Source organism: Argentina anserina, chromosome 5, assembly GCF_933775445.1.
Source record: "Argentina anserina chromosome 5, drPotAnse1.1, whole genome shotgun sequence".
NCBI lineage: Eukaryota > Viridiplantae > Streptophyta > Magnoliopsida > Rosales > Rosaceae > Argentina > Argentina anserina.
This window is the reverse complement of record NC_065876.1, coordinates 5,890,482-6,012,558: the sequence shown is the minus strand read 5'-3', so window position 1 is coordinate 6,012,558 and position 122,077 is coordinate 5,890,482. Positions and strand designations below refer to the sequence as shown.

Sequence of the window (122,077 nt, the reverse complement as noted above, 5' to 3'; positions counted from 1 at the left end):
ATCCAAAAGGTGGTTACAACACTTTGAACAAGGATAACGTATACTTGATTTGTCGATAGCGTTTGCCAAAGCAAACTTTAGAAAAGCCTCAAACCCAGTCTGAAATCTTAAAGATCTCCTATAAGCAAGCATCCATCCCTTATCCATCTTATTTACACATGAAAACTTGTATGAGAACAAAAATTACAACTTAAACTATCACATAACATAATCCAATAATATGATTATCACATAACAAAATATCCAGTACCAATTATGAGCAAACCAAAACAATCAATCAAAGACTGACTCAATATGTTCATTCACAACCAAATAAAGAAATTCAACTCAATTCACAAGTAACGTCTCATTCACAACCAAATAAAGATATTCAACTCATAACCATTTCGAATTCAAATACAGTCTGCTTACCTCAACTTGCACGAGTCCAGCAAAGCTAAGAACCACTTCACTACTTGCGCCAATTCAATTAGCTTCCCTCACTCTATACTCTTAATACAGAACAACAAACCAAATCAATGCAATATTAGAGGATTGAGCAATGGAAGAACACAGCTTTGAATTCCCAATTTATAACCCCTAAGGCCCCAGTTAATAACTCAATAAAAACCCCATATTGATATGGGTAAAACCCTAAAGCCTAAAATAAATCAAAATCCAAACCAAAAGAGGAAGAGTAATTAACCTAATCAAGAGAAAGGGAAATTGGATGACCTGTACCTTTCTGTTCGTTCGACCTTTCTGAAATTGGCCTTACTCGAGAAAAGATGGATATAAGAGAGAGGTTTTAGTTTCTGGTGTAAGTGAAAGAGGAAATAAGAGGGTATACTATAGTGTTTTTTTCTTTTTTTTCTGGTGTGTGTGAAACAAGTACATATATATATGTTGTCTAATAAGATAGTTTAACTTTCACAATAGAAAAAAATAGTTGATTAGACTACACGTACATGTCATCTAAGTTAACTGAAAATGATCGATTTATTGTTAACTACTTCGTTCGAGACTCATATTATCCTGAAAGTAGTTTTTATTTTATTTTTATAATGCACATGTTTCACTCTTGTAATCATATCCAAGAGTTGAAGTTTCATTATGTGATTTTTAGACATTTGAAACACGATTTCCGTACTAATGTAGTACGACATGTATACATAGTTATATGTTCACGTATATCTTTCTAAACCAACAATATTGAGGAAGTCAAAATTGTAAGATTTGACCGTATGATGTGATCACAATAGCTAATAGAAGGTTCACTTAGTTTTAAAATCTTGATCGAGTGAGTCATCGAGTCTCAATTGAGTGAGTCGTCAATTAAACCTTATAACTTAATTACTTTTGCGTATACGTTACTCTATTAGGAGCGACGTCGTAGATGATTGGAAGATAAACATACACATTTTTGTATTAGTTCATTGTGTTAATCTCTATTCATGAGAGTAAGTTTCTTAATTACAAATCTAGAAATAAGTTCAGACGGAGTAGTTAAAAGCATTTCCATTTTATAATCGACATATTATCGATTTCAACAAATTTTTTACCTCATAAGACACGACATATTTATGTTGTTTGAATTTATACACAACAAGTGCTCCAATTGAGGTCTTCAAATTTTTGACCAAGTGTGGGAACTTTTTACCAAATGAAAGGGTGGGAAAAATCTTAGAACAAAGACTTCTTAGACGACATAAATCTGTTGTTCTACTAAATGTAGTAAAAGTGTGGGAAAACTTCCCACCTTTTTTTTTAAACTAAATGTGGGAAAGCTTGAAACCCTCGGGTAAGATTGAAAAGCCAAATCTCACGTTTCTTTTTCAGACAATAGAATTACGTCATTTACATCTTCAATTAAAATTGAATTTTTTTAAATTTCATCATATTACACTTAATTTTCATTGTTACTTTGTCCAAAATTTCAACTCAAACTATTTTTTTATTAGATCACACTACACATGTTTGTGGTCTAACCAATATATCATATTTTTTACACAACAAATATCCATTATATGCCGTCTCGATCAATGACCTAAAAAACCAACTTATGTTGTTTGAATTTTGTATGCCGTCTTTCTCGTATTGTGTGAAGACAATATTGGCATAGTGCGTAGTAATGAGGTTCTGTTACTGGTAAGTTTCGGCGGTGATGCTAGCTAAATTGTGAGACCATCTCCCATCATAAGGTAAAACCATAAATATACCTTACCACCACCTCCCACCATAAGGTATCCCCTATTTCTCCAAAATTTTTTTTGCCTTATGTGAATAGTGGAATGCTATCTATGGCATTCCATTTTGTAAGGTAAATGAGATATATTTTTTATTATTTTTTCATTTTCTTCCCAATCTATCCTCATACTTTTTCTAATATTCCAATTATATTCATTTTAATTTTAGTTACATATTAATTTTCTCCATAAATACCATACTTATTTTTATTTTTTACAAATAACTATTGTACCATCACGAACCTAGCAGTGAGCTCTTTCATATGATCCCAATATTGAATATGATTGAGTTAAATTATTTTAATGTATAAAAATAACTTATGATTTATAAACGATAATTAACGGCATCTTCAAAACTTTCTCGGAGATGACCTCCGAGCTCGGAAAAAGTACCATACACACTGATGCATAAAAGTAAAATAACTAAATAATACATAAATATTAAAAGAATATATAAAATTTTCAAAAATGTCTGTTAACTAGCCGTTATACATGTTGACAAAAAAAATAGTAGCCGTTTTTTCAATCATGATTCAAATAATAGCCGTTGTCATCCAAAAACCCTATGTATACCTTACCATTTATACCTTATGGTGGGAGCTTAAAAATAAAAGGCAAAAAAGATGGTAGGAATATACTAAAGTGGTAAGCCATATATCACTTATAGCTTACCAATTTTACCTTATGGTGGGAGATGCTCTCAATGATCAAATAGTTCTATACATGCCATACAAGTACTTGGGTAGAACCAAAAGGGAGTAGAGATCTCCTCCGGCATTAGGTAAATTTCGGTCAAGTTTAAGAATTCATTTACAAATCAAGTTAACAAGGGACCAGAATCAGAGTAGATCTAATAAATATAATCAGTGGCTGGAGGCTGATCAATCTGGCCAGTTAGTCTCTCGAAACAGGATGCGAACCATAGAGACTTTCCATAACAGCCAACTGCATGTTTTCTGATGGTTTCCAGTGGCGCTTCCTTTGATTTATGAACCAGTTGTTAATTTGTTTTTGATCCAAACCCGTTACTTGAGCTAGTTGCATCTTGTCTACTTCCTGTAAGTTTGTCAAAGCTATTATGCCATGCTTGAGAACGTAACAAACATAGTTAATTAGAAACACGTACCGTTGGATATGGCCATTTGTAGTGAAGGTTCCACCAATCCGTAAGGATTTGCTTAGCATCTCTCGGCAGCTTTCCCTTCTTCTTTTTCTTAGAAAACTCATGCTTCAGAGTGCTTATATAACCACTATACTTACGCATCAACTTGTCCTTCAATTCATGATTTTCATTTGTTTGCTGATGATCGTATTCCTGTACATCAATCTCTCCTCCACACAGGTCTTCATAATCAGAAGAATCACCTGCAGTAGCATCATCGGCAAACACATAACCACTTACAGTTAAAATCAAAACGGAACATGTATGCTTGCCAAATGCATACAAAAGACTTCATCACGTCTTACCCAAGTAGTAGAATTCCAAAACAATTACAACTTAATTTCAAAATATCCAGAATAAAACGCGACCATTCAAACCATCCAACCCAGAGTTACCACTTACCAGAGTACATATAAACCCTCGTCCAAAATTAGGGTTTGAAGCAAAAACAAAGGCCGGGTCCCCCAGAAAACCATTTTTGGTTAACAGCTAGACAAATAACGGAGCCCCATTCTACAACCCGAAAAGAGCACGGATGAGGCCAACATATGATGGTAGGACCGTCTTGATGATATGTAAGCATGCATGCATAACAATACACACATGGAGAGCAGGATTTCATGTTTCCAGGGATGTGATGTATCATAAAGCCATCCAATGATTCCAATCCCAACTACATGGATGTATAGGGTCCACAAAAGCACTCAGCACTCAACCCTAGCAAACAGAAACCCTGACAGTAATAAGATATTAAAATATCGATCTTAATAATTAGTTTCGTTCTATCTTATCGATCAGACCTCCAGAAGCAGTGAAATATGAAACGAAGGGCACTTTCACAGTTTCAGACACTCCGAGTAGTCTGTGAGGTAAACCCGCAAAGCACGCATGCAGCCCATTATCCCTTACCCAATCGAGGTGTGAAACCAAGCTTCTTATGTTGAAGTTCCCAGAAAGGTTGCAGAAAAAGCTGCATAAATGGTATGGTGCTTTCAAGTTACTACGTGACTGGGATCCACCTGACTGAGGCTAAGCTTTACAAAACCATACTTACCTCTCTGCCCAGATAAGTGCATATAATCATGAACATATATCCTCGCTCACACATATACACTCACCGAACCTGGGGAAGCAAAAGCACAGCCAGCGCAAATTGAACCAGTAGAGTAGTGGACCTGGTTTCAATAGCTGAAACTGCGGGAGTCCATTAGGTCAATGACACTTGCCATATATACATTCAAATTCCCCATGCTACCCTACCCATGTGCTCAACATGCCCATTGTGTCCAGGCTAAGCACGCATCAAATAACAATCTTCCATAGTTCCATGCACAGTATTGAAACACAGCCTAGCTCTCTCTCTCTCTCTCTCCTTCATCAAAACACCAGTGATTAAGCTTCAATTCATCAATCCACTAATTCTAGAGTCCCCTGTTTGCAATTTAACACACTTTCAGCTGAAAATAAAGAATCAATCAATCTTATACTGCAAGATGCAATAACCAATAAAGCAAGATTCAACTACTGTACGCAGATGGCGGAGATGAACATTTTGCAGCACAGTTAAGCTAAAGTTACAGCATAATTTCTTACGCATGTACATCCGAATCATTTATACACACACACACCGTCACCGTACTTAAATCCAGAATTCACGCACACAGGCCTGTGAATCTCATGTTGCCATGAGCTTGGTACTATTCTGCATATGCATTTTAAAAACAAAACAGTATGACATACCAACAAGACAGACTCTAAATGACCACAACTATATATTTATAGAGCAACTATAAGTGCAAACCTACATCTATAAATAATGATCATATATAGATCAAGTGAAAATATTTGATTCAACACAGCTTTGTTCCATTTGAACCAAACCTGTTTACAAGAAATTGCCGAGTAGTGTAGCCAGAGACCTAAAAATATTAGATTATGGTTTAGTTTAAACCTATTGAGACATTATTTTTTTTAATATGCCAGAGAAGATTGAGCACTAGTACAATTGACGCTACTGGCAACTCACAAAAAAAAAAAGAAGCTTTTATCTCCCGAAAAGAAAATCTCATGAGTTTATCCACACAGGCACACAAAAAATCCTGATCCTTACCACTTCATTACATCCAGTTATCGTGATATTCAAACCTAAGACCAGCTGCTTTACCATGAACAACATTGAAACACGCATAGTAAACATATTAGTGTAGTGCAAAGTAGCCTCAGTCACTTAATCTGGTGCTTTAATACAAGCCTCAATTCCTCAGTTATCCATTGATAAGCAGAATACAATAACTAATTATTTCATTACTTCATAAAGACCACACAAACATCTAATGCATCAATCTGTCAAAATGAATTAAAAATTGAAAGAACCTGCTCGAGCATGCGCAAATGACACACGCAATCGAAGCACATTAAGTTTCAAGCTCAATCACATAGTCAGGTGCCAAATAAATAAAGGTAATTCCTACAAAAGTTCAAACTAAACCAGTTAATTAAAGTAAAAAACAGCTTTCCACACCTTAAGGTCCAACTAAATCCATAACGTCCAAGCCCCACAACAAGCACACACCATGAGAGCAGCTTTTTGTTTCAAAGCTTTGCAAAAAAACAAGCATGTTACCAAACTACATCTGTAATCTTTGTGGCTTTGATTACATGAAGTAATGCTAAAATAAAAAATTAGCGACAAAACCCATATGCACCAAGTACCACAACTCCGTGGATTCTACAAATATACAATTAGGCCCGATGCATGCATACCTCAAAAGTTGAAGATCAACAGTCATTAGATATCTATTCAAAAGGTATATCTCTTACCAAGTGTACTTAACCTGCCTTTATCTATATATGTTACTCAGTTACCGGCTTCTTCACAGGATTCAATAGAAGGAATATTTTTCGTTGCCAACGAACTAGGATGATTAGAAGAACAGTAGCTTTCTTTCGTCAATCTCAGACTGAATTTTACACGGCTGAACCTATTTCATAACATTTTTTCTTGGTACTCTTAACTTCTGGATTAGTATACAATACTAGCATTCATAACAGATATGCACCTAAAATGAGAACTGGCTAGACCAGTAGGCCAAACGCTTGTAGAAACTTGTGGAACAATCCAAGATACATTTAATTTCCCCATAAGCATGGAGCTTTGGGACAATAAGAGCTACTACAACTGACGATTTCGGCTAACTTAATTTCACACAAAACTTTTTTAAAAAGTAACTAGGTGAAATAGCTTATATAATTCCACACATCCTCAACAGTGCATACGGTTGAAAATGAAACAGTGTCTACATAAACACACACACTCATGTACGTGTGTACGATAAACAAACAGACAACTTACCTACATTAAGGTAAAAAATCAAGCATGTAATTTTGTGCTACCCCCAAATCCTTTCTGCCAGACATGATCGATATTGTGTAGTAGTGCCATCATGATATGCAAAGGTGTAGCAAAGACAAAGGAAAACAACACCTATTAACCTCAAGATCAATACCTAAACATATTTCTTGACCCGTTATATAGTTACCTGGTGTCTATATTTCTAAGGGAGAAATCAACAAACGGTACCAAAACTATTGATCATTCTAAAAACTTTTAATACTTCATATTTAAAAACTATCACATTAGTACCTCAAGTTTCTATTTCAACCTAATTTTAGTTCTTTCCATCAATTAATACCGTTTATGGCTTCATTTTCCCACCAATTTTTAAGTGCATTTTCGTGACTTCATTATTTTTCGATTTCATCTTTCATTTTCCTCCAATTTCAACTTCTATTTTTTTTTAAACTAAGTTAATTAATTCATATCATTTCATTATAAAATTAATAAGCATTTTTCATTTGCCAACAAGATATTACAAACAAGCTAAAGTTCGCAATTACAAAATAAATCCGCATATATTTCATTTTGTATATCTCCATCAACCAACAACCATATTGTTATAATAATATGCTCAAAAACTATATCATAGGATTCATGGGCATTTAAATGTTTTGAAAAGCAAAAGAAAATGCGTATATAACAATTGGTTAATTTAAAGGGTATAAAATATTGGTTATAAAAAATTAAGTGAAATCAGTGGAAAATAAAGTGATAAATGTTTTAAAAATTGGTATGAAATAAAGCTACTAACGTTGTTAATTGACGGAATGAACTAAAATTAACCTGAAATAGAAACTTGAGTTACTAATGCGATAGTTTTTAAATGTGAGGTACTAAAAATTGAAATGATCAATAATTTGGGTACTGTTTTTTGAATTTAACCTATTCCAAAATGTGAAATATCACAGCGGCTTAGCATTAAATAAACTGGAACTTAGGGTTTGCTGTTCTCAGTCAAATTTTTGTTCTATTTCAGTAAGAACAAGCGCTTTTTTGTTTTATCGTCCAGGTGCCATCATTATCAGAACCAGTAAAAAAGGGAACTCATCATAGGAATCTAAACCACACTTCTTCCTATGAGGTATTTCCTGTTAAAAATCATTGAAATAACCGAAAATATCAAAATCAAACACAGAAGAAATAAGAGAGTTGAAAGACTACTGGTTTTGGAGAGATTGTTGAGCTGCGTCTCCATGCTGTTCAAGAAGGTGATTGCTTCGTCCAAGGGCTTTGTCAGATCCGATTTGTACTTCAACAATATATCACAGTATGTTTCCTACAGATCAGAACAGACCAAGAAATCAAATCTATCAACACACAGAGGAGGAAAACACAGGCAGATAATACGACACAGCGTCTATAGAGGGAAATAGAGATTACCATGAACTCATCGAGGTCAGGATCAACACCCATGCAAGTCGAACCGACGGTTCTCCTACTGAGCTGATCACTTTCTGGCCGGATGTCCTCCAAAATATTGGCTATTTCTGGCGGCGCTCCCACCTGTACACAGATTCAAACGGCTGATATAACTGTCCCTTGTTCTTAAGTTCTTATGCATTGATAAGCCAAATATAAATAGTTAAATACACACTTAAGGGTAAACGTACTACAAGTATTCAAGTACTGTACTCGACCTTTTGGCAATCGATGTAAGCCTGAACTAGGTTAGGGTAGAGAGGATGAGAAGCGATCTTCGCATTGACGGCAGTGCACAGAACCTCTTCTCCACCTCTTTGATTTCCTGCCGCCGCTACCGAAACACAATCAGACACGGAGGATGAATTAGAACCCGAGTAATGATATACCGGGTCGGAGCTACTCCCGTGTACTACCGCCGATAGAGGCTCGAAGCTACTGTAGTACGCCGCGAGGGGTATGTGTTCCGGGGGCGTAGGTATTGATGAAGAAGAGTAATACTGATCAGAACCAGTACTGAAACCGTAGAATTGTTCCATTGTTGTTACTGTTTCCGAGGAGAGGTGAGAGAGTGTCGGAGACTCGGAGGGGGTTAAATTATAGGATGGAGAGTGGGGAAGTGTGAGGCTAGAGTTAGAGCACAGATTGATTATACTTAGTTGAAACTAATTAAGTATAGCACGATAAAAAGACAAGTCAAAAGTCAACTTGGAGTCGCATAGAGCCAGAGGTAGGGTTCTTATGAACTCTCTGGAATTTTGGTTGGTCGGAATGTCGGATTAGTATATTAACCAGGTTTATAGCTGTAATACTGCATAATTTGGTGCCGAGTTGTTCTTTATATGGAAGGGTTATACTTCGCGTACGAAGCTTTGCCATAAATTGGAAACAAACAGACGGATATATTTGAATTCCCTTTCCCCCAGTCGCCAGTGACATACGCAACGCAGCTGCTACGACTATGATTCTGTAAGACTGAAACCGTGCTAGATCTGTAGATTGACGCTAAGTATGCCTGAGCATGACTGTGAAGAGAAAGAGAGAGAGAGAGAGAGAGAGAGAGAGAGAGAGTTGCAGTCAGTCAGTCAGTCAGTCAGTGAGCTGTGAGTGACTAATGCTTAGTTGAATAATAAATTGGTCAGTATTATTACCATGCGGACCATGCTTACCATATTGTAACCTGTTCACTTTCTTTCTGCTGGTGATGATGAACAAAAGTTCATTGAAATTTCTCGATTGAGTCGATTCTCTTTAACAGAAAACAAACAAAAGGCTGGATTCTAACTATTGGCGTTGCTTGCATCATCAGATGTTATATATTATTGATCTTTCCTACATTTACCTATTTAATCAGATTGATCTCCTAGTACAACTCCTGTACATATTTCCTCATATTAAACCTAATTGAGTAGAATAAATGATGGAGGTAGTAATTAATTAAATTAAACCAATATCATCATAGGAGAACGAATATAATGAGACGTTCAACGAGCCAAAGTGTACGTGGAGATTGTCTATCCTGCAATACTGCATATATACTCAATGGTGGAAAAAGTAGTTGTTTGAAACTTTGAATGACGAATTAGGGTTGAGAAACGTGATTAAAATCCTAGAATATAGTTTTTCTATATTCCCCACAAGCTTATGTCTCCAAAAGCCCCTGAGAATTGATGTAGACACGCTCCCTCCCACCATATCATGTATAGAGTGAATCATAAAGTGGACCGACCTAATATGGGTTTCAAATAAAAATTGTTAATGATAATGAGGTTGGGAATGTTGTACTAGAGTCTAGAAATGACATAGACGATAATGTAGTTTGTAAATATACACCCATTTTGGTTTCTATTGGAAATGAACAAAAGAAACGGAACGATCCAATCAAGAAGCATCCAATAGTAGCATTACTATCTACAAACCCGAAACTAACAAAACAAACAATGAGTTGACAACTTGCATAGAGAATCTATAAACACGAAAAAAGAATCTCACCCTGCGCCGGATGAATCTCACTGGTGGTTCACGGTTCCTCCTCTTGGTCCGAGACCTCACCCTCACAACATGAGAGTGAATAGCACACGCTACACAGTACTGCATCATAGCATCCAGCTTCGGCAGTGTAACTCTACACATAACAAAACAAAACAAAACAAAAAACCAATCATCAACAATATACACCCATTTTCTTAACACTAATCCTATCAACAATTTTTGGATATTTTCCCCTCAATATGTCTTTTTAACAATTTTCCTCTTCGAGTTCTCTTCACCAACATATAACTTTTTTGCTCATTTCCAGCTATGGCTCGTCAACGGGCCGGGCCGGATATTTTTAAAAATATGAAGATTTAAATCCGCTTACCTAAAGCGTCTTGAAGACTTATATTAAAAAAACATAACACTCTTATTTAAGGGTTTGGAACAACAAAATAATTATTAGAAAACATTTTTTAAAAAAGTCACAAACAAATTTTAGTTTCAAAATATTGTTGATCGACACCAATAGATGTGATTGATATAAATATATATATATATATATAGGGACCACGTAAAACTTTTGTAAGTTTTGGACATGTTTTGACCATCCGTACCTACGGTCAAATAAAAAAAATACGTTTTGACATATTAAAACCTCATTGACCGAGGCTTTGTCAAATGGGTTTCCTTAATGCGACCGTGCACGATCGATGACAAAAATTAGGTGATTTCATAAATGCAAATATATACCGATCACATCGTATATTGTCGATTGATCCTGAGAAGTTTCCTTCATATAGTTATTTCATAATGCGATAGTTTTATTATAAATCTAATATAAAGGTTATGATACATTAGTGCACACTTCGGCGATCGACAACTCCAGTTCGAAATATGGTCGATCGATAACAGCATATGTGATCAGTATATATATTTAAGGAACCCGTAAAAATTTCGTCCGTTTTGGACATGGTTTGACCGTCCGTACTTACGGTTAACTAAAAAAAATGCGTTTTGAAATATTAAAACCCCCATTGACTGAGGTTTCACCAAATGGGTTTCCTCGGTGCGACCACGCACGATCGGTGACAAAAATTAGGTGATTTTATATTTGCAAAGGCTTTCGGCGTTCGCATCTTAGTAATGGGTCATCCTTTAGAGCATATTAGTGGTGTTTTTTGTTTACCAGAAATTCTGACGGTCAAACGAGGTCCGAATTGGATGAATTTTATAGGATCACTAAATATATATACCGATCACATTGGATTGTGTTAATCGATCCCGATAAATTTTATTCATATAGTCACTTCATAATACGATATTTTTATTATAAACCTAATATAAAGGTTATGATACATTAGTAGACACTTCGGGGATCGACAACTTCAGTTCAAAATATGGTCGATCGACACCAGCAGATGTGATCGGTATATATATTTCGAGAACCCGTAAAAAATTCATCAGTTTTGGACATGGTTTGACCGTCCGTACCTACTGTTAACTAAAAAAATGTGTTTTGACATATTAAAAGCCTAATTGATTGGGGCTTGCCAAATAGGTTTCCTTAGTGCGACCGCGCACGATCGGTGACAAAAATTAGGTAATGCAAACTACTTTCGGTGTTCCCATCTTGGTAATGGGTTATCTCTTATGACATATTAGTGGTGTTTTTGGTTTACTGGAAATTCTGACGATCAAATGAGGTCCGTATTGGATGAAATTTTTATAGGATCACTAAATATATATACCAATCACATTAGATGATGTCGATTGATATCGAGAAGTTTCTTTCATAGAGTTGCTTCATAATGCGATAGTTTTATTATAAACCTAATATAAAATGTTATGATACATTAATAGACACTTCGCCAATCGACAACTCCAATTCGAAATATGGTAGATCTACACCAGCATATGTGATCGATTTATAGGGAACCCGTAAAAATTTCAGCCGTTTTGGACATGGTTTGACCGTCCGTACTTATAGTTAACTAAAAAAAGGCGTTTTGACATATTAAAACCCACATTGACCGGGGCTTCACCAAATAGGTTTTCTCGGTGCGACCACACACGATTGATAATAAAAATTAGGTGATTTTAGATATGCAAACGACATTTGGCGTTCGCATCTTGGTAATTGGTCATCCCTTAGAGCATATCAGTGTTGTTTTCGGTTTACCAGAAATTTCGACGGTCAGACGAGGTCCGAATTTGATACAATTTTTACAGAGTCACTAAATATATATACTGATCATATTGGCCGGTGTCGATCGATCTCGAGAAGTTTCCTTCATATAGTTGCTTCATAAATGCCATAGTTTTATTCTAAAACTAATAGAATATGTATGGATAATATTGTTTTATTTGGCGGGCTTTTACCAGGCCTTACAGGTTTTGGCGGTTCGGGCCCACTGGCCGGGCCGAGTTTCACACCTCTAAACTAAGCCCGGCCCTCTACTCACATAAGCAGGCTTTGGCGGGATTTCTCGCGGGCCGAGTGGGGTAAAAGCCTATCGGACTTGCGGGTCTCCGCGGGCTTTTCGGATCCACTAGCTAAATGATGAGGCATATTTCCAGCAATCTTTGCATGTCAGGTGTCCTATATATTTGCTGCCTCCCCTACTGTGGGAAACCCTAGTTTCTTCCTATTGGAGTGTTTATTAATGCTTCTTCTATCTCTCCACCTATATAATCAATACTATGAATCAAACCATTTGCAATCCCCATCTCTCCTCCTTTCCAGCCAATTCTTCATCTCTTCCTTTGACCCAAACTCTTTTCTTTCTCAAGTTTACCCAAAGAAGATTCACGATGCTATATTGAAGGACGATCCTGGGTTCCTTAGTGGTGGTGGTGGTGAGATCAGATTGAAGAATACCACCACACTTCTTGACAACAATCTACCTATGAGGCAGCATTCAAATCTGCTTAGGTATGATGGAAACCGATTCAAACGAATCAGAAGAGCCATAACCAATGCCAGTTTGCCTCCTTGGCTGGCCATGGGTGATGGTTGGGTGCGGCTAGGGTTGAAGACGGCCAAGCTACAATCCTTACCTAGGGTTACATAAAATGGGTTTTAGGCATGAGTTTTACGTCTGGGTCTAAACCTAATGTTTTAGTTTAGTTACTTTGTTGCCTATTATTATGCTTGTAAAAGTCGTAGACTAGGCAAATCTTAGGAATAATTGAGCTTAATGTTAAAAAAATACTTCTATGACGCATGCTACATTTGAGTTTTTGCTCATAACATCTTGTATGTGCTTTGTCATAACGGAAGAGTATGTAATGACTATTCAGACCACAGAGAAATTTATAAAACACAGTATGTTTGTCTTAAAAAAAAAAAAAACTCTTTGCTTTACTATGATATCGCCGAAAGAAGATATGAACTCGGCAATTTTCTTTAGAGTACGATTTGAGGGATTGAGCCAAATCTGTGAGTTGAAAAGATTGGGCTGATTGGACTTCCTTTCATAGACTATTAACAATGGGCTCAATTAATAGCCGCCTCTGGTCTATTTAGCCCACAGACTCAATACCCGCCTTTTTTTTCCAGTTAACAACCGCCAAGTCGCCAGCGAACAACGGTAAAATATCATCTTCCTCTTTCTTGGCCAAATCTGTGATTCCTTTCCTCTGTTAATAATACATCAAGCTTAAGCTTATATTCATCTATCTTACAATACCCATTTGAATTTGAGACTTGTGTTGAGTCAAATCCATACTTTTATTTTTGACTGTGCCCATAAGGTGTTTGACATAATGTCTAAGTGAAATTGCATTCTAATCAGTTTGAAGCTTAAACCAGGAATGGATGTGGCGCATTGTCATTTAGAGGGCAATGCCGATGCGGTAGAGTTTTGTCCCCACGAATCGTATCGCCATGTTTTGGCAGCTTCAACTTACACATTGCAAGAGGGTGATCAGCCTAGCCGAGCAGGAAGCATATCGCTTTTCAGTGTTGATGCTGACACGGTTCGCCTGGATTTGTGTCACCGCATTGAGACGGCAGGAATCTTTGATGTAAAGTGGAACCCAGTTGGAGATTGTAGTGATCCTCTTCTGGCTGTAGCTGATGCTGATGGTTGCTTGAGAGTTCACAGTCTCAGGTGCTCTTCAGATGAAGAAAATGGTAAGACATAATGTTCAAAGCCAATATCGTGTGTAGGTGATCATATTTAGCTTGGTAGAAGTTTGAACTGATATATTAGCAAAGCTCTAAACTTTCTTTGCAATCGCTGCTCTTTTTAATCAGGTTTTATTAAAATTTTGGTGCAGGGTTGTCTTTGAGAGAGATAGCTGATGAAAAGATCACTTCTTCCATGTGCCTTTTCCTGGACTGGAACCCTTCAGCCACAGCTGCCTCTGTGGGGCTTTCGGATGGTTCTTTATCAATAGTTTCTATTGCGGAATCCCAACTTGAGACACAAGAAATATGGAAAGCTCATGATTTTGAGGTTTGGACGACTTGTTTTGACATCCACCAGCCCCAGTTAGTATACACCGGCTCAGATGACTGCAAATTCAAATGCTGGGATTTGCGAGATGGTCCTTCTAAGTTGGCATTTCAGAACTCCAAGGTCCATACAATGGGAGTTACTTGCATAGCCAAAGACCCTAATGACCCCAATATCATGCTTACTGGTAGCTACGATGAGTATCTAAGGGTGTGGGATGTGAGATCAATTTCTAAACCAGTCAATGAAACGTCTACTTGTTTGGGAGGAGGAGTCTGGAGAATCAAATACCATCCATTCGTAAGCGGTCTAGTCTTGGCTGCTTGTATGCACAATGGCTTTTCTATTGTCAATATTACTGGTGGTAAAACTGAAGTCATTGAAACATACACCAAGCACAAGTCACTGGCATATGGTGCTGATTGGCATAGAGAGGAATCGTTCCATGAAGGCAAAGGAAATATCACTTTAGTAGCTACCTGCTCATTTTATGACCGGCTTCTTCGGATATGGATGCCCGAAAGTGATTTGAAGTTGCACCAAGACATTGTGCTTTGATCACATCTCTAGTTCAATTGGGAATCATGGATTCTATTTTGAGGATTCCGCATTTGCACTTGGTTAGGTATGCGTTACTCCTCGAAACTTCAAGTTATGGTTACGTAAAAGGTTAAACAATTTATCATGCTTACTATTTTCTAAGCTTGAAGAGCAACACAACCCATCGGAACACGGGTTTATGCAGTAATCACGGTACCAATGCTCATCGTTTTTCTATTAATTGCTTCAAGTAATTCTTGTTCTGGAATTTGGCTATGTATTAAACAATTAACCCATGAAACAGGGGTCCTGGTTTTACTACTACCTTAACTTCTGTAAACAAATACAAATTTGGTCTTGGGTCACCTGGATTTGGAGTTGACCTTCTAATGATCCTAAAGCTGTTGAGCATTTGGGCAACTTTCAATGAAACTAGAGCTCCTCGTTAAACTGGTACCTAAATCTTTCATAATTTCATTTGGATTAACCCAATTTTAATCATACATACAACGAGCTAATTAAACTACTAAAGAAAGACTAGGAGAGGGAATAGGTCGAAGGATTATTCATTTGTTTTGTCACATTTTCTTGGCACGTCCTATTTTGATCGATTCGTTGTTCTATTTGAGAGGGGATAGATAATGTTTATGAGGTTGAGCTTCCGTAATCCTCATATCTCATTCCATACCAGCAGTGCAGTTGCTATCGCTGTGGTTCGTATATGTTGTCTTCACCATATATTCCATGCTTGTGGGGACTAAAGTAAACCACAAGAAGACGGCATCAATTTCTGTCTTCATTGAATTTCTTTGAGGTTAATGAAGCCTATGGTCCCATAAGCAAATTTTCTACCCCCTCTTTTTGAAAATTGCAGTAGAAAACATACATAGGAACAAATAATGTTGTTAAATCAATGAGCCTTTGCTTGGTCCAAAAAATATCAGAATTTGGATCTTAATGATGGTTATATTGGGAGGGAATGGAGTTGCCCAATCTGTTTTTTTGTGTGCATTGAAGATGAGTTGTTGTAGACCGTATCCTTACTCCCCTTGCCGCACAAGGTTTCACAAGGCTTACGACAATTACTTATTAGTTATCACCACAAAGATATTACTCAGATGAACTTTTTTTATTTATCTTATGAGAATCATATCTATCTATTTCTTCCTATCCTTCAAAAACAATGTGGAAACCTGATCTATATGAAGAATTTGATCAAAATGTATGTGATGATCAATCATGAAGAGAACAAAATGGTGTTGGACTTGCTAAAACATACTTATCAAATTGGCGAGTCAAGTGGGATGGCTGGACAAGATCTGCTTCATAATTGGAGCTACATTAAATATTATGGAGCAGTAAAATTATAAAGTTCTGAAAAGTATAACACGGGTCTTTGTCCTTGAAGCTCTTGCTGTACATGCACGTGAATTTTTTATCTATTTTTTCATCCAAAATAGAGAAATTATACAGTGCAGCATATCATACATACATTTAATCCACCATTTATATATCCTACGGACTCTACATGCATTTTAAGACACACTCTATTTACCGTCCGATTCGGTATGTATGGTATGCAGCGCTGCACCATAGACGAATTCCTATAGTGAGAGGATTAAGCTCACTAATGTAAAACTCAAGTCTTTCACCCCAATTAATTTCTCTTTCAGGTTTTTTTTTCTGGCTCCCTAATGAATAAGAAGATTGTCTGGGTGCAAACATAATGTTCTGCACAATTAGTTTCTTGGCTCTTTTAAGTGTCAAGGATTTAGGACATACTTAAAGGAGGTCTGTTCATCCATTTTGAAATCTCCATATCACATCTATAACCTCAAAGATTTCCAGCACTGTAATCTTCCTTAAGCTTAGACAGTTCAACATCACAATTGGTATAACAATATTGATTCTTGGTTTAGGAGGAGCCCACTTGAAAATTTAATGTCCTAGATTTTGATTAATGAACCCACCTTGAACTATTTATAGCCTAGAATAGCTGATGATTCTTCTCTCTCATGTCTCTATCAGCTCTACCTCTCTCTTATCTACACTTGTAATGAGAGATATACCAACTATTCTAGTTCACTGTGTTTTGTGATTTTATCTGAAGGTTCATCTACCACTAAACAGCCTAACCTATCCTGCTAAGTCCTTCCACCTCCATTATTTTTCTAACGTCTCTCTCCCTCCTCTCTCTAACATACACTTGCACCACTTTTGTATGATACCCTGTTTTTCTTTGGACAATCCCCCAAAATGAGCATTTTCGTGTAGATGTCAGACTTTAGAGTCTACACTTCTGATATTTGAGACTTCATCTGAGATGGGTTTGCTTAGCGTTCCCTGGGCTGCTTTGCTTCTTTGGGTTTACTCAGTTTTGTGCCTAGAAGCACAGTGTGATAGTTTAGAAGTCTCTCTTAAGTTCTTGAAAGCTCCTCATGCATTTTCTCATCTGAACTCAGCCACATTTGCATTTGAAGCTTTGCTTGGTGGGAATGCTACCACATGCAGCAATTGCAGTTTCAGTTGCAAGGTGTGTCAAACTCTGCAATTTCTTGAAGCTAAATTGACTTCATCTTTGAATTTGGTGTGTGTTTTACAGTGCCTGGCATAGTGGCATATCTACTAATGCATTTCTCAAGGAAATTAATGATTTTTACCCAGCAACAAATTACCATCAGCTACCTAACCATTTTACCAGATGAAGATCTTCTTTCTTTCTATTAAAGATTTCCTCTTTTGAGTAGCCCAGCTTATCTACCTATGAATTCTCCTGATAGCAAGGAACCCTTTGTTTTTAGGCATTGCATGTTAAAATTGAAGAGCTCGTGGTTCTTCTATGTTGCAGCTAGATGATGGCATTGGTTCGAACTGTGGAACTGGAAAAGCTTTATACTCAGGATTGCAGGATGGAAAGCATACATTTGAGGTCTGGACCAATGGGACTCAAGGAGTTGGTTGTGCCTCCTATAATTGGACTGTTGGTTAGGAACCCTTCTTCTATCTTTAATTCTCTTTTTCTATTTTTTGGTGTATATATCTCAATTCTCAATTAGTGTACTTTTCAAACCTGTATAATGCATGTTTCTGTAAAAAGAAGTTTATTACAGTGATTGTTAATTCGTTATGTAAATGTAATGTGGGGAAAATGGCAAACCTTAAAATTGGAGTTTTCCTTTGGATCTTTCTGCAGATACTGTACCCCCAACAGCATCTGTTACTGCCTCTAGATCTTTCACAACTGCCACAAATGTATCGGTAAATATTACTTTCAGTGAATCCTGCATCAGCGGAGGAGGATTTGAATGCTCGTCTGTGAATACCTGCAACGTGAGTAGGTGCTAGTTAGATTATTTTATTTTTATGCTACTCTAGACTTTTCAGCATGTTCTGTTCTGTGCCGATATGATTATGATGAGCTTTGGTGATGATTTCCTGCAACCTCTACTGGACATTCATTTCTCAGAATATTTGATTTGATAATTATAAAGATATTGCACAACAGTACAAGTACTATGTCACGGTTGTTAATGTAAATGGGGTTGTATTGTTAAGATCACTATGACCTTTAATTACCCCCTCTTTCAGCTCAAGTGGAAATTTGTTTGGGACCTCTAATAAAAGAAATTTAATAGATCTATATCTATTGAATGTCTGCAGCTGCTAGTCTATGGTTCTGGTCAAGTCATACCATCTTCACTCAATATTCTGGAGCCAAACCTCAAATATTCTCTTGTTGTGGGTTTATCATCTTCTGTTCAATATGAACGAGTAACACTGGTAATGGATAGGAATTTCTGCTCCGATATTGCTGGAAACAGATTTGTAAGAACCGAAAATTCGCGTTTGTTTGTACGTATTGGTGAGTCCTTTTGTTCATTCCTATATTATTAGAGGATTATCAAAAGAGTGATAAATTCAGTTAATTTTTATTTATTCCTTAGCAAGTTTTTTCCCTCGTCACAATTGGATACATGACTGATTGATGTCAGTGTTTTCTCTTTTATGGATTAATTTTACAGATAGAAGACCTGTCTTTTCCAACCTGAGGATTCATATTCCTGAAACACTACTTCAGCTGAATGGTGAAACTCGAACAGTGCAGGCGACTAATAATCATAATAACCTAAAGATTTATCTATATTTCTCAGAACCTGTCCTGAATACATCTGCACAAATTTTGAAGTCTATCAACATTAGTCAGGGCTTACTTTCACCGGATAGCACAAAAAACTTGGGGAATCGCAGATTTGGCTTTGTGGTTAGTTTGTCTTGATATGTCTAAGTCTCGATAAATAATAGACCGACCTCCTCTAATCCTTATGTGCCCATTGCCTGAAATTGTTTCAGGTCTCAAACATACCTAGCATTGCTATAATAACGGTGAGCGTCAATTCAAATTTGATAATAACCAGACAAGGGACTCCAGTTTCTCCAATTTCACCTGCAACTTTCCTTTTTGGTATGAATATTTTTCCTCTTATTGAAATGTTAAAAATGTTGAAATGAAACATGAAATTATTGTTTTTTTTTGGCATACAGTAAAGTTTTGAATGCGAGTAGACAAAATTAATACTTGATTTTTTTCTACTGTATTAGATTCTCAAAGGCCTGCGGTCAAGTTGAGTACAACTTCAAGCATGAGAACAAGAGAACACCGTATTTCCATATTAATAAAATTCATGAAGCCTGTATTTGGTTTCAACTCTTCTTCTTTAGCACTCTCAGGAGGGCATTTACAGAGGCAAGTAATTTCTCTTTGCAAGTTCCTCCTACATATAGAGGCCTAACAATATATTATGACGTTTATTTTGTTCATCCTAAGAGAATCTTTACTATTCTACAGTTTTCATGAAATAAGTAGGAGTATGTACGCTGTCAACATAGAAGCGATTAATGATAGTGTTTCAGTTAACGTTCCTGAAAACGTATCTGGGGATGTTGCTGGAAACAAAAATCTAGCATCCAATGTTCTTCGAGTATCACACTGTAAGAAATTTTTTTTGTTCCTCATCTATTTTCTATTTTTAGTTGTTATTAGCATAGCAACTGTATGGTGTGTGAATCTAAAGGATCTTCATCTAGAGATGTGGATGCCCAGTTATTTAATGACTTAATATATGGCTAATTGCAGATTCAGTGCCCATGATATCTTCTGTGCTATCTGCATTTGTGACTGCTCTTTTTGCATTGACATCCATAACTGCGGGGCTGCTTTCTATTTCAACTGCAAGCCTTCAATCCCTTTGGACATTTAAGAGAGCATCTTCATTGGCATCTCATCCAGCAAGAAATCTTTTTGTATGGCACCAAAACTTTTCTTTTTTATGCCTTAAGATAGTCTGGATGGGATTTCTAGAAATCATATTTGGTATATTGAAACGTTTTAAGACCTTGTACACAGTGACCGTCCTGTGGCATCATTTAGTCCTTATCTGGGTAGGACTAATATAAACAACAGACAGTTCCCTTATTGACCGCCTGTCTATAATTGCTAAATTAACTAAGTCCTGTGTTTTACTCTTGTCCAGAGAATTGCTTGTCATATTCAAATCTTTGGATTCTCTAGATGGTTGGCAGTTACATTGCCAGTTGACTACTACGAATTTGCAAGGCGTTTACAATGGAGTATTCCTTACTTTAATCTCCCATGGGAAGCTGGGGAAAACTTCCAAGCCTTAAGTCCTTACAGCAGCTCGTCGTCATACATTACTGAAACCACGCAACTAGAAGAAGAAAGTTCTCATAAGGTTGCTTCATTATATGGCTTGCCACTTACTCCAATGGAATACAGAACGTTTTTTGAGGTGATAATTATGATTTTTTTTCCTGTAAATAGGTGCTTTTATTAGTATAAAATGTATATACTTATGGTAGTTGCATTCTGCAGTTGGAGGGTGAAAATTTTAAACCTGAAGCGGAATATCTCTCCAGTTCTTATAACTCAAACAGGCAAGTAAACTGGATGCATATTTTATAACCATATATGACACTACAAAAAGGCCTAATAATTGATAACATACAATCTTTCAACCCTTTTGAATAATTAATATTTTTATCCTATAGGTGGAGGAATTTCGATAGAACCATGTTCTGGTTAGTGGTGATTATTGGTAGTTTGATCCTTGTTCATGTTTTACTCCTTTTCATTCTGAAACTGAGGAAGAAAAATTCTGAGAGACAGAGCGGTTATGGAGCACTCACATTCCCAAGATTTGAGATATTTCTTGTAATTCTTGCACTGCCTTGTATTTTTGAGGCCTCCGCTGCACTAGTCAGAGGTACTTTTCAAACATCTTCCACCTTATACAGTTCTTACTTCTTATGCTTTGGTAAAGATCCAATAAAGACATGACATGCACTATTGGTACTAATGTCCAGAGACTCTAAAGCATACAGCAGGTTGTGTATGTACATTCTTGCTTGCTCTCTTTTCATGACTTCTGGAAAGTAATAATGCTTACTTGCATTGTCTTAGGAGGAGCGCCATCTGGAGTTATAGTTGGCAGTCTGTTGTTAGCTGTCACGTCCTTTCTGCTGTTAGTCTTGTTTCTATTCCTCTCTATTGGAATTTCGTTTGGAAAGTTACTCCAATACAAGGAAGTACATCAAGAAGGCCAGAAATATCTCTGGTTTCAAGAGATTGTCCGGGTGACACTGGGTCCAGGGAAAAGAGGTCAGTGGACGTGGAAAGAAAAACCAAGATCTGTATATCTGATAATATTTGGCCCTCTCTTTGAAGACCTGAGAGGTCCTCCAAAATACATGCTCTCTCAGATTTCTGAGGGCAATGCTCGCAAGCGGGGTGAGCGTATTATTGACTCTGATGATGAAACAGAAGACGCAGAAGCACCTTTTATCCAGAAGCTGTTTGGAATACTCAGAATATACTACACGCTATTAGAATGTTTGAAAAGGGTTTCTGTTGGGATCATGGCTGGTCTCTATATGGACAGATGGAATTCTAAAACTCCTTCAGTTGCCTTATTGTGCATAACCTCTTTTCAACTTTTCTTCCTCGTTCTTAAGAAGCCATTTATCAAGAAAAAGGTTCAATTGGTTGAGATCATCTCAGTTTCCAGTGAAGTAGGTTTGTTTGCAACTTGCTTGGTTCTCTTGGAGAAGGAATTTTCAGCCAGTGACAGGACTAAACTTGGTATATTCATGATAATACTTTTCTTAGTTGGATACATTCCACAGATGATTAATGAATGGTATGCATTGTATAGACAAACATTGCTTCTGGACCCAGCTGAGAGCTCCTTCTTAACTGGTTTGAAATTAGCGGCAACTGGCTGTCTCTTGTTATTCATCCCGCGGAATTTGATCAATAACTTGGAAAGCAAGTTCCAAGCGAGGCAACAGGCAGAGGGAGCAGCAAGGGATACTAGCTTTTCTGAGTACCGGAGATCTGGGAGTAAGGGTTCCACTTCAACTGATAAACCATGGCTAAAACAGCTGAGAGAGCTGGCAAAGTCTAGCTTCAGTAAAGAAGGAAGTAGTGGAGTTGCAGATGATCCTTCGAGCAGTAATACTAGAGCTAGATGGAGTGGATTGTGGAACAGCAAAAGGAGTGGGAGCTCATCTCAAAAGTCTTCTGGCAGTGATTCCAAATCAAAATCAAGAGGGTTGTACAAAGACTTGGAGGCTATTTTTGCATCCAAGTGAAACCATTTTTACCCCATAGTTAGGTTTACAATTGCTCTTACCAGAGAATACTACTTGTTGCTAGGAGGCCTAGGATTGAGACCATAGAATTTTACTTTCAGGCACAAATGATTGGTTAGTTGTCCCTCTCATCTTTATGTGTGTTTCTGTCATTTCAGATAGAGAACATTTCCAATCTTGGCTGAGGCTTACCTTTACTAATGTGCAGGCATTTTGGCTGAAATTATTGGACAAACATTAGATTTCATATATAAAAGATCAAGTTTTTTGTATCCTTCTAATCTGGGTATGTGTTAATTGTATTGTTATTTGAAAGACTGATGAACAGCTTGAAGAAACTGCCCAACTTTTTGTCAAGTACTAAAGCAAGTTAAAGGGATTTGCCATTTGCCCATAAGTTGATCACCTTGAAGTGCATGAATCAGTTTTCTTAGTTACACCATGTAAAATTCAGCTAGCAATTCATCAACCTATTTTAAACCAGTTACAAATTCCGACAAGATCCCCTAACACGGATTAGTGCATGGATCTACAAAGGTTTTAGATACTGTCTTTTTTTTAGGGGAATGAAATAACTTCATTAGGCAAAGCCTTTCCACTACCACAATGATCAAATATAAGAGGTGACATGACACCTCTCATACACAGTACACTAAGAAAGTGGGGAAACACGCTTATTAAACAAACTAAAAGTTTGAAAGCTCCGAAACGAAAACGAAAAAACCAAAGCAAAGCTAAAGCATAGTAACTCCTTTATGTCTAACCTGACGACTAGAAACACTAACACATCAAGCCCAGTGCATCAATTTGCGCACTCTCAATGTTAATGAAGTAGAGAGAAAAAACACAAAAGAGGATCTTTCCTAACTAGGCTAGGAAATCATTCCTCAAGGACCTCATCTTCCTCCGGGGCTTGGACCTTCACCTCCTGCCCCGAATCCACACCAAAGCCATGTTCACTGACTCAGCCCATGTCCACATGTGCGCTCAGCAGCTCCGCCAGGGTCATCCCCAGCTCAGCATCCAGCTCCGGGCTGAGACGTCGGGCGGCCACCTTCTTGTTCTTATTCTGCTGACCCCGCGGGCGGCCCGGCTTCGCCGGCAAGCGAAGCACAATCTTCCCCGAGGAAGTCGTTGCTAACCCTAGCTTCGTAAGGGGTTAGGTGCACCACTTCCAGAGCACGATCACACCTACTACGCTTCCCTCCAGAGGATGCTTCCTCCCCACGATGCCGCCGAGATCCAGAAACCCTCTCCATCTTTGAAGCAGCAGTTGGGACCCGAATCTGTACCCTCATACTCCCAGAGATTGGAGGAGACACAATAGTTGCCCTAATCGGGCTTAGAGCTCCCTGACCAACCTCAGCCGGCACCCTAGGGATTGGGGACCCTGGTTGGGGATCCAGAGATGCAGCGCCTTCCTCTGCCCCAGCCACAATCACAAGAGGACAACTCTGCTCCCCATGGTTGATCATGGCGCAAGTTCTGCAGCGTCCCAGCAAATGTAAATACTTATACGCCATGCAAACTACCTTCACTGGAGATATATGAAGTCGACGTTCAAGGCGGACAAGAGCATGCAATGGAAGAGTAACCCTAACCCTAGGAACACCACTAACCAACGAAGCCTCCTCCACCTACAACACAGTGTGTCCAATGGTTTCACCAATCAATTGCGACGTCGGCACTGTCGTAAGAGCCGGTGGGAGTCCCCGAATCTCAACCCAAATCCAAACGAAATCAAGCGGGACAACCATCAGGTCCAAGAAACCATCATAGTCATTGATGAGGATCATGGCATGCTGGAACACCCATGGACCTACCTTCTTCACGCGATCTCTATCTTTCGCAGTCCTGAAGATGAACAAATATTGATCCTCCCTTGCTTGCACTTCCACCGGTGTGCTCACCCTCCACATCGATCTTACCGCGCCACAGAATTGATCGAAAGATGTAGCCCTAGTCGTATTTAACTTGCCAACTAGGTAAAACCTAGGATCCACAAAGTCTCCCTTCTTCTGTTTGAGATTGCCAACATCAACAATCTCCTCATCGTTGTTGGAGAACGAGAGCCTGGAAGTCAAACGCGCAGTCATGGAAGCTACTGACACAACCATAGTAAGATCGGTGCCGCACAGATGTGTTTTCTCTCAAAAAACCCAACCCTAATACGCAAGAGTGCCTTGGAGAGGAGGAGAGAAAAATCCGTAGTATTCTATATCATGTTTTAGTTCTAATAGATATACCGTCGTTGATCATATTAAGGCACAAAAAATCAGATTCAAATGTTAAGATCCTAAAACTACTTTAAGTCATAGAAATTGTTGTAAACACACAATAGCAAGAGTGCTTATGCTGGTTTTATGGTCCAAGAGTCAAGAGTATGCTTAACTGAGTTCAAGTTCTGTAATAACCCGAATTTTCGGGAACGATGTATTGAATTGTTTCTAAGTTTATAAAGTTTGTGAAATTCATTAAACAACATTTGGTTGCCTTGTGATGTTGTGAAATAAAAACGAAAACGTTATCGGAATTTTTATTTAGAAAAACGTTACGTTTCCGCGACGCGAGAATCGACTTTTGCTCCGTCGCTCGTTTGTGAAAACTTCATTCACGAAAATTGTAGAGCTCATCGATACAAGTTCGAGGACATGTCACGCGTTCGAATCAGACGTCGGACATGAAAGTTATTAACATCGGAAGTTAGTTTCCGATATAGAAAGGGGTATAAAATGGAATTTTATGGAGTTAGGGTTTCCATTTCCGGAAACCCTCACCCTCCTCCTTTTTCCTCTCTCTCTCTCTCTTCTCTCTCGTTCTCTCCCCGATTCTCCCTCCCTCCCTCAAACTTCACCGGCGATCTAGCCCAGAAGCACCGCACGACTCTCCGCTCCAAACCCCGAACTCGACGCGGTTCCCCTCGCCACCGTGAAACCGCACGACGACGCCAAAGGTTATGCGTTCCTCCACCGTGCTCCTCCGACGACGCCGTGCTCAAGGCAAGCTTGCCTCCACCTCTCCTCACCTATGGAGCCATCCACGACAAGGATTGAACTTCAATTCGCTGCGCGCCCTCACCTCTGCTCAATCGACGTCGGCAGCACCTCAAGCACCTCCGACGACGATCCAAAGGCTCCACCGTGCGATCTAGGTATGAATTGATGTGATTGATGTTTGTGTGTGATAATTTTGGATCGATTTGGGGGAAGATTAGGAGGAGGAGGAGGAGATGGAGAGGATACCGCCGCCTTAGGCGGCGCGTGGGGTGGCGTGGAGGAGGCTAGGGGCGGCGTGAGGCCGTGGGAAGGAAGAGGGGAGGATTTGGGGCAGCGGTGGCGTGCTACGCGCTGGTTTTAGACTCGGCGCGTGGGCCCCACGCACTGCCACGTGCGGCGGCGCGTGAATAGTGTTTTCGAAACAGTAAATTTGCAAAATTTATTTTTACGTGTGGTAAATGTAAAAGTGATTTACATACGGTAAATGTAAATTTATTTTACGTACGGTAAATGTAAATGTAAATTACATTCAGTAAATATAAAAGTAATTTCGAAAGGATAAATCAGTAATTATTATTTACTGACACAGTATTTATATTTGAATAATATGCATGCGTATAGAAATACGTAAATAGTATGTACTCATACAGAAATACGTAATATGTATTTGTACAGTAATAAATAAATAGTAAATACGTGAATAGTACTTGTGAACAGTAATTTCGTAAAAACCAGAAATTTGCTGGACAGTAAAATATTATTACTGTTTCGGTATTTATGGTTTTACGTAACAATTCTAAATCCACTTCTTGTCTTTTCAAGGTGATCGATATTTCAAGTAAAATATTTACTTTTAGAATCGTGGAAATTACGCTCGAGATTATAAGGTGAGTAAAATCTCACTTTTACGAATCTACCCTTGCGGAGATTCAAGATTTTGTTGAATTATAAAGAACGAAATATGATAGTATATGATATAGTGAAATGTGTATGTGTATAAATGGTAAATAGGTACATATATATAGTTTGATACATTATATACTATCGTGATTTTCGTTGTGAATGAATTCATTTTGGTGTTGAGATATATATATTGAGCTTGTTGATTTGATTGTACAATATAACGTCATGATTATTGTACGTGGTTTTAACATTGAGTTTTGTTAAAACATGTTTTGTCTTCGGACGTGTTTGTCTTCGGACATGTTTATGTCTTCGGACGTGTTTTCTGTATTCGGACCAGTCTTTGGACGTGTTGGCATGTCGGAACCTAGCGTTTGGCCAGGCGAAAGTTACGATACAATTAGAGCTCTAGTCTGTCTGCCGGGGTACTGCATAAGAGGTAACATATGGGTTATCGGCTTATGAGTACCCATATTTTTGATATTGGATAACAGGTGGTTGTCCAATGTCGGCGGTGAACTACATGTGTAACGACCCCAAAATTTCGAGCTTAAAAACTCAAAATTCTAAAGTTGTTAAACACAAAATAATCTCAATAAAATCGAAATCATTAAAGTGTAACAGCAGATCAATTCTGAGTTCTCAATATAACTCAGACAACCAATTATTACAACCCAAATTTATAATCCATACATAAAATGGAAATGTAATAATCCTCACAAACCACTCACAAATCTCACAAATAAAATTACACAAATTCTCGCACACAAATCCACGCTAAAACCTCACCACAGTAGGATACGAACGACTTCGAGCCTCTGTAGTCGTCACTCAACCTCCACTAATCAGCACATGCAGAGTTATCCCCTACACCATCGGATTGGTGCACCGGGATTGTAAACACAAACCCGGTAAGCTTTACAGCTCGTATGAGTAAAATGAAATATAATTCGCATATCAAAATATACGAAAAATCACAAATCAACAATATAAATGCCCTCATGAGTCAATGGACAGCCCATCTGGTTACCCAATGCATTTATAATACGGGTACCAAGAACACTGGTACACATCTGTTACCCCTCTCGTAATACACCGCTGATATTGGATAGCCACCCGCTACCCAACATCCAAAATAACTGAGTACCCATGTGCAGATAACCACCCGTTACCTCACATGCAGTACTAAGGCAGACAGACTAGAGCTCTAACTGTATCGTAACTTTCGCCCGGCCAAAGGCTAGGTTCCGACTTGCCAAACACGTACAATAATCTCACATCATATTGTACCAAATCACGTCCAAAGACAAATCAATATTTTAACAATCTCAATGTTAAAATCATGTACAATAATCTCACATCATATTGTACAATTCAAATCACATGCTCAATACATTCACAATAAAATAATAACAGTATATTATATAGCAAACTATATATATTCGTACTTATTTACCATTTATACAATATATATATATAGTCCACTATATCTTATACATGTCATATTTCACAACACATGCTCAATACACAATCTTCCGCCATCAAAATGATCATTTCTAATGAATTAATAACAGTATATAATATAATGAACTATATATATATATATATGCAATTATTACCATTATACAGTATATATATATATAATCCACTAAATTGTATACATGTTGTAATTCATTATTAAATACTCTTGCAAAATCCTGAATCACCGCGAGGGTAGATTCGTAAATATGTGAGATTTTACTCACCTTATTGACTTGAGCGTAATTCCACAATTTCCGAAGATAATTCATTTCCTCGATTTAACGATCACCTTGAAAACATAAGAAAAGAATTTAGAATCGTTTCGTAAACCTTTAAATGCCGAAACAGTAATAATCGGATACTGTTCAGCAATTTCGGTTTTACGAAGTTACTGTTCAGGGTTACTGTTTACTGTTACTATTCACGGTTACTGTGCAAATACGCAATTAATACGTATTTCTGTACGTATAAATACTATATACGTATTTCTGTACGTATAAAATATTATATACGTATTTATGTTATATACGTATTTCTGTACGTATACGTACCGTTTAAATGTAAATACAAACTCAGTAAATAAAATTTACTAAATTACCCTTTTACAAATTACTTTTTACATTTACCGAAGGTAAAATTTAATTACATTTACCGTAGTAAATAAAATTTACATTTACGTTTAAGTAAATTACTAAAATACCCCTATCGGAAACACTGTCACACCGCCGCACGTGGCGGCGCGTGGGGTACACGCGCCACCTCCGGCAGGCAGCGCGTGGGGCCCACGCGCCGAGCCCAAAACCGGCGCGTGTGATGTCACCACCACCCCAAAACCCTCCTCCTTTCTCCCCTCTTCCTCTCTCCGGTCCTAGGCCGCCTCCTACTCCTCCCACGCTCCTCCACGCGCCGCCTCTAGGCGGCGGTAACCCTCCCCTCTATCAAACTTCGATCTCACTCCAAACACATAAAAAATCACCACAACAAACACACAATATATCCTAGCACGTATCTCACCTCGATTCGATGGTGGAAAGCTCGTTTCGAGCTCGGTGGTGGCGATGAAGATCGGTGCCGAAACTTGCAGAAGCTTGGCAACGTCGGGCGTCCTCACGACGGCGAGTCTCGAGCTGGCGAGCTGAAGGGTGGCTGCCGTGGTCCTCGCGATGTCGTTGGGCCGAGCGGTGCACGTCACGGCGGCCCTGCGTGGTAGATCACCGGGGCGATTCTCCGAGGTGAGGGTGAGAGTGTTTCGGGGAGAGAGAAAATGAAAGAGAGAGAGAGAGAGTTCGGGTCGTGAGGGAGAGGGAGATGGGAGATGGGAGATGGGAGAGAGCTCGGGGTCGAGAGGGAGAGGAGGTTTCGGGGAGAGAGAGAGGACCGAGGGAGAGAGGGTGTGAGCGGCGGAAGTGAAGAGAGAGAGAGAGAAGGGTTTCCTGAAATGGAAACCCTAAACTCTAAAACATCCTATTTATACTAGTTTCCAAATCGGAAACTAACTTCCGACGTTAATAACTTTTACCTCCAACGTCCGATTCTAACGTGTCACATACTCGCGAACTCGTATCGACGAGCTCTACAACTTTTGTGAAGGAAGTTTTCGCGACCGAGCGACGAAATAAAAGTCGATAAATTCGTTCGGAAACGTAACGTTTTCTTATTAAACGTTCTCGGAACGTTTCCGTTTCCGTTTCGTAACATTTGCAAACAATCAATTTCCTTTTAATTGAATTTCATAACTTTATAGAATTCAATTCAATTCAAATATCGTTTCAAAAATCTAGGGTTATTACAACATGAGGGGTAACAGAGGTGTACCATCGCTCATGAGTACTCGTATTATAAATGCATTTGGGTAAATAGAAGGGTTGCCCAACGTCTCATGAACATATATATTTTCACATGATTAGACAACCAGATGGGCCGTCTAATGAGTCATGAGTGCATTTATAATTGATGTTTTGTAGATTTTTGTATATATTTTTATACGAGTTGTATTTTCTGTTTTACTCATACGAGCTGCAAAGCTTACCGAGTTTGTGTTTACAATCCCGGTGCACCTATTCGATGGTGTAGGGGATAATTCCGCAGGTGTGGATTAGCGGAAATCGACGGACTACTCCGAGGACTCGAAGTTGTTTCATCCATCTTGTGGTGATGATTTGTGTGGATTTATGTGAGGATTGGTGTGGATTTATGTGAGGATTTTGTGAGGATTGTTACATTTTCATTTGATATAATGTTGAATTATAAATTTGGTTTGTAATAATCGATTTGACTGAGTTGTAACTCAGAAATGATCCGCTGTGACATTAAAATGATTTCGATTTATTGAGATTGTTTTAGAATTTTTCATGACTTCGAAATTAAAATTTCATACTCAAAATTTTGGGGTCGTGACAAGTTCAGAAGTTCCCATTGCAACAACATTCCTTTTACATGTTTTTTACTTTTACGGATACTGAAATTTGATGCTGTTTTTACTTTGTTCTTCAGAATAATTGGACCATCTATTACCCGTAAATAGTGAAGTAACCTTCGCAATTTCAGCATCAGAATACTATGGTCAACAACTTGAACACAATAATGTTTAGAGAGCTGAAACTTGCACTCTAAAAATTGTAATCTACATTTTTATTTTCCTTATTTGGTAAAAAAAAATATTATAAAAAACAACAATTAAATAAGGACAAAATTCAAATCACTTAAAAAAGAAACATGAAATATGAATTACAAATTTGGAAATGTAAATTTTACCTCCCTAATGTTTATAATGTATGTTGTATGTTTATTTTTTTGGTCTCATTTAAGCTATTTTTCAGTCCTTCCGGAGAACTACGTGACAATATCCAGTGGTATTCCATTCCAATCATCATTTGACACTTATGATTTAATTTTAAAAAAAAATCATATTTAAACTATTTTATCAAATACTATTTTGAGTTTATTTCTAAAACCCTACATCCTACACTTTAATAACCTACACTCTAAAACCCTAAACTCTAAATCCTAAACCTTAAACCCTATACCATAAACCCTAAACTTTAAACTCTAAATCCTAAACCTTAAACCCTATACCATAAACCCTAAACTTTAAACTCTAAAACCGAAATTCTAGTTTAAAATTATCAATATTTATGAAAGTCATTTCACAAATAATATAAATATGTAAAATTATAATTTTCGTGTGATAAATTCATGTGTCAAGATATAATAAGTAGGGATGACAAGAGCACTGTATTTGTTTTTTTCATTTTTAGCATCAAAATTAAGAACAAAGAACTTATTCATGAGCATTTTAAGAGAAATATATTCCAGAAATACAGTGTCATACGACGTCGTCTGGATGTCCCTCCCCCCCCCCCCCCCCCCCCCCCACCCCACCCCACCCCAGACCCTCCCGGCGGATTTCTTATTGTGGAAGCTGACGTTCTAACTCATGCAGAATCTGATTCCAACACCCGCATATGGGTTCTTTTTTCAGCCACGGTTACATTTCAGAACAGCTTTCAATGGCTCTGGAAAAGGTCAAGACCACCGTCAACTCCAACCCTGCTGTCGTCTTCAGGTGATCAAACCCAATTCATAAACTGGGTTCTGCTTCCGATTTAACTTTGATGAACTGATAAATGGGTAATGTCTGATGTTTGGAGTAGGAGGTTATTGGGGAAAATTGATGTGTTTACTTTTCATGTTATTAGCAGTAAAACTTACTCTGTGGTTATTGCAAGAGGGTAAAGCAACTGTTGACACAGGTTGTAGCAAGCCTTAAGGTTATTGAACTAGATGAGTAAGGTAAGTTCCCTTTCTTTCTCTCACACCATTCTCAATCTCAACATTTTCAATGTAATGATGTAGTTGAAGTTGATGGAGGTGAAATGCAAGAAGCTCTAGCTCAGCGGACTGGACAGAGGACTGTACCTAATGTGTTCATTGATGGGAAACACATCGGCGGCTGTGACTGTAAGTTCATGTGTTTCATTTCTGGGAAACACATCGGCGGCTGTGACTGTAAGTTCATGTGTTTCATTGCTTTATTTCATTTTTACTGTAATTTTTCATGGTTATTTATCTGCTTCATTTACTTGTCGTGTCATCGCAGCTGTCTTACAAGCGCACCAAGGTTGGTTATTTATCAGCTTCTGCCGCTTCTCCGGGAGGCTGGTGCAGTTGCTAATCTATCCGTATCTGCATAAGTGATCGAAGCAAAGATGAAACTTTCCCCGCATCAAGGTTGGACTTGTTAAATAAAGAGACTATAGCTACTGAATGTTACGTTTGATAAAGCATACAGCCAAAGAACCAGCTCTTCTATGTTGTAGAAACTGTGTCCCCATTAATGTATGTAATGAATTGCTGCCATGTTTAGGTTGCAGATTTGATATGCCTTGTGTTGAGAATGACTGTAATAGGGTTGTGTCTGGTATCCCAAAATTAATTTGACATGTATGTGTATAACTGAGTTACCTGAATTTCTCTAGGGTATTTAGTTATCTGATACACCATACCAGTAAGTAATAGTTCACAACCTCACATTTACTGAGAAGTTGCAGCTTTATATTAACAATTTCAGCTCCAAACTCCAGTTTATGTAGTCTTTGGGACCTAAATTACAACATACAGAGCTATTATAGGGTTAGTTTACATTCCAGTAGTTGTACGGTTCTTAATTCCTCAAACTAGAAGGCAACCAACTTCTGCTAGATAGATACATCTTCCACGAGATCATTTGTAGTCCTGAATTCGGGCCCTTTGTTTTCTAATTTCTTTTGTTCCTAATCTAATCAGAAGATTAGATGTTGGTCCTTTGAGCTTTTATATGCATATTGAGGGTTAAACCAGCTATGTAGGGTGACGTTTGTTGTGTGATTCTCTAGTCTGTATCTCTAGGCTGATGTGTTTCAGCATCTGCAAGGTCATTACAACTTTATTGTTTGAAAAAAAAGAACAAAAAAAAAAAGAGGTCGTCACAACATCAGTTATTTTTCTCTTCATCTAGATTGACCTTGAGTGGATTTATCTTCACCTGCATATGGTTTGACGGGTTATCTTCCCATCGGGATGTTCCTTGAGGAAATTACTTCTCACTGGTCACTTAGTCTCGAGGAGAAATTCCTCGTCTGGATATGCGTTGAACTCCTCATTCTGCAGCCGGATACCCCTCGAGGGGATACCCTTCGAGGTGATTACGTACTCCTCAATCATCCTTATTCTTTCTTCGTTCCTCTGGAAGTCATTTTATCCGAAGAAATGGGATGGATCGACCAATCCAGTCACATATCCAATGAGAGCTTCTCCCATCCGGGAGCAAAAAGAGCTGTATAAAGATTAAAGACCTTTCTGATTGTGTAATACCAGATGAAAATTTTACATGCAATGAGCGAATCAGATATGCATCAATATTTAGAACAAAACATCTGTGTCTTCACAATGGAAATTCGCAGCTATACATTAAAGGATACAAACATCTTCTGCCTGCTTCCAAAAACAGAAATAACGTCTTCTGCCTCATACAATACAATACAAGATAGCTATACACTCTCCAATCTATCCTCGACGTACACTTTCAACAATGAAACTAGAATAATATAACATGCCCAGAAAGAGAAGACTCATTTGAAAAGACAGATTGTGCAACAACTTGATGAAAATGAAAGCAAAAAATCTGGTGATTCTCGATCATGACTGAAAGAAGGGGGTGATCTTACTTCTTACCCTCGACTTCTTTATTCAGTTCGAGGTGCTATAGAACGATGCACTTTTCTGTTTCTTCATTTCTGCAGTTTCCGAAGGCACCAGCGCCACGGAATTCACTTTGCAGTACTCACCAACCCTCTTCTTCTCATTCTTAAAGCCCCATTTCTTTTCTTCTTTTCCACCAGAGCCATCTGAGGTTGAAATAGAAACTTTTCTCCACTTGCACCATATCCTCAGCATGATGTAAATCAGCACCAGGCATATTGCGGTGGATGTCAGAGCAATGGCCACTGTAATCCCAGTGGCTGCAGTACGCGAAAGGCGCTTCACCCTCTGCGCCTCAGAGTCCCCACATGATGCTAATGGTGGGCCGCAAAGATTGTGATCATTACCTAGGAAGGAGCTAAGTGGGAATCCTGAAAAGGTTGAAGGTATTTGGCCCTCAAGATGATTATTTGACAGGTTCAACATGTGCAGACTGGTCAGCTTGCCAAGTGAAGCGGGAACTTTTCCTTGGAGCTGATTAAAAGAGAGGTTCAGTCTCTCCAACTTCATTAGATTTCCTAGAGAAGGTGGGATTTCACCGGAAAACGAGTTTTTGCTTAGATCCAGGATTACTTGCAGCTCACTCAACTCTCCTAGCTCATATGGGATCAAACCTGTCAACAAGTTTTCTGAGAGCCTCAGTTCGTAGAGCTTCTTGCAGTTCTGGATCGTCGATGGAATGGACCCCGATAAATTGTTTCTCTGAAGATTTAGGACATTGAGAGAAGTGAGATTTCCTATCTCTGCCGGAATAATACTTGAGAGACTGTTGTCATGCAGAGAAAGCTTGAGTAGTTTTGAACAGTTACCAAGATCTGCAGGAACTGTTCCATGGAAGTTGTTACTTGAGAAGTCTAGTTCTCCTAGTTCTTGTAGGCTACCTAACCATGGAGGTATTGCTCCTGTGAATTGGTTATTGTTAACTAATAAATGCTCAAGTTTCTTAAAAGAAGATAATTGAGGTGGGATTTCATCTGTGAAGTTGTTGAATGACAAGTCAAGAAAGTTGAGCTGTGTGAGTTGGCCAAATTCATCAGGCATGGTGCCTGTGAGGTGATTATGTGCCAGGCGGAGACGGGTTAAGTTTCTGCACATGGAGAATCTAGAAGGGATGGGACCAGAAAAGCTGTTGTTGGTCAAGTCCATTGCAGTCAGATAACTAGAGCCAGAGAGTGGGAAGATGGTACCATTAAATCGATTGTGAGAGAAATTTATGATCTTGATGTTTTTGAGAAGGAAAAGAGATTGAGGAAGAGGGCCTTGGAAGGAGTTGTTGTAGAGTGTGATGGTGCTCAGTTGTGAAATGAATCTGAATGTGGGTGGTAACGTTCCAGAGAGCTTGTTATCAGCTAAGGCCAATAACTGAAGGCTTCTGCAGTAGCCTAAGCTTGGTGGTATAGGACCTGACAACTCATTCTGCCTCAGCTGGAGCACAACAAGGTTCTTGAGTTTTCCGATTGTGGCAGGGATGGAGCCTGAGAAATGGTTACCAAAGAAATCAATTGCTGTCAAGCTTGAGCAGTTGGTTAACTCACTTGGTATCGGTCCTGACATGTGGTTCTCATAGAGGTAGATGGCTTCCAGCCTTTGCAGCTTTCCTATCTCCACTGGAATTCCACCTGTGATCATGTTGTCAAACAGAAACAAATTTTCCAAGGAACTCAAGTTTCCGATTTCAGGAAGTAGAGTTCCTGTGAAGTTGTTGCTATTGAGCACAAGATCTGTGAGATTCCCTAGTCTATTCAGGGAAGCAGGTAGTTGCCCTCCAAAATGATTGTCTGAAAGGTCTAGCTGTTGGAGTGAGGAACAGCTCAGCACTGCCAAAGGAAACTCTCCAGAGAGCTTGTTTCGGGCGAGAAGAAGTTGTTGAAGATTTGAAGAACTGCTGAGGCAGAAGTTTCTTGGAATGTTACCAGTCAAAGCATTATCAGACAGAACCAAAGCTGCAAGATTCTTCAATTGTGTGCTGAAAAGTTGCATGCTTCCTGAGAAATTGTTTCTTGATAAGTCGAGCATCTCAAGTTGAACCAAATGATTAAGCTCCAAAGGAATGGCCCCACTCAATCTATTTCCAAGCAGATTCAAGTACTTCAAATTGCGTAGCTGACTCAATGCGGTAGGAATCGATCCAGAAAGGCTGTTGTTGGCCAGGTTCAGAATTTGCATTGATTCAAGTGATCCCATCAAAGGGATGTCTCCTTCAAGCTTGTTGTTTGATGCTGCAAAGTTCTCAAGCTCTTTGCAGCCATGGATCTCTTCTGGTATGAGGCCACTGAGACTATTATTCTGCAAGTCAAGAAATTTTAGATGCTTCAAATTACCAATTTCAACTGGAATGCTTCCATTTAATTGGCAATAGGCAAGCCCCAACACTCTCAACTCAGTCAAGTTGCCAATGCTTGGTGGAATCACACCTGATATCAAATTATCTCCTATTCTTAGAATTTGCAAGTTCTTCAAAGCACCTATTTCCTCAGGAATCTCACCATTGAGAAAATTGGAATATAGAAGAAGTGCTTTCATATTTTGAAGCTGGCCGAGCTCAGAAGGAAGTGAGCCAGTGAACGAATTTAAAGACAAATCAAGTGTTTGGATTGAATTGAGGTTCCAAAGCTCATGTGGAATGGGACCTGATAGTCCTGATCCAGATAGGTTCAGGCTAATAATATGCATGTGATCATCTGAACATTCAAGGCCATTCCAAGTGCATATATGAGCTCTTGGAGACCAGCTGTTCAGAACTCCTGATGGATCAACGAGTTCCGATTTGATTCGCAGAAGACGGTTGGAATCTCTTGAATTATCGCCAGGCGCAACAGCAAGAATGGAATGGAGTATTGCAAGAAGCAGCATGAAATGAGACATTGTATTACCACCCATTACAAAATGCATGCACAAGACTAAACTCAAATCAAGGTATCAGATACTGATTCTGAAATTTTAGGGTTCCATGTAAGAAGAAGTGGAGAGTGGGATAGTTGAATAGGAATTCAAGGAGAGGTAAGTCAAGGTTAAACCTTTGGTGGGATAAAGGGTGCTTGGAGTTTAAATAGTCTACTGAAGTAGGTCTGCCTAATCAGTTTGCTGAGAAAGTTGATAATCACAATGCATCAAAAGTAATTAGGCTTCAAGTTAACCACAAGGCTTTTTGAGGTATCAGACTCTTTTTTACCTTTTCAGCAGTTGCTCTTCTGCTAAAAGATATGATGTTTCTCTTCTTCTTCTTCTTCTTCTTCTTCTTCTTTTTCTTCTCTAGGTAGATATGGAATGTCGAAACATGTTTAAAAATCTTATGGGAGGAGAAAGTGCGTGGAGATAAGGATAGTGTAAGCATGCTGAAAAGAAGAACAAAAGGTTGGGAGGAGTGGACCTCACTCTCCAGGCTATGTGAAATTAATAATAAGCCAACTGCCCATGTCACATTCACAAATCTAAAATCATTCTAAAATATTGAGTCACATTAAACTTTCACATTATTTTGGTCAATTTCTTTTTAATTTTTTTAGGATGATCAATTAATTCCAACATAATAGGGTATAATCCCATTATAGAGTTTCAACTGCAAAATGCAAAGAAGATAGGTTCATGCATCTCTGCAGTTTTTTTCCTTTTAAAATCATAATGTGGATATTGAGAGGGTGATTGATGTAAAAGGATTTCCTCTTGTGATGGACCAAAATTTTAATTGGCATCTTTAGTTTTCTATTCACAATTTTCTTGCTACCCTGCACAGTTATCTTCTGTTTGAAGTTTCATTGTACAGTAAATAGGTCTATTTAAACATTTAGACCAGTGAAACCTAAACCACCAAATACCAAATTAAAAACAAGAAGAAAACATAGAACTCAAACTACCACATTTGATTTGAACAACCAAGTTTCACAGCACTGACCACTTGATCAAATTATGTTGAAACACACAATAGAGCCAAAGACCATGTGAGGTTTGGTGTAATAAGTTCAACATTAGGACTAATCAAATGAAAGAGACTATAATTTGCCCCAGAATATATATACAAGGGATTCTTGCCAATAGAATCCAAAAGGAAAAAGACAAAGAAGTTTGCTTAAGAAGTTTGAGAGAGAATTCTAATTGCTCAGCCATCAGTAATAGCTTATATCTTTCATGCACCTTTGCAAGAAAGGATATAAAGTACTTACAATTAGCTGGACCATTTATAATTGTTACCCAAATGCTTGAGCGAAAAAAAAGAAAAGATATTTGTCTCCCAAATGATATTTGTGGAGGAAAGTAGCACTACCCTTTTTTTTTCAGAGAAGATGTATATGATTACCAAATGGACTATACATGAGCCCTATCCTTTATATAAAGTTAAAATGCAACACATTGTAGTCATTGTACTAGGTCAGAAACATTTTCATGAGTGCAAACTATATGCTCAAGATATGTCATATTTCATTCTCATAGTGCAGCAGCTGCAGCTGAATCTGAATTGGTCAAAAAAAAAAAACAATTGATCTTGTTTTCGGTACAACATATGCTATCTGCTTAAAGACTTTGATGTCAATTTCCAGAATATTATCTGGGTGTTATTGTAACACCACAAGAGAAAGAATGTCCACCATATGAGAAGACAATTGAGTTTAATTATCAGGTTACTCAAAGACAAAGGGAAAATATCAAATCACACACAGACAAAGAAGAAGGTACATCATTGGATTGAAGTCATCAAAGTAAGTATTATCACTAAGCAACTTCTTCAATTATTTCCATGAAAGATTCACCAAAAGGTGCACTTTTTAGTGAAGTAGTACAAGTATATTAATAACAAAATTCTAACATATCAATATAGTTTCATAAACAATAGGTTTGCAAACCAATACTATCTTACAGAACATGGGTTCTCCTGTTATTATCTGATACTTGAGTTTAGTTCACAATAAATTATGAATAAATGTTCATTTCCAGAGAAGAAATAATCTGTTCATGTTTCTTGGAATCAAGTCAAGAAATGTCTGTCCACATAGAATACTTGGTAGGTTGTATCATAGTCTTGACTTATTATCTTAAATTCTTGATCTAATTCTTAATCTGATTCTCATTATCAGAAAATGTTGACTTAGCGCTTCTTCCTATCTATAATCATGTAGTTTTGGTGGCCAACTCTATTTGCACAGTACCTAATTCAAAGCTGGACCACTGCATGAGAATCAGAAAACAAATTAATTGATTAACAAAGGATCCGTGTAGAATATATCAGAGAAGAGAATATAGGCTTTCAGTGCAGGATTGTAAAACTGCAACTGTGCTTTCATCAGTTACTGTGACATGTTTATAGGACTGCATTATTATGAAAGACAGCTTCTTTTGCATTTCTGCAGAGTTTATAGAAATTTTTTGCAAGTAAGCCCTTTGTCAAATTCTAAACCAAAATGATTTTTACTTGAAAGATCAACAGTCGTATGTACAATAAAAATAGATTGGAACAAATTACATGGAAATAGAAGCAACAAAATTTCACTAGCTTGCTCTCTTGCATTGGAAGTCCTCGTCTAGAAAATCTAACCTACATCTTGTTTGTGACTGGTCTCAAGAATGCTTCTTACCAACAGTGCAGTACTACACCACAAGAACAGGAGTTGGAGCCATCAATTTTTCAGAATGAGACCAATAGCAATATTTCTGGTTCACATGATCCTCACAAGATATTGATGTTCTCATTATGCAGTAGTAGTGGTAGAAGAGAAATACTTCATTAGGAAACTAGAGAGAGACCAAATGCAGATAACTCCGAGACATTGAAGGACATTTAACAGCGTACCCAACGAGCTATTTATTGCCAAGTTCTGTGAGGTCATCTCAGCTCCTTTGACTGTAAACGACAGAGCAGTCACAAGTTGTGCTGCTCTATTCAGTTGATGCAATCTATAAACCTGTTGAGCGTAATAGAAAAAGAAGTCTTAATTCAATAATTCAGTCCAGCACTTGACCAAAAAGTCAAAATCACACAACGGGAGGATTCATAACATATAGATTGATGCCCAAACAGTACCACAATGCAAAAATTCACATGCATAACTTACTTAAGTTAACATAAATTAATGATAACATAAGGTCATAGATTGATGCCCAAACAGTACCACAAGGCGAAAATTCACATGCATAACTTACTTAAGTTAACATAAATTAATGATAACAACTATCACCCAACAAATGAAAATGGAATATAAGGTTGGCCTTACTTGAAAGATGACTGGGATAGCAGCCCATGAAGGTGACTTCTTATATCTTGCATACTGTTCAAATGCAAATTGCACAACTATACCAACCAGATATGGAGCAAGAGTAGCAGAAGCTGCAGGGCCAGTCCAGGGCCAGACATAGCCCATAGTGACCATAGGTAATATAAGACTAAGTGCCAAGGCAGCAACAGATAAGATTCGTTGTCCTAACTGAGGGGCCAAGATTCTGTTACTGTATGCAGCCGATTCCAGTTCAGTCGGCCTCCTTAACTTGTCAATCAGAAGAAGAAACACCGCAACACCACAGTAGAAGAGAGCTTCCGTGAAGAACAAGATGAGGAAGTCTGATAAAGAACAGAGGTAGTTAGGAGAACCAAAAGTGTTTAGTTCCTAATACAAGAATCAAATGCTCGTATAAAAGTAATAGGATACAAGATAAGTAGCTTATGAACCAAACTCTTTATTTAGTACAGACTTTAAGGACATACAAAATCTTTACAAATCATAACAGTCATCTAGTTTCAAAGAGTGCATAAATTGATTCTCCAATCAACAGAACCATGTCTCAGATTACTTCTTACACACATTTTTTCTTATTTCTCCTCAATTACTACCCCTCCCTGACATCAACCATTAGTTATGTTTTCGGTATATCGATAGTTGTCCTTCTCTACCATATAATTGTCAATTTACGGAGACAAGTCACAGAAAAGCAACAACTTCCAGTCATTAGAAGCCAAAGCTATCATATATTGCCTAGATTTAGTCCTCTTCTGAAAATAAATACACTTTCCCTTTGTCACTGGGTCACTAGAGTCAACAGTTTAAATTCTCATTTTGGTGGAATTACAATTTACCATAGTATAGAGAGCCCTTCCATCTACCTTAAATCAATGATAATAGATCATGGTTATTTTGAAAAGTAAAGATGATGAGATCATCTTCCTGTTCGTCCTATACAGAAAGGTTCAGGTCTTAATTAAAGAACACAACTAAATAATATATGGATTTCAAAAAAAAAAAAAGTATATATAGATTTAAAAAAAAACAGAAATGGAGACACTCACCTGTCAACAAAGAGTCCTCAAATATGGTCAAAATTAATTTCCGCAGATAAAGTGAGGGGAAGATAAAAGAAGCTACAAGAACAGCAGGACCAACGAGCCATAGAAGGTTGTTATTCTTCCTCGCTGAAGTATCTACAGAAACTTTGTCTCCTCTTTTATAGGGACGGTTATAAAATGAAATTAGACCTGGTTTTCCACCAGTACCCTCAAAAAGGACATTTGAATTGCTAGCAGGAGATATATCGCCATTATGATTGTCATTTTCTTGTTCCGAATCATCTGGTATTGTCTCATTGTTCTGTAACTGATATTCAGAAACAGCAAACAGTACACTTTGACTCTTTCGGATCTTTGTGCTCGACTTCTGTACTCGATTTAGGAATGTGCATGACCTGTCTACTTGTAAGTAATAGTCATACAACACAGCAATTAGAAATGAAATTGGCACTTATATAGTAAGTAATTGACTTAAAATTCATAACTGAAGTTCTTTACCAAAGGTTAACTCAATAGCTACAGTTGAATAAAGTCCATCTGTCTACTTGTGGAGTTATACTATGATTCGAACATGCTATGCACCTTAGAGACATAATCAGATGTTGTGCTGACTGTTGCACACTAAAGAAGAATCTGAAGGCTATTAAAGTATTTAACAAATAAGAAAGCAACCTTTACCATATCTTAGTTTCTGAGCACTATTTTGTTGGCTGCCATACCGTGCTTGAAATAAGCTCAACTGGACATCAGATGAAACAATATTATATAAGTTGAAGACAATGAGCTCGTCTAGAATACACTGTACTTTATATCACATTTACATGAGACAACTTAAAGTGAATTCAAAAAATAGTCAAGTGTGAAAAATTGAAGCACTAGGTTGTACATGGAAATGCATATATAAGAACAAGAGAATTTTGATGTGTATTGTTAAAAGACATAAAAATACATCCTCCTTAGAGCATAAATTTAAAATGACATATTTTTCTTTCAAAACTCCAAACTATATCAATAGTCATTTATACAAATATTCATTCACATCAGAGTTAATACTTCCAAACTTATAACAACTCCTAAAATACCAAATTGCTCAATGAATCCAATCTTGACTTACAACCACAGTTCATCAAAGCAACTCCAAGTAGTCAGAAACCATAATTTGCAGAGTTCTAATAATTCTACTTTGCATAACTCCTCAGTAGTAGTAACAGCAGTAACAAATATGCTTCATTCATGTTAAAGATATTCTAAAAGAGCTGTGAACAAATCTTCAATCATCCAAGGCCAAAACCAGAGACACAATCCTCTAGTTCACAAAGACATATACCCCCAAAAACTTAGCCCAAACTAAAATCGTGAGCATCAAATCCCCTGTTTCTTTCATTCAATAGCTAGTTTCACACTGCAAGGGAATCTAAGTAACAATGTCTAATGTTTTCTGACCTACCAATTCAAAAGTCCAAACCTTCAAGCTGATCAGACTTTTCAACGAAGTAAAACAATTAGTGGGTAGGCAAACACGCACCTGTGAACCTCTATTCAATTGGGAATGGGGAGAAAGAGAAGGAGCCAAGCAAGAAAACGAAGAACAAAACTTGAGTGCCATAACTGTAGAAAACAATGAGCCACAAAAAGGCGCAGTCTTTTCAGAGACTGCGAGATTCTAACGCAAACTCAATTGCCTAGAGAGGTATTTAAGGGCACCCATTAACGAAAAAGGAAGGAAACTGCTGGAAAATAGAGGACTTCGGACTTCGGACTTCGGAGATACTGAGGAAGTGGGCTTATGGAGAGAGCGGCTTGTTTTGTAGCTCTTCTTTCTCTGTGTGTGTGTGTGTGTTTTGGACAAAATCCTATTCCTACGACTGTTGGCCCTCTCTTTGCTTACACATGTTTATGCCGATATTTTGTTGTCATTTTCGTTTTCTTCCTCAACCCCCTTCGTATTTTGTTTACAAAATTAATGTACCAAGAGCCAAGTTTGACATTCTGTTTACAAGTTGTCCAGAACCAGCTTCTTCATATCTTGGATGATACGGATTCACTGAAATGGAATACCTGATCAAAGAAAATAATGAAATGGAATATAGCTGTGGCCATTTTTTTTTAAAAGAGGAGAAGACTTGTTACAATTATGAACTAGTCTGCAGAAACCTACAGACGGAAAAATGAGGGGTAAAGCTTTTAAGTTGAAAAGGAATACAACCAACAAGAAGCCTGTGCAGCTTCATCCGGTTTTTGCCTCAAGCTGTGCAGACATCCACTGGACGAGCCAAGAAATTGATCGATGCAAAAGACATGTATGATGGCACAAATGGGCACAATAAAGAGGTTCGAGTACGACATCAAGAGGAAATTACTTTCTCAATATGGAACCTCAGAGAACATTCGCAGCAGCTGAATACAGTACATGAACAAAATAATACGGATCTCATCCAAAAATAAGAATGCTAATGCTGCCTTACAAAAAATTACACAAACCCGGACAAATCCGCTAGTCGTGATCGTGGACCAGCTACAGATCAAGATGGAACCCAATCTAAAATGGGACTGGCAAGCTCCTCAAAAGAAACTCGGAAGTGTCGGAACCTTTTGCGACCATCATCAGGAGCAACTCCAACTTCAGCCGATTAATCTAAGAACTTCTCATCTTCTAAATGAGATTAGCCCTTTTCAAGAATCTGATTGCTCTGCAATAATATGGCCATATTGATTCCACAAAATCGAGGTACTTCTCAACTAATAACTCTTGTAATACTTTCATCTTTCTTCTGGATAGTTTCCTGTAATCTAAATTCTTGATGTCAACTACAGGTTGCCAGAAACGAGCATACATATCCTCCTTAAGCTTCCCATGAAAAATGTATCTATATGCCGTCAGGTAATAAGTGGGCAAGTTTGTAATTACTCTAACAGTCTGTTTGAAGCTAAAAACATATAGTGCACACAGCCACTGAAACAGTTTGACGTAGAGAGCTGCAATGAAAGGTCCCAAAATCCATAAAGGAGTTAACTCCCTTGAAACTTCAGCACCATAAAGTACATTCACAGCCAGGTACGAGGGGATGCTGCAGAGAAAGCAGAGAATTATAATCAACAAAGATATGCAAAATTATTAAGTTTAGATTTATGACTATTCGTGATAGTAGCAAACTGAGATGTTGACTTCAACTACATAGAAGCAAACAAAAGCTGGCGCATAACAAACACAACAAACTTTTGCAGAAACAAACCCCCGAGTCTGACTACCAATTTTGAACAATTTCATGTACAGTGTACCAATATGCAACAAAATGAGCACATGAAAAAAATGCAAGAAGCTTTTTTTTTTCATAAAACCAAGAGAGCACTATACTTACAAGATAAGCAAGGGTATCTTTATTGCAGCATTTAGACTAAGAAAATTGCACCAAATTGTCCTTAGAAAACCATCTCTTTCCTCGTCTTGAGTTTGGTGCTCAGTTTCTGATGTCTCCTTTGGAGGAGGTTCTTCTCCCAGAATCCCATCTACTACTTCACCTGATGATTGAGTTCGGAGCATTCTCAACCATTTCTTAAACAGAGTATGAATGGCAGGTGAAGATGTTATATTCTCGTTTGCTTCAGAGGCATAGGAAAGAGGGATATCATTTGCCTGGGGAGAACCTGCTGTGGTATCCTCATTCTCTTTTAGCTTGACTGAATTCTTGGGAAGCTTTGACCCACTTTTTCTACCCCCAGATTTATCATTCCGGGCACTGCCCTTGAAGGCTAAAACTCTCAACGGATTAAGTTTTGGTCCACGTATGGGAGACGCCCCTACACTGTGAAACAAATTCTCTGTTTAATTGATCAAGATAAAGAAATGTGGATTTGGTCTGGTGTGCATTCACTCCTGTGGGCATGTGACCCACAATTTTTGGAGTAAAACAGTTTGAAGAATTTAAAAGTAGCAGTCATAAATTAAGCTGGTAAGAGTGAAATAATAAAATTAAGTAGAACTAGTAACGACCAAATTGAAAGAAGTTCCCACCTCAAACAAATATTGTGCTTTATGATAGAGCAACTCTCTGTCCTCCCAACCATGTGAAGTGTTGTTACATAACGCTTCAACTTCATCCCCTTGCTCCATGACAATGTCCTGGAGGGGTATGTCACAAACGAACCCTGCAATTCAATAAACATAAGCAAATACAAAGTTCAAGTTTCTATTAAAACTAGAGATTAGCTTTGTGAGCTAAAACACAGCTATATAAAGGCGCATATGAAGAGGAAAACTTGCACTTAGACATTGCTTCAAATTACCTGCATTTGATGGGTAACCAATGCCATTGTCTCCACCTTAAACACCAAATCATTTACTCAGCAGGGCCTAATTTGACACACAACCCCAAATAACCACTTACTTCTGCAGCAAAATAGATACAAGTTATAAGGAGATACACATAGATAAGGTCGAGAATTCCAACCAACTTCAACTCAGATAACAAGAACCCATCAAAATGTTCAATTGTAAATACAAATGTAGAACAACTTGAAAACCAAATTCCCTTTTTCCTTATCCTCGAAATATCTCATAACGAAGTATAAGAACACATAAATCTGAACTAAGCACCAAAGAAGCTAAAAATTCACAAAAACAAAAATGTAAAGCTTCAAACTTTGCTCCTCCATTTCATGAAAACCCAAAAAAGCTCAACAATTGGTGCTCAGAAAACAAAACCCTAAACAGATTCGTGGACAGAATTGAAAGAACCCAGCTAACCTGTCATCAGCTTCAATTAACAAAACATGAGGGTTGTGAATTGGGGATGAAGTAGAATGAATGAGGCCTCTGTGTTTATGGAATTGAACTATTGAAGTTATATATAGGGAATGGATAGAAGAGATAGAGAGGGAGAGAAAGACAGAGAATGAAAGCAATTGGACCGAGTCTGGTGAATTTAGGGTTTTATAGGGGAACTAATTTTTTTCAATTTTTTAAACGGTGAAATGTGGATGGTAATGAAGCACCAAAAACCAGAAGCTAAGGTAAAGCAGGAGAGAGGGAAACCGACTCCACGCCTTTTTCGGGCAGCCCAATATATTTTGGGCCGGGTTGAGGAAAAAATATATTTTACCGATAATATCTTCTATTAATAAAGCCATAATGTAAGTTTTATGGTTAAATTTTTAAACTTCCCAAAATACTCATGGTTTATTAATCTCTAAATTTTATCTGGATATGGTACTAAGAGTAGGATTGTAATATACAAATTATAAATGTGAAAAGAAATAAAGAGAATTTATACATAAGAGAAAAATAAGGAGAAAGTCATCATTCTGTAATTCAGTCCAAATGAATAATAATGATCAACTATTGTGAAGATAATGTCGTAAACTACCCACTATTAGTTTATTTTTTTCTTTAATTTTAATTTTTATTTATTTTTTAGAAAAAAAAAACAAATTATAACATACATGAAGTGTGTGTCATGAGACCAAGGTTCTAAAAAGCGCTAGGCGGTATGCAGGCGGACAGCCACCTCCTAGCGCCTAGACGGTTAGGCGGCCTCCTAGGCGGCGCCTAGGCGGTTTTGAATTATTAAATATTTATTTATTTTTATACATATATTTAAAATTATTTTAATGATTAAAAATATATAATGATATTTAATATTAATTTTAAAAATACTTAAAATAGTCTAAATTCACATAACTTAAGTAGAAAGTCCATAAAAATATTTGAAGAAAAGATAAATAATGAAACAAATGCAATAATACTAAATCTCAATTTATTTCTCTCCAAATTATTTCCTAACTCATTCAGTATCGGACTCAAACTTAATATTCATATGTATTTCCTCATCTTTTGTTGATGAGATTCAGTTTTCAGAAAATAGACAAAGAGTGAGAGCTGCGGCCTTCTTTAATTTTTTTTAATGTTAAATGATGGATAACCGACTAGGACTGAATAGAGTCAATTAGACCGTCTAGGACTGAATAGAGCCGCCTAGGACTGAATAGGGCCGCCTAGGACCACCTAGGACTAAATATGACCGCCTAGGATTGAATAGGCCGCCTAAGACCGCTTAGAACCGCCAAGGACCGCCTAGGTGGCCGCCTAAGACCGCCTAAAACCGCCAAGGACCGCCTAGACGGCCGCTTAATTCACAAAACGCCACAAATGGCCGCCGAGGCAAAAAGCGTGGCGGTGGGTGACCTCCTAGCGCCTAGGCGCCGCCTAGGCGGCCGCCTAGACCGTTTTTTAGAACATTGATGAGACTAGTATCTAATAAAGCCAGAAGAGAAGTTACATGGTTAAATTGTTAAATTACCCAAAATACCCACAATTTATTAATCTCTAAATTCTCTGGATTTGGTGCTAAGGGTATGATTATAATTTACAGATTATAATTTCACCTGAATAGAATAATGATTTCTACATAAGAGAAAAATAAAGAGAACATCATTATTGTAAAGATAATTACGTAAAACTACCCACTGTCAATTTATTTCTTTTCATTAATTTTAAAATTTTGTTTTTTTTTCTATAATTTATAATAGAAGAAGAAAAATCAAATGATAACATACACGTGCGTCATGAGACTAATAATTTCTTATGTGTAAGAAAATAACATAGATTACAAGCCGTCTAATATCCGATAGGCGTTTTGTCTTGAGACGTTTGTCTTGTAACCATTTTCCCGCTTGGGTGAGTTTTATAACATTAAACAAATTATGCAAATCCTAAATGATGGATATTTTTTTCTCAAAAAATAAGTTTATTTTTATTTATTAATGCCGAATCTAATCATTAGATCATACTCATGCATACACGCTTGCGAAATTACCTTACTTGATTGTAGATACGCATGTGCGAAATAGTGTTGCTCGAGTGTATGCAATTTTATCTCATTTCTTTTATATTTTGTTTTGTGTTTTACCAAATTTTCCATGCAATGGTGCGCATAAATGGCGGTTAATTGATTACATAAGGAAATTGGCTTAATTAATACATATTTGCACAGCGAGCGCCTGTGCGATGCAATCTTAATTATTAAAATCATCAATTAAATAATTACTATGCATATATTTTAAGCACTATGCATCTATAAAGACATCGATTTCAAACATTCACATTGAACCTTGTAGTTAGACACCGTGGAGTCATGGACACTGATTACTCATATGAGACCATCATACATCTATATTCAAGTTATCCATTTTCAACCGTTCACATCCTGACATCCATCTAGTCGTGTAATTAGACATCAGGCACTGAATAGTGAATACTCATATGGGTGAGACAAAGACTCCAAACAGTAAAGAAGAATCAGCGTTCCTAAAGATTGGTGCCAATATGACAATAGAGTTTGAATATTTTATCACGTACGAAGAATACAGGCAAGAAGAATGCACAGTACACACTGATAAAAGTTAAATTGAAGTTGTACATCTTTTACGTTTAAATATTGACTTGTGGGTTAACACTGCTGAATGGAAATCTCAATATTGCACTTGGGCTTCTCAGCTATTCCAGTTACAAGTTTGAAAGCACTTTCAGCAAAAGCATATTGTCAGAAACCACAATCCACCCTACACCTACATGTGTTCATTTTTATGCATTTTTTCTTTTGCTGTCATTACTGACAAATTCTCCAGAGAACTCAAGATTGAACTTCACATTCTACTGCATTCTCAAAAAAAAAAAAAAAAAAAAAGAACTTCACATTCTACTGACCAACAAATGTCCGGCACCCAAAGCAAGCAGTATAAAAATATAGAAACAAAACGAACCAGGAAAGAACCATAACTTCTTCTAATTTCATTTCGTCGCCGCATCATATTAGAAGCAAAGGAATTATGAGTCACTACAAGTAAATACAAGGCTAATAGAAACAAATAAAATGATAAAGAGTTCCACAGGTTACAGAGGATGACCACATCACAATGTTTTCACATCAGATTCATTTCAATCCAAAAGGAAATGCACCAATCTGACTACCTCCAAGACGCTACCTAATTTAACACCATCAACTTCGCCATAAACCCTGCTGAGTGCAAACAAGTCTTTAGTTGTCTGCCCAGCAATGTAAACATAGTAAATGACATCTGTATTACTAGAATACCTGTAAACAGGCTGAGATCAAGCCACTTCCACTGCTACTGCCACTGGCTCATGATGCAAATGTGGGAAAGAGCGGTTTCATCAATAATAAACTCATCTTTAGTCATTTAATTTTTTTTGCTACTACTTCATATCCTGCACTACATGAACAGTCTCACTTTGCCGTCCATGAAAGTTCCCCCCACCACGTCTCGAATGACTCTGGCCTCTTTCCTTGACCCTTCCACCGCCCCAGGTCTGAGAACCTTCTCTAGGTCCCTCGGTACTGTTAAATTTGTCACTGCTGTTGTATGACCCAACTGGCTGGTACTCCAAATGAGAACTCTGCCTGTCCCGATTTGCAGGGCGGTTTTGCTGCCTACCATCATGCCCCGAGTAGTTCCAATCCCCACGAGACTCTTGACTTCTGCTGAAACGATTGTTTTGATTTCCATTCCTGCGAAACCCTGTTTGAAACTGATGCTCTTGTCTAGCATCCATAACAGGAGGAGTCAGTTCCACTGGGCTCACAGGACCATGGTGTGGGGAGTTAGGGCATCCTCTGTGTGTTGTTTTCCTCTCTCTCCTGTTCTGTCCTTCCCCTGCATTGTTTCTTTCGGACTTGTATTGATCATGTCGATGCTGAGCCACATTTTCAGTGGTATCTTTGTCAGGACCATTAACTCTGTTTCCCTGATGATTATCGGCTGCAAATGCCTGAGATTTGGGCTGCCAATGAGGCATTGAATGTTCCCCAACAGCTTGATTCTCTTTCAAAGCAGATGGTAAGTCTGTTTGACTCATTTCAGATGCGTGAGATTTGTTGTAGACTCTGTCACCATCCCCCCTATAGCCTTTCTTTTGCTCATGATCATGAATATTTGCCACAGTTTTGTGTCCCTTGAATGAATGCTGCCTTCGCCTACCAGGTATCATTCCATGTTCTTTTACAACAATAGATGCAGAGACTGGTACAGCAGTGCTGGGTTCCTCGGGCATGTTCCATCCATCATTCCAATCATCAGTATTCTTTGGTTGATCAGTCACTGAGCCAAGATCACTCTGACCAACATTTGAAGTATATGATGGTCCATCTTCGAAACCTTGCATGTTTGTTGGTTCTTTTGACCCCCGTTGTCGCCATGGCCCATGTGCTTTTCCCTGCTTATTATGCCTGTTACTCCCATTCCTGGAATCTACAGCAAAACCAGCTTTCCCCATAGCTACACCAGGTTGAGAATTTTCAGCACCTTGAGGACCAGAATCTGATCCACTAATGTTCTCATTTATTGCAGTCTGCTGCACTTCAGAAACAATTGTTTGTTGTGTGCTTCCTTGATGTGCCATCTCTTTAGCTACAGGTTTTGGAACATATCTCTCCATTTCCGCCCTCCTATTTCTTGAATTAATTTGTGCTTGATGGTCGCTCTTTGCAGCAGTGACAGCCCCAGCTTCAGTTTTGGAGTTGGTATCATCAGCTACATCAGTATTGTTCCGTGGCCGAACTGGTGCCCAGATAACAGCATCATTGCTCTGAAATTTTACTGAGTGCCTGACTGCTTGTGAAGTTCTAGGCATCCGGTGAGAATGCTGAGATTTCAACTGGCCACTTAATCTACCTTGAGATTCTTCACTTGGTAAAGATGAGTTCTGCTCCATCGACTGATATGCATCCCTAGAAAGGGACTGTGACTGACCTGAGCTAGGATCTAAATCCACCTTAGATGCATTTGGTTTTCCACTTTCTATAGTAGTCTTTGCATGATTTGGATCATTTGATATAGATGATGGTATGGCAGCCACAAATGATGAATGCTCCGCTCTCTGCTTGCTCTTGCCACTTTTATTACTTTTCTTTCTTGGATGAGAAGATGACTCGAGTATCGCACTAGAATTTGCAGTCAAGCTTGACTCAGTACTCAAAGCGATTGAAGTAGCTCCAATTCCACCAGATGAGGATGCCTTAACAACCGCACCTTTCTGACTATTTGGTGCGTCAGTCATGCTAGTGGAAGTATTCTTCCCAGTAGAGTTCTTTTCCAACTGAGTGTTCTGCTTTTGTTTAGGTGTCTGGTTCTGCCTTGAGATACTGCTATCATGAGCTTGAGGAGCAGTGTTGTGATGATCAGTATTAGCAATAGTAACCTGCTGCTGCGAAGGGACAGGTTGATCATGCATGAAAATGGGCTCCTTGTAGGCACTCTTTGGTCTCTCTGGAGGCAGCTCAATTGATGGAACAGTTGATTTTTCAACTTTTAAACTGGTGCTCTCATCACTCTGTGCAATAGTGTTGAGGTTAGAACCCAAAGCTGGGACTAGCGAGTCATATTTCCTAACAGCCACTCGTGGTTCACCAGAAGGTTGAGATTCTTCTTGTTTAATCTGGATGTCACCACTGGAGAAATTTTCAAACTTTTGATTTGAACCATCCACCAATTGAGTACGTCTATTCAGCTCTTCCAATTTTGCTCGAGCTTTGGCCATCTGCCTTCGTGTCCGCTCTTCCTCTTCCTCCTGAAGCTGTCTGGTACGCTGCTTAGCTAGTTCCCTCATCTGAGCGCGCTGATGAGATGTGGCAAAGAATGTAAGTTTTAAGCTTCTGATGCATTACAAGCAACGTAGAAACGAAATGTATATTACCTGTGCCTCAGAATCATTCAGATCAAACACTGGAGTCAATGAGTCGTCTTCACGTCTGCCTTGTGGATGAGATCCAGGCTTTTCAATAGCTTCCATGGATGCAATGTTGTCATGCAAAAGATCATTAGAATGGACTTTTATATTTGCTGTTGGTGCCACAGATGTTGGTTCAGAGACCAAGGATTTCTTCCCCCAGCTGTGACCTTCTTGGTTATTAGACCTTCCTCTACCACGATTATCTGATCTACTGTGCATGCCATGGGTAGGTCGCCTGTAGATCAGTAAATCAATAGATTCCGTCATTTGATAAAGCAGATACATTGTTAAAATCTACAAGTTACCAACCCACCTGAAAATTCCACTGCTGACTTCATGAGAAGAATGTATGATTTCAGTGCCCGAGCCACTACCAGGTTCATTTACTGAATTGTTAGATTTAGGGTTGTCTTGGTTAGTCTTACTTTGGTCCTCCCTACTGAAAACAAATGCAGTATCACCTCGTCCATCAGAAACTCGTGCTTTGGCATTTAATCCCTCAATTTTTTGAATCAGACTAGTATCTTTTGCTGAGAGTGTTTGTGCAATATCTTGTGTGCCACAGGCTTCAGTATCTAATTTCTTCACTGGAATGGTATCAACTGCCCTCATATTACTCAAACTTTCAGGGGACTTGACTTTGATACGAGCAGAAGAAGCTCCTCGGTCAGAATTCTGAGACGTAGGTCTTTCACCTCTTCGGTCCCTCTCTCCTTCCTTTCTGCAATCTGATCTCCAATCATTCTTTGATGACAATGCTCTTGATTGGTCCTCGTTCTCAAGACATGATGCATTGGTTGTTACAGCACCTTCACCTTTTTGTTCTTCATTTCTTCTATCCCAACCATCGTGCGGCTTCAGAAGAACTTTGTATGGTCCACGTGTATCATGTGGATGACCAGATTCTATTTTCTCTGGTGCCACTGTTTGGTTGGTGGGACCATATCCACAAGGTCTGCCAGGCTCAGGAGCACTTTGGCTAGGGTACCTGTTATAGACAGGAGGACCAGCTGGAATTCCCACAAATGGGACATCACGTTCATTTGAATTGCAATATCCCATGGGTGAACCATAATATCCCTCGAAGGGCACAGGACCAGGATAAAATCCAGGTCTAATTGGCATACCGGGGCGGATATATGCCTCTGCCATATGAGGTCTGTACATCTCTCCATTTTTAGGATGGTGTCCCCTTGGTCCTGGTCCAGTTGGAGGAATATGCTGTGCATTTGCAAGAGCACCGGCTGGGATTTGTGGTGGATAATATGGAAATGGCTCCATTGGGAAGCCACCAGGAGGGACCTGAGCCCCAAAAGGAGGACCCCCTGGAGGACCTCTAAACCAAACACCACCTTGGGGGTGAGGTACTGGACCACCTTGCGGGTGAACAGAACCACCATGCCATGCATCATAATGTTGAGGGACACTAGCACCAGGGTAAGGCTGGGGATTGCCCTGCCACTTCTCCATCCCAGGTCTACCTCCATCTTCATTGTAAGAGGGATTTTCTCTTTTCCAAGAATTAACAGTTCCACTCTTCACACTTGCATTTGCAGAGATATCACCTGAATAAGATATATAAGAAAAAATTTAAAGCTAAAGAGGACAAAAACTTTGACAATCAATCAGAAAGGAATCAAGAATATGTAAACAAACCAACTACAGAAGTCCCAGTTGCCTCCTTTGCCACTCCACCACCAGAAGACGAGCCCGGGCGAGAGTAAGAACTGTGATCTATAATAAATAATTAATCAAGCAATTAGTAAAGATTAAAAAAAAAACTGTCTGACCAACCCAAACAAAGAAATGTAAACAGCAAAGACATGCAAAATCGTAGAAAAGTAAAGGAGCTAGACCATGGCACCCCTCCAATCAAAAATCAACTTCGCTTTCTTCCCTACCCCCAACAACTCAAGCATTCAACTAATAATGAGCATAAGATAAAGGATTATCCCAACATACATTTCTCTCCAAACACAATAAAGCCTTAAACAAAAGGTACAGGAGTACCAGGCAATACATAGCAGTAAGAAACAAACACTAGCAGCCATCACACTTGTGCTTCACCACATTTCAGAAAACGATAACAGCACAGAAGTATGCTAATTTCAAGGAGTGATGCTAGGGGTAAAAAATCTCAAGAACTGTTTCTTACAAAATGATATGCCAGTGCCACATTGATTAACAAAAACCTAGTGAAACTGCTAAAAACATGGTCGATGAGAAAGTGTAATATATGGGGCATGCCATCTCAACCATCACGTGAGTTTCTACACAGGTTTTTCAGTAGTAATAATGTCTTTCAGGATTGAATTGTGAAGTTAAAAGATATAAGCATAATACCTTGTGAATCTGCATTCTTCCCTGAATTATCCTTTTCAGAACCAAGTGTTGGAAAGTCTCCAGAAGTGAGGGAGAACCCTTCTTTCTTTGAGGATGTCACTCCCTGCATGTAACCCCCCATTATCAATACAGATCAGACCACTCATATGCACTACACAGACAGCAAGGGAGTAAACATGGCAGATGCAGTGTTCAAGAACAAATGTTTTTTTGCTGGGTTTGGATCAGATTAGAATACAGGGATATCTCAACCTTAAACCATGTACCTACAACGCACAGTTCAACCAGCATCTCAGTTCAACTCCCTAACAACAAAAATTTCCTCCTCTTAAGCGTTAACTTTATATCACCTAGACAATTATATATGTAGAACCAACCTATGTAGATCCCAACTGCCCGTGATTTAACCAAGGTGTCCATAAAATTGACAGAGTGAAATAGTGAAGGATATACCAATTTTTCTGCAGTCCCAGGAGCACTCCATGCCACTGGATGTTCAGAGTGTTCAGCAAATCTTGACAACTGTGAACTCCCAGGCCTTGGTTCTGCACTGCGAGGACGCAATGATGCCAGTGACGTCTGATTTGATGTCAAGACACCAGATGCCGATGATGGCCTGGAGTTGGGACCCCATGCATTGGAAGTAGGTTCATGAGATTTATCACTACCAGCAGTTGATGGTCTAGTTCCACTTCCTGATGAAATGTGGCCACTGAGGTAGCTTGGTGATGTAGTGCCACCATCAGTATTTGGAGATAGTGATGAGGTTCCCCATGCATTGGATGCAGATGATGATTTACTGCCCCAACTGAGAGTGCCCCTACAAGTACACAATTCAAGATAGACATAGAGATCATTTTCCAGTAATGTAATAGTAGCATTGAATTTTATATGCTGACAAGAGTAATCAATAAGCTGAGAGCGAAAGAGAAAACTCACTTGGGAACAATTTCCACAGATGGATCTACACCATGATTTTCTAACCTTGAATCACCAAAGAAAACTAATTGTGAATATTAGGGAACAAACAAGGGACCACAGTACACAAAGGATGACCTTTTATATTTTTGTCAACACACAATAAATAACTTAACATGAAGCAATACCTCTGACTGGGTAAGTTTATCGGCTTCGGAACTTTTCCTAAAACAGTCATTGCACCTCTTCTGGAAGAAGATGCCCACCTGAATCAGTATTGACGGCATTAGATTACCACCTAAAAGATGTATATGTGATTATGTGGTTCTGGAACATGTTATTTTTGTGAACTAATTAGAATCTTCCTTGCATAATAATTCTCCAATTAACACAACAACAGGTAATTAATTTTTCCTAGGCAATCGCAGTGAGTTTTATACTACAGTCTAGTTAAACTAGCAATTCTGCAATTTCTAGTGGAACATAGTGATTGCTGCCAGAATAAGATAAGGTGTCACAATGAAAAACATACCTCCGATCCCCAGACAACATACTCGACGTCATGTTTCAACTGTTTCCACAAGGTCATCAAACAATTTGGATAAAAACTGTAAACACAAGTAAACACATATGAGCATACCGTACTAATAAAGAAAGACATGATGAGCAACTTCAAACACAAGCAATGTCCGAAAGTTCGTCTTCCAGCTTCATACTAAAATCTTAAGTGTAACACACAATAGAAACCACCACACAACCAAAACTTTATTAGCTAATAACTTCAGGTTCATGCACTAATCGTCACAACTCGCACCATGTAGTTAGCTATTTATAACATAAGCATAGCCAGCTGAAAGTTGCCTCATAAACCTTTTCTCCCTTGAATTTACACGTCAGCAACAGACACAACACTTCCCTATATTCCCAACTTCACCCTTCTCTTAGCAACCTCTACCGATCATGATCAAGCACGGATCACAAACTTCGGTCGCCCCATTATCCTATTTCCAGCTACATTAAGTGCAGGAGAACTGCAATTAATAGTAACCACCCTCCTTCGCAATGTCACAGACAAACACTAATTCACAGTTTCGACCTAAAGTTACTAAACATAAGCCAAAGAGCTAAAACTAATAAATGAAAAAAATCCGATCTCGGAAACAAAACCAAACACCACTAGTTTCAAAAAGAGCTAGGGGCTTTCTTGTGCTGCTATTTCAATAGCCCAGTACATCAACCATTCATGCATTAACAACTATAAACAAAAACCTAACAAACAATATGAACCAATAACTGCAAAGCTACACATCCTACAGCACGGCTCGATCTCAACCAAAGCATTTGCAAGAACAAGAACGAGTAAGGCAATCGATTCAGCCTAGAAATGGCAGTAACGAATTCCTACCGTATCAATTGGAAGCGTAACAAATCAAGAACAGGAATCGAGAATCAGAAGAGACTATATAACTTGCCTGGTGGAGGATTAAGCTTCAACGAGGTCCGCGGAAACCCTAGGTTTTCGAACACGGAGAATAAGAAGGAAGAAGAAAAGCCGATCGAAACGCAGCGGTTTAGGGATTGGAGAAGGATCGCGAAGGCCGTTGAGAGAGAGAGAGGGTCTCCGTGAGTTGAGAGCGATGGGTTTGGGATCGGAGAAGAAGAAGAAGAAGAAGAAGAAGGGAAAATAGGGAGGCAAGGATAGAGAGAGCTCCAAAGAGTTCGAGGATTTTACGGTTTTTTGCAAAAGCCTTGTGATGTATCAACACACGGAATGACGGAATTAGATCCCTTTTTCAATTTTGGTTTTTTTGTTTTTTTTTTCCTATGCTATATATTTGGGGAAAAAAATCCAAATCCAAATCCAAATGGGGTGTGAAGCCTTGTTGGTTTGTGTTTTTGAACATAGGATGATGAATAAGAGGGTGATTTAGTTGGGGGCTTTTGGTTTGGTGTAATGTCCTTGTACTCTCATTACCAGAAAGGAAAGTAGGAAACTACCACCACTTTGTATAGTAGTGAATGAGCTAATGAAGCCATGAAGGGTAGAGAGGATCATAGTTTGGAGGCTTTGGGCATTTTGACTATGTACTGAGGTCATGAAGTTTCATCCAATGGAAGCATGAGTGATCTCATCCACATTCTACTAGATTTTTGTTTGTGTAATGGGCATATAGAACATTGAGATAACATGACTAAACCAGAGTCTCTTTGGTTATGTTGTTGTAACCGCCTCGTTATCACCATTCACATAACAAAACAGTTGTTATTTACTTAGATTTATGAAATACATTTAACTCTATATAAAGAATTTAAAAAATAATACGAGTTTTTATGATATACACGAAAATATTGAAACATGTCTCTAATACGCTACCGAACTGTCTTTATCTCATAAGAAAAAAGGTGCATCCGCCAAATGAACACACCGATTTGAAAGCCTTTGAACACATCTCTCACCAGGCCACTAAACTATCTGTAATGAGACTAATGTATAAGACTATGAGTTACGGCCAACAATTTCATATCCTTAAAAAAATAAAAGAAGACAAATACAACAACAAACACCAAAACAGTGATTTTTTTTTTCTGTCATCAAGTAATTTTTGCTCTTATAGTCCTTTGCTTTGCTTGTTACTTCAACCAATTCTGTCACCGGCCACCCGAAAACCCAAACCGGCGCAACCTGACCCGGTTTGTGTCACCTTCAGCTTCTTCTCCTTCTGTTCAATGTTCTGAGCTGATCCAGCTTTAGGCCGAGTGTGGATGGCAAGCTGATTTCATAGTAAAAAACCAGGTAAAGATTTGCTTTTGTGATCTCATCTCTCGTTCTATGGTTCACATCTGCTCGAATCAATTCCAAAACATGATGTCTTTTCATTGTGCATGGCCATCTTGAGCTTTACCTTTGGTCGATTGGTTGTGAAAACTTTATATAATGAGCTCAAGATAGCTGCTTTTGGTTAAGCATTGCATCTGGGCAGGTCTATTCCCTGTCGGGTGTATAAGAATGTAACACAAGGAATAGGAATCTAGTTCTGGAATATTATGTGAGTTGGAACCAGGGTTGTGGTTTGACTTTCTTGTTTCTGGTTGTTAGTATTTATGCACCAATAGGAAACTAGTGGATGTTTGATCTCACAAATATATATCTGATATTGTGCATCGAAATGAAAGCTTCTTCTTTTTTCCTTTTTTTGCAGCTTGCCTGTTTTTGAGTTTTTTTTTTCATCATCTTGAGACTGGGAACTTCGTATCGATCAGGCCGAATTGATCAAAGGGGTTTTCGATTTTGGTTCAATTTGGGTTAAGCTGAGCTTTAAGAGTACTTGACTTACAGTAGGGGGCACCTAGCACTAAGCTGGTAGGAGGTTCATGATCTAAGGATATTGTTTGTTCTTTATGTGGCCACTTAGATGGATCTTTAAAGTGAGGAGAGAGTGAAACAGTTGTTAATATATCTGGGATGCATTTATGGCAGAAATAGCTAGATGGAACCTAAATCGGCTTCCAAACTTAAGCTTCCTAGCATGGATTTTACTCACATAAACAGGCATTGAAAACAAGTCTTCTGGTTTTAGTTACAGGTCTTCTCTTGTTTGGTGTCTATTTTGGATTCAAGTATGGGAGAGAGCATAGTGTATCTAAAGGGTCATATTATACCGTGGTTGTGGATTGTGGGAGTACGGGAACCCGAGTGAATGTGTATGAGTGGCTGGTAGAAAAAAGTAGTAGGGAATTGCCAATTTTATTATATACTTATCCCGACAAATCAACTGAGGGTATGCTTTTGAAAAGTTGTATGTATCACTGTCTGCAAACTGAGCCTGGTTTGGATAAATTTGTTGGTAACTTGTCAGGAATAATAGCGTCTTTGGAACCGTTAATTACATGGGCAGAACATACGGTTCCAGTTGAAAGACATGGAGACACCCCTATTTATGTTCTAGCTACTGCTGGATTACGGAGATTGCCTGTGGAAGATGCTAGACGGGTCTTGGATGATGTGGACACTGTTGTAAAGCAACACTTTTTTTCATAAAAAGAGTTGGATAAGGATGTTGAGTGGCAAAGAAGAAGCTTATTATGGTTGGGTGGCTCTAAACTATAAAATGGGCAGCTTTAGGAATCATTCAAGGTTGCCGACTGTGGGACTTCTTGACTTGGGAGGTTCGTCATTACAGGTTGTTGTGGAAATTGAAGATGTAAGAGAAGACACACATTTGCTGAGATCTAAGTTTGGTTTCGTTGAACATGATATTTTGGCATATTCATTACCAGCATTTGGATTGAATGAAGCATTTGACAGGACGGTTGTATTGCTCAGCAACACAGGACAATTCAGAGAAAGTAAAGTGGGTAAATTGGAGATCAGACATCCTTGTCTTAGTTCAGATATTGTGCAAAATTATACCTGCAGTGGTTGCTTTGAGCCCAATGCTGGCGGTCAGGAAAATATGACTGGTAAAGTGCAGGAATCTAAATCATCTTTTGTGTATCTGGTTGGAGAACAAAACTGGGAGCAATGTAGAAGACTCGCAAGGGCTGCTGCTACGATTTCAAGCACACCGGACACAGAGAGGTGCTCTGATATGGGTAAGTATATTTATTCACCCACTGAGGTGTTGAAGAAGTTTATTTTTTCTCTTATATGTTTTGAATCATCTTCATGCTTATGCAATTTAATTGGACAAGTTTATATTGTCCCAACAACAAAAAAAGCGCAGAATTACTATGATTTTGACTTACCCTGAGAGGGTAAATATTTTCTCATCGTTACGACCTTTTTGATTCCTACATGCTCATGAATTATGAATTGATTAACAGCATGACATTTGGATGTATAAATGACATCAGAAAAATTCGCTCTAGCTATTAGTCACACCAATAATTGCAAAATGCATCAAAGACTGAAAGACAAGTCTCAGTTGTTATATGCATTGCTGAACCTCTATGTGCAATACTTAGCATGCATTATATGGTGTTTGTTGGACATTTTTCTCTTATCTTATTAAAGCATGTTAGGGGATTCACATTACTCTTTTAATGTTAACAGGCAGTGATATAATAAACTTGACTGCTGTTGCTCATCCAACAGCCCACTTTCATGCCTCATCTGGTTTCTTTGCTGTTTATGACAATTAAATTTGAGCTCAAGAGCCACCTTGACAAAGATTTGGGAGAACGGCCAGCAGTTATGCTCTAGATCATGGACCAACCTATCACAAAACGGATATAATGCTTGGCAATATTGTTTTCAAGTGCCTTATATGGCATCACTCATTGAAGATGCTCTGTGTCTTGGTGACAAAGAGATCATTTTTGGTCCTGGGGATGTTAGTTGGACATTAGGAGCTGCATTGGTAGAGGGAGAATATTTATGGCCAAGTACAACTCAATCTCAAAGTAGCATTTTAAACTTATGCATGAAGGTTGTATCCTCTCCAATATTTGTACTGGCTGCACTTCTGTGTCTTCTATCCATTGTCTACTGTATTAAAGTGAAGCTGGGTTGCGGCAAGAGCTTCTTTGTGAGGAAGAGGACAGAAAATGATGGATTAGCTGGTATGCATTGCCTGAAGTTGGTGCACCATCATTTTAAAGAGGTCGCCTAGCTTCAGTGTAATTATGTACACAATACAGCACCTTTTTGTTCAACATAGATTTCTCTATGAGATGAGATTCTCAAAACTTGGCAGTTGTGATATTGACTTGGAACAAAGGACGTTAACTAAAGATTGTTTTTCCATTTCATAGTGTAGCAAAACTTTGCCTCAAAAACCTAGTTATAAGACAAGTAAACATCAGATAATTTGTTGATTGTGGTAGTTGCGTTGTAGAACATTTGGTGGAGGTCAAAATATACAATATTTAGATTCACAGTATACATGGAAATGTACTATGATAATCGACAATTGGTTATTTACAAGTCCCAGTCATCCTACTTAAATAAAATGTTAAATTGACTGGTAATCGATCTAAGATTTACTGTGACACTCTTTGGATCGACGATACTCAACTCTCTTATGAGAAATCTAGCTCGTTTGGCTTAAACAACTTTTTGGGCATTTTGGCACTGCTAGTTCCTTCACGATCAAGCCGTGTTGCCACCTTCTTAAGTCCTCTTTTGGTGGTTGCAGCAAACTTAGAAGCCAAGATTGCCGGCCGGAGTGGAATGTGCACCTGCTCCGCCATACTACGCAGCGATGAGTTCTTACTATGACTTCCACCTTCATCGTCGTCGTCGTCATCCGCACCACTAGTTGATTCATTGTTATAGTCAGGGTCTTGGTCCAAAACATGTGTGTAATAGAACTCTTCTCTTATCAAATCCAACGCCAGCTTTCTCTTCTTGTACCGTCGCCACGCAACTTGTATATAACAAGCTCCCCATGTCCTCCACTGGTGGGAGTAGTACCTGAATGCGTGCTGCAGTTTTTTACTGTGAAGGAGCTTAAATTGACTCGCAACATACTTGAGGTCTTCAGCCTGGAGTGCAAATGCCTCGACTTCAGTTCAGGACTTCACAGTTCGAGTTGAAAGTGGAAGGTTTAGACTGGATGAAGGCACTAAGGCCCATGTCAGCAGCTCTTCACCACAGAAGTCACCGGCTCTTAAGGTGATAGAGTTGAAGACCTCCCACCGTCAGTTGTGGAGCTTTCGAGTTGCCCTCTTACAATGAAAAGCATCTCACTCACTGGATCACCCTCTCGAAATATGTACGTGTGTCTGGTACATATTTAAGGATGACTTCAGGCGTTCGCATATGGCGTCCAAGAGCTGATCATCCATTTGCGCGAAGAAGGGAACCTAAAATTTGAAGTTAACCACCCATTAATCTTATATGAATAAGTAAATGATGCCAACTTATTCGACTGATTGAGCTGTATTGTGCATTTAAGCTGGGAAGTGCATACATATATGACACTGACATAAACACACACATTCCTATTACCAGACTGATGCATCAAATATCAATTCAACCTATGAGCGAGTGACATTGCCATGATTTAAAAGAAGCTAACTAGTTCCTGTAAATAATATAAATAAGAAGCAAGACACAACAAAGACTTACTCGGCGAACATGGGCAAGGCACAGATGTCTTTGAAATTGACGTCGTATATCCAAAGGCAAGGCCTTTAAGATTTCTTTTTCATCAACACCTGACGCACGCGTTCTTGCAACTCTGGAGGGAGTTGACGGTGCCTCATCCACTCCTCTGTGTCTCTTCTTTTGACCCTCCACTCTTCAAGTGTAACGACCCCAAAATTTAAAACATAAAAACTCAAAATCTCAAAATCGTTAAACACCAAACAATCTCGATGAAATCGAAATCATTTAAAATGCCACAGCGGATCATCTCTGAGTTTAAAATACAACTCAGTCAAACCGATTATTACAAACCAAATTATAATTCAACATTATAACAAATGGAAATGTATAATCCTCACAACAACCTCACAAGATAGTCACACAAAATTCTCACACAAGCTGGAGATAAATAACTTCAAGTCCTCTGAGCGGTCCGTCAATTCCCGCTAATCCACACCTGCGGAGTTATCCACTACACTATCGAATTGGTGCACCGGGATTGTAAACACAAACCCGGTAAGCTTTACAGCTCGTATGAGTAAAATGAAAATATAACTCGCATATTAATATATATACGAAAATCCATAAATCAACCAAATATAAATGCACTCATGAGTCAATGGACGGCCCATCTGGTTGTTCCAAAGAAATATGAAAAGAAGCGCTCATGAGAAATTAAGTAACCCTTCTGGTTACCCAAATGCATTTATAATACGGGTACCAAGAACGCTGGTACACATCTGTTACCCCTCTCGTAATACACCGCCGATATTGGATAGCCACCCGCTACCCAACATCCAAAACAATCTGAGTACCCATGAGCAGATAACCACCCGTTACCTCACATGCAGTACTAAGGCAGACAGACTAGAGCTCTAACTGTATCGTAACTTTCGCCCGGCCAAAGGCTAGGTTCCGACTTGCCAAACACGTACAATAATCTCACATCATATTGTACCAATCACGTCCGAAGACAAATCAACATTTTAACAATCTCAATGTTAAATCACGTACAATAATATCACATCATATTGTACCAAAAATCATGTCCGAAGACAAATCACCATTTTAACAATCTCAATGTTAAAATCACGTACAATAATCTCACATCATATTGTACAAATCAAAATCACATGCTCGATATTTAAATCTCGTCATCGAAATGACATAAATCACGATAAAATCATAATAGTATATTATATAGCAAACTATATATATATATGTACATATTTACCATTTATACAATATATATATAATCCATTATATCATATACATGTCATATTTCATAAACACGTCCGAAGACAAAACTCGTCCGAAGACAAAACATTTTAACAAACTCATGTTAAAACCACGTACAATAATCACACCTCATATTGTACAAAAATCAAATCACATGCTCAACATTTAATTCTCGTCATTCGAAATGACCAATTCCAATGAATTCATAACAGTATATAATATAGCAAACTATATATATATGTATTTATTACCATTTATACAATATATACGTAATCCACTATATTGTATACGTGTCGTAGTTCAATATTAAAAACTCTTGCAAAAATCTTGGAATCACCGCAAGGGTAGATTCGTAAATAAGTGAGATTTTACTCACCTTATCGAGTCGAGCGTAATCCCACAATTTCCTAAGATAATTCATTTTCTCGCTTTATAGATCACCTTGAAAAGATAAGAAAAGAATTTAGAAACGTTTCGTAAACCTTTAAATGCCGAAACAGTAATAATCGGTTAATGTTCATCAATTTTCGGTTTTACGAATTTACTGTTCACAGTTACTATTCACTGTCACTATTCACTGTCATGTTCATGTATTGCTGTACAAATACACAAAATAATACGTATTTTCTGTGCGTATACATACTATTTACGTATTTCTGTACGTATACATACTATTTTTGTACGTATACATAATGTTTACGTATTTCTGTACGTATACATACGGTTTCTGTGTGTATACATAATGTTTACGTATTTCTGTACGTATACATATTGTTTAAATGTAAATACAATCTCAGTAAATAAAATTTACTAATTACCTTTTTACAAATACTGAAAGTAATTTATATTTACATTTACCGTATGTAAAATTTAATTTACATTTACCGTACGTAAATAAAATTTACATTTACATTTACCGTACGTAAGTAAATTACCAAAATACCCTTCTCGGAATCACTGTTCACGCCGCCGCAAGTGGCGGCGCGTGGGGTGCACGCGCCACCTCCGGCAGGCCGCGCGTGGGGCACACGCGCCGAGCCCAAAACCGGCGCGTAGCACGCCACTGCCGCGCCCAAAACCTCCCTCTTCCTTCTCACGGCCTCACGCCGCCCCTAACCTCCCCCATGACACCACACGCGCCGCCTAAGGCGGCGGTGCTCCATTCTCCTCCACACCTCCGATTCTCCTCCGAAATCCTTCCAAATAAATTCCTAAATCCTCCCAATCACTCCCAAACATCATACAATCACACACAACAATTAATTTCATCAAACCTCACCTAAATCAAACGGTGGAGCTTCGATCGAGTCGATTCCTCGAGGAGTTGTCGTTGCGTCGCCTCCTTCGATCGTAGGTGTTGCAGAGGTTGAGGAATGATGGAGGCGCACCTGCTCTGCGCCCTAGCTTTGTCGGAGAAGGGCTTGAACGACGGCGATTCGTAGCAGAGGGCGGGGTGAGTCGACGCGATGAACGGCGATGAGGGAGGGCACGATCTTCTGAGGGTCTGACGAGGAGGGCAGTGCGAAGCTTTTGGGAGCGGAGGTGCGTGACACGGACCACGGGTCGGCGAGATCGTCGGTGAAAATTCTGAGGAAAGGAAGAAAATCGGGGAGAGGGCGAGAGAGAAGAGAGAGAAGGTGATGGAGGCGCGGGGTAAGAGAGAGAAGAGGGTTTCCGAAAATGGAAACCCTACTTCTGATTAGTTTCCTTTTATACCTATTTTCTAAATCGGAAACTAACTTCTATCGTTAATAAATTTTACGTACGACGTCCGATTCGAACGCGTAACATACTCACGAACTCGTATCGACGAGCTCTACAACTTTCATGAAGGAAGTTTTCGCAAACGGGCGACGGAATAAAAGTCGATAATTTCGTTCGGAAACGTAACGTTTTTTTTCGAATTAAACGTTCCGAAAACGTATCCGTTACTCGTTTCGTAACGTCGTAACCAATCACATTCATTCTATTTAAATTTCACAATTTCATAGAATTCCAATCACTCAAAAATTGTTTGTAAATTTAGGGTTATTACATCAAGTACGTCTAGCCGTTGTAGATTGCAGAAATGTCTCAAGGGAACAGAAGATAAAATAAGAAACTAATTAAACAATATTCCTAAATCCTAATTAGCTTGGACGCATTTTTTGCCTCAAGCTATATGTAACAACCTGTGTTGCCAGAAAGTTATCAAACATCCAATAAGATAATGCAACCAACTGGAAGTGTATAACATACATGATATGAGTCCCATACTTCCATTAAGAACAATGCAACTGTTACCTGCATCTGAGTCATGAGATGTGAAAACAGGACAAGGCCAGTCGTAGCGATGGCAATACAAAACAAGCACTCATTAACGTACGTACGTACGTACTGTTGTCAATATCTTGTCCATATGCACTGCATATGAAGAAATGATTTAATACATGAATTAGCACATGCAGCTTGCATTTATGTAAATAATATGTACTGTTTTCAAATTTAACAAAATGACATACCATAGATTTCTCATACCCCACCAAAGGCAATAGAAATACTTATTAATGAAGGGTGCAGAAGCGATTCATTTTTGAATGCCTCTGCAAACATTCCAAACACAAAAAATTTATCCTCATTTTTATAGCATCACAGTCCTCAATCACCTTTGTGTTCTTCAACCAAGCCTCGCGCGCGTGCAGGATTATATGTTTTACAATCGAGAAACAAAATATGAATTACAAGATGGAGAGTGCGTCTCATTCTGTTCACCGGCGCATTTCTGTCTCCAACACTCGTACTGCCGCTTAATATATGGACAACGTACACATACCACGAAGATCCAACAATCTGCACTGACAATTTATAGCAACAGTTAACTATGTATCATTCAGTTCGAGCTATTCGTCGAATTAGGGACACAGAGAGAAATGCATGCAAATCTGTACGTTACATGTACAGTTAGGGTAAATAGAACAAGATTGTACGCTGCGCCCGACCAAGCGGTCTTGGCTACGACACCAGTGTTCTTCGCAATGCGTCAGTTTAGAGGAAAGAGCTGAATGAATCGTGGGATGTATTGAATGAGAACCATCAAAGAAAGCGCGCGTATGGTTGGTATAAGCAGCAAGCAGCTGTGGTGTTTCTCGTCGCTGGTATCACAAACCAGATCACAATCTGCATTAACATAAACAAATTAATACTAACAATCAATTAATGCATACATTAATGAGTCTCTTCAAATATACAAGGACATGCATGCAGTGACCTGAGGGATTGGTAGAGAGGCGGCTAGGTCAATGGGGGAAGTCCTTTCGGAGGTAGCGGCTGGCAATGGCCCAGGGGTCGGTAACAAGCTGGCCTCGGCAGAAAACCCTAGAGCCAGGCTTAATGAAGGCAATACTAAACTTGATTAATATATCGAAAATGTAGAACAAATCGGTGATGGTGCGGACGGAGGTTACGTAGATGCTGATTTTTCACGTCGACATCCATGCAGGCTCTTTTGCCGATGACGGGCATGAAGAAGAAAAGCGGGTCCAGGAAGAGGCCGATGATGCAGATAATGAAGAAGATGTGGCACCGCCGAGATTTGACGGAATCTGGCCGAGGCGGTAGCGTAGGAGTGAAAGCTATGCACCATGTTCTGGGCATCGATCAATGTCCAAATCACAGAGCGTGAGAGAGAGGGAGAGAGAGGGAGAGAGAGGGAGATTTGTTGCATCGTTGAAGGGCTACGGCTTTCAAAAAAACCAAGACCTCTGGTTGTATATGCGGAAAAAACGCGTGAATGCCTATATAAAGGTCCTTTATTATTCGGTTTGGGGTTTAATGAAAGAACAATTTTCTGATCCTTAGGGTTTCTAGCTGAGAGCACCACGGCACTTCTTTTCTTTCTTCACTTCTCTGATCTGTTTTTGGGGTTTATGGCCGGATATACTACTATAGTAGCGGTTCTTTTACTGGATCCTATAGTTAATAGTTGTTAAAACGAGGACCTCTCATCCTCAACTCTATGAGAGCAGAATATACAACAAACACATTACCATGTCCAGGACTCCAGGAGGTCCCAAATTGTTGTTGTTTAATTACAACAGAAAGGCGCGATCATCTATCTGCTGGTATGGCGTCCTCATCGCTCTCACATTTGCTTGCCAGCTAGGGATATACGTATGCTCTTGATTGAATGACTGCATTGAACGTAGAGACTCGATCATTATTATATTAGTCCTCAATCAATCTGGCTAGGAAACTCACTTCTATGGCGAATTAAATTTAAATATATTCGTCTAGCTAATTAACAGTTTACCTGGCACAGTGCTAAACCGAAATGTATGTCAACCCATATGCATCAGGTGAGCAACGCAAGAATGCATGCAAGACTATAAGCCCGATGATCCAACTTGAAATTTAAATAAGCGAACTTTAACAAGTCTGAGTTCCCCAAAATCAGCCTAGCATTCCTTTCTACACCCAACGAAGGGAATATGTTTAAAGGGAAGAAGCATGAACAAACTTCATACAAGCGGCAATATCTAGCTCAACTCAGGCTGCTTTCCCTTTTAGATATATATACCATCATTGCAAAGCAAGAATATATCCTGTTCAATTTGATTACGCATCTATTTCTTCGAACCAAACCTGTAAGCAGCACATAATGTAGTGTATCTGGCAAGGAAAAGATATGACTGCCAAACACGGGGATAGGAGAAACAGAAACAAATGGAATTAGCATCGCAGACTACTTCCAGTAGTGTAAACATTCAGAATCCATCAGGAAGAACAACACAAAATCCCATATTGGAACCTAGTTCAACGTTAATTTTCACTCTCTATCTCCTGTTCAAAACCTCATCCTAAAGATTTTTGAATAACATTGATGAAGCACAAGTGCACAACTACTCCAACTTGGAAAGGATAATGCTCATGACCCTGCGAATTACATGTGTTGGTCTGCCCTTTAAAACCTTCTTCACAGCCTCGGCATCAGGGACAAACCCCTTTGTCACCATGACCTTTAGAAACTCTTTTCCCTCTTCCTCACCTTTCTGGTCCTCCTGGGTAAAACTCTCAAATACTGCAGTGTAGGCAGCAGCATTTGGAAGCATCTGCTTATCCACCATCTCAATCAAATACTTCTTGGCATCTCCAAGGAAGTTGGCATCAACAGCAAGTCCCTTGATTAAAACACTGTAGACGTAGGAGTTAGGTGCAAGTCCAGCTGCTAACATGTCCAGGTAGGTCTGAAGAGCATCCTTGTTCTTGTTACATTTGATGTAACCTTCAATAACAGTTGTGTAGACTATGACCATGGGATTGATACGAGTCTCAGCTGTCGATTGAAAGAGATCCATTGCCTCGCTGACATTGCCATCTTCAACCATGGCACAGAATATTTTCGAAGCATGTTTCCCAAAACCTTCATCTGAAAACTTGCTTAAAATTTTTTGAATATGTTTGTCAGTGGTTTTCTTTTGGAGATTGTCGAACGCCTGAAATGCCTTCATTAGCTTAGTGAAACGGTGTTCACGACCTTCAACACAAGGTAAAACCTCTTTGAGCTTTACTTGCTCAAAAAACTCCTCACCATTTTCCAATGACTCCAGGCAAGCAATGCCTTTAAACAAAGCCAAGCTGGTCATCAAACAGGGCTTCATACCCTTGTCCAACATTTCCAGGTAATACTTCTTGGCATGCCCAGTGAAATTATCATCAAGAGAAAGTTTCGCAATGAGTACATTGTAGGTGCAGGAGCTGGTGGTGATTCCATAAGCTAACATGTGCTCATACACCCTCAGAGCATCACTGGTGGTCTTGCTAAAAAGAATGCAGATGGTAAAAACAGCCTCGTCTGGAAGTATGGCTGTCTCAAACAAAGGCTTAAAGAGCTCCTTGGCTTCCTCAATAAGCCCTTTTCCTACCAAAGCATCATAAAAGTTAAATGCAGTTGCGCTCAGTGAGTCATAGTCCTCTGCCATCTGCCTGAATCTCCTTTGCTCGTTCTCATCTTCAAAATCTCTGATGACATCCTCAAACACCTTCATCACATGTTCCTTAAGCATATCCATCTCTGACTTCAACTGTGGAGGATTAGCCATCTTCTCGGACTCCTTCTGGAACACCAGCTTAAACCCCTTTGCTTTCACATTCTCCACAAACTCTCTGCGCTCCTCCTCAGCGTTAGCCCTGTTCTCACGGCGGCCAATGCCATTCAACACAGCCTCATAAGTCTCCTCACTGGGCTGCATTCCCCTGTCCAACATCTCCACAAAGTACCTTTTAGCATAGCCAACAAAATCAAGGTTCTTCTCAAGGTCAGCAGCAGCAAGTGCCTTGATGATAACAGCATATGTGTAGGCATTCGGTTGCACTTGCACTCCTGAAACCAACATGTGATTGAACACTTTGAGAGCATCCTTAGTCCTGTCCCCGGCGGCATTGATATAGTACTCGATGACAGCAGTGTCAGTGACAACCCTGGGCACCTCATTGGTGTCCTGAACCTTGGCCCCAATCTCCAAAGCCACATTCAAATAGCCTTCCCTCAACAAACCCTCCACCATCTTGATTGTATTTCTGATCAGAGCTTCCTCGGTAAACATCAAATCCAGCACCTCTCGCAAGTCCTCCGGCTGCTGCTCCACGTCATCGACTGCCGAATCGGTCGCCATTGTTTCAATTCCACACTCCACTCTAGTCATAGCAAATTGATAACAGAAATCAAACACAGAAACTTTAAAACTCGAGGACTTAGTCTAGTAACAAAAAATCCCCAAATCAGTGTAGTTAGGGTTTCATATCTGCTCAAATCGAACAAAAACTACTCAACGAGCTAATTTATCACGATCGAGACCAACAAAGCTTGTGCTAGGGTTTACCAAAGGACATGATAATCATCACAATTGTTCGATTCAGTTTTCTCGTAGCAGAAATTGAAATCAAAGTACACAGTAATATCACAAGCTCATGAAGAACCGTATAAAACTTACAGAAAATCAAAGAATCCTCCAAATCAGTGAAGCGAAGCTAAAAGTTTGATTTCTACTTGAATTTTGAAGCGAACAGCAGTAATAAGTAAGCTACTGTGTGTGAATATAGAGCGATAATGCGAGTAGAAGAAGGCGAAGAAGAAAGGTTACCTTTCGGAGACGAACGGCGGCGAGAGCTCTCGGCGTTGGTTGAAGGTGAAGAGCGCTAGTGAGGAGAGAAGAGTGTAGAAGCTTTGGTTTCTGCGAGAAATGAATATAAAAGAGAAAATATTTTAAATAGTTTTTATTATTTGATTTTGTGGTCAGAGACTCGAAGACTCGCGCCCTATTGGTTCTTTTACCGTTAACTAACGGAGTTCATAACTCGGCCAAAAATAAAACTTAAGCTCTAAATTACTTCGTTTACTTGTGCAAAAGTGAATAATTGATTGGTACTCGAAGTGAAATTGCTAGCACTGAGCTTTATACGTAATTTTTCAGTCACTTGCGAGTTTGTTATTAGGTACAGAAGAGTACTGAGTCACCACTTTTGACTCTTTTTACTATTTAAATTTATTGTGACAAAAAAGTCTCTAGTGTTGCTTATGTTACAAATTAACAAGAGAATACATTGCCGTCACAATCACTATTTCGCAATCGCTAATACCACAAGTGATGAAAAAAGTGTAATTTACATCATCACACGAGTCATACTTGTTGTATTTCAATGCACATACCAAGTTGGACGGATGATAAAAGGGACACATTGGGTAAAATTGAATAGAGTAGAGCTTGTATATAACTTGAAAAAAAAAACTCATTGGTAAGTAATCGACAATCAAATTTTATTTTATTTTGTTCTGTTATTTTTACGTATTGTCATACATCAAGTTTTTTTTTTAAGAAGAAAATAAAATTATTTAACTAGCCAAAAAGCACATACATCATAAATTGTTCCGCACCTAGATTAAAAAAAAGTAGTAACAAAGCCACTAGTACAAATCCAATCCTACGATCACTAGATAATTTTTTTTTTTACCCAAATCATCAAAAACAGCCACTCTGCTACTACTATTTGTTTGTTCAATGTTCTACCTGGGGTATACAGTAGCAGGATTAAGCCAGTGAAGACTTGAAATGTCAGGACCATCATACACGAGCTTCAACACATCAATATGCAAGTAATCAAGCTGGAAGTAGAAGACCAAATGCAGTTATTCTACATTATCGTCTGCAAGATAGCAAGGATTGTACTGATCGGGCAACAATCTTACACAATGGTAGCATGAAAAAAACCTGATAGTAATTCCAATACATAGCATGTCTCAACGTCTCTGATTCTGCCATGAGTTGTCAATTAAATTGCCAAGTTGTTTATCCACGAACAAACTGTATACCTTCCAATAGTATTGGGAAATGCCAGAGGAGCTTCACCTCTCTCTTGGCCCCAAGAATGACTAATAGCTTGAGGTGATGGACATGTAATAGTCCCAATAACCAACAAAAGTTATGAAGCCAAGTAGAAGAATCTACATAACTACATCTCACTTGCACAAGACATGAGCTAGTGAGTAAAAATTACAGTGTTGCTCAAGTCATATTAGTAAGTATATTTTCTCATTGATCAGTCTCTAAATTTGGCCAGTAGTGTTGCTTCTGTAAAATATTCTGTCCTGACAGTCTCCACGGAGCAAAACCTCACCTTCAAGAGATAAATACTAAAATGAATTCGAAAGTACACAAAAAAGATCACGACATAGGAGACTAAAGCCGCACATGCAAAGTTCAGGTTCTACATTAAGTTTGCACAAGTGATACAATTCAGTATATATTAGGAAAATGGAGGAGGAGACAATTAGAACGTTTTCTGATCATATCAGCAGATAAAAAGCATGAATACCGAAGTACCACCTTAATAGCTGGGTGCATATGAAGGACACATAATGTATTTGTCTATGTGATAGGGGTTCATCACATTTTTCTATAGAGACCTAATGCAATAGCTTAGTTGACATGCCAAGTTCAGAGAAAGCATAAATAATGTAAATTTAGGATGATGACAATCCGAGTTAAGTGTGTAAAATTGAGTGGTAGCATGCTACAAATATGGAATGCATCCTCAGACAGACATGATCAGGTAAAATTCAGATGAAAAGGATCACAGATAAGCTCTACCATATATAGGTCCTCTGTTCCTCATATGCATCGCCAAACGCGATATCTACTGAAGGTATAATATTGATAGTTGTTCAAGAGCAGAATGCAGTAATCCATCTAATATATATTTCAACCCAGATAGCAGTAATTTTTTATCTAGGAAGGTAATACTTACCAATGAAGCATATGATTTCAACAATGGCTTTGCAAGCTGCCAAATTGGCTTGAATATAAATGGAGCATCCACAAACAGGACTTGGCCCAATCGCTTTGGGTAATAATAGTAGAATACATCAAACTGCAATAGATCAAGAATCAACTCTGAAAAGGCATCACAAATCTCATAAACAGCAATATTTTGATAGGGAAGATAAAATGTACCAAAAGAAAAGGAAAGAACTCGTTTATAAGTGGTCTTGTAAACCTACCAGAAATGTTATAAACTTCAAATCAGAATTCGCTGTACCAAAGCCTCGGAGATCAAAGATACCAAGTATTTCTTCTCTCCCTTCAGGAATGGCACTTAATGCCTTCTCAATCAAAAATACGCAGAGCTTCTCATTCTCAAGAGAATCATGCACCTGTGGCACATTATACAGTTCCACTTTATAATCAAACTATGATCTAGCCATAGCAAATTGGAGACAGTTTCCATAGGAGAAATAAACAGCCTGATGTTGACCAAGAGGTAGTTGATATTCAAGAACAACAGTCATTAATTCATAATCATATTATCAAATACATACTCCACTTTGGGTAATTACTAATTACAAATCAGGAATATGATATGGACATTGACAGGGCCAAGAATCAAACTTACACCAGGAAAATCCTTAGCAGCATCCACTATGAGAACTGGTCTACCATTAACATCCAGAAAGTCGTGCACATAAGCTTTTCCAGTTTTAGCAATGCTCTTCACTGAATCTTCAGACAACTTAGACACTCCAAATTCTTGACGCCATTTCTACTACAGGTTAAGATAACTACTGAAAACCTGTGATGCACGGATACGTGGGAAAAACTGAATGCCCGTATCGTACCCGTATCGGATACGGGTACGGGATGGATACGCTACATTTACGTATCCTTGGCTGTAAATACGCACCTAAAATATGTACTATATAGTCAACCCATCAGATACGGTCAAAATACGTATTTATTACTACTACTACTTCTAAACTTGTAGTATAAATAGTATAAGCTGGAGCAAGATCTATTGTGAAAAGAAGGGCCACCTCCACCTGCAGACTCCATCATACACGACTTCGAAGCTGCAGGAGGGGTGTGTTTGTGAGTATAGCTTTATTATTGTGTCGGTCTTAATGTGCGTGTGCTTCTGCTGCAACAAACAACTTTGCTCAGACTTTCATGGAGGACTTCAAATTTAAAACAGCCACGTCCAGCAGCTCAGTTACAGCAAATTAAAAACTAAACCAAAACGAATTAGTATAATCTTTCCTTAAAGCAAGTCACAAGCTTCTCTTTGAAGGAAGAGATGTTGGTCTCTTTCTGTTATCTTCCTCAACAAGCACACACCAGACAAGTCGAAGTATAAACAAATTAGGACATTAATCCCATAGTGATTATTTTCACGGTAAATGTATGGAGAATCATAGCTTCCATTTCTATTTTCAGTGCATCAAGATGAAGTAATTTTAATATTTGTTTCACTGCATGTCACTCTCTTGTTGATATAGTTTATTAAGTTTGAGAAATAACACTTCCATAAACTAAATTTCTTGTAAAACGGTGTCTATGAACATACATTTAGCCTCCTCACTCTCCTCACAATAACTATAGTACTAAACTAGTAAAACTATTAATTATAATTAGGTGGAGAGTCTAATAGCTCATTCCATTATTGTATCTTCTTTTTTGCTTGAACTTATTAAGTATTTAATTCATAAACTTATGTTTATTATAAAATTAATGGAATTTAGGTGTTCTAATTGCTTGTTTGATTAAATTTTAGATTATATATATATATTATATATATTAAATATTATTTTACAAAACGTATCCAAAACACTACATTTTCGAAAAGAACGTATCCCGTGTCATGCCGTATCCGTATCCCGTACCCGTACTCATGCATCATAGCTGAAAACCCAACTCATAACACCTTAGCCTCTTTCGTATTCCAGGATACAATCTTACACAAAAGAAAGTTTAAATGTACAGTACTTAAGTGAAAGTCAGACATTATCACCCACAAATATAAGTTGCTCAAAGCAACAGGCAATGCAGCTGGCAAAAATATTCCTAAAACCCATAATAAATCACATAACACATTCCCTTCGTCAACAACTTCACATCCTAATCTTAACCATTGATAAGGTGTATTCTTGCTGAATATAAAAGAACCAAAACCTTATCACACAGACACACACCTTACATTATCATACATTATACATTTATACTACTAAGTGACGACTAAAACAGAGAGTGAAGGATACAATTGCTTTGTGCAACTTCTCAACTGATTCTTGCACAGAAAACTTCCGGTCCTTGAGAAACCATAGAATCAAGTCCTCATCATCTCTTCCATTTTTGCCAACTGGAAGACTCCGATAGTCTTTCTCAAGCTTCTCCTTCACCTCTAAAACTAGCTGAAATATTCAAACCCCACATCAAACGCATTTAAAATACAATGTAATCCACACATTTGCAAAAGACTTTTCTTCTCCATTTACTCCCTTTTACTTGCTTCGAAACACCAAAAATTGAAGCAGAGTGACAAAAGTTGTAATCTTTACGAGTCTACATGAATTACGAACTAAAACCCAAAACTTGAACACTCAGATATACGGGAAAAAAAAAACAGACGTATCGATCATCTTCACTGAATTTTTCAGAGAGTGGTAGTGGTAGTGGGGTACCTACCTTGCGTGATTCTTTGGTGTCTAAGTTGGAGCTTCGAACCGATAAGCTACGATGTCGGGATGAAGATGTAATTTGATTGGAGACAATTGAAGAAAGAGGAATCATGTGACGAAATGGGTTACAGAGGCGGAGCTCCATTTCTGGGTTAGTGGTGTGAACTAGAAGAAGAACCCATTTTCTGCGGAGAACGATGAGTATTGGAGCGGCTTCCCACGTGCACATGTCTTTAGAACAGTGGTTAGCTCAATGGCTCAAAACTTGTGAGTTTTAATTGCTGTGAAAATATTAAATGCACTGTAATAACCGATTTCTCGGATTTAAAATTGTATGAATTCTTATAATTATTAAGCTTGAAAGATTTATTAAATCGCATTTTTCGTTTCACGGCGATGTTAAGTCGGAAACGGAACCGTCTTTTAGAAATTTAAATTGGAAAAACGTTACGTTTCCGTGACGCGGAGTCGACTTTTACTCCGTCTTTAGAGCTCGTCGATACGATTTCGTGGACACGTCAAGCGTTCTAATCGGACGTCGTATGTGAAAGTTATTAGCGACGGAAGTTAGTTTCCGATTTTAGAAAAAATATAAAATGAACTTTTAGGGAATTAGGGTTTCCAAAAACAGAAACCGTTTCCCCCTTCTCTCTCTCCTTCCCCGCAGCCCTCCCCCTCTCTCTCCCCGACCCTCTATCTCTCTCCATCGCCTCCAACGATGTCCACGGCTCCGGCCTCCGTGGCCCTCACTGCCTGCCTCAAAAACTTCGCACGGTCCACCGCAGCGACCCTCGAGCTCGACACACCTCCCCTCGCCGTCGTGAAGCTCGCGCGATAACTTGCGATTCCGCCGCCGTCCAAACTACGCCTCCGGCGACGCAAGCACTCGGCGATCATCCCTCTCCACCGCTCCTCACCCTCCGAAACCTTCTATGACTGATTTGGGACTCGATTTGAGCCGTAGCACATCCTCCCCGAAAAATCGACCCCGCCGGCATCTCAAGCTTCTCCGGCGACTCCCGACCGTTCTAGGGCTCCACATAGGTATGGAAATGCATTAAATTGAATGAGATGAGTGATTGTGTGAAGTTTGGGAAGATTTGTGGAGGAATTGTGGAGAATCAGAGGAGGAAGAGTGAGTACCGCCACCTTAGACGGTGCGTGAGAGAGGGTGAGATGGGCTAGAGACGACCTTAGGCCGTGGAAGGGTGGAGGGGAAGAAAATGAAGGATTTTGAGCGGCAGTGGGTGAGCTACACGTCGGTTTTGGAAGTGGCGCGTGAACTCCACGCGCTGCCACTATGGGCGGCGTGTGAGCGACACGCGCAGTTGCCGGAGGTGGCGCGTGAACAGTATTTTTCAAACATTAATTTTTTATAAAAAAATGATTTCTGTACGTTAAATGTAAAAAGTAATTCTGTATAGTAATTGTAAAGTAATTTACATACAGTAACTGTAAAAGTAATTTACGTACAGTAAATGTAAAAAGTAATTTATGTGCAGTAAATGTAAAAAGTAATTTACGTACAGTAAATGTAAAAAGTAATTTTGTACAGTAAATATAAAAGTAATTCTGTACACTAAATGTAAAAATAATTTACGTACAGTAAATGTAAAAGTAATTTATGTACAGTAAATGTAAAAGTAATTTACGTATAATAATTTCTGAAAGATAAATAAGTGATTATTATTTACTAGAATATTAATACGTAAACAGTACGTATATGAAAAACAATACGTATATGAACAATAATTATGTAAACATCGTAAATTGGTTATCAGTAACAGTAGAACTTTTTCGACATTTGAGGTTTTACGTAACGTTTCTAATCACTTCTTATCTACATAGGTGATCGACTAAACAAGTTAATGATTTGCTTTAAGTATTGTGGAAATTACGCTCAGGAAAATAAGGTGAGTAAAATCTCACAGTGACGAATCTACCATTAGTGGTGATTCATAATTACGCTTATTTTAAAAGATTGAACTATGATATGTATATGATATAGTGGGTTGTGTATGTGTATAATTGGTAAAATCGATACATATATATGGGTTGCTATATTATATAGTCATATTTTCGTTCTCAAATGAGTTTATTTATAGGATTGATATTTATTTTATTTGAACATGAGTCACTTGGTTTTTGTTCAATAACTCATGTTTGTACGTGGTTTTAACTTGAGTTATGTTAAAACGTTTTCTGTTTTTGGACCTGTCTTCGAACGTGTTGGCATGTCGGGACCTAGCCTTGGCCGGGCGACAATTACGATTCAAATAGAGCTCTAGTCTGTCTGCCGGTGTACTGCATGAGGGGTAACAGATGGGTTACCGGCTTATGAGTACCCATATTTTTGGATATTTGGTGACATATGGGTTGTCCAATGTGTGGCGGCATACTGCATGAGGGACAACGGATGAGTACCTGGGTCTCATGAGTACTCGTATTATAAATGTATTTGGGTAAACATATGAGTTGCCCAATTTCTCATGAGCACTTATATTTTCAGATATTATTGGACATCCAGATGGGTCGTCTTGTGACTCATGAGTACATTTATAATTAAGTGTTTTCAGTATTTTTCTCTTGTATCCTATTTGTGTTATACTGTTGTTTTACTTATACGAGCTGCAAAGCTTACCAGGTTTGTGTTTACAATCCCGGTGCACCTATTCGATGATGTATGGGATAGTTCTGCAGGTGTGGATTAACAGAATTGGGGGACTACTCTGAAAATTTCGAAGTTTCTTTATTTTATTTTGTAGTGAGGATTGAGAGGATTTTACATTTCCAATTGATATAATGCTTGAATTATAAATTGGTTTTGTAATAATCAATTCGACTGAGATGTATTATGATCTCAGTATTGATACGCTGTGACTATAAGATGATTTCGATTTATTGAGATTGTTTTAGAGTTTTTTTCATGACTTCGATTTTTGAGTTAACATTTGAAAATTCGGGATTGTGACATGCACTCTTACTAACGTTAACATCGATGTCTACTGAGAATATGATTTGTGTGAAGGTTCCATAAAATCGGCGAAAAACTTGTCCGATACTTCAATAAATTTTGTAACTATTCCTTGGTTTGGGTGAAAACATTTGTATATACGCTCATCATCAAATTCTAAGAAGGCCTTAGAATAGTAAGTGAGCCGCTTGTTATCTAGTTTAACAAATTCAAAGAAAGTCGCGTAATATCGACTAAAAGCTTGTTCCTTGATTCAACAAAATCAAAGATATCGGTTCAAAGAAAATGGATAATTGTGTTGAATTTATACTTAATTCAAGAAACTCTAGTCTTAATTCAAGAAACTCTAGTCTGACTCTTGTTTTTTGCTGTCTTGTTTCCTATAAATACCTCCTCAATCCTTCGCTCATTTTCATAAAGCCTTTGCTCAATTACCCTTTTGTTTCTCTCTCTCTTCATTGCAGTTTAATGCAGAGGTGCAAACACAACTCCGGTCTCAAACACCTAGGGATCTTGGAGAGCACTATTGTAGCATTACTAGCACAAAATTTGTACCCGATAAAAAATGGATGGCATGGGAAGATTCTGAAGATGGCCATGGCCGCAAGCATGTCAAGAGTTGCTGGGGTGCTTGAAGGAGAAGTTAGACTCTCCTTTCCGAGTTAGGGTAAAATTTCTTGGCTTTATATCTAATTTCATTTTTTTCTGTCAATTTTTGAAGTATATGGAATTGTTATTTACACACCTATAATCTTTATTCACACACCCTTTCAAATGTTTCATGCTTTTAAAATTGGGTGTGTGAATAGAAAAAATTGTGTGTTAGTAACAATATCCAAATAAGAAAGATATATGGGGAGTGTCAATAAAGTAAAAAAGTGTGTTAATAGTACCACCATATTCCATGGAAAGAAATTACTGCATTCTATTTTGATTATTAATGGATAATTGTGTTGAATTTATACTGCATGCCAAACTCTAATTTTACCCAGAGTTTAAAATAGGAATCTTAGATTCATCTTCAAGTAAATTTGTACAAACGGATTCATCATATCAATGTAAGATTTACATTTAGAACAGAAGTAAAAGGCTAAATAAACATCTTTTCTTCTTCCAGAAGACTAAATAAATTAACATCTTAAGATGACATTAAGACTGGATTTCTGATAATCTCTTCAGGAACAACCTGAAGTTTATGTCCCTCTCTACCATGCTAACCCGGACATACTTCGGGCTAAACCCAAATTTACTTCCTCCGCGAGTCAAAACATTGTGCCCTCTGAAGAAGCTTTCACAGTCCTCCACAGCATCGTCCTCACATTTAAGCCACGCGAAAGCTGCAGAGAATAACGTAAGTAATCAGCTCATAATTAATGTCCCTTTTTTGTTTTGGTAATTAAAGTCATGATAGTAATGGTGAATTTCAATTACCAGGTTGAGGCTGGGTCTCCTGTTGAAGGGAATTGCAGTACCCCGGGGCAAACTCAGGCAGACTGAACATGCTGTCATTGCTCACCGCCGCTCGAAGCTGCCGCCACCTCTCAGCCAAGAGGTGGTAGCTAACTTCAAAGAAGGATGCCCCTGAATCCGAGCTGCCAACTTTTTCAGTGGTGCTAGTTATCACTTCCAAGATCTTGGCAGCTCGGAGCTGTGAATCCCTCGAAACGCCGATGGTGTTGAGCTCTATGAAGTTCACCATTTTCTTGGCAACTTCTTCGTCTTTCACTAGAGCCCACCTAGAACATCCATGCAGAAGAAAACGGATCAGTAAAGCAGAACGAAATGAAAAAGAAGAAGATGATAGTAGGATCGGTGCTTACCCAACGCGCGTCCCAGCATGGCCGGTGGCTTTGGTGACGGTGAACAAAGACATATCGTGATCAACCGGTGAGGTAATGGGTGTATACTGAGGCCAGTAGTAGGCCAAATCATGCACCAACATACCCCCAGTTCGGTTCACCGTGGAGGACCTGATAAATCCGTCAGGGTTATTCGGAGAGGTGATTAACTCAATGTAAGGGCCTTCCTTGTTGAGGCTTTTTGCGTCTCCTGCCCATTTGTACAAGCCGGACTTGAGGTAGGAACTCATCGCCGGATAAGACTGCATGCAGAGACATTATCAAGAACAGAACACAACTTCAGTATAATGGCAAGGATTTTGTAACAAACAAACCAACATGCAGATTCAAACACATGCAATTTGTGAAGCTCACCGAGTAGTATGGGGCTGTAGATACAACACTCATGGGCTCAGATCCATCTTTCGGAGAAAGAGCGAAAAGCGCAGCCATAATGAGCTGCGATGAACCTGTCCCAACCACAATGTGACGACCTTCAGTGACCGCATTGCCGACGGCTTTGTGTAACCTGATGACCTGCTTGGCTAACTCGGGCTCCAAAAACCAGCAGAGGTTTTTGACGTCCGAGAAATAGCTCATGGACTGCCACCCAGGAATCACAACCGTGGTTCTCTTGCCCATCATCATCCAGTACTTTTCGTACATGGTCGGGTCACCTCTGCATTCAGTCAAGCATGAAAAGTTAAACAAACAGGCGATTAGTATCACATTGTGGAAAAAGATTACACACAACTGAAAAACAGAGTATGGAATTGCATGTACTCACTGGTTGAGATTGATGACTCTATCTATGTCATCTTCACCAGATGAAGACGAAACAGAGAGCAGAGTTCTCTGGGGTGCAGGATCCTCGTCGTTAGAGATCACCGATGGACTCATCTGCTCCTGGTTCTCCGTATTGACATATATCCTCAGAACCAAACTGAGGTTGAGGGCAAGGGAAATGACGAGCAAGTTTGTCAATGTCATAATGCTCAAGAAGGAGGCCATTTTCGTAAAGCAAATGAGGAAGGAATTGTACTACAAAGAAGGCGAACGCAGATGATTGAAAACAGAGCACTGAAAGCAGAAATCTTTGAGTGAATGGTGAGGAACAGAGGAACCCAGGGCGTGTTTTATAGCGAAACCTAGGCGATGAAAACAATATGCAGTGCCAAATGGGTGGTAAACAATGAACGATAACGCTTGCAGAAGCAGGTCTTCATGACCAAACCGATCGTCGGGATTCACAATGAACGAACAGCCTCTCTAGTCAATTCAACCATGACCGATGTTGAAACTGATTCTTTGGGTCGTATGACTCGTGTCTAAGGAGTTAAATTGAAAGCTTGGACGAACACGCCAGTTTTCTGGGTTTCTGGAAACGGTTGCATGTTGGTTATTCCAAGGCGCTTAATAGCTTCCCTTAAAAACGAATAAACAGATAATGGGAAACAGAAAAGGAAGAAACAGACAGTTTGGAAGGCCATATGAGAATGCCGACGAGCTGGCGTCCTTCTTGATCTGTAACATGGTGGAGGGTTTTGATATTCATGATATGTTGAAACATCCATCGAATCAACTCTCTTCTGTGCAGAACTGCAGACTTAGCTGAAGACTATTATGCTCGACCTCCAGTAGTTAGATCGACTGAGTGTTGAACTTGTTAGAATGCCTCAATCTTCTCCTCTAATTCAGCTTCTGCCTCAATTCAAGCCATGATTGATCTTTATAGGAAGTTACGATTCTGGTGTAATTACATATCAATAGAGAATTAGAGATATCAATGTAAATGTAGATGATTACTCCTTGATTACTCTTGTAACAGCAGTAATATACTGCTATTAGTGCTATATAATTGTACATGTTTATTGAGAATGTATTGGAAAATCATTTTCTTCAGAACTCATCATGTCCTGTTAGTGTTGTTATAGTTTTCTCGTTTTGTATCTATTGTTTATTTTTCTGTTATTCTTACTGTGAAATTTCCTTCCAGCCTATGATAGACAGCAGGGAGCATGTGTATGCTAAACCTCCTTTACCAAATCTGAAGAACTTGGTGCTGGTTGTTGTCGCCGATGATGGAGAGAGTGTGATTAAATTTGGACACTCTTTTGGACATGTCTCCTTTCTTGGAGAAGCTTGTGCTTAAAGTATGCATGCTTTCGTCATATTTAGATTAATTGCATTTGAACTTTGAGGTATGCATCTGCAGTTGTGATCATTACATTACCAATTTTTTAGCAAGATTTATTTTAACCTTGCTGTTTTTAGTGAAACACTTATTCGACCAACTTTTCCTACCATTTTTGCTACCAGTTTTAAGATGAGGCATTCCTGTTCTGTAGTACCTATTTTAAACCAATTTCTATTTATTTCATTAACTACTTTAAGGTCCCTAAAGGAAATGGATTTGAACCTTAGTTTATGCATCTGCACTGGCATCTTTTTCATTAATAATTTTTAAAAAACACCGTTGAAGTGTCCTGTTTGCCACTATTTTCATCACAAATATTAAGAATAATATGAATCTGTGGTTGCCGCTTGTTTTATCACCACTTATTCAAAAAGATGCATACCCTGCTGTTGCATCTTCACCATCACTATTTTCAGTACTGATTTTAAGATTGACATTTGAACACTGTTGTTTCATCTGCAGTTGTTACTATTTCCATATGAACCTGGTTTTTAATTTGCATCATGTGACTATTTTCGGTACCAATATTTGAGAAAGGACTTTTACTATGGTGTTTGCATCTAGCCTTAAGACTATGTTTATTGCTAGTTGTAAGAAAAAGGACATTATAACTAGAGAAAAACCCAAAATGATACCTGAAGTATCATTAAAGGTATTTTTTGGTACCTACGAATTTTTGTTACCCGAAATGGTACCTGAACTATTGCACCGTTACCCAATATGGTATCTCTGTTAGTTTCTCCGTTAAATTGATGATGTGACATGTATTTAGAGTTTTTTTTACCAAATATAGTAAAACCTCGTTAAATAATACCCGATTAAATAATAAACTTGCTAAAATAAAACTTTTTTCCGGTCTCAACTCGGAGCCAACATGTTAAATTAATAATTCACTGAATTTATAAGATAATGGAAGTTTGAGAATTTATTTAGTTAGACCCCATCAAATATATAAATTATTAGTGTCATAATTTATATAATAATTTTTTATGAGGATTTCATTAAAAATTTTAATAAATTTAATCATCATGAAATAATATAATATTTTGAAAAATGTTATACATAAAAAATAGTATATTTAATAAGGTATACGTAATAAATTAAACAATGTAAGTAAAAAAATTCTTATACAAAATAAAACAAAAAATTTATTATATCTTGATAAATTAATAAATTAATAGATTATTAATTTATTAATATATTAATATATCGCTAAATTAATAAATTTTATCAATCCCGAGACTATTAATTTATAGAGGTTTTACTGTAAGTAATAGAACAAGCAATAATTTTAAAATTAATTTTGTTATATTACTAAACAAATATTTATACTAAAACTTGTGTTATGTTTTGTGATACAAGAGTTAATTTTCCTCTTAAAATTACAAATTTCATAAGAAATATTGTAAATAAATTTGCAAATAATATAGGTATGATTTATCAAATCCAATAAATTTTCAGTCAGTTTGGTGAATTTGTGAGAATTTTGAAGGAAAAGAGATAGGAAATAAAAAAAAATTGTGTATAGACCATTTTGTCTTTCTAAATACATGTCACATCATCAATTTAACGGAGAAACTAAAGGATGTACCATATTGGGTAACAAAAATTCGTAGGTACAAAAAAATACCTTTCACACTACTTCATGTATCATTTTGGGTATTTTCCCTTATAACTAATATGCTTCTGAACTAGTTTCTTACATTAAGTACCCATTTTTAAGAAAATGTCATTAGAACCCTGCTGTTGCATCTGCACTTTCAACTATTTTCATTACCAATTTAAAGAAAGACATTTGAATCTGCCTATTGTAGTTTTTATTTGGGAGACGACCTATGTGGACAGCGATGGATATTTTCCTGCAACTAAACCAGGCATTAGGACTTGGAGAAGGTGAGACTTGATAGTTTGGATGAAGCTACTATTATGCAGATGCCTTCATGTGTTATTTGCTTGAAGGGCCTTGATCACCATGATATGATCATTCGACTCCCTTGCTCGCACATTTTTCATGATGACTGCGTTGTTACTTGGCTGGAGACGAGTCACTTATGCCCACTGTGCCGATATTCAATGCCTTGTGTCTTAGCGTACCACCCTTTATAAATTAATACCCGGAGGCCAAGGTGCAAACCATTCAGTATCAGTATCCGAGGGTTCAGGTTCAAGCCAAGGTGCAAATACCGAGAGCTCAGGCCAAGGTGCAAACCCTTCAATACCAAAGAGCTCAAGCCCATAATGCACTCCCCCTCTGCTCATGATATATGCCGGCGGTATAGTAACATGTATAGTAACTGTTACGGTTTGCAAATTATGGAAGCGTTAGGATAAAGGATGGAAATATCTACTAGCATAGTATTTTACCGGTCCTGAATGTTTGAAAATAATTGGACATGATGCAATTACATGAATTATGCAAAGTAGTAATCCTAGTTCAACATGGACAACTCAATGCAGTCTATCCTCTCTCTTCTTTTGCCATTCGGAAACCTTAACAGTATCTAAAAACAACACATTAACAAACCAAGTTCAAATTATAATTAGTTGAAATAGCAACAGCTCGCAGTATGATATTTTGGTTCCAGAAGTATACCTGTGCAGGCTGAGGATCTTTCCCCTTAGTGGCAAGTGGCAACCTCCTTGTATTGAGTTTCTTTTGTAGTAGAAGTGTAGAACTGTAGAAGCCTCTTTCATTTTTACAGTATTCTTTTTGTTAGAATGATTCTCAAGCTTCTCGAAATTTGCTTTATTAGGGACTTGTACTGCCTTCAGAATTCTGTCTGCTAAAGCTGACTTCGCCTTCTTCTTTTCCTATAAATGGGCAAAAAATTTTGCCATAAACTTTATATATAGAGGATAGCAAAAGAGAACAATATCTAGATCCATACAGGTTACATACTACAGATCTTGTCTATTTGTAGAGCTGCCAGATATGCTGCATCTTGTTCATCTCTAAGACGACGGTCTGCAATTATCTTTTGATTCTGTTCTACCTGCTTAGCTCTTTGACTGCAGAAAGCCAAGCCTTGTTCCTCCATAGTCCTCTGCAGAATCCATATAAGCTCATGTGGCGAAATCGACCCTTCCATCTGGACAAGAGAGTTCATCAAGGCTCTATGTCATAGTGTGTTGTTATTTGTTAAAGCTGCTAGTTGCCAAGTTGTTACTATTAGCAAACGATAGTGCTCATGCCATGTCTCGGTGTTAAAACTTAAAAGGAGACGGTACTGCAACATGTGAAGAACTATATAAAACCAAGATGAAAGAAAATAACAATGATGATAACTGCGTGAAAAATAATAGAATACCCTAAACTCCAAATTTGTAGCATATGCATCACTCAATTCACTTTCAGAAATAAATGAGGTCAATGGTGAGCATATATATGATCAAATGAAATACAGTTGCACCATTGGTGAATCAAAGTTTTTGGACCTAGCTGTTAGTACTCACACAAAAATCTTTCAGATTAAAACAGTACCTGCTGCAAGACTGCTATGCTATCACTAGGAGCTGGAGCTATGATAGCGTAGAACAGAAAGCAAGAAGGATTAACTGTGGCAGCCATTTGTAGACCTTCCTCTTTATTGGCGAGTGCTGCCCAAGAAACAAAGTTAGCATCAAGAAATTGCACCACCAGCTCCGAAGATAGTGTCTCGATCCCTGCAAAAAGAGGGTGTGAAGGGATGCTCTGGTGAGTGCAGATACATGAACAAGAACTTGTGCTCAGTCCTTTGCAATCTTCAAGGCCTCCATAGATTGACATTCTGACAAGCATAAAAGAATGGATGCATGGTACCATAGTGATGCTCCAAGCTTTGTAGAAAGGTGAATATCACAGGAACAATTAGGGATTTTACTAGATTTTGCATTTGAAAGTTTGATGGTAGAGTTTGAGTCCTTCCTTGTAATCCTATGCGGTCTCTACTCTCTACCATGACGTGTTGCTCTTGAAAATCCACTTATCAGGCTTCTGGGCAGGCTTACCATCCGGCGATAAATCCCATTACGAGAGGCCTCTCCAGATGATCTTAATTATGTCGAACCTCATTGTTGATGACATAGCTAATAGCCTAATACTATCCCTCAAGGCCTCAAGACAACAGAAATTTGGAAAATAGTATTGCAGTTGCTCTTTGCTACAATGGTAGTGAACTTACTCGAAACTATAGGTTAGCAAGACTAAATAACATGTATATTGTTTGTCAAGTTATATTCAATCAGAAACCAACTCCATTGTTTCTTTAGCTGATCATGAAAGTTCAATTATAGAGATAAAAGGAGCATTAATTATGAAAACATGTGCAGATGCCTCTTCTTCTAGCTTATAGAAGCAGAGGATGCTTTGCTTGTGAACCAATTCACCTTAATTGTGGAAGAGAATCCAAAACATAGTTCTGATACCACCTTTCACCTTTGGTTCGATCATTCAGGGGTCCAAAAATTCATTAGTTCTTTTTGTTTCAGAAACTGATCTTTGTAAACGCATAAATGCAGTTTTCAATAGGATGAAAGCCATGTTCAATTCAGAAAGTTGATGCATGGTGGTATTCATCATAAAATTAAAGTATCGTTTCACATATTTGGGAGTAAAGCAATAGTGCAAACTAAAGTTAACAGATATATCAGTTTCTCATACCTTTGAGCAGGCCTCTAATTAGTCAACAAGGCACAAGGTAAACCTCTTATTGCAAGTTAGCCCTTTTCCTTAAGTATCATTATTGCTTCTTTAATATAGTCAATAACGCACAACTTGAACTATATTAGTCAAGACCCAAGACCGCTTTGTCTCCAAGTATCATCACAGTACTTGAGTTGATTGAGCAGAGACCAATTTTGTTTCTGAAAATTTTCATAGTAAGTCTTTCCTTTCTTTCTTTCTGTGTCTATCATTCATGATGTGAATAAATCTTTTGACCTCCAAACCACAAACCAAACTTTTAATTGTAAACAACTAAACAAAGTTACATAGCTTAAAAGAAGAAAATCCCAGATGAATTATAACATCTTGTTGAGATTATGGTGGCTACCCATGTGAGAATATATACCTTTGAAGGTCCTAAAGTGGGTGCTTTTAGAAAGAACATATATTATTTTCCTGCTCTTTTACTTCTATAATTCATAGTACATTAGAACAATAATAGCTACACATGGTCTCCACTCCCATCTAAATCAGATGACCCATCACCATCTTCAACGTTCATAATAGGCACTAAGGTATATGCAGTGGACTCTGTTTCTGTACATAGCATTGCTCTACATTATGTTCCTCAGGCCAAGACTCTTTTGAGGACAAGATACTCATGCTTGTGGAACAAGCATCGCAGTCATGCTCATGCTAAGTGCTGGTATGGTAGTGATGGTACCACTATCAGTCTAGCACTATGTGTCCTAACCTAGAAATGGACTGTCTTATGAATAGTGCAGAAACCAGAGCTAACTGGGTGGATTTATATGCATAGGGTAAATTTCTAATTTCTGAGTTCTTATTGTGCTTGCAGTCCTAAGCTCCTAATCATTGGACTATTATGAAGTTATTATATTGTTTTGTTCATTCTTTCAAGAGAATTTCACAATTTACAAGAGGATATCTATCTCTACCAAACTGAAGCTGATGGGGACATTGAGTAGCATATATTCCCAGTCATGACTCATAACCAAGATAAGAGGAATTTGAGAAGTCCAAGTAAAATGGTATCAGAAAGATTTTTTTTTCTTATCTAACTTATTGATTTTTTTTTTTTTGCTTTTACGAGTTGGCTCCCTTTCAAAAAGCATGAAAATGGCAGCCTTTGACACCAACTCAAGTGACAATTTTGTTTTATACAGGTTTATATCATGAAATGACCTTGGCTTTATGCATTATCACTCACTACGTACATCATCACTAACACAAAGTTTAAGAATATAATCTATACAAAGATGATAAGATCTCATTAGTTAACTCCCATAGTTCACAAATGTAAAAAATAACCACCCCAAGTGAGAATATATGAATTGCTATGATTTCTTTGAATTTTGACCTGGATTATTAGTGGGGTTGGAATCATATTCATATAGACCTGCTTTGCAAAAGTAGGCATTGATTCCGCTGGAAGAGAAGTAGATTATAATCTTCTCCATATTGAGGGCTTGAGGCTGTTTGGTGCTTTTAATGGAGCGTGGTTTAGGGGATAGTGTGGAGTGTGGACCAATATTCCTGAACAGGCTGATGTACAAGTTGTTGGGAGTGTGAGTGAGTGAGTTGGTCTTGTGTGAAAAGAAGAGAGAATTAAAGAATAGTGATTGGCAAACAAGAAGGGGAAGATAGAGCTCGAAAGTTTGGGGTATAATTTGAAACAAAGTGGGAAGCACCATTGCCCAGAACACTGAAAAGAGTGCCAGGCACCAGCAGGCCAAAGGCCCCATACCTTTGTGCCTCCCACAAGCTAGTGTGAGTAGTGTCACTATTGCCTCATTCTATAGGTAACACAAAAGTTGCATACAGCGAGTGTTTGAGCATCGAGTACAGTGGCAGTCTTAGAAATCTTACTTCTTGGGTGCAAGGTGAGGATATTTGAAACTAGTTTCAGTGACCAAGCGAGTCTGTTTGAAATAATGCATCGAAGACCTTACTTCTGCATGTCTCGTTTATCATTAGCATCTCATCTCATGATATAGATTTGTTACAAAACATTGGGCACGCTCGATATAGTTTAGTCAAATAACTATTTGAGGATACATCGATGATATCTTTAGCGTAATTATTCCCAACATTTTAGTATTACTGCTGTAACACTTTAATCACGACAGTAATTTTCTATTATTAGTTGTGTGATTAACTTGAGGAAAGTTCTATTGGTTATTTAGCCTTGCAAATTGTCGGCGTATGAAGCTTTGACATGCTTTAACCTATGGATCACCTACCACTGAACTTGACATCAGAACACCTGGACCTACTTAGTCAATGTGCCTTAACACACCATTATCCTCAGTAAATACTGTAATAAATTTTGATTCATTTATAGGTGATAGTCTGAAAAATAGGTAAAATGATGATCAGCTGACTACAGATGTCTAATACTCGATAGTAGATTAGTAGTAGTATTTAGGAAGAGGTTTCAGTATTATAACAAGCCACGATTTGTTATTTTAATCGTAAGATAAGATAAGGTGTTGGATGAATTGCTCTTAAAATCTCAACTAGGCATAGGTATTTTATTATTCAGCTTACGTGATGATTATAACCTAGTGTTACGCTGTGTATGGCCGGTGATCCGAAGATCAATTATTGACATATCTTGATTTGGCTCAATTTCATAACATTGACCATCTGATTAACAAACAGGAAATAGCACAAATTTAGCAAATCAGTTGCTGAGAGCGCACAAGAGGCACATGTGCACATACTACCATGTAGATTGTTACAATAGCATGGCCTTTGATTAACAGTAAGCAAATATCTTATATAAGTGGGGACTATAATTTATTTTCACATTGTCATGATTTTAAATATGGTGTTCATCATCATCAATATTATAGGTGGCCCTAGCTTGTTGTGAATTGAAGATTGTGCCCTCCAACTGTTCCACTTCATCAGTGGAAACTAGTAAGACCACTATAATATCACATTTATATTTCATTAAAAACTCCAGGGCCATATACTATAGAAGAGATATGAGACTAGACAGAGCCAGAATGAAAATTCGAAAGTGCTCTACCGTGGCTGAGCTTTCATAAAAGATTCGTCTATCAAACAAGAGAAAAATACATACATACCTTAGACTTCATGTAGTAGTTTCATGCTCGTATTTCACTGTTTCGTACCAGCCTGAAACTTCAGGTCCTCTCTCTCTGTTTTAGTGTCTGAAAGCAATATAAAACCATATTGACCACAACTCCTCAACAGTTTAACTTGGGAAGTACAGCCCCACCTATCCAGGCTATTTTATTAAACTCGCGCCTGAAAAAAATTTCTTGGTTGTCAGAACCACAAAACCAAGACCCAAGAATCTCTCTCCCCCGCTCTCTCTCTCTCTCTCTCTGACCTTGAGAGTAAGTTGAGACAAAGAGACACTTGTTTATATGTTGGAAATGGTGTGGCAGTTGTGGTAAGCTTAGTGATACTGATATCAAATACAAACACAAACACCTGGATTGTCCTTCTGGCCTCTTCTATCTTGATTTGAATGGTTCCTTCTGTTTTGTAAGGATATGAGAGGAGCTTATTCAGTTGTTCTTGTTGGTTCTGCTCTGTGGACAAAAGAGAAGAATATTGAAGCAGAACCATCTTCATCATCTTCTTGTGCAATTCAGCACACAACAGGACAAGTGCAATACTTACACGCACATACAGTTGAAACATTACAACCAACTAATCCACTCAAACATTCCTCAAAGCTTGTTACTCATTCTTGCCACACCAACCCCTTCTCTTTCACATCCATGCTTCTTGTTCTCTTACTTCTTGTAGCTTTTGCTCCTGGACTTTCCTCATCCCTCCCCATTGTCTCGGAATCCGGGCACCGTTCACCGGCCAATCAGACATTCCGGCCCGGTGGGGAAGAGGTGCAGAACTTGAAGAGGATCAGCTCTTATTTAAGCAAGATTAACAAGCCTGCAGTCAAGACTATTCAGGCAAGCATCTTGCTTATGTTAAAAGTTTATGTCTTCTCACTGTGCTTAACATTTAGTGATTTGAGTCTTATTCTCTTGTTCTTTTATAAATGCAGAGTCCTGATGGTGATAAGATTGACTGTGTTCCATCCCATCTCCAACCAGCTTTTGACCATCCTGAGCTTAAAGGCCAAAAACCATTGGTAACATAATGATCAAAAATCAATTATTTTTGTTTTGAAGAACCACCCTTTTATTGAACAAATGCGTGGTTGATTATCGTTTCAACTTTGAACATGGTTTATGAGGACAAAATGTGTTATGGTTTTACAGGATCTACCAGAGAGGCCTAAATCCCATAACAGCACAGATACAGTGGAAGAGACTCATCAGCTATGGACAGAATCCGGTGAGTCATGCCCGGAGGGAACTGTTCCCATAAGGAGGACCACAGAAAAAGACATTTTGAGGGCAAGTTCAGTCCAAAGATTTGGAAGAAAATTACCAAGAAGACATGTGAGGAGGGACTCATCTGGCACTGGTCATGAGGTTAGTGATGGAATAGTTCATTGAAGTCAATGTTGGACCATGTAGTTCATCTACTGATTTTTTGTTCTGTGTTGGTTGGATTTTACAGCATGCAGTTGTTTTTGTAAATGGAGACCAGTACTATGGAGCAAAGGCCAGTATCAATGTGTGGGCACCAAGAGTGACAGATCAATATGAGTTTAGCTTATCACAGATATGGGTGATCTCTGGTTCATTTGGGAATGACTTGAACACCATTGAAGCTGGTTGGCAGGTGTGTTCATTTTATTTTCAACTTCCATGGGAAAACCCCTAAAGGTTTTAGTCTCTTACACAAATTTTTATGTTTTTCCAGGTCAGCCCAGAGTTATATGGAGACAACTACCCCAGATTCTTTACATATTGGACAGTAAGTTTCATCTAGGTCCTAGCTTTTTTTCTTCTCAAAGAAATGGTAAATAGAACACAAAAATATATAAAGGAAATCATGAACATAATATGGTCTTTGTTAAGTAATTTGTGCTTAATGAACATGCAGACTGATGCATATCAAGCTACCGGATGCTACAACTTGCTGTGCTCTGGCTTTGTTCAAACCAATAATAAGATTGCTATTGGAGCTGCAATTTCTCCAAGGTCTTCCACCAATGGCAGACAATTTGATATTGGCTTGATGGTTTGGAAGGTGAGTTTAAGTTCAGCATTCAAACAAATATTATTCAAAGCATGAGCAGTGGAAAATTAGCTAATGTGAGGCTAATTTAAATTATGATAAATGCCCGCAAGGACATCATCATCATCCACTTAAACCAAATTAATTAGTAATATCAAATTAGCCAAACATATCTTAGTTGACATAATTTTTATTATATTTTCTTCCTTGTTTTTATTATGAAAAACCAAGGCCTAAGATTCTTTTTCACTTCCCCAAGGAACCAGTTTGTATCAACTTTGTCTCTTTCTTTATAATAAACCAATCTTCTATATTATGAATTTATCCACTGGTGTAACAGCAACTCGCTTTGGGAGTTTATAATCAGCTAAACAAACAATTGCAAAATCTCCAAATTGTTCTTTCACAAACACGAATGATTATAATAAGACAATAGAACCCATCATATACGGCAAAACGCATCATTGTGTACTCACAAATCATTGAATCACATTCTCACCCAAATGAGTTCACCGACTTATAATCAGTCCTATTTCTCATTGTACATTTGTACAGATTTGTAGTCACAAAATATAGCAACACATTTTCTCCTATTTGTGTACACCTAGGCATCATCATCATCCTCTTCTCAAACGAAATAAAGACATCATCATCATCCATAATTTGATAGTGATTTTCTACCTACTCATAAGTAGGGGTGTCCTTTAGATATTCAGGACTTGTGGTATCCTAGCAACCATGTTGATCACTATACCCAAATTGTTAGCTCCAGTTATGTTAGTGCATGTTAAAATTAGACTGTTTTAAGCTCTAACAATCTAACATGTTATTATGTGTTGATTAATAGGATCCAAAGCATGGGCATTGGTGGCTGCAATTTGGTAATGGTCTACTAGTTGGGTACTGGCCAGCCTTCTTGTTTAGTCACTTGAGAAGTCATGCCAGCATGGTTCAATTTGGAGGTGAAATTGTAAATAGTAGATCAAGGGGTTATCACACATCTACACAAATGGGCAGTGGTCAATTTGCAGGAGCTGGTTTTGGAAAAGCATCTTATTTCAGAAATCTGCAAGTGGTGGATTGGGATAATAATCTTCTTCCTCTTAATAATCTTCACCTTACTGCTGATCACCCCAATTGCTATGATATCAGACAAGGCAGAAATAATGTATGGGGGACATACTTTTACTATGGAGGTCCTGGAAGAAATGTAAGGTGTCCTTGAATATAAACACCACCAAAGTATAGAAAGCAATCTAGCTATCTTGATTTTACTTATTTTATTTTTTGATTTTCAGGTATTAATTATTATTTTTTCCTTTCTAGGCCATAAGAGGGTTTGTTACTTTTTCACAGTTTTGCTATTAGGAAGTATCAAGTCTGTTTCATCTGTTTTGTTCAAAATCATGTAAATTTGGGAAGAAAATGAGTGTTAATAGTATTGCATTGTCTGTTTTCTCTGCTTTCAAAGTTTCCAGAAAATTAAAAGAGTATAATGTGGATTTTAATGCTTCTTTGGTTATGGCCTAGTGCAGAAATTTGGATTTTAAAAAACTCTCTTGTTCTGAAACAAAGCACAATGCATGTTGCTCAATTATGTATTCTATTGATGAAGATTCCCGTGGTTTAAGGTCAAGCATGTGGGTAGCAACAAGAATGCAAACTAAACAAATTAACACAGATAACTACTCTGAACCCACCTTAGCATTTCAATAACATATCATACCTTCTAACTCAGTTCTCAAAATGTTGAAATAAATACAAGAATCTCAGTTGCCACATTATTAATTAATGAAACTAAGAAAGTATTGATAATAACGAACAGTTGTCAACCCCAATATTAATTAGTTGTAAATCTGCATTCCTAGCCAAGCTTGTGCTCATAACAATACACATTGTCATTTTCCATTGTTGGAAAGACCACAAGAGTCAACCATCATGAGCAAGTTGTTCAGTTCTCTAGGATCTCAACAATGGAATCACAGTTTGGAAAATGCTTGGACGACCTAAGCTAGCAAAGGAAAATCTTCCAGTGCAGTGTGCTCGTCGCTGGAAGCCTAGAACAGATGCCGGCGAGCACTTACCAACCAGCAGCAGCTGGATTACATTTTAAACCATGACCTGTAGTTAGGCACCGACGGATGAAAATAGCTTCTGAGCTGAACATCTTTTGTTTCTCAACAGCTGCATATGCTGAAGGAGTGAAACAAGTACAAAATCTATATTAAAACTAGAGCTATGCTTAAAGCAGAATTGGGGGCCTATTGCACAACAGTTCATGCATTCATGTCTGCATTTTTAAGTGTCAATTATGACTTGCAAAGAAAAGCACTAAAAGACGCTGAACTTGAAACCAAATAAATCAGAAGAAAGACGAGGCATTTCCTTACGAGATTTTACTTTCTCAGGTCCACATTTCGAAATTAAAGTAAAATGGAAAATTCAAACTAAAGCAAGCTGTGATTCCGTGTACTCGGATTGATCATAAAAGAGAAATCAGACATCACTAATTGAAATATAAACAGCTGGATTTATTTAAAATTTAGAAGGATAGTAGTTCTCTCGTCCAAAGAGGAACCCGAGAAGTGATTCACCTACAGCGGATCAACTACATTGAGTTAGCATGATGACAAATAGAGGATCAGTATAACTTCAGACGCAAATACTGTGGCCTTCGTAACCACCATTCATGTTCTTAGGATCTCACACCAAAAATTAAACCTTTATAAGCAAAGAAGCAGTGCTTCAGGCAGACTTATGATCATGGCATGCAAGCCACAAAAGATCACAACTATACACCGCCATAACATTTTTGAGAATATGATTACAATGCACATCTAGTAGCGGAATATCTCTTCTCATGGAACTGTTAATACTATTGCAGATCAAATGGATAGAAATGTTTGGCAATTCAACCACCATTGCTTTCTGCAAGAGCATACTCTATAAACGTTACAAGATCTTTGGGAGTACAGACCTGATAATTACAAGTTCCTATAACGCCCAAGTCTTTCATATCTTTTGTCCAAGCTTTCTTCATATCGAAATTCCTGTTTTGTTGCACATGGAGCGTCCCATATGTCTTCCCCAAAACTGCAGAAAAGTTAATGAATCCAGGATCGTTTAATGTTTCCCTAAAATCCAAATGACTTCCTGTCAGATCTTGCAAGGAGCGTATGCTGGATGCAATTTTCTGAATCGATAAGAGGTTCAAAGTGAAATGCTGAGTTACTGGGGATAAGTTCTGATTTTCATTCTCATTCTTCCTATGGAGATACTGAAGTTGAATCACGTTCGCAAAGGAAAAGCGTGCTAGGAATGTTAAGAAATCATTGAAGTTCATGCCTGCATTAAAAAGAATCAATTAGCTGAAAAAGAAAGGATTATTTTTTTCTTTTCTTTTTTTCCTTTTTGGGTTTTCTAAAACAAAATGAATAGAAAACTCATGTTTCTACTCTCTTTCTTTCTGGTGTAATGATGCAATGATCGATAATAGCAGAATCCAGCTAAGTTGATACAGTGATTATGATTTTGATCAACTGCCTTGGGTAGCCACTTAAGCAACAAAGTCTGATGCATGTAGTTGGTTACACTTAGAGCTTTTGTATTGTTCCTGTTTGGCTTGTAGATGTTTTCCACTGGTCTTGTGCTCTGTTCATTAATAAAATTTGTGTTCTTATGTACAGGAATATTATGACAGACTGTCACTTGTGTACAAAATTTAAGCATTCCTCAAAGTTTACGCTGTACCTGTGTTAACGGCAAGGTTGCGCTTGCAGAGACCTTCAAAATCATCACATATATCCTTAATGTCTTCTATGTACTCCTTAGCTTCATTGTAGTCCCTCAAAAGCAAATCCCACTATATTCAATAAGATCAACGTTACAGCCACTATTATGGAACGCTAAATTTTACACAAGCTACTTATAGTATTCCACTTACCACCCAATGAAGATTATTAGCATTGAACCAGTTGTGGTCTATTGAAATGGCATCTTCCTGAAAGCATTACAAGTGCAAAGAAGATGAGATATTTCATCCATCAAGAATGGATGACTTTAATTTTTAAGCAGTTGGGATAACTTGTGTGTGATGTGTGTGAGAGAGAGGGCAGTGTACCATTGCTTCTTATACATCTAAAATGTCGGAATAATAGGAAGAAAAATGAAAGTCTACAGCAAAATTGAAGAAATAGAAGAGATGCCAAATTATGGACTTGATGATACCATCCGCTAGGCACAAAGATAATGTTATTTTGTTCTTGAATGCTGTCCAACCAGATAGCCTTCATAAAAGAAAACGAAAAAAACACAATTTGAAAAACATGAAAAACAACTACATAAGGAATTTTAAATACATAGATTGACATTATACCTTTGCAGAACCGGGAAACTTTGTTTCACTGACATCATCAAAGATATTATACACAGTGTTTTTCATATTCCTGCTCAGGAGGAGGGGAGAGACAGAAAGTACAAGCAAAAGAAAACATTTGCTATATCAATGCAATATAATGTACTATCGGAAGTCCCCACTTAGCTCTAACTGATGACTATAAGTGCTAGAAATTGTTATCTTGCCTGTCAAACACCAGATGAGTTTGAGAAGGAGACAGGAAAAGCCACTGTTTTTTTTTCCACATACATTTGCTAACCAACTATATGACCTGAAAACATCAGCATGTAGTGGAGTCCATGTTCCTGGATAAACACGAAGAGGGGTCCAACAGGAATGCTACATATAAGTAAATAACAGCTTACGAATACATCTTTATAATGACGCCACACAACCCCTTCTCATCCATGAAAATAATGTTCATTCCCTGAAACATGTCTATTGTTGTTTAGACAGAGAAAAATATCAAAATAAAGATTCCCAGTTGTATTTTGAGACACTCTGTTTGTGAAATGATGAATAGATAACATGAACAAAATCTATTTTTCTTTTCATGATCACAAACAGAAATGCTTAATGGGGTGAAGTTGTTTTTAATGGACAAAATAAAGATTCGAAAATGTCATTTTAAAGACACACTCATAAGCTGTTATTTACCATATTAGGTGGTTCCATGTGGATTAAACTGTGAATTAGACAATATCTATGACCATAAAGAGGAGCAAAAAACTGTGATGAATGTGCTCAGAAAACTTTTGCTCCCATGTAAACAAATCGGTAGTCAGAGCAGCTTATGTCGTTAATTTCTGAGTACATGTTGGTGTCGTTACGCATACGATAATTATCAAGATATGCACTGAGCCAATCATCACAAAAGAACATCGGAGTTGTGTTTGCTGTATATTCTGGGTACTCCTGGAGATCAGGTTCGGAAGGAAAATAAAATAAGTGAAGCATTTGAGCTAGATCAACTCGACTGTGGGCAAGTGACAGACCCTCAAAGAGTAACACTTGACGCTAGCAGTAGAAAAAATGAAGCAAGTAATTCATTCCCTAACTACATATGACACAACTAACTCCTGAACTACCGAAACCCCATTAACAAAAACTGAATTCTAACTTGTACCTTTACAAAATGCCAGTCTTTCAAATACAGCAACATCTTGCTCCCAGCTGCCTGACTCGGAGCAGTACCATTCTCCTGCTCGGAATCCCCATGTCATTGCTCAACGAATTCTCCAACAGTCATCTCTAACCTCTGCTGATCCGTAAACTCTCTCGTACCGTAATCCGTAACCTATAACCAGCATATCAGCACATCATCATAAGAAAAATGCAGACTAAATTCCACACTAGCAAAGGCCGAACCTTTATCCATTCATTAATCACTTACGTAAGACTCAGTATACTTCTCATTTCAAAAAGCAATGAGCAGAACTCAGTAAGTAAAAGACTACATTGACAATTAGAAACCCAATACTTTAACACCATAAAGTTTAAAGCTTTACGTAATTGCTGAACAATCAAACTTCCAATCAGCTCAATACAATAAATTCAACTATTGAAGTACCTGGACTTTGGATTTTCCAAAATGGGCAGCGAAGAACTGAAGATCAGGCTTGCCATCAAGTGTGACCCAATCTCTGCAAGCCCTCCAATCATCCATGAGACCTGTGATCACCACAGGCTGGTTCTTCTCCATGTACCTCTCCACAAACCCACTGTAACTCATCTCTTTCCCATTCACCCTCTCTATTTCACCCCCTATTCTTAATCCTTGCACTCCACAAGTGAAAGTCTGTAGGCGAAGAAAGGGAGTTACCAAAGTGGGCCGGGTCGAGCGCGTCTCAAGTCTAGAAATTCATCCATCTATACAAAGGGATATAACTGTCTTTTTGAACATTTTCATGAGCGAATCCGATAGTAGTTGTCGTGAATGCAACCACTTTCGGCGCGTTCCCGAGCGAAAAGATATCACACTGTAGAATACACGTTGGATACTTGCAGCAATTCTTGGATAAGCGTCGGAGGCCATTGCATATGTCGAGGACAAGACAATTTTACCCCTATAGAAGAAAGGGGTTGGTGGGCTTGATTGGATTCCGAACAGCCCAGAAGAAAAAGTACAAGGCAAACAGAACCTTCACGGCCAGCATGGCAGGAAAAAATTGGACTTAAAGCCAATGTGGCAGGACAAGAGTGGAAAATTCTTTTATTTTTAGAATTCAAATGTACCCTGAGGATAACTACCTAATTCATTCATGATCTTGGAAGTAATGCAAGAGGAGTTATTTGAAATAAATTTTTCTTTTCTTTTCTAGTATTGATCTTTACCTTTTCGTTCCTGAATTATACAATTTAATCAATAATATATGGTATAAGAGTGTTTGTATATTTTCACATACGTTTTGGTTGACAAATGAAGTTTTGGTTATAATAATATAGATGTAAAGAGGATAACTACATAATCCATGATCTTAGATAGGAGAGTTATTTGAAATAATTTTTTTTTCTTTTATGATATTAACTTTTACCTTCTCGTCCATAAATTATATAATTTAATTATATAATAATATATAGTGTAAGAGTGTTCATGTATTTTCCCATGCGTTTTGGTCGACAAAAACAGTTTTGATTATAATAGTGTTGATACCCAAAAAAGCACAAATACGTCGTACATATACTCTAGACATAACAAGAATGTACACATGCATAAATTACATCCGGGAAACCAAAATATCACCGGCATGTCACACACGTGGACCCAAGCCACAATCATGCTCTTGGGGTTTACAAGTGGCGTGGAAGGTAACGAGAGTACATGATACTCTAGTTCAAATTTTCGATTATTGACGGTTTTGGACTTGGGACTGAAATCATAGCTCAATAATTTACATTTTGACATGGGCATACAGAGATGAGAACTCATACCTATTAAAACTATATACAATCATCTACCTTAACCCTAGTTTCCAGCCCATCAAAGTAACAACATTCGTCTTCACCCTGCATCTCTTGCCCCAAGTACAATCCTTCTATATATATTTCTTCATCAATTACAGAGGCCAAGATCGTCTACACATAGTATCCTAAAAATTTGCTACATCATACTTCACGGATAACACAACGCACTTCACCTCTAAGTCGTGAGGGTATTATGGTGTTCTGTGTATTATCATATACCATTGGAGTTTTCTCTATTATCCGGAAGATTTATCTCATAAGCATGTATCTTAGCCTCACCTCTTCTAACCTATAAATCGAGGCTTCTTCCCAACAATAACACAACTTTCAAGCAGCAACCAAAACACACAGCTTCCCAGCAGCAAAACACATAACTCCTCCAAGCAATAACCCCAAGCAAAGCAAAGCATTCCAACTCATAACCATTTTCAAGTTCTATACAGCCTTAATTAAGCTTAACCTTTCACCTCACTTCCTTATGTCTATCCTCCATGCACCAGATTCCATGCCAAACCTCTCACTGCAACATGCATCTCATCTCTGCAACTCATGTGCTTCTAGCTCTTATGCCACATGTCTCCTTGCAAACCTTTTTACAGATTATGTTCATCAAAACATCATGCCAATATATATCTTGTCACAGCAGCAACCCTACATCACCGCGGGGAAATTTGGGGAAAATACTACAAAGCTCTTCTGAAGCTTTGAACCCAGTTCTTGAACTCAAAAGGGGGTACAAGAGGCAATCAAGCAATTCTAAAAGCCTATGTACAAAACACCCTCTTACATTTGGCGACTCTACTGGGGACTGGGTTTAAATCCCTAAATTATGCTTCATCAATCACTACTGTATTGTTTATGTTCTTGAAAATCTCCAGTTGAATTTCACCATGCTAAAACCCATGACAATCGAAGCCTTTAATATGCTTAGTCTCACCTGCCAAGGCCAAATCTTCTTATGTCAAGATATATCAATGCTTCAAACCTTCAAGTTTATCTTACAACCAGATCCCTACTACTATGCATTGGATTTCTTCATTCACTTTACCAGACAATTCATTTTAAACCCTATGGTTCCAGTAGCACTCTACCAAAATATTAACAGACTTTTCTTTATCTCCAACTTCTACTACCCAAATAGATGCATATTGCAAATCCAATCAGGCCAACCATATTTTTGTTCATGGTAGCCAATTATTTATCTTTAGATAAAGCAAAATGAACCTCTCTGTCATTAGATTTAAGCCAAAAGAATCACCAATATGACAGAAACTCAATATGCAAAAGTAGCTCACCTATGTTCTCTCCCTTCAATAACTTCACAAATCTATTTGATGCTTTCGCTAGTAACGAATTCGACTGCTAGCGAATCCCTAATTCAGTATTACAGTGCTCTCTAGATCTCTAATACATAAGAAGAAGATTATTTTTGCTACAACAAAAAGGCAACTCAATACAAGAAGTCTAATCATGATACACCTTCAGCCTTGCTCAAGGTAAGCAATCAAGCATTTCAGGCTTTCATTTTGCTAGCTAGTGACATGCACAGTTTGAATTTAAACACATATGCACTGCTAGATGAAGACACACTACTAGATGAAGGTCAAGCACATATTTACACAACATGCAAAATACTTTTCTACACTATAGTTATAGGCCTGATTCCAAAAAGTCAACATTGCAGTAGTAAAAGAGCAAATTGTTCAACTAACCTAATGTATCCTATCACCAAACTATATTATCTATCTAGAAGCAAAACCAAAATTTTAGCCAAAATCACACATTTCAACACCATAGTATTATAACCCAACTTTTCACAGTATTATCTACCAAATCAAACTGGTAGCTTTCAGTCATCAGTCACATTATGAGGTGCAATAGACTTTTATTTAAGTTATTGTAACCAATCTCGTCAAGCAAACCTAAAAACATAAAATTTCAGTCAAACCATTCAGCTCTTTCCTAGAGCTAACTACCTTAATCAAGTTGATTCCAAGCACCAATCACAGTTCAGAGGAAACCATTAGAGAAACATTATGATAGCCAAGCCAAAACTACAGTTAATATGCTCACTGAGGTTGAGAATACACACATTTATCATCCAAACACTGTTTTCCATACACATTCCTCCATGCCAATTTATTGTTCACAATCTAGTTTGAAGAAATTTAAAGCAAACCTAACCAAACCTATTCGGCTAAACCCATATTTGACATCTAAACCTTTACTTGAACCTTTTACCATGTAAACTGTGACAGTAAACACACACATTCATCATCAGCCTCCTGCTTATTAATCCTAGCTTTTTCTCCATATTAGAACCAAAAGCTTGAGCTCTATCTCATATCCAATTTTTACAACTTTTCACAAATATAACTCTAGACCTATGCGTTGTGATTAACTACCTACCCATCAAAGTTCCAATATTGTCATGATCTTTGTTCTTGAATTAAATTGCCAATATAGTAAATAGTCAAGTACAAGACTATACTCATAAGCAAATGCATATGCCAAACACCAAGCAGAAAGCACATGCGTCATAAAACATTCATTTATGTGTCAAATCATGAGTAGCATGAAGTCAAGCAACTAGTCACATATCACCTCACTCAATTCGGATATATATCTAATGCAATTGATTGATGAAGACAAGTATGATACTTACAAACTAAAGATTGAAGCGTATGGGTACTTACAGCCGCTGCTATTCTGCTAAGGTGATGTAATGAATCTCAAGCAACAAAGGTCGGATTCAACTTGAAACATAACATAGTCTGATCTTGTGTACCAATTGCTCCTCATTCTGCAATTTCATCAATACATTTAGGTGTGGTGATCAATGCGGTAAGTGAAGATGTAGACGAACAATTGAAGATGCTTGCCCATCGATCAACGAAAGCTTCATGCTTCAATTAGGGTTTAGGGCATAATTGAATCAAACTTTATGGATTCACATATAATCCTACAACAAAACCCACTTTACACTAGTTCTTAAATAAAGTCCATTAATCCTAAACATCAAACTTTGTTTACCCTTTTCCAAGCATTTATAGATAGCCCATTCTCCATCCAATAAAGCCTACCCATTCAGAGAACCAAAGAAATTACTCATACTGAGATCATCTTACCTCCCTTGGAACGCCGATAATGAAGACAAATTTCGCCCAAATTATAACTTCGGTGATGTATATAAAGAGCTTGTATTTCTCTGAGCAACTTATGGAACTTAGCCATGCCTCTTCTTCTACCCTGCACCAACATGAGAAAAGAGCTATTTCTTTTATCAGCTCATTACCCCTCATTGTAGTGAATAAATGAGGTAGTCCAAAAAAAAAGTATGGACAAGAGAAATTATATCATTCTTCATGCATATTACCGATTCAAATGCAAAGTGATTAAGTGGAACGAGGCAACAAGCAAACAACGCATATATTTCGCGCCCACGCTGAGCTAAACACAATGCCATGCCAAGCAAATTTATGACCAAATGAGGCATGCCAAGCCCTACACAAACCCATGCCAAGCACTTACTACATGCCAAGATCCCCTTTGTTAGGGTCGTGCATCAATCTATCCGAGACTAAATGTGTAACAACTCAAAAACAAAAACAAAAACAAAAATATATATCAATATATATTTTGTGTGATACATATATGTGTGTATATATATTATGTGTTTTTCTAAAAATATTTAGAATAAATATAAGTTTTAGGTCCTTATAGATTAGAAACTCATATTTTGGTCTAAGATCCAATATTAAAACCCAAATAGCCTAGTCTTAAACAAAAATGTTTTCTTTTTTCTTCTTCTCGACATATTTCTTTCGAAACACCAACATTCTTTACTTTCAAAAACTTAAACCACAGTCTCATTTGTTCTTCCCTTTCTCCACTTTTCCCTTCTCCAGATTCTCCTTCATCTAAAGCCCAGCCACCTACCTTGATTAAATCACTAATTTCTATCCAAAAACTTGGGGAAGCATGAGGTGTCAAATGGGTGGAGAGCCAGTTTTCCAACCGATGACTCCTTAAATCTATTGTGCATAACTAGAACCCTAGAAGTATGAAGGTGGCAGGTCTAAAACCTAAATGGCTAAGGTTTCATGTGAACAATTCAGATAAGTTTCACGGGTTTCTTTCTTAAGCTCCAAGTTCTATCCCTTTTCCAAGTAGTATAAATAAGGGTGTGTTTCTACGTTTCTGAGATAGGATTCTCAGAAGTTCAACATGGATAGAAAGCATTGGAATAGAATATGTACTGCATTTTGTTGGGCTAAGTTGAGATTTTGATGTTCTTAGTTTTCTGTTATTAGAATTTGATTGATAGTTTATTATATCCATGTTTAGATGCTGGATTAGAATTAAGTGTCTAAGGTTAGAATTGGTTTTGGTTTTGTGAATTTTGTACTTAATTAAAGTTGTTGTAGCTTTTTCGTAAGCATGTCAAGTTTTTTACTTTTGATTGCTTAGAACTCCATAATTTTATTTCTTAAGAACATGTGAAGACTTAATTTTGTACCTGAATTTTGAAATCGCATAACTAATTGTAGAAATTTTTTTTAAGGTGTTTCCAACTCTGGAATATTCTTTAGGATGTCTAATTCATTTGTTATGCAGACATCTACATGATTTTCCGAGTCTAAAGGATTTGTTTTCAGCCAAACAGTTAACCTGTACAAAAAGTCGTCAGAATTTCCTGAAACTATAGTGAAACTTTGAAAATTCATAACTTTTTTCAGAAATATTGTTTAAAGTGATTTCAAGTCTCAGAGTTTTGTTAGAGTGTTAGTTAAAAATGTTTAGAATTTTGTTAGAGTTAGCTATAAATGTTTAGAAGAACTTGAGATCAAAATCCTATTAGTTTAATACAGTTTTATGTGTGTTTGTGTTCAGGTCAGAAAACTGAAATATTGTTTATGTGTTGTTTAAAACTAACTTTTTGCGAAACAAAGGTTGTGCTTATTTGTTAAACTATGTATCAGTGTAATCCTTTATTTATATGACATTGATTCTATGGTTTTATCCTTTTATTAGGAGCTTGAGACCTGAGGTGGAAAATCAACAAAGGTAGGAGGACATTGGGGATCCTCTATGATTGTACATGTATGTTGTTTGGTTTTCTTGTATGATTTGGTTGCTTTTGCTGCTGGTTTCTGATCCTATTGTTGATTTGATTATGTGTGCTACTGATATTACTACGTAATGAATTGTAGGAAGGGATGGTGCTATGGTTAAGGCACTTGGGTAGAGAAGTTATGATCAAATTTTGTGTAGTTAAGTCCATAACCTCAGCAGACATCATATCCCATGTATGCCCAGAATAATGCGCAAAGTAGTATATGATATGTGAAGGGTAATTTGGGATTGGTGAAAGGGGAATGAGCAAAATGACTAGCAAAAAGGTTTTATGGGAATGATGAGAGAATAGTTCACTAGTTCATGTAAAAGAAAATTCTAAGTCACCCTAGTGGTAAAGTACATGGTATGGGACATGTAGACCTAGTATTTTCTGATACATGAACTATGTGAAGTATGAAAAGTTGCATTAATATGTTTGTCATGGCTGAAAATTAATTTGAAGATGTTTGCCTCCTACTGAGCTTTATATGCTCACCCCTTTTTAATATTTTGCAAGTGAAGAACAAGTTGTTTGAAGTTATTGTTTAATAGTGTTTTGTTGTGTGAAGCTTTACTTGATCTTAGTTTCCTAAAATAAAAATAGACTTTGATGAGACTATCCTTGTAATATGTTTGAACTTTGAATAATAAAGTGTTTACCTTCAATTGGTGTCATTTGAGTTCCTTTTTCCAACTTTTTTGTTGATATTATATCGTGGAAATTCATTCCATATATAGAGTATGAGTTACACCTCAAAAACAAATTTACTAAAAATTGAGGTGTGACAAAATTGGAGTCATGCCAAGTTTGTCTAGGCTATTTGGTCAAATTTCATGCATTCTCTCTCGGTCCATCAAATAATTAAGGCAATCAAACCAAAACTAGCAATGCACAATCTCACATGCCTATACATGCCTAAGCATATGATTGTCATAAGCTCATGCATTTTAAAATCACCGTATGCTAACTCTCTTTCTACACATGCCATATACATAATTAAGGGTGCACAAGCCAAGCAAACAAGATATACCTTTTAAAGCAAACTCTCAACCGTGAAACATGCATCTCTATAACCAAATGAAGATCTCAATGCTATCAATTAGAAACTGTCTTTTGCAAGAAAGCTCTTTAAAGCTCCACGCTGTCATACTTGGTATTCATGCTTATCTTAGACTTGTCTCTTATTAATTATGTAGACTAATTCATATCCATTGCATAACCTACATAATCAAGGGGCTAATGTTGATACCAAAAAAACACAAATACGTCGTACATATGCTCTAGGCACAACAAGAATGTACATATGCATAAATTACATCCAGGAAACCAAAATATCACCGGCATGTCGCGCACGTGGACCTAAGCCATAATCACGGTCTTGGGGCTTACAAGTTTGGATATGGCGTGGAAGGTAACAAAAGTACATGATGACCTAGTACATATTTTTTATTATTGACGGTTTTGGACTTGGGACCAAAATCAGAGCCCAATAATTTACATCTTCACATGGGCATGCGAAGATGAGACCTCATACTCATAGAACTATATAGGCATCTACCTTAACCCTAGTTTCCAGCCCATCAAAACAACAACATTCGCCTTCACCATGCATCTCTTGCCCCAAGTACAATCCTTTTATATATTTCTTTATCAATTACAGAGACCAAGATTGTTTACACATAGTATCCTAAAAATTTACTACATCATCGTATAATAACACAATGCACTTCACCTCTAAGTCTTAAGGGTATTGTGGTGTTATGTGTATTATCCTATAGTATTGGACTTCTCTCTATTACCCGGAAGATTTATCCGATAAACATGTATCTTAGCCTCACCCCCTTCTAGCCTAAAAATTGAGGCTTATTCCCAGCAACAACACAACTTTCAGGTAGTAACCAAAACACACAGCTTCCCAGAAATAAAACACATAACTCCTCCAAGCAATAACCCCAAGCAAAGAATTCCAACCCAAAACCATTTTCAAGCTCTAAATAGCCTTAATTAAGCTTAACCATGCACCTCAATTCCTTATGTCTATCCTATTTTGTATATCCTCCATGCACCAGATTTCATGCCAAACCTCTCCCTCCAACATGCATCTCATCTCTACAACTCATGTGCTTATAGATTATGTTCATCAAAATATCAGGCCAATACGCATCTTGTCACATCAGCAACCCTATATCACCGCGGGGAAATTTAGGGAAAACACTACAAAGCTCTTCCGAAGCTTTGGACCCAATTCTCGAACTCAAAAGGAGGTACAAGAGGCAATCAAGCAATTCTAAAAACCAATGTACAAAACACCTTCTTACAAATATTATAGATGTAAATAGGATAACTACTTAATCCATGATCTTAGAAGTTATGTAGGGGGAGTTATTTGAAATAAATTTTTTTCTTTTTTGATAGACTTTTACATTCTCGTCCTTGAATTATATAATTTAATTTTACAATAAGATATGGTGCAAGGATGTTCATATATTTTCATATGTATTTTGGTTGAGAAAATGAGTTTTCGTTATGAAAAATTATTTATATACCCGGTACATCATCTACATGACGTATCCATTTAATATTATTGGTCCATTTTTTACTGTGTTTGTTTCTGATTGCTTATTCACATTTAAATAATTTTATCCTCTATCACTACGTGCATATTTACCATACTATGGAATAATATAATTGGTTGAGTATACCATATAACAATGCTAAATATTATTTCGGGTACACAGAATAATAGATATTTGGTTATAATAGTATAAATAAACTCTCCATCAACTAACTTTTGTTTCTTAAAAAATGAGAACCGGTGTTGTTGTATCTCTATATATAAAGCGAAGCGTCTGTTCACTATGACTACCGTTCACTACCAAGCGTCTTTACTGTTCACTATCAATTTCCCAAAATGCACATTCATTGGCTGAGTGGAAGCAATGGTCTAAATATCGTTTTCGCCATCATATCGGTCGAGAGGTAAAACGATATATCGGGGAATATATCGGTTTTATCGGATTTGCTTATTTTCAATAAAATTTATAAAATTATACTTCAATATGTACCAAATAAACTAAAAAAACTGTACTAAGTAAACTAAAGAAAATAAATATTTGATTTAATGACAATTAAAGTACACGAACGACATCTAATAATAAAAATAGGTATTTAAGAATGATTATTTAGACTTGAAATTGATCATATATATCTAAAATTTATATAAATTAAAAATATATATGAAAAAATGAAAAAAATAATAAGTTTTTCAAAAAAAAGAAGAGGAAATAAATATTAAAAAATTACATAAAAATTGAAAAAATAATAAAAAAATCAAAGTTTGACCGATATTTGACCGTTGACTATCATTTTTGCGTTGACCGATATGCTCTTATCGTATCGGATTCGAAATATCAGCAATATATCGGGAATATATCGGTGATGGCCGATAGTTTAAATTAAATCAAAACCAAACCATAGTATTGTTAAAGTAATTGGAATTTATTCTTGAATCAAGAGATTTACTTATTTTTTATTTGATCGTCCGCTTGCCTTTCTTTTTCTTTCGTTTTGGTTTTGTGGCGGCACAACAAAGATTGAATGAGGGAGGGACAGCAAAGACCACAGAGTGCAAAGTGATTTTGTGATTTGGGTGCTGGAAAATTTGGGTTGTGCCATCTGGGATTTGAGACTTGAAGCCTCTTCTCCACGATGCGCGGTGAGTTGGGATTGAGTTTGTTGATATATAAACCAATTCAGCAGAGAAGAAAAGAAACTCCTGTTCCATCCGTTCTTGCCTCCTCATCCGATTCGGCGAAATAGTAAGTCATTGATTTGATCAATAGGGATATTGAAACAGGCTCTTAATATATATTTATAATTGTTTTGTAAACAGAAAAACGCACACTAGAAAGTGTTAACAGCTCGATAAGGCCCCGTGTTCCATCAGAGCGGTGCGCACAGTGCAAACAAAGACAAAAGTTCTCTCTTTTCTCTTCCATCTTCCTCCACCTTTGGAACTTCGGACCTAAACCGGTGAGTAATCTACCAATTTACCGCCTCTCCTTCTGCTGGATCCATCTGCTTTCAACCCTTTTGTGTTTGATCTGTTTTCGTGGTCGTTACTGTGTGTTTGATTTTCGTCGGTGTTTTTTCTTTTTTGAGTTTGGGGATTGTTGAATCTGTTATTTGAGGGATATGAGTTGAAGGGTGTGGATTTAGATCTTTGGTTTCGGAGTTTAACTTTTGAAATTCATTGTTTTTCTTAGTAAGTTTAACTTTTGAAATTCATGTATGGTTTGTTTACAGGAACCTCTACAAATATCATTCCTCAAAACTATATGATTGTGTTGCACAAGTGCATGGTAGAACTAAACGCAGTCGGGCATCGAATCATGACAGCAATATTGAAGGTTACAAATTAAATCATCTAACTTTTCAATACCATTATTGTGTTAAGAATGAGATGTGTACATTAGGCAAAGTAAGCTTTAGTTAGAAAGGAATATCTACGCTATAGTTTCAAGTCTCCAATTTTTTAAAAGGGAATCATTAGATTTGTTCTTGAATTATAGTTCATGCTGCAGGCATGGCATCTGGGAGCCGACGATTTCCAAGAATGAATTTTTGGTGTATGCACTAAATGACGTTTGTTTCCTTAACATTTGTATTTTCATTTAATCCATTACTTGATGTTTTAAAGCACTTATATTTTAGTAAAGTTTCACTTAAAAAACAAAAAACGCACTTCGGCACGCGCATGCGCGGAGGCTAGTATAAATAGACAGAACCTTTCTCTCTACTGTACACAGTGTCTTGTTCAGAAAGTTGGACCACTATTGACTGCCAGAAAAGCTCAGAAGTAGATAGCAATGGCGGATTCGAGCTCATCCAATCCGGCCCAGTCTTCTTCCGACCCGTATGTTATCTTTAGAACCTCTTGGTGTTTTGGAAGTAGAAAAGCTTTGAACTTTTGGTAAAGATGTGATTTTTATTTTATGGTAATTGTGGTTTTTGTGCTATGAATGTTATTGAACTAAAATAGAATCTAGAAGCTGCTTTGTTTTGAGGTTTGTTTGTATGATAGTGTTGATTGTTGTGTTGGGATTGTATGGAGCTTCTAAAGTTTCACCTTTTTTTGTCTGTAATTACTGTAACCGAATTCAAATATGTACATACTGGCTGGTTGCTGTTAGTTTGGATTTTGTGTTTATTGTATTGTTCCATCTTTTGACCCTACTCTCGTTATTGGATTCAATTATTGTTTATGATGAGAAATTTGGAGTCTCTGGTGAGAGGACCTAGTTTTTCGAGTGCTACCGATTAAATTGTAGAAGGAATAATTGGTATAGTGTTTGATTGTGGTCTCTGATGATAATGCAATACTATTCTGCGGCTTGGTGGGAGTAACTAAATTGTGTGGTTGAAACAGGAAAGCTAAGAAGGATTATTCAACTGCGATTTTGGAGCGGAAGAAGTCTCCTAATCGACTCGTGGTTGATGAAGCTATCAATGATGATAATTCTGTGGTGTCCTTGCACCCTGCTACAATGGAAAAACTGCAGTTTTTCCGAGGTGACACTGTGCTAATAAAGGTAAATTTGCCTTACTATATTCTGATGGAGCACATTTCTCATATATAATTTGAATTTCAGTAATATTTTCTTACGGTCTACAGGGGAAGAAACGAAAAGATACAGTTTGCATTGTTCTTGCTGATGAACTATGTGAAGAACCGAAAATCAGAATGAACAAAGTTGTAAGGGCTAATCTCAGGGTACGTCTTGGAGATGTTGTGTCTGTTCATACTTGTCCTGATGTCAAGTATGGGAAGCGAGTTCACATCCTTCCAATCGATGATACAATTGAAGGCGTAACTGGAAGCTTGTTTGATGCATATTTGAAGCGTGAGTTTCCTTATGGAAGTTTTTTTGGGTGCATCTCAGTCCTTTGTTACGGTTGACCTGTGTGCTTCTTAAAATTTTCACATATAATTCCTATTGTTTTCACAGCATACTTTTTGGAGTCTTACCGGCCTGTGAGGAAGGGTGACCTTTTCCTGGTCAGGGGTGGGATGCGTAGTGTTGAGTTCAAGGTCATTGAGACAGACCCTAGTGAATATTGTGTTGTTGCTCCTGATACAGAGATTTTCTGTGAGGGAGAACCTGTGAGACGTGAGGATGAGGAAAGATTGAATGAGGTGGGCTATGATGATGTTGGCGGTGTTAGGAAGCAAATGGCTCAGATACGTGAGTTGGTAGAGTTACCTCTTAGACACCCGCAGCTATTCAAGTCCATTGGAGTGAAACCACCTAAAGGTATACTGCTTTATGGACCACCTGGGTCTGGGAAAACTCTGATTGCGAGGGCTGTAGCTAATGAGACTGGAGCATTCTTCTTTTTGATTAATGGGCCTGAAATAATGTCAAAGTTAGCTGGTGAGAGTGAAAGCAACTTGAGGAAAGCATTTGAAGAAGCTGAAAAGAATGCCCCATCAATCATTTTTATTGATGAGTTAGATTCCATTGCTCCAAAGAGGGAGAAGACTCAGGGTGAAGTGGAAAGGCGTATAGTTTCGCAACTTCTGACTTTGATGGATGGCCTCAAGTCCCGTACCCATGTTATTGTCATGGGAGCTACAAATAGGCCAAACAGCATTGACCCTGCTCTGAGGAGGTTTGGAAGATTTGATAGAGAGATCGATATTGGTGTACCAGATGAAGTTGGCAGACTGGAAGTTTTGAGAATCCATACAAAGAACATGAAACTTGCAGAAGATGTAAGATTTTGTTGCCGTCTTTTAACCTACCATCTAATTTTTTTTTATCAAGTCATAAAAGGAACTAATGTTCCAAACTGTTAACAGGTTGATCTTGAACGAGTTTCAAAGGATGCACATGGTTATGTTGGTGCTGATCTTGCCGCGCTCTGTACTGAGGCTGCTCTTCAGTGCATCCGTGAGAAAATGGATGTTATTGACTTGGAAGATGAGGAAATTGATGCTGAGGTGTTAAATTCCATGGCTGTGACAGATGACCACTTCCAGACCGCATTGGGTGCTTCAAATCCTTCAGCATTGCGTGAAACTGTGAGTGACAGGGTTTTACATGTCTTTTCTTATTTTCTCGATGTCACTGACTACTAGGAAAACTTTTGGGGAGGAGCGTTTGCGGATGACCAACGTATTTTTTGGTTTACAGATGGTGGAGGTACCTAATGTCTCATGGGACGCTATTGGTGGATTGGACAATGTCAAAAGAGAACTTCAAGAGGTTTGTGATTTGCCGCATTTTGTCCATTTCTTATTCTGCTATACATATTTTGATTGATATATAATATCTCTTCGCTGCTGGCAGACTGTTCAATACCCAGTGGAGCATCCTGAGAAGTTCGAGAAATTTGGCATGTCACCATCTAAAGGTGTACTCTTTTATGGCCCACCTGGCTGTGGTAAAACCCTTCTTGCCAAGGCTATTGCCAATGAATGCCAGGCTAATTTTATTAGCATCAAAGGCCCAGAGTTGCTAACAATGTGGTTTGGAGAAAGTGAGGCTAACGTCCGTGAGATATTTGACAAGGCTCGCCAATCTGCTCCTTGTGTTCTTTTCTTTGATGAGCTGGACTCAATTGCAACTCAGGTATATAAATTGGTTTTCTTTTCAACGGAAATTTAGCTGTGCTTATTCAAGTGTCAGATGTTTAAGTTAACTGCAAAACCTCCTCTGGCAGCGTGGGAGTTCTGTAGGAGATGCTGGTGGTGCTGCAGATAGAGTCTTGAACCAACTTCTTACTGAAATGGATGGAATGTCTGCGAAGAAAACAGTTTTTATCATTGGAGCAACAAACAGGCCAGACATTATCGACCCAGCATTGCTTAGGCCTGGTCGTCTTGACCAGCTCATTTATATCCCACTCCCAGATGAGGCTTCCCGTCTTCAGATATTCAAAGCATGTTTGCGGAAGTCACCAGTCTCTAAGGATGTTGACCTTGCAGTACTTGCATGTCATACCCACGGTTTTAGTGGTGCTGATATTACTGAGATATGTCAGCGTGCCTGCAAATATGCCATCAGAGAAAATATCGAGAAGGTAAAAGTTTTTTTCCTTCTTCTGGGAAACTCAATATAGGACCGTAGTTATGTTATAATCCCTCGTATTCACAGACTTCTTCATGATACTTTCACCCTATATATGCAATATCTACCACCATAGGGATGATTATTGATTTATTTCTTGAACCCATTTTTAGGATATTGAGAAGGAGAGAAGAAAAGCAGAGAACCCAGAAGCGATGGAGGAGGATGACATTGATGAGGTTCCCGAGATAAAGGCAGCACACTTCGAGGATTCTATGAAATTTGCCCGCAGAAGTGTCAGCGATGCAGACATCAGGAAGTACCAGGCATTCGCTCAGACTCTGCAGCAATCTCGTGGGATAGGAACTGACTTCCGGTTCCCCCAAACTGGCAACGCTGCAGGAGGAGCAGCTTCAGACCCCTTTGCTTCAGCCCCAGCTGCTGCAGATGACGATGATCTGTACAGCTGATCTGAAAGCTGTGAATGTAGATGTCCTAGTTAACGGTGACGTGCTGGAGGTTTAAATGTTTAATATATAAGTCACTTTGGTCACCTTGGTGGTTGTATTTTGCTGTGAAAGAAAAACACCGATGCTTTTTCTAAGCATCATCTATGTAATTATTATCTTCTTTGTTACATGGGACCAGCTTCTGTAAATTTTTGGTTGCCGTGAGTTCTCTCAGATGTCACATAACGACCTGCATGTGCTTCATGTGAGCTTAGCAAGGAATCGTTCCCTTGCTTCAGTTGCTTGCTCTGCATATTATATCAGGTGGATGAAGAAGGTGCTAAGCAAAGAATAGAGCTAATCTGGTATTAGATATTAAGTATTTGATTTCACTAATCATGATTGTTCTTTGCTTAATTCTTGAATCTCCGATTGTATATCACATGGTGGGGGCTGGGATGCGCGACCAGGTACCCAGGATGCTAGCTTCTTATCTTCATAACAACGACGGCGACTCGATTATGTAGGGGAACCCACATATATATAACGAGCAATACATTCATTCCTTCACTTTCAAAAACCGCATAAGAGAAATCATTCTCTTCCGAAGTAATTGCGAGATGAAACAGTACATATGGAAGAAGGCACTTAATGCGCATCAATCATTTGCTCCAATTTGGGGAAATTTATTATGGGCATGACTTCACTATCAAGCAACAGTTTCTTTTGCCTCATCTTATGATTTGTTTATGCAATTTTGTTTGTGTTTATGATCTCGAACTTGTACTCTTGCTAAACACACTTCCGCAATGCCATAAATTCCCTATAAATAATATCAGTACTAAGACCATCTTCCACCATAAGCTAAAACCATCAATATACCTTACCACCACCTCCCACCATAAGGTATCTCCCATTTTCCCAGAAAAATTTTTGCCTTACGTGAACAGTGAAATGCTATCTATGGCCTTTCATTCCGTAAGGTAAATGTGTTATATTTTTTATTATTTTTTCATTTTCTTCTCAATCTATCCTCATATTTTTTCTAATATTCCAATTATATCCATTTTAATTTTAGTTACATATTAATTTTCTTCATAAGTACCATGTTTATTTTTATTTTTTATAAATAACTATGTACCATCACAAACCTCGCAGTGAGCTCTTTTATATGAGCCAAATATTGAATATAATCGAGTTAAATTATTTTAATATATAATAATTACTTATGATTTATAAACGATAATTAACGGCCTCTTCAAAATTTTCTCGGGGATGACCTCCGAGCTCGGAAAAAGTATCATACACACTGATGCATAAAAGTAAAATAACTAAATAATACATAAATATTAAAAGAAATCACTAATCACCGAATTTAGTACTCCTGAAGATCATCATCACCTCTTGATGTGGTGAATATGTGTTTATATAATTTTCAAAAATGTCTGTTAACTAGCCGTTATAGATGTTGACAAAAAAAATAGTAGTCGTTTTTTCGATCAGAATTCAAATAATAGCCATTGTCATCCAAAAACCCTACGTATACCTTACCATTTATACCTTATGGTGGGAGCTTAAAAACAAAAGACAAAAAAGATGCTAAAGAATATGCTAAAGTGGTAAGCCATATATCACTTATACCTTACTAATTTTACCTTATGGTGGGAGATGCTCTAATGACGATCAGCTGCAGAGAAGAAGAGTGAGGGGGCGCCAGCAGTGAGAAGACCCTTGAATCAACTTTGACAAGCTCATAGAAGAAGATGAACATCTTAATGAATACTCGAACGTTGTGCGCCTCAAATTTTCAAGAGAAAGACATAGGGGCCTAGCTATCATGTAACCCGCCAAGAATTAATGAATTATACTAACAGTGAAATATCTACCTAAATACAAAGATACCGATGTCCCTCCAACTTATTCTTTGATCATAGTCACTAGTGAAAATAGGCTCTCCATATATTGTGAATCCCAACTTGGCCACTAACATGGGGAAGTTTGCAAATTGATACTCGATAGCAGATTCCACATAAAAACTCACCATGGTCGAACCAAAGATTATGTTTAGTCTGGTAACAACTAACAAGTAGGGGTATAATTTCGATAGGGAGGGACAGGAGAGATTTTTATTTTGCTCCAAGCTACTCATCCACCCAATATTCCTGCATCACCCAAAACTAGATCATTATGATGTACTCCAAAATCATATTGTGTTATACACAACTGTCCCAGCCGGTAGAGCACCACATTATAATTGTCGGCTTCAAAGGACTGATCAAGTTGTAGCGAAGTTTCTATGACATCCTCAGCTTCTTATGCATCATTATCATCATCTTCTCCATGAACTTCGTCAGTCTATTTCTAATCATATCGAGCAACAGTTGTTTCTGACTTCACTGTCAAGAAACAGTACTTTGATTGTTTCAATTTTTTTTAAGGCTTGTTTCATTTTCTTTCTCCCATGTTTTTGGTTTCCTTAATATGCTTAGTTGCTTACAGTACGAAGTGCATGCTGCACAATTACACAGAAAATTCGACGCACAACTTTCCCTCCATTTAATATACAAATTTGAAGGGGAAATTAAGTCGGATACTCTCAGCTTGGGGAAGCATTAAAAGTGCTAATAATCAACAAACGGTACCATAATTATTTGTTATTCTAACTTTTAGTACCTCACATTTGAAAACTATCGCATTGATACTATAAGTTTTTATTTCAACTTAATTTTAATTCATTCTATCAATTAACACCGGTTTGTGGCTTCATTTCCCACCAATTTTTAAGGACATTTTCATCACTTCATTATTTTTCGATTTCATCTTTCATTTTCCTCCATTTTCAACTTCTATTTTTTTAAACCAAGTTAATTAATTCATATCATTTTATTATAAAATTAATAAGTATTATTCATTTACCACAACTATTACAAACAAGCTAAAATTCGCAATTATAAAATAAACCAGCATATATTTCATATTGTATATGCACATCAACCAACAACCATATTGTTATAATAATATGCTCAAAAACTCTATCATAGACATTTAAATGTTTCAAAAGCAAAAGAAAATGCTTATATAACAATTAGTTAATTTGAATGGTATAAAATATTGCCTATAAACTAAGTGAAATTAATGGAAAATAAAGTAACAAAATGCCCTTAAAAATTGGTAGGAAATAAAATCACTACCGGTGTTAATTGACGGAATAAACTAAAATTAACTTGAAATATAAATTTGAGGTACCAATGTGATAGTTTTCAAATGTAAAGTACTAAAAGTTGGTAATTCAACAAACAATACCATAATTATTGGTCATTCTATGTGAAAAAGTGAAATGCCCCCTTCATTCACTACTAACTAGTAGTACAATAATGTCAAGCTGCTGTACACTCAATATGCCAATTATATTGCCCTAGCTACTCCTACAAATAATATCAAGCCTAATTACTCATAACAAATAATATTTTCCTACAGCATGACATTGTTATTGCGATCTTGAAAGATAACCAGCCGACGAGGAGTAGGCAAGTGAGCAATGAGAAGACCCTTGCATCATCAGCAGTTGAGCTGGAGTCACGGAAGAAGATGTATTCTTCAGCGCGGTGCTAGCAGGCTTCTGCGCCTCACTTCCTGCCGCAGGCTGATCGTGTCGAATTTCTCTCAACAATGCAGCCACATCCTTCATCGTGGGACGATCTTCCGCCCTGTTGCTGGTACATAGAAGGGAAATTCCAAGCGCTTGGAGCATTTCTTGTATCTGCGTATCCGGGTAGCCTTGCAGCTTCTGATCAAGAATCTCTACTGGGTCCTTCTTGCTCTTCAGGTGTTCTCGCACCCACTGAATCACATGCTGGCCGTCGGTGAATGATGGATCCACTGGCCTTTTCCCTGTTATAATCTCCAAAAGGACTACCCCATAGCTATAGACATCACTTTTCGCAGTAATTTTCAGCATGCATGCATATTCTGCAAGTGGTTTGTTGCATCTAAAAGTCAGCCTTTCACCAAAACTAAGCAAGATTGTGACAAGTTCATAGCAATCACAAAAGATTACAAATGCAAAGAAGATACAAGGGAGTGAAAACTAAGTTTCAACGGCTAGAATGTGATAGCTTTTTGGACACAAGCTGCGCAAAGGGGAATGTCAGGTCATATCACACAGTAGAAAGGTACTTGTCTAGTACCAGCAGCATAATATCATTGTGTGACTTGACAAAACAAATGCTACAATCAGATTTTTTAGAAGCAGCTAGTGAACATGGGAAAAATCTAACCTACGCCGGAAGTATACCATAAGCAGGCAATCCGACCACCACCACATCATGTAAAAGTTGACAGCCCTCGTCAGCCATTTAGCACTTGCTGTATGGTATATAACGATGTATCCCAGACGAACGAACCCGTGAACATGTACTATGCAACGAACAAGAGGCAAGGACCCAATTTTGTTATAAGAAAAAGGCAAGGCCAGGACCCCCCCCCCCCCCCAACATCTGTCCCACTGTCCCACTCACATCTCCCTCATACCCTCAATCATATCATTCGCATCCCAATTAAACTCTGTATTAAAGCATAAGCCTGGTAATGATCTTTCAGAGCTAGTTTAAGAAGCTAAATATGGTATGCTTGTAGTAACATTCTTCTCCAACCGCAGTTAGGAGTCTCCTCTTGAGTCTTGACCAAACAAAAAACAAGTTAGGAGTCTCTTGCTTTCATTCTAACCTAAGGACCCAGTTTGGTTAATTAGGACCCCAGTTTCAATCATTCAATCAGGGTTGATTAGCATGTCTTGATTTCATCATTAAGCCACTAATTAGACACATAATACAAAAAGAGAGCCTCCTAATGATAAATCAACTACTACTTTCATATTAAACGCATGTTTCCCAATCACAATTAGAAGTCCATTTCCTAGTGATCAGAAAGTTAAACCATGAAAATGACGCAGTAAAGTGAAAACTAAAACACCATGATGGGTGAAAAGTGAAAACGTTAAAACTTACCAGGCGCAATGTAGCCGTAAGAACCAGCAAACTGAGGGTTAGCCGAAAACGGTGCGTTTTGATCGTCTTCAACCAACCTAGCTAACCCAAAGTCGGCTAAAACGGCCTCGTATTGATCCCCGAGCAAAATGTTCTGAGCCTTCACATCCCGGTGCAAAATAGGCGGCTGGCAATTGTGGTGCAAATAAGCCAACCCCTCCGCCACGCCCAGCGCTATCTTGAACCGCGTATCCCACTCTACTAATCCTGCGCACCCCTCGTGGAGTAAACTCCCCAAATTACCTTGCGGTAAGTAATCGTAAAACAGTAACTTCGTTCTCCGGTTGGCCCCCCATCCCAGCAGCCTGACGATGTTACGGTGCCTTATTCTCGCCAGCGTGGCAATCTCGGAGGAAAACGCGGAAGCCGAGTGTTTCTCGGCCGTGTGGAATCTCTTCACGGCCAGCGAGAGTCCCGCTGGGATGGACACGTGGTACACGACGCCGGACCGGCCCCGGCCTATGGCGTTGGCAGGCGTCAGGCTTTTCGCCACGTCGACGATGGAGAGGTCGAGCTTCTGGTACAGCGTCACCTCCCACGGTGGGCCCACGTCGACTTCACTGTCTTCCTCCGGGTCGGGGTCGTGGGACCCGCCGAAGAACCCGGGGTGGGCCCTCTTCCGGGACCCGAGGATGATGTAGAGCGCAGCTAAGAGGAGCGTGCAGGCGGTGCAGAGGAGGACGATCATCGCCACGCGCGCGGCGACGTTATGGCGGCGCGACCAGCCGGGGTTCGCGTCGGCGCACTGGCTACCGATGAGGCAGAGGGCGGGGTTGCCGGACATGACGCTGACCGGGAGCTTCGAGAAGAAGGGCGTGTCCGGCACGCGCCCGGTGAAGTTGTTGTGGGAGACGTTGAGGACGACGAGGTTTTGCATGCCGGCGAGGAGTTGGAGGTCGCCCGTGAGGTGGTTGTGGGAGAGGTCAAGAATGCCGAGCTTATCCAAATCGGCGAACTCCTTCGGCAACTCGCCGGAGAGTTGGTTCCAGCTCAGGTTCAGAGAGATCTCCAGCGTCGGAATCTTGCCCAAACTTGCCGGGATTGTACCTGTCAGCTCATTCCCGCCAAGGTCCAGTAACTGTAGCTTCCCGCACGAACCGAGCTCGCTCGGAATTGAACCGCTGAACCGGTTCTTCCCCAAACTAAACTTGGTAAGTGACGTCAGCGAACCGAGTCCAGGACTCAACGTCCCTTCCATCATATTATCCGAAAAATCAATGAACTGGAGAGACACAAGGAGATTGAAACCGGCCGGCAAGTTTCCGGTGATGGAGTTGGAATGCAGGTCGAGAAAAGTCAGATTCCGGCAGCCGGAGATCCCCTCCGGTATGTTCCTGTTGAGCCGATTTGATCCGAGGTCGAGGAAATTCAAGCTCTTCAAACTCCCAATCTGCTGCGGGATTGCTCCGGTGAGCTGGTTGTCGCTCGCCCGGAACCGAATCAACGACGAGCAGTTACCGATCTCTGGCGGAAGCTCGCTGGATAGATTGTTGGACAGCAGTAGAAGCTTCGTGAGCTTTTGAAGCCGGAAAATCCCACCGGGAATAGGACCGGTCAGAGCGTTCTGGGACAAATCAACGGCTTCAAGATTGACACAGTTGGAAATAGACGAAGGAATAGCTCCTTCAAGCCTGTTTTGCCACAGGAAGAGAATTGTCAGATTGGATAGGCTTCCGAATTCGAAAGGAATGCTTCCGGCGATCTGGTTATTATCCAGCTCGATATGTGTGAGTTGCCTGCAGTTTCCTAGCTGTGCTGGGATCTCGCCGGATATTTGATTCACACTCAGCTGAAGCTCCTGAAGCGAAGTCAAGCTCCCAAAAGACTGAGGAATGCTTCCGGTCAAGGAGTTCATTGAAATGTCAATGACTAGTAGCTGGTGACAGTTGCCTAGCTCCGGTGGAATCACCCCCACAAGGCTGTTTTGCCATAGGAGGAGGTTTTGGAGATTCTTCAAGTTCCCTAATTTGCTAGGAACAGAGCCGCTGATGGAGTTTTCGTACAAATAGATGTCCCTGAGCACGCTGCAGTCTCCGAGCTCCGGGGGGATGGGACCGGAGATGAGGGTGGTGTAGATTGCCAAAGTCTCGAGCTTTTCTAGTAGGCCGAGGGTTGCAGGGAGGAACCCGTAAATGCTGGTTTCTGCTAATCCCAACATGACCAAATTGGTGCAGTTTCCAATCTCATGGGGCAGAGGACCTTCGAGATTCTTGTTTCCTCCGGCTCGGATTACTTGAAGTTGGCGCAGATTTCCAATGGTGCTAGGAATGTTCCCGCTGAGCTTATTGTCGTAGAGAACAAGCCACTTCAGGTTTGTGAGGTTTCCGATTTGGACCGGGATTGATCCCTCCAGCTTGTTCGTGCTGAGGTAGAGTTCTTCGAGCTTCGGCAGCTCGGTGATCTCGACTGGGATTTCACCGCTCAGTGCATTGTCGCTGAGGTCTAGTGAGGTGAGTCGTTTAAGAACAGAGATTTCTCTTGGGATTGAGCCGGTGAGGTTTGTGCCTGACAAGACTACCTTGTTTAGGGTCAATAATGAAGTGAAATTCGAAGGCAGCTTACCCAGAAGATCAATATACTTCAAATTCAGCTCCACAACTTGGCCGTTGAAGTTGCAGGTGACCCCAGACCACCCGCATGGAGTTTCATCACTCGGGTCCCAATTGCTCAGCCCCTCAGGGGAGCCATTGAGGCTCTGCTTCCATGAAACAAGAGCCTGACCTTGTTGGTTCAAGGCCAGAGCAGGAAAGTGAACCAGAAGAAAAGAAGAGAGGGTTAAGAAGAAGGAGGAGGAGAAGGTCCATGGATTTACAGGCATTAGAAACAAGTAAGCTATGGCTACAAACTCCAACAAAAGGAAGTGAAACAAGGGTGGGAGATGAGCCTAGGGAGGGACAATGGGGAGGAACCAAATCATCTCTGGTGTGCTATGAGCAATGGTGTTCGAGTATTATAATTCATCAGATAACAAAAGAATTTTAAAGACCCCAGAATCTCCGGATCCAAGAACAGCTAGGCCATGATGTGTTTTTATTGTGCAGAGTGAAATGGAATTTTAGATTGCTGTTGTGCTCTGCATTTGTTTATAGAGATTAAGAGTGTAGGGGGGGGGGGAAAGAGAGGGCTTTGCTTGCTGTGTTTTTTATATTCAAATTCAAGAGGTGGGTGAGTGCTTTTGACCTAGTTTTTTTTTATGTTCTTGAAGTTTTGCTGATTTTTCATTTATTGACGCTTACACATATGAACAATGATCTTTCACTTTCTCTTGGATGTGTTATAGGCAGAATTCAATTGCTCCAAGAAAATATATCCTCAGCTTCTGGCTTTTGTTAGTTACATTTCATTTCATTGCATCATGTACCCTGAAGCATTGAGTAGGCTCACTCAGCTAGCCTCTATCTACAGATGTTGCATCATTGAAATCTCTTTCACATGTCAATTTCCAATCCTTCGAAAGGGGGGACACCTTTATTTAGAAGGCGGTGACGTCCAATCCAATATTTCAATGATCGAACTTATCCGTTATTTGAAATTTCTTACAAGTATTATTGTCATAAAAAAATCATTTTTTTATAAAAATAAATAGACTTATCGTAAATCAAAATTTATCTTTGTAGCATCGAACTATTTTGATAG

General features: G+C 38.3%; 15 protein-coding genes and 3 pseudogenes across 20 annotated transcripts; 6 read left to right on the top strand and 12 right to left on the bottom strand.

Moving 5' to 3' along the window:
- Nucleotides 1-2,963: 2,963 nt before the first annotated feature.
- On the bottom strand, nt 2,964-8,777 carry LOC126793462 (homeobox protein knotted-1-like 6). Its single transcript, XM_050519997.1, has 5 exons — nt 8,422-8,777; nt 8,165-8,287; nt 7,946-8,060; nt 3,352-3,605; nt 2,964-3,281 (listed from the first exon to the last, which is right to left on the bottom strand). The coding sequence occupies exons 1-5, from the start codon at nt 8,740-8,742 to the stop codon at nt 3,120-3,122; spliced, it is 975 nt and encodes a 324-aa protein (XP_050375954.1). The 5' UTR covers nt 8,743-8,777; the 3' UTR covers nt 2,964-3,119.
- Nucleotides 8,778-13,720: 4,943 nt separating this feature from the next.
- LOC126794813 (uncharacterized) lies at nt 13,721-15,603 on the top strand. Of its 2 annotated transcripts, none has more exons than XM_050521593.1 (3): nt 13,721-13,770; nt 13,992-14,315; nt 14,462-15,603. In XM_050521593.1, the coding sequence occupies exons 2-3, from the start codon at nt 13,994-13,996 to the stop codon at nt 15,196-15,198; spliced, it is 1,059 nt and encodes a 352-aa protein (XP_050377550.1). In that variant the 5' UTR covers nt 13,721-13,770; nt 13,992-13,993; the 3' UTR covers nt 15,199-15,603. The 2 variants fall into 2 exon arrangements, 1 of the variants encoding a protein (XP_050377550.1); XR_007672185.1 differs by lacking the exon at nt 13,721-13,770 and having other exon boundaries at nt 13,939-14,315; nt 14,462-15,265; nt 15,344-15,603.
- A 1,742-nt stretch (nt 15,604-17,345) lies between these two features.
- LOC126794334 (uncharacterized) lies at nt 17,346-23,122 on the top strand. Its single transcript, XM_050521017.1, has 13 exons — nt 17,346-17,713; nt 18,029-18,164; nt 18,374-18,510; nt 18,841-19,042; nt 19,203-19,441; nt 19,531-19,642; nt 19,780-19,924; nt 20,027-20,169; nt 20,315-20,481; nt 20,712-20,987; nt 21,071-21,132; nt 21,247-21,461; nt 21,659-23,122. Exons 1-13 carry the CDS (start codon nt 17,504-17,506, stop codon nt 22,846-22,848), a joined length of 3,234 nt encoding a protein of 1,077 aa, XP_050376974.1. The 5' UTR covers nt 17,346-17,503; the 3' UTR covers nt 22,849-23,122.
- An 8,610-nt stretch (nt 23,123-31,732) lies between these two features.
- Nucleotides 31,733-32,477, top strand: LOC126795241 (glutaredoxin). Its single transcript, XM_050522084.1, is given in 6 exon segments — nt 31,733-31,833; nt 31,970-31,979; nt 31,982-32,060; nt 32,130-32,228; nt 32,368-32,399; nt 32,402-32,477. Coding segments are annotated over 6 exon segments (381 nt in total). The 3' UTR covers nt 32,462-32,477.
- Nucleotides 32,478-33,674: 1,197 nt separating this feature from the next.
- On the bottom strand, nt 33,675-37,136 carry LOC126793775 (LRR receptor-like serine/threonine-protein kinase GSO1). The gene has a single exon (XM_050520396.1). It carries the CDS (start codon nt 36,897-36,899, stop codon nt 33,996-33,998), a length of 2,904 nt encoding a protein of 967 aa, XP_050376353.1. The 5' UTR covers nt 36,900-37,136; the 3' UTR covers nt 33,675-33,995.
- Nucleotides 37,137-39,388: 2,252 nt separating this feature from the next.
- LOC126793776 (uncharacterized) lies at nt 39,389-43,027 on the bottom strand. Of its 2 annotated transcripts, none has more exons than XM_050520397.1 (5): nt 42,800-43,027; nt 41,953-42,013; nt 41,278-41,676; nt 40,211-40,554; nt 39,389-39,901 (listed from the first exon to the last, which is right to left on the bottom strand). In XM_050520397.1, the coding sequence occupies exons 1-5, from the start codon at nt 42,878-42,880 to the stop codon at nt 39,689-39,691; spliced, it is 1,098 nt and encodes a 365-aa protein (XP_050376354.1). In that variant the 5' UTR covers nt 42,881-43,027; the 3' UTR covers nt 39,389-39,688. The 2 variants fall into 2 exon arrangements, with proteins under 2 accessions (XP_050376354.1, XP_050376355.1); XM_050520398.1 differs by having other exon boundaries at nt 41,278-41,673.
- Nucleotides 43,028-43,564: 537 nt separating this feature from the next.
- LOC126793777 (uncharacterized) lies at nt 43,565-46,229 on the bottom strand. 2 transcript variants are annotated; one of them, XM_050520400.1, is made up of 5 exons: nt 46,019-46,229; nt 45,559-45,658; nt 45,287-45,420; nt 44,634-45,077; nt 43,565-44,342 (listed from the first exon to the last, which is right to left on the bottom strand). In XM_050520400.1, the coding sequence occupies exons 2-5, from the start codon at nt 45,583-45,585 to the stop codon at nt 43,928-43,930; spliced, it is 1,020 nt and encodes a 339-aa protein (XP_050376357.1). In that variant the 5' UTR covers nt 45,586-45,658; nt 46,019-46,229; the 3' UTR covers nt 43,565-43,927. The 2 variants fall into 2 exon arrangements, with proteins under 2 accessions (XP_050376357.1, XP_050376356.1); XM_050520399.1 differs by having other exon boundaries at nt 43,568-44,342; nt 45,559-45,661.
- A 2,811-nt stretch (nt 46,230-49,040) lies between these two features.
- On the bottom strand, nt 49,041-56,909 carry LOC126793463 (protein MODIFIER OF SNC1 1). Of its 3 annotated transcripts, none has more exons than XR_007672067.1 (11): nt 56,752-56,909; nt 55,812-55,887; nt 55,468-55,545; nt 55,301-55,345; nt 54,815-55,181; nt 54,362-54,464; nt 53,675-53,752; nt 52,332-53,583; nt 51,983-52,253; nt 49,365-51,904; nt 49,041-49,289 (listed from the first exon to the last, which is right to left on the bottom strand). XR_007672067.1 is itself a non-coding variant. In XM_050519998.1 (10 exons), the coding sequence occupies exons 2-10, from the start codon at nt 55,841-55,843 to the stop codon at nt 49,487-49,489; spliced, it is 4,644 nt and encodes a 1,547-aa protein (XP_050375955.1). In that variant the 5' UTR covers nt 55,844-55,887; nt 56,752-56,909; the 3' UTR covers nt 49,041-49,486. The 3 variants fall into 3 exon arrangements, 1 of the variants encoding a protein (XP_050375955.1); XR_007672066.1 differs by having other exon boundaries at nt 49,041-49,286; XM_050519998.1 differs by having other exon boundaries at nt 49,041-51,904.
- Nucleotides 56,910-58,694: 1,785 nt separating this feature from the next.
- Nucleotides 58,695-60,838, top strand: LOC126794864 (probable apyrase 7; annotated as a pseudogene).
- A 453-nt stretch (nt 60,839-61,291) lies between these two features.
- Nucleotides 61,292-67,230, bottom strand: LOC126794208 (probable cyclic nucleotide-gated ion channel 16; annotated as a pseudogene).
- Nucleotides 67,231-68,485: 1,255 nt separating this feature from the next.
- On the bottom strand, nt 68,486-70,811 carry LOC126795378 (putative pentatricopeptide repeat-containing protein At3g16710, mitochondrial). The gene is made up of 2 exons (XM_050522224.1): nt 70,727-70,811; nt 68,486-70,280 (listed from the first exon to the last, which is right to left on the bottom strand). Exon 2 carries the CDS (start codon nt 70,256-70,258, stop codon nt 68,486-68,488), a length of 1,773 nt encoding a protein of 590 aa, XP_050378181.1. The 5' UTR covers nt 70,259-70,280; nt 70,727-70,811.
- A 1,067-nt stretch (nt 70,812-71,878) lies between these two features.
- LOC126794862 (phosphatidylinositol transfer protein CSR1) lies at nt 71,879-75,783 on the bottom strand. Its single transcript, XM_050521655.1, has 6 exons — nt 75,599-75,783; nt 75,172-75,324; nt 73,533-73,679; nt 73,141-73,293; nt 72,888-73,010; nt 71,879-72,257 (listed from the first exon to the last, which is right to left on the bottom strand). Exons 1-6 carry the CDS (start codon nt 75,734-75,736, stop codon nt 72,180-72,182), a joined length of 792 nt encoding a protein of 263 aa, XP_050377612.1. The 5' UTR covers nt 75,737-75,783; the 3' UTR covers nt 71,879-72,179.
- Nucleotides 75,784-79,714: 3,931 nt separating this feature from the next.
- On the bottom strand, nt 79,715-81,426 carry LOC126795121 (tryptophan aminotransferase-related protein 2-like). The gene is made up of 5 exons (XM_050521942.1): nt 81,191-81,426; nt 80,779-81,082; nt 80,386-80,666; nt 79,997-80,301; nt 79,715-79,902 (listed from the first exon to the last, which is right to left on the bottom strand). Exons 1-5 carry the CDS (start codon nt 81,412-81,414, stop codon nt 79,715-79,717), a joined length of 1,302 nt encoding a protein of 433 aa, XP_050377899.1. The 5' UTR covers nt 81,415-81,426.
- Nucleotides 81,427-84,332: 2,906 nt separating this feature from the next.
- LOC126794810 (plant UBX domain-containing protein 10-like) lies at nt 84,333-86,663 on the bottom strand (annotated as a pseudogene).
- A 4,005-nt stretch (nt 86,664-90,668) lies between these two features.
- On the top strand, nt 90,669-93,837 carry LOC126793467 (uncharacterized). The gene is made up of 7 exons (XM_050520001.1): nt 90,669-91,216; nt 91,312-91,398; nt 91,529-91,744; nt 91,833-91,997; nt 92,079-92,132; nt 92,262-92,408; nt 93,244-93,837. The coding sequence occupies exons 1-7, from the start codon at nt 90,794-90,796 to the stop codon at nt 93,619-93,621; spliced, it is 1,470 nt and encodes a 489-aa protein (XP_050375958.1). The 5' UTR covers nt 90,669-90,793; the 3' UTR covers nt 93,622-93,837.
- A 1,086-nt stretch (nt 93,838-94,923) lies between these two features.
- Nucleotides 94,924-98,827, bottom strand: LOC126795377 (arginine-specific demethylase JMJ20). The gene is given in 11 exon segments (XM_050522223.1): nt 94,924-95,741; nt 96,147-96,258; nt 96,340-96,396; nt 96,602-96,682; nt 96,772-96,841; nt 96,978-97,030; nt 97,033-97,099; nt 97,547-97,707; nt 97,919-98,089; nt 98,363-98,568; nt 98,794-98,827. Coding segments are annotated over 11 exon segments (1,446 nt in total). The 3' UTR covers nt 94,924-95,307.
- A 9,637-nt stretch (nt 98,828-108,464) lies between these two features.
- On the top strand, nt 108,465-113,792 carry LOC126793829 (cell division control protein 48 homolog E-like). The gene is made up of 13 exons (XM_050520458.1): nt 108,465-108,693; nt 108,768-108,907; nt 109,181-109,284; nt 109,459-109,519; nt 109,684-109,790; nt 110,304-110,466; nt 110,550-110,778; nt 110,884-111,650; nt 111,738-111,959; nt 112,072-112,143; nt 112,228-112,509; nt 112,601-112,960; nt 113,121-113,792. Exons 5-13 carry the CDS (start codon nt 109,744-109,746, stop codon nt 113,415-113,417), a joined length of 2,439 nt encoding a protein of 812 aa, XP_050376415.1. The 5' UTR covers nt 108,465-108,693; nt 108,768-108,907; nt 109,181-109,284; nt 109,459-109,519; nt 109,684-109,743; the 3' UTR covers nt 113,418-113,792.
- Nucleotides 113,793-116,727: 2,935 nt separating this feature from the next.
- LOC126793559 (LRR receptor-like serine/threonine-protein kinase RGI3) lies at nt 116,728-121,579 on the bottom strand. The gene is made up of 2 exons (XM_050520113.1): nt 118,403-121,579; nt 116,728-117,365 (listed from the first exon to the last, which is right to left on the bottom strand). Exons 1-2 carry the CDS (start codon nt 121,257-121,259, stop codon nt 116,884-116,886), a joined length of 3,339 nt encoding a protein of 1,112 aa, XP_050376070.1. The 5' UTR covers nt 121,260-121,579; the 3' UTR covers nt 116,728-116,883.
- Nucleotides 121,580-122,077: the final 498 nt, after the last annotated feature.

What these genes read in the sequence shown, in the direction of transcription:
- LOC126793462 (XM_050519997.1), bottom strand. Translation starts at nt 8,742, where the DNA reads ATGGAACAATTCTACGGTTTCAGTACTGGTTCTGATCAGTATTACTCT. An exon ending in CTTACATCGATTGCCAAAAG is followed by an intron (nt 8,288 to 8,421) that starts GTCGAGTACAGT and finishes ATCTGTGTACAG; the next exon opens with GTGGGAGCGCCGCCAGAAAT. An exon ending in CAACAATCTCTCCAAAACCA is followed by an intron (nt 3,606 to 7,945) that starts GTAGTCTTTCAA and finishes ATGTGTTTGCCG; the next exon opens with ATGATGCTACTGCAGGTGAT.
- LOC126794813 (XM_050521593.1), top strand. Translation starts at nt 13,994, where the DNA reads ATGGATGTGGCGCATTGTCATTTAGAGGGCAATGCCGATGCGGTAGAG. An exon ending in CTCTTCAGATGAAGAAAATG is followed by an intron (nt 14,316 to 14,461) that starts GTAAGACATAAT and finishes ATTTTGGTGCAG; the next exon opens with GGTTGTCTTTGAGAGAGATA.
- LOC126794334 (XM_050521017.1), top strand. Translation starts at nt 17,504, where the DNA reads ATGGGTTTGCTTAGCGTTCCCTGGGCTGCTTTGCTTCTTTGGGTTTAC. An exon ending in ATCCAGCAAGAAATCTTTTT is followed by an intron (nt 20,482 to 20,711) that starts GTATGGCACCAA and finishes ACTCTTGTCCAG; the next exon opens with AGAATTGCTTGTCATATTCA. An exon ending in CTCCGCTGCACTAGTCAGAG is followed by an intron (nt 21,462 to 21,658) that starts GTACTTTTCAAA and finishes GCATTGTCTTAG; the next exon opens with GAGGAGCGCCATCTGGAGTT.
- LOC126793775 (XM_050520396.1), bottom strand. Translation starts at nt 36,899, where the DNA reads ATGCATTTTGTAATGGGTGGTAATACAATGTCTCATTTCATGCTGCTT.
- LOC126793776 (XM_050520397.1), bottom strand. Translation starts at nt 42,880, where the DNA reads ATGGCACTCAAGTTTTGTTCTTCGTTTTCTTGCTTGGCTCCTTCTCTT. An exon ending in TGAGGACTCTTTGTTGACAG is followed by an intron (nt 40,555 to 41,277) that starts GTGAGTGTCTCC and finishes GTTCTTTATCAG; the next exon opens with ACTTCCTCATCTTGTTCTTC. An exon ending in CTATCCCAGTCATCTTTCAA is followed by an intron (nt 39,902 to 40,210) that starts GTAAGGCCAACC and finishes TACGCTCAACAG; the next exon opens with GTTTATAGATTGCATCAACT.
- LOC126793777 (XM_050520400.1), bottom strand. Translation starts at nt 45,585, where the DNA reads ATGGCATTGGTTACCCATCAAATGCAG. An exon ending in TGGTTACCCATCAAATGCAG is followed by an intron (nt 45,421 to 45,558) that starts GTAATTTGAAGC and finishes ATTGAATTGCAG; the next exon opens with GGTTCGTTTGTGACATACCC. An exon ending in AAGCACAATATTTGTTTGAG is followed by an intron (nt 45,078 to 45,286) that starts GTGGGAACTTCT and finishes TTTGTTTCACAG; the next exon opens with TGTAGGGGCGTCTCCCATAC.
- LOC126793463 (XM_050519998.1), bottom strand. Translation starts at nt 55,843, where the DNA reads ATGACGTCGAGTATGTTGTCTGGGGATCGGAG. An exon ending in ATGTTGTCTGGGGATCGGAG is followed by an intron (nt 55,546 to 55,811) that starts GTATGTTTTTCA and finishes ATACTGATTCAG; the next exon opens with GTGGGCATCTTCTTCCAGAA. An exon ending in TGAATGATTCTGAGGCACAG is followed by an intron (nt 51,905 to 51,982) that starts GTAATATACATT and finishes ACATCTCATCAG; the next exon opens with CGCGCTCAGATGAGGGAACT.
- LOC126795378 (XM_050522224.1), bottom strand. Translation starts at nt 70,258, where the DNA reads ATGGCGACCGATTCGGCAGTCGATGACGTGGAGCAGCAGCCGGAGGAC.
- LOC126794862 (XM_050521655.1), bottom strand. Translation starts at nt 75,736, where the DNA reads ATGGAGCTCCGCCTCTGTAACCCATTTCGTCACATGATTCCTCTTTCT. An exon ending in ACACCAAAGAATCACGCAAG is followed by an intron (nt 75,325 to 75,598) that starts GTAGGTACCCCA and finishes TGAATATTTCAG; the next exon opens with CTAGTTTTAGAGGTGAAGGA. An exon ending in TGAAATCATATGCTTCATTG is followed by an intron (nt 72,258 to 72,887) that starts GTAAGTATTACC and finishes TATCTCTTGAAG; the next exon opens with GTGAGGTTTTGCTCCGTGGA.
- LOC126795121 (XM_050521942.1), bottom strand. Translation starts at nt 81,414, where the DNA reads ATGGCCTCCTTCTTGAGCATTATGACATTGACAAACTTGCTCGTCATT. An exon ending in AGAGTCATCAATCTCAACCA is followed by an intron (nt 81,083 to 81,190) that starts GTGAGTACATGC and finishes GACTGAATGCAG; the next exon opens with AGGTGACCCGACCATGTACG. An exon ending in GGAGACCCAGCCTCAACCTG is followed by an intron (nt 79,903 to 79,996) that starts GTAATTGAAATT and finishes TATTCTCTGCAG; the next exon opens with CTTTCGCGTGGCTTAAATGT.
- LOC126793467 (XM_050520001.1), top strand. Translation starts at nt 90,794, where the DNA reads ATGAGAGGAGCTTATTCAGTTGTTCTTGTTGGTTCTGCTCTGTGGACA. An exon ending in CTGCAGTCAAGACTATTCAG is followed by an intron (nt 91,217 to 91,311) that starts GCAAGCATCTTG and finishes TTATAAATGCAG; the next exon opens with AGTCCTGATGGTGATAAGAT. An exon ending in GATTCTTTACATATTGGACA is followed by an intron (nt 92,133 to 92,261) that starts GTAAGTTTCATC and finishes ATGAACATGCAG; the next exon opens with ACTGATGCATATCAAGCTAC.
- LOC126793829 (XM_050520458.1), top strand. Translation starts at nt 109,744, where the DNA reads ATGGCGGATTCGAGCTCATCCAATCCGGCCCAGTCTTCTTCCGACCC. An exon ending in CTTCAGCATTGCGTGAAACT is followed by an intron (nt 111,960 to 112,071) that starts GTGAGTGACAGG and finishes TTTGGTTTACAG; the next exon opens with ATGGTGGAGGTACCTAATGT. An exon ending in TCAGAGAAAATATCGAGAAG is followed by an intron (nt 112,961 to 113,120) that starts GTAAAAGTTTTT and finishes ACCCATTTTTAG; the next exon opens with GATATTGAGAAGGAGAGAAG.
- LOC126793559 (XM_050520113.1), bottom strand. Translation starts at nt 121,259, where the DNA reads ATGCCTGTAAATCCATGGACCTTCTCCTCCTCCTTCTTCTTAACCCTC. An exon ending in TTACGGCTACATTGCGCCTG is followed by an intron (nt 117,366 to 118,402) that starts GTAAGTTTTAAC and finishes AACCACTTGCAG; the next exon opens with AATATGCATGCATGCTGAAA.